This window comes from Tyto alba, unplaced genomic scaffold (genome assembly GCF_018691265.1).
Source record: "Tyto alba isolate M040663 unplaced genomic scaffold, T.alba_DEE_v4.0 Super-Scaffold_1, whole genome shotgun sequence".
Taxonomy (NCBI): Eukaryota; Metazoa; Chordata; class Aves; order Strigiformes; family Tytonidae; genus Tyto; species Tyto alba.
The window spans coordinates 17,683,799-17,805,694 of NW_024881261.1; the positions used below are offsets into that span (position 1 = coordinate 17,683,799).

The 121,896-nt window shown below is 35.9% G+C and overlaps 1 protein-coding gene across 2 annotated transcripts; it reads right to left on the bottom strand.

Moving 5' to 3' along the window:
- Window positions 1-20,910: 20,910 nt before the first annotated feature.
- On the bottom strand, window positions 20,911-121,394 carry DNTT (DNA nucleotidylexotransferase). Of its 2 annotated transcripts, XM_032995277.2 has the most exons (11): window positions 121,192-121,394; window positions 117,641-117,815; window positions 110,548-110,673; window positions 98,029-98,199; window positions 96,732-96,803; window positions 93,555-93,678; window positions 92,081-92,213; window positions 61,914-62,016; window positions 52,002-52,265; window positions 50,446-50,529; window positions 20,911-22,135 (listed from the first exon to the last, which is right to left on the bottom strand). In XM_032995277.2, exons 1-11 carry the CDS (start codon window positions 121,392-121,394, stop codon window positions 22,049-22,051), a joined length of 1,542 nt encoding a protein of 513 aa, XP_032851168.2. In that variant the 3' UTR covers window positions 20,911-22,048. The 2 variants fall into 2 exon arrangements, with proteins under 2 accessions (XP_032851168.2, XP_032851173.2); XM_032995282.2 differs by lacking the exon at window positions 52,002-52,265.
- Between the last annotated feature and the right edge of the window lie 502 nt (window positions 121,395-121,896).

The following is a 121,896-nucleotide window of genomic DNA, read 5'->3' on the forward strand; positions in this document are numbered from 1 at the left end:
TGAACTTGGTATAATTAGGTATTTTTTCTGGTTTCAGACAGTAGTCACTTTTGTGAAGCTGATTTTGACAAAATGTGCCAGTATACCAATGGCAGAAAACTGGCTAGATACAAAAATTACATTCATGAGCAACAGGTTGGATGAATTAAGGAATATCTATTCAGGTTTCAGAATAAATAATTCAGGGGCCAATTAACAGTCTGCTGTAACTCAGTGTAAGGCCCAGTGATTTGAGTGGCTTTGGCTCCAGTCCTAAGGTTATAATTCTATCATTTACAATCTGTGCTTGGACCTCCCATCTCCTTTCACATGCCCTGGTTCAGCCCTGTGACATAAATGAGACTTTGCATACATCCATACACTTTAAGATGAAGTATCACTGCCTAATTTATGGGTTTTATTGATCTATATAGGTGCTGAGTTTGACACTTGCCTGTTTTTTCTGCTCTTCTGAGCCATACATCAAGGCAGATTATGGCTGTGTTATGTATTCATATAGGGATTTGGCAGGGGTTTTAAGCTTCCTTAACATTTCATATTTGTATTTTAACACTCCATCACATGATTATTTTACCTCCAAGAAAATATATATCAAGTATAAATTTGGTTTTTACATAGAACAGTATTTATTGATATTAAAAAAAAATGTATTTCTTAAGAAAATAACAACATGTTATTTCCTGGAAAAATCATGGTAGTGCTCTTTCTGGACTGCATTTCTAATACTTAGGAAATCCTTGTGAAGTCAATATAAATATTTTTAAATATTTATTAAAATACTCCAAGATGCTACAGATTGTTTTGTTCCACTACATTCCACCTTTCAATCCACTCACATCCAGTGGAATCAGATGCAAGGAAGATATGTGGCAGGCTTTCTAAATTACCTGTCAGAATGAGGGAAGGAGACATTATGAGAAAGAGCAAAAGACATGACAGGACATGACTAGGGTGTGTACTATAGTCCTTGGAAGAAGATTGAGACCAAACTACCAAAGTAATGATCTGCATTAAATATACATTAATGTCACAAAGAACTCTCTCTCCTTATCTGCTTAAATGTGGGGACAAAGGTAACAGTAGAGAAGAGCTGTTCCAGGAGGAGTTCAGCTAAAACCTATTGGGAATCACAGAATCTACAGCATGAATGGATAGAATGCTAAAAATTTAAGAATTAAATTTTCCTCTGCTTAATTTTAAGCATCTTTCAAAATAGATTTCATAATGAGTATTTTCTTTCATCCATTCAGACAAATGCATTTTTGAGCAATGTGATTTATATATACACTTAGGACACACCACATGCAGCAAAATGCACGTAAAATATATTACTGTTGAAAAGTTACTGCAGAAACACTGAAATGAAACAGAAGTGCAGTTAGTACTAAGTACATCTTCGAACAGATGAATCTGAAGGAAATCACAATTTTACAAGAGCTTTGTAGAAAGCACTTCAAATTTCTACTTCATCTTGCCTAAGCAAGCTCTCATCAAAACAGACCTTAAACTGGGGTGTCAGTTCCCCACTGGAGTTTTGAGTGGATCTGCTAAAATCTGCTAGTTTTAAGCAACTTAAGTTTTGAAAAAGGCTACACTATTATTCAGGTTTTACTATTATTTGAAATCTCTGAACTCAGTTAATATCCAATTTGTGGTAAAAAATTACAAGTAATTTTTCTTTTCACTTATTGTTACTCTTCTTTTTTTCCTAGATGTTTTAACATATAGGCTTTTTTTTTTTTTCCTCCTTAGACAAGCGAACTTAATCTTAGTGTGTAACAAAAAGGGAATTCATTATAGTATTTTTTGAAAGTAATATAAGCACCTGGATGACTTAATAAAGCAAAGCTCCAAGATTTCCATTCATAGCAATGCACAGATATTGGAATGTCTTGCTAAAAGTTATATGCAGACTGTCAGATGCCATTTAAGCTAGCAATTTCTTCCTTGCTCTTTATTTAATGAAAGACAGTTGCCAAACAGGTCCTCATGTTCTGACATACTGCAAGAGAGCATATTGGTCCAACTCCTTCAAAGAACTGGAGCATGCATTCTTGATATTTGACAGTATTTGTACCTCTCTAGCATTCTCTTTCCATCCATCATTATCATCAGTTCAATGCCTCCCATCAAATGTGAGAGAATACGTCTCTTGTCTGTTTGCCAAGAAAAAGTCACTGTACAATGAATTCAGAGTGATTTATGAGCTAACAAGCAAAACAGAGGCACTGAATAACCACATACATGCAGCAATATCATTTAATCAATTACATTATCCACTTTTATGATACACTTGTGAATTATGTTCTTTTTGCATGTATAATTAGAAGGTAGAAGAGATAGTGAAAGCTTAGTTTAAAGGCCTTAGATAGAGTTTTAAAATAACCATTGCTGCCAAGTGATCATTCACTGTAACAGGATATATTTTTCATTAAGCTATGTTTTTGCCGTGGTCTAATACACTAGATAGTAACGAGACTGTAAAAACATTACTCTCCGGGGTCTTACTCTATCAGAGTTCATTGTAATGGAATGTGAACGTGGAGTAGGAGATTGGGGGGTGGCTCTAAGGTACATTGTCATCTCTCATTTAAGTGTACTCTAAGGAATCATCACTCTGAATAATCAAGAGGATCATCTCTGAGAAGCCAGCACTGTTTTCAGAGAAAGGAAAATGATGTTCTACTATATAAACAGTAATGGTTTAGGCATGCTCCATGCCCACATATGGACATTTATCAGAATGGAGCAAAAGGAAAGTACTAAAAAAGGGAGAAATATGCCCAATTCATTAGGGACTGGAATAACTAAAGGCAGAGCACAGTGCCAGCCCATCTTACTATAACTGCTCTTATTTACTTTTCTCATTGCTGTACAGCACATCCTACATCTGTATAAAACACTAATCCCAAGATATAAAATACATTCTTTAAGCAAAACAGTATTCTGGCACTTCTTAATGTGGACTTTTTTTTTCTGCTTTATATAATTTGTTAAAACAGAAGTATCAGACTGAATTATTTAGTTTGTTTCCTCTTATCAGCTGTTCCTCACTAGTTTATAATGCATTCATGCTCCCTGAAAGTTTTAGTACTTGTATATATCAGAGAGCATTTGTAAAACAAGTTTGGTGGTAGTTGATAACAGCTCTTTCTCACTGGCTTCATTTGAAAGCAAACCTGTCCTTTGCTATGTTTGTCTTTTTGCGTTTGAGCGTAATCCACTTCCAAAGAAGGTTAAAGAAAGATACGTTCTTTAGAGGGAACAAGTGGGTCCAGCAATGAACCCATGTGAAATAGCTGTGTGGGATGTTTCCTCACATACAGAATGCCTAGCACAGCCTCCTGGCTGCTTGGCACAGTCTAGCAACATCATGGAGGAGGGACAGTCTCTACACAACTTTTCCATTCCCATAGCAGTTCAACATTGATGGACACACATGTCTTGCTGGAGCAGAAAAAAAGTAGTGAACAATGATTTAGTCATTGGCTTGCCTCTAGGTTAACATGGTGGTATATCACCTTGACAAAGATGCAACCACACTGTTGGAAAGTTCAGCCATCACTGCACATGCTGACTACCTGATCAATGTGTTGGTCCAACAGAAAGGTGGCAAGGGGTGGGGGTATAAAATGTGTTGATTTTCAGGAAGAATTATTAGCTACCAGAATAAAAAAAAATGTACAAAAAGTTTTGCTTGCTTACTTAAATCCCTGTGGCACATCTGCAAATAATGATGCTATTCTTTTCCAGTGCTTTAGAAAACATCCAACTGATGTCTCACAAAACCATGAAAACAAACATATTTTGGTGAATCCTCTTTTAATTACAGAACTGAGAAAGTGGCATATCTGGAATTATAATACTTACCACTTTGCACTACTTTTTGTAGAAACCTAGGAAGGTAATTTTAACAATTATTTAAATATTTACAAAGATATATCTTCTTATATATTTATACAGTTGGTAGTGATTTGCTTTTTGCTCTGTTTTGTACTGTAGCAAAGAAAAAAGCAAATGAACAAAGTAAAAAAACCCAACCAAATAACAGCAGGTGTTGATTCTGTCATTTTGATACTTTTAGGATTATACTGATCGTGCATTCACTTAAATGGTCCTCAGTATATCTAAGGACAGTCTATAAAAAGACCAATAAATAACTAGTTCTACTATTTATTAATTTCACTGAAACTACAGTGTAATTGTTGCTCATTAACAGCCCAGAAGTTTCATAGCCTGTAATAAATCAAGATCTTTCCAGCCTGTAACTTTTTCTGTACCTTTTATACAATCTGCCTAGTGAACAGAGCCTAGTATGTATCTTGATGCCATGCCCCCAACATTTGTCTCATAGTCATAATTCTCATATCATAGGAATGGTGAAATAACAGATGTACCAAGTATTATTGAAAAACAATGTCCTTTTTATAAAGGTTTTAAATGCTAAGAATCATTAAGTAAAAGATTCTTATTGCCAGTTATTGTCTTGTTGGGCATGTTGTATATTCAAGGCACTTATGCAGCTGGTAGCTGTTCTATATTGTATTATCTAAATATCATGCAAAAAGAGCTGTGCACTAATGGATGAAACATAATTCCTTTTCTCATTACTAGAAATCTAGCTAGTTAATTTAACAAAACAAACAATTAAAACCCCTTTGAAATTGCTGAACTAAATTATCTCCAGCAATAAGAAAATTTGCTTCAGGAAGCTCAGGCAGCAATTGCAGGGGTAGATGAAGTTCTATCTGGGGCAAGTATGCAGAAGATGAACAAATGCTGCAGGAACCCACCAAATTATTCAAGTTTTCAAACTTGATAGGATCCTTCTTGTTCCTTCTACCTTTACTGTGTACATCAACTTATTCATAACCTTTGTATTCCTGATTCAAATAAGAATTAAAGGACAGTGGATCATCTACATGCCAAGAAATTAACTAAAAATACCATTTTTTAGTATTATGTGGCAAACTCCAAATTTGTGGGACTTCATATTGGTAGAATTTGTGATAGAAGTGATAAGTATAACAATATTTAGAGCAAACATGACTCTGGAGCAAAAAATTCTAGAACTCCAAAATGAGAAATTCATAAATCTGGAATAATCAAACTTGGGTGTTTTTTTGGAATAAACTATTCTTAGAACTGTTGCACAAAATTTTGAAAACTAATTTTTAAATCATTGTTCAAAGGCTCATTCCATTTTTTTCCAGTCCCTTCACCTGCAAAAAACTATGTTCTGTTTGTTCTGTAAGTCTGAACAGAGAGGCTTCATGAATAAAAATGTTAAATAATATGTTAAAGATCACAAAATCTTTTAATCTATCTGAGATCATTTTAATGTTTTATTCACAGTGTTGCCGCATATCAGAGAGTGAAACAAAAGCAGGTTACCACTCATAATGGGAGATCCCCATGAGTCTTACAGTCATCTATTTCTAACCCCAATAGTCCATAAGCTTTTAGCCTTCAAAACTGTCTCAGACCTTAAAACTAATTCAAGTCTGAATACTCATTGTTCCTTCAGTGAACAAGCATGATTTTCTGTAGGAGGAGGTAAAGAAGGAACATTATAGTGGAATGTTTTAAAGAACATTGTGCCAAATGTTTGAAGCTTCTCAGATTTTGTGTACAGCAGTGCTCATCCCGGTCAATATGGATTCATGAGCTGAAAATACACAGCATGGTTGAAGTTGTCTTCACTGCTTCACTGAAGTATCTTGTCTGTGTGTCGAAAGTACAAAAAAATAGAATATTCATCTCACAGAAAACTTCAGTGTAGGTTTTAATTCCTGGTAATTGAAGTGTCTGAGACATGAGACTCAGACCTCTCAGGCTTCTAGAATATTTTGTTAGCATTTGTTAGCATAAGAGGAAAAAGAGGAAAAATAGGGGAAAAAGGAGGAAAAAGAAGGAAAAAATAAATTAAAAAAAAAAAGCTAGTGCTTGCTCATTCCTTTGATCTTTAACCCAATAAAAATGTTACTGAAGTAATCCCCTAACCTTACATTAAAAGGATCAGTGAATGGAACTTTTTATAAGGGCAACCCTTGGCTTTTTCTTCCTGCAACAGTTGTTATGGAGCACTGATAGAGAAGTCCTTTGAAACAGCAAATATGATAGCTTTTAAACTGTTCAACAGAGGTTGCTCTTCGGACCAAATTCTCTACTACTGACCTTAGCAGAATTTTCTTAACATAGAAACTGGGTCTCCATTCTTTAAGTTTTAATTTGTACTTATATCAGCAGTGACCAGGGGTCGCTTTCCTTAAGACGAAAGGCACATTAGCAGAACAACAGCCAAAAACAACTTACAGAGTTAACAGACTTTTTCAGCCTTTTTTTTTTTTTTTTTTTTTCTTTTTATAGAGGAGGAGACAGAGAGGGTTGGGATGTAGAAATCTTCTGATACCTTTTGGGTTCTTGGGTGCACCTGCCCTACTGTTGTAGTCCAGATCTGGAATGAATTTTTGGAGCAAATTTCCTGATTGTTCATACCCACTACAGTTTGACTTACAGGAGATGCACTCCAGAAAGTTACCCAATACATTCCACCTATTAATGCACATTGAGTCAAAGGGAAAAAAGCTGGCATATAGTTTCTAGGAAAGATTCTTTTAGGAATAATTTTCTAGCATGTAAGTACAGAAGTGAAGAAGCAGAAAACAACTGGAAAGCACAACCACAGGAAGAACAAAGGTAATTTCCTTTGCAACAGGAATCACAGTGCTCTGTTTCATATGATCTTGAAACCCATGCAAGCACGGAGTTATTAGCACAATGACAAACTTGTCAGCATGACTACTCAGGATTCCTTCCTACAAGGAAATAGTAATAGTTTTCAACATAATTTCAAACATTTTCAAAATAATAGCTATCCTGACAAAGTCTTAGTAAAATGTTGCAGATAAAAAAGACTTAGTCCAGTCAGAACAAGTGTTTTCCTCAGTGTGACCTAGAGTGTCAAAGACAGTTTTTAAGACCTTTTCTCTGCTTTGTTGCCAGGTACCTTGAACAAGTGATTATATTACTGTGTGTCTCAGTTTCTTAATGTATGTTGTGAAATGATGATTCAACTTTACACTGTAAAGAGATTTTAAGTACTAGTGAGCTCTTAAACATCATCAGTTATCTTAAAATGCCCTGGACAACAGTCCACGTGTTTGATCAATTGACAACTCAAATGTCATTTAAAAGTTTCAGGCATTAACACAGATTAAATGTTTAAAAGTACATAGCATTTATCTTCAAAATCAGATATCAACAGGAAGCTTAATTTTGTCAGATTATTATGAAATGTGTATAACTGATGGACCAAGACAAGTCTGATGGATGAGAGGGTTGAGTGATGAAGGATGAGGGTTACAGGCACAGCAGAAAGAGAAAGCTGCTAACAATGAGTCCAGGACACAAAAAGGTAGGAAATAAGATGAAAAAAACTTGTGGAGTGTAGAAGGAGAGAGCACGGGAACAATTATGAAGACAAAACTATCACAGTAGTAAAGTCTTCAACTAAGGGAACAAGGACTGGCAGCACACAACAAAAAGCTGTTTAGTGTAAACCATTAGAAAAATTTAATGGTTGATCACAGTTTATTAAGGAGCTACTAAGGAGTACATAACAGCAACACTATTATGACTATTTTGGAGAAGATAAACAGAAGGGGAAAAACACAGCACGTTTTGCAATGTCACCTCTCTTTCTCTCAGCTTCATATTTTAGTCTTCCCTGGGTTTAAAACCTCTCATTTCTTTTTCCAGACCTTTAGCTGTTTCCAGGTAGGCTCTTTCACCTCATTGCATACTGCTTTGTGTCACCATCACAGCTTCCACTTCTCCCTGCATTAGAACCATCCTAGGATCATCAGTGCATATGGAACTGGAAAATAGTTTGTAGATTTCTGAGATAATGTGGGGGACTATAACTAGCCTCTGATCCATGAGCTGGCTGCTACTGAGTTCTAACAATAAAAAACCCAAACAGATGTTTCATATTACACCTTATATATTCATTGCATCAGTATTTCATTGCTTCTTTGAAAATGACAATGTTTAAAAAAATTAAATGAGATTTACCTGAAAATGTCTGTAATTGCTGGATGAGAAAAAAGACACAGAACATAAGCAGAGAGGAAACAAGCAGACATGTAAGTTATAGCAGGGTTAAAACCATATCTTGTGGGCAGCAACTGAAAATGACAGTTTACCATACTGCAAGATCTCTCTTTATCAGAAATACAATCCACTTTACTGTTAAAGCCAGAAACCATGGTATTTCTCATGCCAAATAGCTCATAATCATTTAAATTTAACTACTGAGTATAATAAATGCACAGTTTGAATATGTATGTGATATTCTCACCACAGCAGCACAGTTTCTCCAAAACATCTTGGTAAATGGGAATTGATGTTCCAAGGTAACTGCTGTTCTGTTTTTTCACCAGTTGAAAATAACATACTGTATTATTTATGTTACATTCTTAGCTTTAAAAGTTGTACACACAAAAACTAATCAACCTGTCATCTTCCACATTTTAAATATCCAACAGTCTATTAGAACCATGATCCTCTGGGAAAAAAAAAAAAAAGTGTATTTTAAATACACTCTTGGTACAAGGGAGGTAGCAGCACTTGTGACTTTAGTGTTTGCTGTTGGTGTGATATCTAGAAATAGAACATCTTGCCACTTCTTTTTAATAAAAAACTCTTCACAGACCTAGGGAGTGCAGTATTTTCAAGTGAAAAATGTAACTAACATGAAAGCTACAGAAAATCTTCCTCCATAACTAGAGGCAAATTGCATAATGATTATTAATTTCTTTGATCCAATTTTAACCATTGAATCTCATATTTGTAATGGAGGGTTCTTACAAGACATAGATCTATCTTGACTTTGCAATGTGAAATTTTTATCTTAAAACAGATTGAGAAAAGTGAAGGGTTTTTGACACATAGGAAGAGACATGGCAATCTGCACCATACCTAAATCTCGTCCTGTACTGGAAGACCCTCCCCCACTGTCCTGTCTGTTGAAGCCCTCCAAAAAAGACAGGCTGACTGATGAACTGAGACCTGGAGAATCCCAGCCATTGCTTTGATTCCTTATAAGCCTTTTATTTACTTCACACTTTTATTTGTATTTATCTTTATAGCAACTTGCTCTCTTCAGGCCATATTTATGAAAGCATTATTTTAAAAACTTTTATTCCTCCAGCTCTTCTATGTCCATTTTCCACTGTTGTCAGGCATATAAGACAGTCCTTCATCTTGGCCTGTCAACTGCCAGCACCTCCACTCTCTCCCAGGAGAGAGCAGCTTCTTGTGAATTCTATTAGTGCCTCACTCTCCACATCCCCTTTTCTTCTTGCATTTCACTCCCTCTTTTCTCAGACTTTCCTCCTTCATTTTAAAGACCATCAGACAAGATTTCTGACATATTCTACAGATTCACAATGACTGAGTTGCATTTTGCATTGCCACAGCAGTCATCAACACTTACTATTCAACACAAACTTCCATGTTTCCTGCCAAGTGTAAACACCTGTTTAAGGAGGTCCCCAGATTCACAGAGTGCAACTTATATATTAAGCGGTATAAAAACCACTGATTGAGTAGCTACAGTTTTATTTTTATTTCTTCAAGCTGAAATATTCAGTAATCATTTATAAGCTTCATTGGTGATGAATTTTTAATACCTTCTCAATTTTTGTCAAATGTTTTTGACTGCCATTTTGCTTTGATTTGCTGTTAGAATAATCACTCAACAAAGAAATCTCCTATATTGTGTAAGCTTTCAATTATTTGCCTTTTGTAGCAACAGGCTGTATCTCCTTTAAGTCTGCTATGAATTATTTCAGAATTAACTGACTGAAAAAACAAAAAATTTAAAAATATTTCTAATTCTTTATACAATTCTTTGTGTTCTTTCAGTCAACACTGCACCATTGGACTCTAATGAGGAGATTTGAAGTACTGTTTTTTTCCTACACTGCCTATATTTAGTCTTGTCTAGTTGTAATTTGCAGACCGGTGGTCGGTTTCTGACCTTGGGCTGTTGTGGCACTTTTAATTTCCTACAGAGCATAAACTCAGCTCTGATATACCTCAGAGACATCCATTCTTTGCCTAGCACTGTTCATAGTCTATATACTGGTACTTAGAGGCCAAATTCTTTGGCAAAGTTTGTATGCCCCTGTGTGGATACTGTTAACTGTATCTTTCTTCAACACCTTCTGACCCTCAGGCATTTTCATTGTTCTTACAACATTTATCTGATCTCTGATACTGGATGTGTTGTAACAATTTCCATCTAATATCAACAACAGCAACAAAAACCCCCAGGTTATTCTTAATGACAAAGTTGTTTAGCTGTTATTTTTCTTAGTATATAACCATTCCTATATCTAACATGCAGTCCAAATATGAAAAAGAGAAGAGAGCTGCTAGTCTGGTGACTGATAGTTAAGGCTTATGTCCATTCTATTAACTTATCTTTATTTCAACTAAGAAAGATAGATCACTCTTCTGGATATTGGTATCTTGGGCTGTGCTTTTATCTCTTTCAGCAAGACAGCTGTGAACCTGTCCATATTTCCAAATCTATTTTTTGATAAATTGGAGCTTATCAAAAATACCGTTGCCCATGTGTTTTCTGGAATTTTTGAAACCATTTATGTTCAACAGTAGAGTTTATCTCTGTTTATACAGAGGAAACGTGAAAAATATATCTGCACACTAATTTTTTAAAACCAAGTAGAGAATAAACCACACACCCCAGGAAAGATTGACAGAAGCAAAGCTTGAATCTAGGTCTAAGAGAGTTATCAAGGAAATTTCTGAAGTACTGTTGGTACTACCCTTTTGCTATGACGGCATATGGATGCAGAACAGTGGTGTTCCAAGACCTTCTATCTCTGTCTCAGCTGTCCCACTGAATTGTGAAAAATATAATTTATTTGACTAAGTGCTTAAAATCAATTGAACAAATGAATCTGAAAATAGGATACTCTAAACCAGGGGAAAAAAAAAAAAAAAAAAAAAAAAACAAAACCAAAAAAAAAAACCATTAGATTTTACAAGGGCTAGATTTTAGATTGTATAAGATTAGATTAGATTTTATAAGGGCTAGCATGGCCCTTAGAATTCTAAAACAAAGGCCCATTTTCCATATTTAGAATAGTGCAGCACATTGAAAATATTGAAAATATACAGTTATCTTCTTCTGTTGACAGCATGTATCATTAAAGATGCAACAGTCTTCTTTGTCATACATACAAGTGAATATACATGTTTCATGATCATGATTTTCATTCTAGAAGCCAGAAAACAGTCAATTCCAACAATATCACAAATTTCAGTGTCATCACCATCATGAAAATTCAAGCACAGAAACTTCTACTGTAGTGGAGCACATTCCTCTATGTCCATGCTACGTTAAAGCATTTCGTAACTGTAGATGATGGTTGCAGAAGCCTGTCAGTGACTGGCTTCAGTGAAAGCCATCTGGATGGGTGATGGCACAATAATTTTCTCCACCAGCCCACAAACACATGCAGCTGAGCTCTTCCTCTTTTCAAGAAAGTAGTTGAATGTGTCTAACACAATAGATTGTTTACGTCCAATTTATTTATTCCATACAGTATCTGAACATATTGCATACCACATAAGCTCCACAGTTTACATTTACCAACAGATGTTTTTCTTTCTGGAGCAGATGGCATATTGAGTGTACTGGGCATAATTCACATTTGCATTATCAGTCATGAATGCTAATGCATTCCATAAACTGAGTTTTGTGCTTTGAAGAGATATTTTTAATATCCATAGCATCTTTGTAAAAATCAATTAGTTTGATAATACAATCAGGGAAACAAATTTTTTTTTTCTCAGTTGCAGCGGAAGGTTAGATTTATCCTACCTAAAGGTAAATTTTATCAAAAAACAAGAATAAAAAAAAGGGAGCAGGAGAGATAACACTTTGTTATTATCTTTGTTTGATTTGTGCATACTTACTGTTTGTGGTTGTTAAATATTCAACTTAAAAAACTGAATTATTACTGTAAGAACTCCTAATTTTCTAAGGTATGAGCTAATTCTTGGTAATACATTCTCAGAAAGAAAACTTGAAAAAACTTAACATCGTGAAGTCCTCACAGGCATAAATGAAGTGAAATAATACCAAGTTGAACAGTATGTTGCCAGAAATATGCCAGATGAATATGCCATATTCTTGGGCATGATGATGGTCCTGCTAAATAAAAATTTAAAAATTCAAATTAGTTTGGATTTTATTCTTAATTATTTTTTCCATTTTTGGGGATCTTGGAATCTAGAATGCCACTAAGTGTCTGGAATACCCTGCTAAATAACTTCCTAAAAGGGATAGATCAAATAATACATGCAGATCCCAGCAGTAGTCTGTTTTTACAGTATCCAAGTTATATTTTCACATAAATAAAATCTGATTGCTTACTTTCTAAATATGATTACAGATTTTCCTTGATTCGGACAAATTTCCTATTGTCGGATTACTTTTTTAATCTATGAGGTTCATCCCACACATATATTGCAAGTGTAATCTGTCTGGCATAAATTCTTTTGCTAGCAAAAATTATCCCAGCCTTCTTTAAGAACAATAGCTTTTCATCAGTTTAAAATCAGCACAATGTGAGCTGAAACAGGTCTCCTGATTCAGAAGTCTACAGTCTGGTTTGTGCTGGGTGAGAGCAAACATATCCTGGCCCAACACTGTCCTGCTGTTAGGCGTTTTAATATTTGTTTGCTTTTACACAGTTTAGTTTCGCACAGAAATGATTGGCATGTTTAACTGAGTACTGAGGAGTTAAAGAGGTGTTGCACAAATTGTGAAACAACTCAGATCAAAGAAAAGACACAGCAGTGGAAAGACCACTGGTCTGATGTGGCACTGCAATTCATAATATTCTCTTTATCAATCATCTTTGTGTGAAAACCAAAAGCTAAAAGCATGTCTTTTGCATTTTACAGTAAGAATTCCATACAACAGCAAGAATATAAATCACATATATAGAAAGCTGAGTTTCAGGCTTAAACTTCTGTTCCAGAGTGAACCCAGTGGCATCCTACGACTGATATATCAGCATAATAATTTGAGATGGTTATCTCTGTCTGCTTTTAGATAAAATATTTGCAGTGAAATTCAACTAGTGCTCAACAGTTTATGACTGGTTTTGGGATATTTCTGAAGAGATAAAAAGGGAAAATGATCAGTTTTCCCCATCTCCACAAGCAAAAATTTTGGAGAAAAAAAGAAAATTTTGGAGAGAAAAAGAAAAAAAGATGTCACGAGTAGGTAACTTAAAAGGACGATGCAATTTTATTCTTCATCCAGTCTGAGTCACATTTAACAGGGCCGTTCATACAAACTATTGAATAAATTTCCCTGTTGATACACATCCAGTGTCTTCTAAAGTAAATGTACAATCTCTTGCTCTTTTATTTCAATCAAAATCTCCCTAGACCTAATAGTTTTCAACAACTCCTAGCTTTTGCTACTACTGTAATTTAGATTTCAATATCAATATACTAGTTAGTATGGGATGATTCTGATGGAGAATAGAAGGTCTTCTTACAAGAAAAAGTAACCCATGACAATATTCCTTTTCATATGGTAAACCTTTGCTTACAGGAAATTATTTTATCTGCTCTTTTCTTACAAAATTGTGTCTTTTTAACATGATTTACTTCTTAAAATAAACACTCTTCAATTAAGTTCTCCTGTTGCAATAACTGTCAATGATATCTGCTTCTTTTATAAGGAATTGATGAGATTATAGAATCCAGAAGCTGGATACTTTTGAAGATACTATTCCCCTTTCCCAGCAGTAAAAATAATTACCCATAATAGTGGCTTATCACAGCTAGCCCACTGAGATAGGTGTTTATCATACTATGAGGGTTTATGTCATTTGTTTTTCCTGGACTCTATTAATTTAATGTACTTTACTTCAGCACTCAGGTGGGCCTCCATTATTGTTTTACAAAAATTACAACCTTATTTTAAAATTTGTAACTCATAATAGCCTATCATTACACATTTTCATTGTTCTTGCCCATTTCTCTCTGGCTAATTTGTCCTACCTTATACATCAAAGGTTGGTTTTGCAGGATCTACCTCTGTGTAGTGTGGTGTGTCATGTACCCACACCATTTGGCATGAGAAGTACTTGCTTCTAGGGGGATTTACCACATCTCATTGTGACTCTTCTTTTGATTTCTGAGGGACTGGAATGATTGTAATATTAAGTTAATCACTGTCAGCTGTGATTAGTCTTCATACCTGTCCATCCCCCCTTATGTTAGAAGAATATTTACTCTGTTCAGTCTTTCTTCTTTTTAAAAGCTTGTAATTTTTGATTTGCTAGTAATTTTGTATGACCATTAAACTTCAGTTCAAATGTTTCTTGGAGGCATTTTTAGTGTTTATTTGTGGTCTGTAAGCTTTAATGTATAGCCATTTATCATCTAGTGTGGATTGTCTTAGCAGCCATCTGTCACTAAAATTCATAGTGGAATGGCCCCCTCATCTACACTTTCTTTCTCACTTGTGTGTATTCAGGGAAAGATTTTCAAAAGCACCAATGTACCAGAGTAGCTTGCAGCATTTTTTAAATAGATAGTTCATTAAGCTCCATTTATTTGCATATGATAGAAATTTGTTTAAACATGTTTGATATCCCACTTTCTGGTCATATGCAGTCAAAGGAAAGCTCTGGGTCCTTCAGGTGAGTAGGTAAAGAAAGGGGTTGTGAGCCCCTTGAACAGGGAGCAGGAGAGCACTTGTCCTGTGGTTGACAGTGGAGTTCCCCATGTACATGTCCTCCTCCCCTAATGACGTCAGATCTAACTGGGGGCAAGGGGTGAGACAGAATGGGAGAGAAATATTCATATTCCTTTCGTAATTCTGATGTCTCCTCCAAACAAATACTGATATTTGTGATATTTGGCTTCTTTCTTGTGTTGGTGTCATGAAGGGTTCAAATTATACCATCCATCATTTGTCAAGAGCTCTGCAACAGCTACAGCCCTGCAACTAGCCTGGAAGGGTTTCCAGAACAACCACTTCACACTCATATAGCGCCAACACAAAAAATACTTTCTTGCAGCCTTTAACACACTTAAAAGCATCGTGCAAGATGCACCAAATTATACCTCTGATACCTTAATTTCATTTAAAATATGGAAAACCAACTCATATATCATCATATATTTTAAACAAGAACAAAAGGACTTCAAGATCACTGGAAGCAGTAGATCCCAGCTATCCTGTTCAACATTGTCTCTTTGATCTTTTGTGTTCTGGAGGAGTGCAAAAGCAAAATTCCTAACCATTGCGTATTGAAGTGTGGGATTCATAGAGTACAGTCATGGAAGCCACAGGACCATATGGTCTTTCAATCAATCCTTAGGCTACCAAAAATTGAACACTGTCAGACTTGTATCATCAGCAGTAGTTTCCAACTGCAGAAACACTCCTACCTAGTCACACAATTATACAACCTTGTGAAGCTCCATTTTTGAAGCTATTTAAACTACTCAGACTCTCTACCCAGCTGTGAAGATAATTCCAAATCATCTCCTTTTAGTGGTTAGAAATATACAAAGATTACTATTTTATCTTCGAAGTGCTGGGATAAGGTTTTTATTATTTGCTCTCTTTTCCCTGATGTTGCAACCATCAATTTCTGGAATATAATCTACACTTCCCCTGGCAGAGAAATCACTTAGTCTTTAAAAATTGTGACCTTTCTTGCTATTTTCTATTATATCTTAATGCACAGCTTCCTGAAGATAAAAAAGACACTGAAGCTGACAGAAAACTCAAGTTAATTTGGAGACAGTGTGTATATAACAACAAATACATGAAATAATGCTACTCCTGATAGAAGAGTTTTCTTTAATTAATAAAAATGCTTCTGAGTTGGTTTCATATAAATCTTTTTTCCTTTAAAACTTAAAAAATGATGCAAAGGAATTGGGAAGCATCACCATTTCCAAAAAATCCTTTAAATTAACATGTTGATTTTATAGAGAATGCAACACAAAAGACAATACCATGTAGCAATATTTTTTGCTGCACAGTCACAGAGGAACTAGAATCACATGCCCACAACATTAATAATAATTTTAAAAAAATAAAGTAGCTTTTTTTTTCAAATAAGTGTGTTTACTTACTAAAACAGCAAACTGGGAGCCTTCATGCATACCCAACACATGATCTCTCTCCCCATAGTCAGACACCAGCTGCAGGTATGATTGATCCTGATCAAGGAAGTGATACAACAGTACCTGAGGCACTCGGGATTCTGAGATATGTAGTCCAGTAGCCGCCACAATGCAACTTGCATGGCTTGTCTGTATTACCAGTAGTATTTGAGAATACTGTTTGCAGGCAATAGGTGAAAAATACTGTTAGATTTCATGGGCTGCCTATATTATGCATTTGCTGAAGAAGTTGTTAAATATATTTTTAAATTAAGTATTCTGAAGGGGTCTGAACACCATTCAGGGAGGAAAGCCTTTCCTAGTTATGATTTGACATTGTGTGAGGTGCTACCAGACAGGGAATATTTGGCTTTAGCAGAGCACTTTAGACCAGGGTGGCACAACATGCATTTTCACTATATTTCACATAACTTTCAAAGAAGGAAATGACCATGTAAACTGAGAGAAGCAAAGACCAGGGAGATGAGGGACAAATAGAATTTGATGAATAGTTAGTGGTTTTAATGTTTGATGCTTGGGCTGGCATTTATTTTGGTCACAGCAGAATCACATTCTAGCTACAAATCACTGTAATGTCAAATACAGGAAAGAGAAGCTAGAACGGCAGATTGAAATAGAAATGTGGAAAAAATAATCCATGTAGACAGATCTGTGATTCTAAGTATCAAGAGCAGGTGCTCCTTGAGAAACCCACTTTGTAGACACCTGAACAATGTGTGAGGTCACACAAGCACAACAGAATTATAGCAGAGATGTAGGACACCTGAAGACATTTCATTTCCCCATTAAAAGGTCCAAATTTTTAGTTAAAAATAAATAGATGAAATCCAGAGTTAGAATTTGTCAGACTTAATGTATAATACAACAAATCATACCAAAAAAAAAAAAAAAAGCTGTAAACAGGCACAAGACAATTCATCCTAAATAAATTAGATCCTAAAGGGAGAATACTAACCATGACTGTGAACAGATTTTTTTTCCTAAGGAGCATCAGCAGCTAAAACAAGTTATATCTGATGCATCCTGATTAAAATAAAAGGCACTCTAGTGTAGTTACACAGCAGGGACAAAGATTGTTTGGAAAGCTTGACATGTATACAGACAGAGATCAGCTAATTAGCTGAATTTAGAAGTGTAAAGCCCTGAAGGTCTGGCTCACCTATAGCTATACACATAATATTTTTATGGATATGGCCCCTATTGTGCCCTTAAAGGCAAAGCCAGCAGCATTGCCTCCTAGCTAGACTGACAGGCACACAAGCAGAAGCTTAACCTCTATGAAAGATTTTCAAAGCTCCCTGTCTTCATTTGTTTATGTGACTTCACAATTAACATTCTAGACCCAGGACTTGATTATTTTAGCTTCAGTTGCTGAAAGAAACTGTATCATAGAAAGAAATAGCTGTTCAACAAGTGAAAGAATACATTTCATACTAGGGAATAAGATGGTCTCACCTGAAAAATCCAAACAATTCTGGCCATAAACTATAGAAAACACATTTCATTTGGGGATTATAAGGTATGCAGATCTTCTGGTTTGTTTTGTTAAAGTTCTGGAGTTATTTATGTAAAGTAAGAGCAGTTCTCAGGTTTCCAGTGATTTCCAGAAAGTTTATAGAACCAACTGCATGCACATTTAGGTTGCCTGGATTTATATTTTTGTAGTTGTATAGATACAATAGGCTCTTCGTTTAGTATATTACACCACCTAGATTCAGTGATGACATTAACTATGTTATTACCCACCAATCTAAATATATCTCATTGCTTTTGCCTTAAGAGATTTGTAGCAAATCATTTCTATGATTGTGCATTTGAATTTGTTTGTCTTTTAATGACTACATTATGTTGTTTATACAATACATGTTATACCGTGTTTGTCACTGGAAAGTGTTATCTGGAATATTTGACAAATCACAGATTACCACAAACCATGAAAGAAATATAGTGGTTTTCTTTTTTAAATTCTACCTGTTTTTCCCAGAGATAGAGTCACTGATCAATTTTTAGAGAGTTAGTATGTAGATGCTTATAAAACCAATGATCCTTCTCTTCTTATTACTTGCCAAATTGCCTTGGTGTAGAAGCAGGGGAGGAGAGACAGACATTTTAAAAATCAGCCTCCAGGGACTTTAGAACTGAATTAGTTTGGTATGATTTGTTTCTGATGAACAAGTTACCAATAACTTATTACTTTATTTTCCTCTAGGTGCTTTAAAAATAAAGCCTATTAATCATTCTAGCAATTTAGGAGATATTAAGCACACTGATCTGAAATTGTCTCTTCCCTTCCTCCTGTTATAAACATTGGTCTGTTCTTTTTACAAGTGTTTGCCCTTTTCCAGGCCCCCAGGCCTCACCTGTCCTTAGTGAGTTCAGAAGCATCATTACCATTGACTCCAACAGTTCCACCACACTGCAGGGAGTTTTCAGCATGCTCATGGATCCAGATATGTTCAACTGATAAAGGTTTTATTTCTTTTAACCTGTTCCATCCCAGTTCTCCTATATGACTTCTATCTTTTCTAATTATAGTCTCAGTTGACTAGCACCATCAAGAACCACTGAAATCATTACAGGGCTGGGACTATTCAGAATTGTAGGACTAGATTTAATTGATGCAAGAAGCATCATGTTATGATTCCTAGTTTATTTAAAAAACCCTGAGTTTATTCTATTCTAGCTCTGCCTTTTCATGCACAATGAGTTTGGCTAGTGCTGTCAGGGATGATCCTGCATACAATAGCTATGACAGTGACCAGGGTACCAGCTTCTTCAGTGGACATGTTCATAACAGAAGCTATCCTCATAGTCAAACCATCTTGGTCATCTAATCTGACCTTCTGTTTAATCCACCCCCTCACTTGACAGTTCCATAATTTTTGATACTACTTGATCCAGTGAGTAATCTGTAAAATGTATTCTAACAAAAGTTCAGAAAAATTGAGGGAAAAGAATAAAGCAATATTCTGTTTTCTTCCAATCTTGAAGGAGCTGACAGAACTTGTGTTTGGTATCTTCTCCCCCACGGGTGGTATAATTATAAGTGATGCATAGGCAGGCAAGATGGGAGTTATTTCTTTATGTGGAAATCAGAATGTTTCATAGTTCCTCTGTGTCTTGAAGTATGCAGAAACAGCACAACAGGAATGTATAATTTCTGATAAATGTTGGCCAAGTAGAAAGCATATTTAGATAAGGTACTGTAGCTACTGTTCTCTTCCACTTGGACTGAGAAATGTCATTACTACTTAAGTTTCAGCATCCTGATGCAAAACACAGAGAAGGTGCTTCATACATCAGCACAATAAAGGCGGAAGCAATGCCAGTGCCTTCTAGCTGAAGCAATTTAGAAAGTAGTGTTATATTTTCAGCTCAGTTAACAAAACTACAGTTAAAAAGGACAGTTTTATTGGCACAGGCAAGAATAAAATTCCATGCTCTTATCACGTTTTTCTACATCCTTGACTGAGGTTTTTACAACGCAGTCCTCTAAAAGTCCATTCCTAAATTGAAAGGCACCAGTAAACAAATTCATCATACATTTCCTTAGTATCAAAACTGGCATGTAATTGTATCTGTAAAAAAAGTCTTGCCTACATTGCTACTAACGACTTCAAATTAGGTTTAAATTACAGAATTCAAATTGCTTGTACCATAAAATTTGGATTACCACAAATTATAGAATGGATTCATATCATACCATGCATTTCTTACAGTAAGTCTGATAGAGCCATTCGTGCTTATTTTCTGTTTTGGGTTGTTTGCTAAAGCTTAGGAAATCTACCTGTCAGCCAGATGGGTGTGTGTATCGAATGAGACCCTTGTAGCAAAAACTGATCCTTGGTTCAGAAATAGCCTTCCGTTCCTACAGTCACTTTTGGGCCTGATCCTGTAACATTTTAGCCTGGTGAATAAATGCATTAAACTGAATGAGAGTATTTTTTTTTATGGATACAGTAGAGGAGATAGGAAGTAGGCTGCATAAACTGTATCCTAAAAGATCTGGGCAACAGATAGATAGAATTTAATGTGAACAGCTATTTTCAAATTGTTTTTAGAGTACTAACTATGATAATGAGTTAATACTTTTCACAAAATTACAGCTACTACCTGTTTTAACAACCAGAAATAGGTGGTTGCACATAAAACTGCACATTGGAAATTTTGTTAATACTTGCGCTATCCTGCCTACTGTACTAGGCAAATCATCCTTTGGGGAAGCAGCTTCTCAGAAGTTCCTATTAAATTTTCTCTTACCAGCAATAGTTTTGGCACTTGCACTTTAAGTAATTTATCCTGTAGGTAAGCACTATTTTTCTAAGGCTTGCCATATTTTTTTATGCATGTGTAGAACCTTCAAGTCTATGTTGCCAAGGAATATTACCATCATTTGAATATGGGAAACCACTACTGTCAGTAATAATTGTTGTGTATGGCCCTGTCACTGCCATTCTCACACTGTCATGCCAACATGTGAAATCAGCCTTAACAAGGAAAAAAAAAAATCAGGCCTTTAAAAAATAAATTTATTTGATCAGTCCTGGTGTTCTTAATCACCTTTATTCTACAAATGACAAATGAATGGTCAGTAAGTAACTCCATCTCCTAAAGCATTAAATGCCCTTGTTCATTAAAGGATAAATGTATTACAAATTCTTCATTATCATTACAGTCACAAGAGCTACCTGGAAATTTTCTGAAACCAAAATATCTCATAGCATTACTTTTATCAGAAAGTCTCTCACATCCAAGATGAATTTCTGACCAAAAAGAGGGAATACCATTCTAGAGCAGCTAATAGCCAAACAGCTCTGGCAAACTTCCATTGCATATATATATATATATATATACAATATATATACACACAAACACACACACAATATATATACTAATGAATTAATTTCCAGCTATATAAATTGAGCACAGACAATTAAAATCTTTCACCTTGGAGCAGCCACCAGCATGACAGCTAAAGCACTTGTTTTCATGCAGGATATGATTCAGATTCCTGATTGAGGAACATTACATCACACAACCTGAATCTTTTTTAGTCCAAATAAAATATTCCAGATTTATAGTATATTTCCTCACAGTTGAAGATTGCTACTGAATTATTCCACTTTTCCTTTACAAAATTCCTTCCTGTGAAATGTTTTTCAACTCTCACTGAATTATCAACTTGCTTACAATTTTTGTAGAGTGGTGCCCTACCTGAAAAAATATTACAGATGAAGCCTCAACTTGCTGAGACTGCTAGACTAATTACTGCCTAGGTTATTAAGCCTTTTATACAGTACCAATTTTATATATAGATTCAGCAAAATACTTGAGAAATTCTGTTAAAGATAAGCATGCTTTTCAGTAATTTTTGGACTCAAATACTCAAATAGCTCAAATACTTTGTATTATTCAGGTATTGTTACAGCTAACAGGACTTTAACAAGCAAGTATTGTTCACAGGAATGTTAAATTTCTATCACAAGCAAAAATCTCACCATTTTCAAGTATTCCCCCAAAAAACAAGCTCCTTCTTGTTACTCCCATATAGAAACTTCAAAAACTAAAACAGAAAATATTGGAAAATATTCTGAAGAACTTAAACTCTTCATTACTAGGAACATCAGCATCTATAATGGCTTCTAATATGTATTTAAAATTTTGTAGTTTTCATAGGGACGAATATTTTCATATGCATCTCTATATCTATATATATCTATATCAGACTGCAAGATAAGCAGAAAGATCATTGCTGTCAACTGATGAATGTAACTGGCAAATCATTTTAAGCATTCCTTTCCCATGGTTCAACATAATCCAATCCAAGATGTGCAAAGATTTCTTCCTCACTTCCAGCTCTGAGAAAGATCCTCTGTAAAAAAAATTTAAAAAAAATGAAGTCAATAAGGGTGCTAGGAGGAAATTTCAATTGATGGTTTTTGCTGTTTAAAAGGAGATAATTTTTGACAGTTCTACTCATAGTATCCTCTGCAGAGTACACTGTCTTCATCAGTGTGCTAACCTTGAAATGTGAAAACAAGTTAAAAAATAATTCTAATGCTGCTTGATGCTTTCAGTTCTAATGACTAGTTTACAACGCTTTGTTTTGATTTACTTTTTGAAGACTCTATGCACAAGTATTAGGACCAGAACTCAGACAAAACCTACATTGTCCTTCCCTGAGGGTCAATACCTTGACTTTCTTCGTAAAATCATCAATGATTTTTAAATTATTAATATTCTCTATAAATGTATTCAAGCTGATTCAATGGTTACACAAATTATGTATAGCCAAGCATAAAAAGCATTAATGCTTTCCAAATTTCTAATACTTACAGAAGGCATATCTGAAAAGACAAAATATTCCATCTGGAAAAGCACGGTGAAAATAAGGGATCAACAATTGTAACTTTCTTTTTTTTTTTTTTTTAAACGCACACACCCCTAATGAATGTTCTACAGTAAAAAACAGTGGGAGGTGTATTTTTTTTGTATCTGCACTTCTGATAATACAGTATAGTATTCTAGCACAGGAACCACCCACAAGCCTACCTGCCCTAAGATGACTGATACAGTAAAGTACACAGCCTTATGCATTCCCTTTGTCGCTGAAGTACAATATTCATTTTAAAAGGTGCTAAGATAGATAAACAATAAAACAGTGAAACCTCACATTTAGAGGAGTTTGGAATCAAGAAAGAACTCATTTCTATTGAAAATGAATACTAAATATTTCAGCAATTCCTGAATCATTTGAAGTTAAGTCTCAATCAGTGTTCAGCTCTGAACAATCTCAAACTCCAGTGTTATGAAAACTTCAGGGTTAAGGTTTCATAATCTTATAGATTTACTTTCTACTGTGAAAGAGGAGATGCTGTCTAGGGAACTATTCACTGATGAATCACACTTAGGAAAATCTCTCACTACCATAAAGTTTAGGAACATTTCTACCAGCACCTCTTCTTTCTCAGCTGCCAAGAGGTGCCATTAGGAGGGCTATGCTGTCCAGCATACCCATGGGAATGGGTCAGAAAGAGGAGTCCATAACTAGATCAGAGCAGGCCCATCGTATAATGGAACAATGTCTGGCACCAGAACTTTTCCTTCTTCTTCCTCTGTGCTTTCCCCTTGCACTCCTTCACTCCATGATCTGGATGGTGCTTGCCTGTCTCTTACTCCCATTGAGATCATATAACTCAAGGGACTCAGAAAGCAGCAAGTTGCCAGATTAATGGAACAGGCAGATCATAGAATCATAGAATGATTCGGGTTGGAAGGGACCTTAAAGATCATCTAGTTCCAAGCTTCCTGCCAGGGGCAGAAATACTTCCATTAGAGCAGGTTGCTCAAAGCCTCATCCAACCTGGCCTTCAACACTTCCAGGGATGGGGCAGCTACAGCTTCTCTGGGCAACTCGTTCCACTGTCTCACCACCCTCAGAGTAAAGAATTTCTTCCTTATGTCTGCATACGAAGGCCTTCTACACATGTTAAGAGCTGTTCTTGATTGTTTTCTCTGTTGAGCCAAAACACCAACAGTATGCGCAAAATTCTGCATGTATATTTCAGAGTGATTTGGCTGTTCACTGAAGACATTTCCAAGTTCAGAGCTTGGACAGTGCACAACCCTGAGAATCTAACTGATAAAAGAAACCATTCTTTTCACATTTGCTTTAAAAACTTGGAAGAGACCTTAAAGACCATCTAGTTCAACCCCCTTGCCATGGGCATAAATACCTTCCACTAGACCAGGTTGCTCAAAGCCTCATCCAACCTGGCCTTCAACACTTCCAGGGAGGGGGCAGCCACAGCTTCTCTGGGCAACTTGTTCCACTGTCTCACCACCCTCACAGTGATGAAATTCCTTCTGTCTAATCTAAATCTACCCTCTCTCAGTTTAAAACCGTCACCCCTTGTCCTATCACTACACTCCCTGTTAAAGAGTCCCTCCCCATCTTTGCTGTAGGCCCCCTTTAAGTACCGGAAAGCCACTAGAAGGTCTCTCTGGAGCCTGCTCTTCTCTAAGCTGAACAACCCCTACTCTCACATCCTGTCCTCATAAGGAAGGGGTTTCATCCCCCTGCTCATCTTTGTGGTCTCCTCTGGACAGGTCCATGTCTTTCTTATACTGGGGGCCCCAGAGCTGGATGCAGTAATCCAGGTGGGGTCTCACAAGAGCGGAGTAGAGGGGGAGAATGCCCTCCCTCGACCTGCTGGCCACACTTCTCTTGATGCAGCCCAGGATACAGTTGGCTTTCTGGGCTGCAAGCACACATTTCTGGCTCATAGTCAGTTTTCCATCCACTACTGCTCCCAAGTCCTTCTCTGCAGGGCTGCTCTTAATCCACTTATCACCCAGCCTGTATCTGTGCATGGGATTGCCCCAACCCATGTGCAGGACCTTGGCCTTGTTGAACTTCATGAGACTTGCATGGGCCTGCCTGTCAAGGTCCCTCTGGATGGCATCCCTTCCCTCCAGTGTATCGACCACACCACACAGCTCGATGTCATCAGCAAACTTGCTGAGGGTGCACTCAATCCCACTGTCCATGTCACCAACAAAGTTGGTAAACAGCACCAGTCCCAACACTGACCCCTGAAGAACACCACTCATCTCTGCTATCCACTTGGACATCGAGCCGTTGACTGCAACTCTCTGAGTGCGACCATCCAGCCAATTCCTTATCCACTGAATGGTCCATCCATCAAATCCATGTCTCTCCAACTTAGAGACTGGGATGTCATGTAGAACAGTGTCAAATGCTTTGCACATGTCCAGGTAGATGCCATCAGTTGCTCTTCCCTTATCCACCAACGCTGTAGCCCCATCATAGAAGGCCACCAAGTTTGTCCAGCATGATTTGCCCTTAGTGAAGCCATGCTGGCTGTCACCACTCACCTCCTTATTCTCCAGGTGCCCTAGCACAGTTTCCAGGAGGATCCGCTCCATGATCTTGCTGGGCACAGCGGTGAGATTGACTGGCTTGTAATTCCTTGGGTCTTCCTTTTTTACCTTTTTTAAAATGGGGATTGTGTTTCCACTCTTCCAGTCAGTGGGAACTTCACCTGACTGCCATGACTTCTCAAATATGATGGACAGTGCCTTAACCACTTCATCCACCAGTTTCCCTAGAACCTGTGGATGCATCTCATCAGGTCCCAAGGACTTGTGTACCTCAGGTTCCTTAGATGGTCTCAAACCTGATCTTCTCCTACAGTAGGTGGTTCTTTATTCTCCCTGTCTCTGCCTTTACCTTCTGCACCTTTGGCAGTATGGCTGGAGCACTTGCTGGTGAAGACTGAGGCAAAACAGTCATTGAGTACCTCAGCCTTCACCATATCCTGATTGAACAAGTCTTTTTCCTTACAGAGAGGGTCCACATTTTCCTTAGTCTTCCTTTTTTTTATCAAAGTACCTATCAAAGCTTTTCTTGTTGCTCTTGACATCCTTGGCCAGATTCAATTTTATCAGGGCTTTGGCCTTCCTAACCTGATCCCTGGCTACCCAGACAGTTTCTATGTATTCCTCCTTCCACCCTCTGCATGCTTCCTCTTATGTTTGAGCTTGTCCTGGAGCTTCTTGTTCATCCATGCAGGCCTCCTGGTGGTCTTTATCTTTGTCAGGATGCATCACTACTGAGCTTGGAAGAGGCGATACTTGAATATTAATCAGCTTTCTTGGGCCCCTCTTCCCTCCAGGGCTTTATCTCATGCTAGTCTGCCAAGCAGATCCCTGAAGAGGCCAATGTCTGCTCTCCTGAAGTCCAGGGTAGCGAGTTTACTGCGTACCCTTGTCACCGCCTTAAGGATCTTGAAATCTACCATTTCATGGTAACCAAAGCTAAGGTTGCCATTGAGCTTCATACTTCCCACCAGCTCCTCCTTGGTGAGAACAAGGTCCAGCACAGCACCTCTCCTCATTGGCTCCACTATCACTTGGAGAAGGAAGTTATCATCAATGCTGGATTGATTATGTGCTTCAGTGTTGTCCCTCCAACAGATACCAGGGTGGTTGAAATCCTCCATGAGGACCAGGGCTTGTGAACATGAGGCTACACCTATCAGTCTACAGAGGGCATCATTCGTTTGGTCTTCCTGATCAGGTGGCCTGTAGCAGATGCCCACGATAATGTCTCCTGTCCCTGCCTTTCCCTTAATCCTGCTTCTGGTTTCTGACACTTCACTCTTTCTTCTTTTAATCCCCCTGTTACTTATCAGTCAGCAGAAAAGATTAACACTGGTAGGAAAGACCTGGGAATGCAGCTTGGCCATGCAGTGTCGCACCAGGGCACATGAAGGCTACGTAATACTAAGCTGATGCATCAACAGGAGGAAAGCAGAAAAAACAATGAGTCAGAAAGAATAAGCAAAACCACTGCGACCAGGGCAGCCTTACATTGTCCCTAAATTATGCTTGTGTATGATCAGTAAAATTCAGCTTATTAGCTGGTATCCACTGGCTTATTGTTATTCTCCATCAGTCCCGTTTTTTCCATTGCTTGATCCATATCTCAGTCCTGTCTGGAGCCACAGTTTTGTCAAGACATAATGAAGAACTGAACCTCTAAAGTGAAATGTAACTAATTGTCAGCTGAATTCAAACTTTATCAGGGATTCAACCAAATTAGAAACCTGTTTCCATTTCATAGTAGGTGAAATGTTCTAAATCCAACTCTACAGAAAAGACCCATCTTTCATTCTATTTATAGAATTCAATATAGAAGTTAATTTCCATATTCAAACACATCATATCAGAAATTTGTGGGAATAATTTGGCCTATTTCTTTAGAGGTGTTTTTGGATTTGGTTTGGGGATTTTTCTTTTGTTTTGTTTTTTGTTTGTTTCTTTGTTTGTTTTTTTCTTTTTATCATATCAGAACAAACATGGTATGCCTTTTTGCTTTGACACCTGTAGTGTGAAAAACAGTCTCCACTTTTCTAAGATATTTTATCCTCTGCCATGAAGTTCTCAGCATATGAATATTTAGTCTCTGGGACAGTGCCCCAGACAACTACAGAGCATTGCTGGAGCATGAAAAGCTAAAAGCAATCACATATCCATAATGAACTGACAGTTCAAAGTTGTGTCTGCAAACGCAAAGATTGCTTATAAAACATATACAAAATAATGTTCCTTTTTCTTAGAAATTCCTCTGTCAGATTCTGAAATAAAAGGAACATACAAAAAACTGACCGGAGGAAAACTGATCCTTTCTCAGATAGAGTGGAGTAGAAAAAATGGTAGAAAGTAAGATATTGAACAAAAGAAAAGAAAAGGAAAGAAGACATTGCCAACTGCCCATTGGGTAACAGTACTGGGGAAATTTTGATCCTCGAGTATGTCCTGAGAAGACAGGATTTTAGGGATTTTCTTTTTTTTACTGTTTTTTTCTTTTACGATTACTAAGAACAAGAGGGCAATCCATACATGTAGATACTGTAAAGAAAAGTAAAACAAAGAAAAAAGTTCTTACACTTGTAGACAGATGTTATAGATACTTTTTAATAGATCTTCATATCTCTAAGACCCCAAATTGCATCCCATTTTTTTTGTTCTGTCACTTTATGTTTTTCTGCAAGCAAAACTCATTTCATTTGCTTGACAGGCAAAATTTCTAATACAAAGTATCTGATGCTGAATACCATTCTCAGTAGCTACCAGCCGTGTTTCTAAATGAATCTCTAGCTGGTAACTGCCAACTGCTTTAGCAATGTAAGTGTTATTAATGTTAATCATAACCTATGATGTTCCTTTTTTGTCAATCTATGCAGAGTTTATACAGTGATGCAAATTTGATTATTGCATTCACTACTGTTATTTCTTCCTTTTTTCTTTTCTTTTTGTTCAAGAGAAGTAATGAACTGCTTGCCTAGTTGTGATTTTTTTTCAGCTTCTTACTAATATTCAGCAGATCCAAGACATGCCCAATCAACCTCAATCAAACTTACAAAAAAAAAAAATGCTCTAGAGCAGCTGGTATCACTCTGCTCTTAGCCCATTTAATCAATTTTGTTATTTCAAAGGATGTAAATATTACATTTGTGGTTGCAAACATGACCATTAACTACACCTAATGTAGAACAGCTGCCATCCAAATGTTTTCTTATGTGAACTGCTATCTCATTTCTCATTTTTGCATTAATGATCAATAACATTTTTGATGAAAGAGAAACAGAGAGTAAAGGCACAGAACTAGCACTTCTTGATGATATCCTAACTAGCACTGCCAAAGTTCAAACAGATGTTATACTACTATTGTCACTTGGTTTGATCTCACATTTTAATACGACAAAGTCAGCAAAGCAAAACCATTACTCAGTGGAGTAGAATTCTAGTTTTTGTTATATAAATCAGCATTGGCCAACAGCAAATGTTTCTTTTGGGGGGCAAATACTGACTGTACTGATTTTGCACATACATCATGTAAGTAATCTGAAAACATTGAATGCATTGGAAAGTAGCTCAGACCCCTTTTTCTCTTCCATTTTTGGAGTACCTTCACATGTCTCTTTAACCTACTTCTTGAGTAGTTCAACATAAATAGGTTTGCCCTATGCATCAAGATAGGAAACCTTAAAATATGCTTAGCAATTTGTCTGGTAAAGACACAGAAGAAAAGATCCCAAGAAATCAGAGATTACTAGAAATTACTGTGCATAAATTTTTGATGTTCATAACACAAAGGATCTCACTACTGTATGAAAATTTAGGCCACTGGATATGCACTGTTCATGTATTAAGCAACCTGTACTTTCAGTGAGCCTACATAAATTCTTTAGGCTGCTGAAATAAAACTATACTGCTTAGACATCCAGCCCACACTTGCCTCTACTGTGGCCATCCATCTGCTTTTCCACTGTTTGGTCAGGAAGGGAAAATACTGCAGTTATAGCAACGTCCTGACACTGCATCATGCAAAACAATACTTTGCTGAGGTTGCTCACTAAGGAGACATACAATCTGTTGCTCTGCCCACAACTGCTCTGACAGCTTTGTGTATGCAAAATTCCTGAAACCAAGTCTGCTCATGCTCTCCGTCAATATTAACTCAGCCTTCTTCAAAAGCACACATTTAATCGGATTCCAAGTAGATTGATATCCTACTGTTTATTACCAAATAGCTTGGTAATAACTGTGTTGCAAGATACCAAATTAATTAATCTATTATTATTGAATAATTCTATAAATAACTTTCAGACTGTCATGGCATTTCATTACTATTTTCCCCACCTCAAGATGAACTTAGGAAGTTAGTTTGAATATAAGGACCTCAAAAGAAAAGCTGGTAGGACCACATAGTCAGCATCATTGATGAAATGAGATTTAATGGTTCTGAACCAGCAGGGTCTGCTGGATATATAAGTACTCCAGATTTGTAAGTACAACATATATACATGTGCAATCCACTGTTCTGAAGATGAGATTAATAATAAAAATTTTATTTGTTTCTTTCTTTAAATCCTTATCATCATTGATATTAGCTGAGAAAGTATAATTAACTGTGAAGTTTCCTAGTTGATTACCGGCCCAAATCTGCTTTATACATTATTTGAGCATTCATTCTTGAATAAGTCATAGCAAAATCGGGCCCTTTCAAAGACCAAAGAATTTCTTTCCATATCCCATTTTCCTACTCCTTTCATAGTGCTGCCTTTTATTTGTTCTACAGCTGTAATTCAGAAAGAATGAAGTCATACTCCAGTGGATTTCATTATCCTTTAGAAAACTATGACATTGTGTAGAAGGCACACCCTTTCCTTTTGCAAAAGACCCTGAAGGGCCATAATCATTAAGGTCTGTCTGGACTGCTTCTGACATACTGTTTCATCAAATGAATTGGACTGGGGAGGGAGGACACAGAATATTGCCAACAGTATCTTGTTAAGAAATTACAAAACTGTTTGATACAACTTTGATTCTAAGCAAGTATCCGGGAATGTCATTAACATATACATTTATTCTAACCTTTTCTTTGTATTCTGATGATGTTGCATGCTTTAAGACAGAAAAGTCTTACATAGGCTACTTAGAGATTTTCTCATTTAATTTTGGTCTTCTCTCACTAATTTTTATATTGTGTTTCCATTATGACATCTATTCACACCAGTTTAATTACCTTAATATTTGCTTTCCTTTTTTAAATTGTTAAAATGGAAATACGATGGCAATATGATCATATCTAACTTTTTAGTATTTCCAGTATACTGCATGATAAATACCAAGCAGCTTAAACACCCATCACTTTACATGTCTGGAATTATTACAATGTCAGTAAGCATGAGAATGATAAATGGAACAACAGAAAAGAAGAAGACAGACTGTCATTTGCAAACTTGGAACTTAACTGGTCATTATGATTGGACAGAGTCCATTCTAAAAATAAATTTTGTGAGTAAAGTCAATTGTAGATGAATGATGGTAACAATAGGATTTGCTTAATCAACCATAGTAAAAGATACCATGATGCACCTTAAATTTATCTTACACATGTATTTTTCACTTCAGTGACATCTTCACATGTCATCACTTATGTCAAGTCAATTAAAGATTTTTAATTAAAGATATTTGGGACTAATGCAGAGATGATGCTACTTACATTGTTTGCAATAGTTTCCAAGATGTGAAAGTACTTCTTTAGATATGAAAAGCCACTGCATTCAGTGAAGCAGTGCACCATAACACCAAAGACCTACAACTGACAGAATATACTACGATGGCTTATTGGATTAAAATTGCAAAGCTATTAAACTGCTCACATTCCCATTTTCTCTGATCCCATTTGCTCAAATAAGATTTGTACCCTGTAAAAAAATATAAATAGCTGTTAATTAAATTAATAAAATTGGCTTACAGAAAGAATTGTGAAGGCAGAAACATAAGTAATCCATCAAATAGCAAATACTTTCCACATGATTAGCAGTAGGAATGTTCATGTATGGTGGCCTGACCTGAGTGTTACCCTATGTGTTCTCTGCCACTGGGCCATTTTTGCTAGAACAAGTATTGATGCATCACCACTGCACACAGGTCGCACCAGTACTGCAGAAACTTCTAGGAAGATGCTACTTTTAATAAATCAGCCTTTTATAATATATACCTTACAATGTAGGTTTATATTTCATTGTTTTATGACTTTCAGATTATACTGACCTAAACTCCTGCATACCATGCCAAAGGTATTCAGGTAATGAGGAAGCCTGATCATTATATCAAAAATATCTGCATAATTATATGTCCACAAAACAATACACTGAAGTCTTTTTGTTGTAACATTTCCTGCAATTCTTAGATTGACTGGAGCTATCTTTTGTACTCAAAGTATTTCACTGAGTTCAAAGTGAGTTTCTGACAGTAAATGGGTATAGAATTAAATTCTCATCTGTGAAAATGTTAGAAATAACAATAATTAGAAAAGAATTAAAAGTTGGAATAGGTGCAAAGAACCATCACTTTAATGGAAGAATTTTATGAATGCTAAAACAACCATTGGTGAAATTTTTTTAAAAAGGTAGCTGTAGTACATAAAATTGTTTCTTGATATATGATTATTAAATGTAATATGTGACAATAGCCTCAAGCAGGTTCTTCTAAACCACAAAATACTGAGGAGAAAATAAATAAACAGACATTTGAAAGCCTGAACTAGCTACATTTTCATTTATTGTATGATCAGAATTACAAGGAAAAGATTTTTGGAGATTGTACTAGAAAATTCTTTAAAAACAGAAATGAGATCTGCCTGAAAGGTAACAAAAAAAAGGAGGAACAAAGAGACTAGAAAGGAAACAATATGTTGCTATCTTAGCTGTTAAAATTTTGCAAAAAAAAAAAAAATTATTACATTAGAAAATCATGTGTCTTTCTGGCCCAACTTTATATGAATAAATTCATATGATTTAATAATTCAATTCTGCTGCATGGATTTTATCAAATGGAAGTTTAAAGTTCTTAGGCACACACCTAATTTTTTATATACTAATATAATTCCAGTTGCTTCCTATTTTCAAGAGTTAAATATTCCTGTGACTGACAGTACACAAATTCAGTAAGAGGAGAAAAGTAAGTTCTCGGTGCAAAATTAAAGACAGTCCAATTCTATGGGCTTTTTCAGTTGACTACAGTGAACTGCATGGACTTCTGGTGAACCTTATCAAACAAGTCTTATGAAATCATCCAAGTTCACTGCTGCTTTTCACCTGGGTATCCTGTTCTGCCTCTTTAGCCTGAATATCTCCATTAGGCCACAACCAAAAGAAAATCTGAAAACACTGAGGTCACAGAAAAGTCAACCTCTGGTAAGGAAATAATATTTTTCAAACAAAAAGTCAAGTTCCAAGGTCAACCACTGAATGCAAATGTCTAGGAATTCTTGGATGTGACAAGTACAAGGACCACTGTCAAAGAAACTGGGTCAGGAAAGCCCGAGAGAAGACGAGACAGACAGGGAGAACATATTTTCTTTTTCAGCTATGCATTTACATCATCTCTTAGAAAGTTCACTTGCAAAGTAATCAGATTATAGAGACTGACTGATGAAAAATTATCCAAATTCACCCCACGGCACAACTAGTTGGATGTTCTATTTATTGACAGTTAAGTTATTGCAAGTCCCAAAATAAACACTTTGGGTGGATTATCTTGAGCCCCATCAAATTCAGTTAGGTTTATCCTGGAATCATAAATATGAACATGCTAGTATCTTTTTCTAAAAATAAGCAAAAAATAAAGGAGGAAGAAGGACAAATGGGAGAATGTCAGTAACAGACTAGCAAAAGACAAACAAGCAGGATGAAGGAGAGTGTTACTGAATGATTGGCTTGACATGACCTCCTAATGGTGCCTCCTGTGCTAACACTTTGTGCAATACTGAACATGCTGATGAGCTTCTGCAGTTCAGCAATTTGATATGAAGAATGACTGCAACACATATAAAAAATCAGGGGGTAAAACTGAAAAAAAAAAAATTAAATTTTCAGTGGAATGTTAGTTCTGAAATTTTTGAATTGTTTTTTTCAAGTAGATGAAAACAAACTAAAATCTCTAATAAAATGAGTCAAAACATTTCACTCCAACAAAAATTTACTTCAAAAACCAGCCAAAAATCAAGAACAAAAGAGTGTCTGGAATAGAAAGTAATGGAAAGAGAAGTTGGGGGAAAGCAATAGTCTAGATAAACTTATTTGGGCCTTAATAAAGCCCTGAAGCAGATTGAATAAAACCCATTAATCTGTTTTTATTTTATCTTAATGGATTTCTGAGAGACTGGGTTTCTGAGAGGAAGGTGCCAGTAGTGCCTGCAAAGTCACTCAGCAAAAATAGCAGCTGCAAAGGAGGGTGAGGAAGTATGTTGCAAACTTAAAATGTTTCAATCACATCCTGTTCAAAACCTGTTTACTCACAAAAAGATATTCCCATATTCCGCATTATTGAAAGCAATCTCTTTCTGGAGTGATTTCTTGTAGACAGAGCTTGTGTATTAACTGGGTCAGCTAATAGCTCTGAAAGGTATAAGCCACAAGGTTTGAAGAAACCTATGAGAAAATGCATTATAACTCCCCATAGCAGTAGAAAGGAACAGATTTCAAAGAAAATAAGCATCTTTCTGAGGTTATTACCATGCGCTTGTGTCTATAATTGAATTTACTAACCTAAAGACAATCAACATTACTTGACTAGTATGATTTATAATACTACAAGAGATGTGAGTGAAAGCTAGACACTCTCAAGCATATTTTTTTAAAATCTTCCCTGAGTCTCAAGCTCCATGCTATTTTCTACCCTTAACATGTAGAATTTGAGTCATTGAGCATTATCCTGAACAAAACAGCAGGCTGTGATTTTATTTTATATGCTATATGTCAAAAAGGAATACATGTGGTAGTATATCAAGATTTTTACTAAAATAACTAACAGGAGCCCAGTGCTGCCTTCAACACTTAAGAATTATTGACTTCAGTAGCAGAATTTGACAATATCAGTGTTTACCCACAGGGACTATGATTCTACTTTCTTTCAACAGCTGAATATGTACTTCCTCAATACATGTATTTATAGCCACTGATAAACTGGTGCAGCCCCTGCACCAGGATTTCCATTTGTCATTCAGGTCTGTCATGTTCTGCCATGCAGCCTACCTTCAGCATTGCAACCAGCTCCACTCCCTCTTTAATGACTTGTAATGACCAAGATGGAGGCCTATTTTGCAAACACTGATCAGGAAGCCAGCTGTTTTCTCTTCTCTATGCTACTGTTAACTTTACAAGAATGAACGTTGTACATCTTTGGTGGAAAACATAAATCTGCTCAAAGCTCCAGAGTAGCAAATAGCTTTGCAATTTTACACCAGTTACAGACCCATAATTGTGTAAAGCAACTGTAGAGAAAGTGTTACGGAAAATCCATAAATTCCTGCAGTACACTGAGCCATATGAGTGCCTTCAATCTACAGTGAAAATATGGGAATACAATGTAACAACAATCCATAAAATAGTGTCTACTTCTCTGTAATCATTAGCTGACTTATTAGGGTAGACAAAATGCTAACAAGAATCACTGTAATCAGTAACTTTCACAGCAAATTAAATGATTTTATGGAGAGGGAGGGGAGGGACTAGAGGAAGGAGAGAAAAAAATAAGTCTAAGTAAAGCAATTTCCAGATAAAAATGCATATAATCCTGTCATTATATAAGAGGTTTCAAATAACTGTATTCAGTGATTATCTAGTGTAGTATGCATGTTGTCAGAAGGTAACATAGAAAAATGAAACTTCTCCATGGTCCTCATATTCATACTGCTAGCCAGTCTTGAGAGGGACAGTATCTTATTCCATCACAAGTCAGTCAGACAACATTATCAGAATAAGACACTGCTTGATGAAAAAATGTGACAGAATCAAGGCTAAGGAACTGTGTAGTAATTGCCCATTAGGATATTTTACTCTGAGTAATATTTATCTTCATTATGGTCAACACATATTTTTTACATTTTGTAAATTGTTATAATATCGGAGCCTCTATTTTCTAGTACCTTCCTAAGCAATATGATAGACAGCATTCAGATGTTTTGTCTTCTTTGTTCTTCCCACTCTTGGGGTTTTCTGAAGAAGTTTTGTTTTAAGACTGGGTGTTGGCGATTTTTGCTTTGCTGGTAATTAGACATTTTGCTAAATACTTATGCTATGCTTATGAATGAGACTATCAACAGTACAAACAATTTAATTATAATTATAGAACATAAATGATGAAGTACTAATTGCACTAGAAATGTGAAGTATTTCATCAAGTTCAATAATAAAATTCCACAACAATTTGCAGACACTGTGTATTTTCCCTCTGATGTTATCATAACGGCTGTCAGTAGCAAATAACCTGAAGTGCCTCTGACATTATATTATATCCAAATGTAATTTTCATGTTTAACTGGTATATTCTGTAGTAATATTCATAACACCATGTCTGCTTTAAAATAATAACTAATCTGTTCCTAATCCAGCTACGAATAAGATGATAAATAAATCAGAGAGAAAAAAATGACTCTTTGAAATGACATTATAACAAACCATGATTGAAAAAGCAGTATTACAAGAATTACTCATTGACTCAATACCCTCAGGCAAAATCATGTGTAAATGGTATTGATGCAAAATAGTACAGTGGAATTTATTCTAATAATTCTAGGCATGAATAATTTTTGAAGGTAATAGAATGCAGAATCATAAATTCTCATTTCATTTTACCACTGGACATGTTCCGTGCTTTTAATCAGAAATACCATACTTGAATATTTCTCTTACAACTATTCTCTAACTCTAGTTATAGGTTTATTATTATTAAATTTCTGAACAATAAAAACTACATTCACTGAGTAAAACAGAATAATCAGGCTAATTTTAGTATATTCTAGGCAGTTATACTATTAACTATTTCATAACATGGAATAATAAAATGTGTTGTCTTTCTACATGCAAAGTACTTACTCCAACTAGCTTTGATGAAAGAGAAAGAAAAAGACCAGTGCCGAAGAGCTGACACTTTGAAAAATAAAATATTAAAAAACATTAATAGTATCTGTTGACTTAGCCAAATGAGCACTTTTTAATCTGCTAAAATTTAGTTTGTAAACAAGACCATGCTGTTCATAAAATGGAATTTTTCTCTGTTTAAAATGACAGATATGTGGTTACTGTGTTGCAAAACACTACATAGTTTTGCATCCAATCTCCTCTTACAATTTTATTAATGAAAAACATTCCACAATAAATAAAAAGTATAATATATTACCATCCAGATTACCAGAATATGTTTTCAGTTTGGGGCACACAAAGTGAAGAGAAATTTCAGACTTCCTATATGACAACCCAGGCAAAAATTTTAACACGTTAAAGAGCACACTGTTGTAAACAAAAAGAGAAGAAAAACTTACTGCTCCCTGCAGTTCTCTGATAATATGTGTCCTATCAGAAAGTCCTTGAAAATATTAACAGGAATTACTTTCTTTTTCACTTTAGCTATACTTCTGTTTTGCTTTAAGTCTATGTTATTTACAGTAGCTGTAGCTTGTCAAATACTGTTAGGTTGGTTTATTGTATTTTTATTTATAAAGCTTCACATGAATGAATGAAATGAGAAAAATGCAGAATCCTGGATTTTATGAAACACGGTTGAGTGTAATTCATATGAGATTATTATAAACAAACTATTTCAAAAGAACATTATTGACGTTGCAAAATCAAAGACCTGCAATTTAAGAAATCCCAGAATGTGGTTGATAGTATTTTAACCTTAATTCAGTCTTCCTATGTATATGCATAGAGACTTCTTCTTCAAAGAAATACTGCTTCCTTCAATTCCTGTAACATACTTAGGCTTCTTTCACTAGGCAGGAAATACATTGTGCCACAGGACAGCACTGACAATAATCTTGGGTTGCAGACCAATGTGGGATCAATCAGCCTTAGCAAGTTGAGCTTTTACAGTCTGTATCTGTTCTAGCTCCCCCTCTTCCCTAATTCCCTACACTAAGTTGTAGCCTTGATCTCTCCTCTCAGATTTCTAATGTAACTTCAGGCTACCACTCATGCCACATCCAGACTAAAATGAGATAAATATGGTTTACTCAGATATTTGGGGCAACTGAAAGTTTACCCATTTCCTGTTGCCAATTTAGAGCTTTAGCCAGATTAATTTATTTTTTAGTCCATCAAACTTCCACTCATATCTCTCCCCAGTTATTCTTTTTTCATGCCCCTTTGAAGCTGTCTCTTCAACCAACCCAGATTCTTTTTCACAATGCAGCTGCTAATCAAGTACACCTTTTCCATACCCCATCACTTTGTCCAGCCACTCTGCACTTCCTTATCAAATCTGTACCTCCACCACAGAATTCACACTCTCACTTCCACTCTGTATCCCATTTTCATATCTGGCTCTTGTCTCTTTCCTTTTCCAGCTTACCCTACCATGCTTCTTCTCAATCAATTTCTTTTTTCTTTTAACAGAAAATCTGAGACTATGTTACCTGCACCACATTCAATAACTTACCCAAGCATACTGATTCAATAATTTAATTAAAACACTTGAAAACAGTTGGTTCTGTACCGCCCCAGAAATTAAAATTAATAAAAAAGTGTAGTTAAAATATTTTGGATCTGCACCTACTTATGCATTTTGAGAGCTCTCTATTTTCATTACCAATACACAAAGTGAAGAGAAATACAGTTCACTGTACTGTTCAGAAAATACACCAAGCAAAGGAAACAATTAGGTACATTTATCTTTGTGATAGATGTACATCTTTCTATTACAATGGGATTAAATTTAGCTAAATATATACATTAATTATATGCAGAATTTGTAAAAATGAACTACCATATGCTATACGTGAAACATTTAAACTGCTAAGAGAACACTTGGGAGAAGCACACTTTGGAATAAAATGCGGAATTATTTTTTAATTTACCAAGAGGTAAGAAAAGTAGATTATTTTAATTCTTAAATTTAAAAAATAGACCAGGTGCAAAAAGAATATATCTCCCAGGTCACATATGCAATTTCCACTTTCCTGAGAGAGAGCGAGAAAAATTGGAATGTAAATGAAAGTATGTGCATCTGTTTACAATGACTCAGTGTTTAATTGTAGTAGTGATTGTGTGAACAACTGATCACATTAGAAATCAATATTATAAACTTTGGATCTTTATGTTTACTTTAGCTTTAATCCGGTCATTATTGCAGACATCTAAAGCAAACTGTGCAGCTGCAGCATGTTTAATTCATCACGCTATTCTCAAGGCTGACTGTCTTACTATTATAACTTCACAGTTTTAGAGCAGCATCTGCCAAAATAAGACTATAATATCCAGTTTTTAAAGAATCATAAAAAATGTCTCTTTAACTGTGCAAGCAAGCTTCTGCATGCATCTTTTTTCAGAAAGGTAATGTGGAGTAAACAGCCTAAGATCACACAGAAACCTGATTTTGAGACTGTAACTACTGAATACGCAGTTAAACACTTGCAAATATTACATGTCTTTATGTAATAAAATGAGGGTGTAGATGCATAGCCAGCTCTTCTTCCCAGTGATACAAGTCTTTGAGAGATAATGTATTGGGTAGTGATAGAAAAGAATCAATGCTTGGAAAACAAAGCTGTTTTTTTTATTAGGAGACCTGTTTACAAAGTTGTGGGAAGTGCAGGTAACAGCCCAGCAATCTGCAGTCAGTCTGGCTTCCTCAGAGCTGTTTCCATCCTCTAAGCCAAACCACCACATGAACATAACCTTTCCGACCAACATAATCAATGTCCGGTAAGACTTACTTCAAAATAAAAGTTACAAAAGGCTAAGAGTCATGCCAGCCACACAGACTTGGACACAGCCAAAGAAAAATTTGAAGATAATGGAGGAAGCTAGAAGTTCAAGTATTGCCAGGCATGACTGGATGGGCTGCCTGATGCAAACACTGTGGTCATCTGTGAAGCAACTACTTGGGCAAAGGATGGGTAGTAACAGAATTCAGAAAACTTACATACACCCTTGAGCCAGCTCGTCAAAACATTACGGTCATATAATAGTCATTTACCTGGGCTTTCATCACACTTTCATTTGGCTTTACAGAGATATGCAAAGATAGACCAGGCAAGCCTTGCCTGAAGAGTCAGTTAAGGATTTTCCTAAATAAAAATGTTTTCTGCAGGCAAGTGATTAAAGACTGTGCAATAGTGATCTTCACAGTGTAGAAGAAATCCCAGGATAAATGTCCCCTTTCATCCTTATACTAGTTTCACAAGGAAAACTAAATATTCTCTTAAAAAAAACCTTGGGAGCACAGGGATTTACTGTTTTTATTGTAACTGTACAGCTCTTAATGTTTTGCAAAGCTGGGTCCAACTATGAATTTTTCAGAGCATCTTCTGAATTTACTATTCAGAACAGTTATATAAACCGCCTCTCTTGCTATTCAACAACTAAATATCATCTAATGCCATTCAAATTCACACAATGGTTTTTAAATACAAAATTGTCATCAATCATACACAGTCTTCTGCAGAGTGTCGTATTTTTTCCAATATTTGTTTAACAATAGAAAACATTAAGGCAGCTATTTCTTGTCTTAAATTTCCATAGGACATAAAACTAATAACTGCTTTCCGCTCCAATGACTCTTCAAAATAACACTGAGCTTGTGACCCTCCTCTTACAAAAACTCAACAACCTACAATGTTAGTGCAAGAACATTCATGTGCTAATAATTTAATCAATCTATTATATCCTAGGAGCCCCAGATACATTTTTACAAAAGAAGCAATGCTAATTATTTAAATCACTTTATGCCTTGAACTGCATAAAAGGACTTAAAAGTGATTATCTGGAATATTATTGTGAAAATATATGGGTTTATATAAGATAAAAATCTAAATCTACAAGACAAATCCAACCCTCAGATCCCACAACCAGCTTAAGGATCTCTGTTGGGTAGTGGTGTGATAAAAGTGCAGGAAAGAGACACTTTCTACACAGCCATGATCCAGCCATGAAGCTGTTCCACATGCCATCCATAGAAATCTCCTGCCACAAAACAGGAATAGAGAAAAGGACCTGCAGCAGCTTAATGCATCTAGCCCATCCCACGTGTCATTCAGGCTAAATCCCACATACTTGCTCAAATGCTCAAAAGATAACAGTCTGAGAAAATTCAGAACTTCTCGTATGGAGCAGTTGAAACGAGTTCCTGTTTTATGCACAGTCTTCTTCTATGAAATGGAAAGTGATTACAGCTCAGACACTGAATACAGCAGACTTCTGCCAGGCTTTTAGGCTCTGAGTAACTGCTGAACCGCAAATGGCATCAAGAATAGAGAATATACCTTGAATGAAAGGAAAGAGCAATAAAGAATCACACTACAGCTGAAACTGTCAAGTACAGTGAGGAAGTTTTAAACATACTTCTTTAGTGTAGCTACAATGAATAGTTTCCAAATTGTTACCAAAATGTAAAAACAAGCAAAAAGCAGCTTATTTTCTGATAGTACAGGTTCTGAAGTATTTGGTAATGATACGAGTATTAAATTAATTCAGATAAAGGAGTTTAGTTAGGAAGTAGTAGTAAAAAATACTGATAAATACTGCATTTTTAAAACTCAAATTTATCCATGGTATAAGTTATAGGCCTAGGCTCTCCATAGCCAGTAGATCTTTCATAATAATCTTCTGTACTTAAGTTTGGACATTCTCACACCAGGCTTTGCAGAGAAACATGATGCATGGATTCTGCCAACTGAGAATCACTTAAATGCAACTTCCCAGGATTTCCGGAGAAAAGACAGTTCTAGGGAACAATATTTCTACTTAACACATGTACAGTCACACAAATATAATATCCCATTGCTTTGTGAAGAGATTTATTCAGCAAAACACTAATGAGTTTTGTTTTCTTGTAATAATCCAATAGAATCTAGCTTACCAGGCACTTTTAAAAATCTAAGCCTATTTGAGCTCCTACAACCTTGCCCATCTTTTCAACAACTTGCTTGACAGGCTACTGGGAGTCTGAGTTCAAATAAGTCATTTAAATTACATCATAGCCAGGTCCCCAGGGCTTATTGGCTCCACGAGCCTGGAGCAGCCAGCCAAGGCGAGTGCCTCAGAGTTTGCAGCCCCAAGAGCTGTCTGAGCTTTGAAGTTTTGGAACAGTCTGATTGTTTCCAAAACTGAGATTCAAAAAGTATTTCCCTTTGCAGAAAGTATCAACATTTAGACTTCCTCTCTGATTAAAGGAACAAGCAAATTTTGAATTATCAAAATTCTTCATTAAACATTTGTTCTTTCCCATAGTTATAGGGAAAGGTAAAACACTGAGTGATCAAAATCCTTCATTAAACTGAACTAGATTTTGCCACAGTGATTAACTACATATCTTTGCTGCACCTTAGCATTGTGGTAACTAGGTTTTACTGTTGGGAAGTGAGATCATGGAAGGTTAAATGACCTGCTGAAAACTACAGAGAAAAATTGGCTACAATGCAACCCAATTTGCAAGCTAACAGTCAAATCTCTGAACCATTCTACTCCCTCAGGCCATATTACAACAACGTGTATGTTCTCTTCAGCTCACACAACTGTCACTTCATGCCAAATGTCAAAATTCCTTCTCATGTTGCCTTTCCACAAACTAAATCAGGATTAAAAGAGGGATCAGAAAACATTCAGAGAACATGAAAACCTGAAATTTGTTTGAATATGCACTCTGACATCACATGTCTGAACCGGTACACGATCCTTTGGCTGAATGTAATCACATCAGTCTACCAGGCTGACACAATGCCCTGCTACAAAGTGATACAAAAAAAGACTTATGTACTAGGCAGCAACAGACCTACTGCAGAGTTAGAAAAGGCACAGAATAGGTCATCTCCAGACATTATTTCCAGTCTGCATACGAAGGCCTTCTACACATGTTAAGAGCTGTTCTTGATTGTTTTCTCTGTTGAGCCAAAACACCAACAGTATGCGCAAAATTCTGCATGTATATTTCAGAGTGATTTGGCTGTTCACTGAAGACATTTCCAAGTTCAGAGCTTGGACAGTGCACAACCCTGAGAATCTAACTGATAAAAGAAACCATTCTTTTCACATTTGCTTTAAAAACTTGGAAGAGACCTTAAAGACCATCTAGTTCAACCCCCTTGCCATGGGCATAAATACCTTCCACTAGACCAGGTTGCTCAAAGCCTCATCCAACCTGGCCTTCAACACTTCCAGGGAGGGGGCAGCCACAGCTTCTCTGGGCAACTTGTTCCACTGTCTCACCACCCTCACAGTGATGAAATTCCTTCTGTCTAATCTAAATCTACCCTCTCTCAGTTTAAAACCGTCACCCCTTGTCCTATCACTACACTCCCTGTTAAAGAGTCCCTCCCCATCTTTGCTGTAGGCCCCCTTTAAGTACCGGAAAGCCACTAGAAGGTCTCTCTGGAGCCTGCTCTTCTCTAAGCTGAACAACCCCTACTCTCACATCCTGTCCTCATAAGGAAGGGGTTTCATCCCCCTGCTCATCTTTGTGGTCTCCTCTGGACAGGTCCATGTCTTTCTTATACTGGGGGCCCCAGAGCTGGATGCAGTAATCCAGGTGGGGTCTCACAAGAGCGGAGTAGAGGGGGAGAATGCCCTCCCTCGACCTGCTGGCCACACTTCTCTTGATGCAGCCCAGGATACAGTTGGCTTTCTGGGCTGCAAGCACACATTTCTGGCTCATAGTCAGTTTTCCATCCACTACTGCTCCCAAGTCCTTCTCTGCAGGGCTGCTCTTAATCCACTTATCACCCAGCCTGTATCTGTGCATGGGATTGCCCCAACCCATGTGCAGGACCTTGGCCTTGTTGAACTTCATGAGACTTGCATGGGCCTGCCTGTCAAGGTCCCTCTGGATGGCATCCCTTCCCTCCAGTGTATCGACCACACCACACAGCTCGATGTCATCAGCAAACTTGCTGAGGGTGCACTCAATCCCACTGTCCATGTCACCAACAAAGTTGGTAAACAGCACCAGTCCCAACACTGACCCCTGAAGAACACCACTCATCTCTGCTATCCACTTGGACATCGAGCCGTTGACTGCAACTCTCTGAGTGCGACCATCCAGCCAATTCCTTATCCACTGAATGGTCCATCCATCAAATCCATGTCTCTCCAACTTAGAGACTGGGATGTCATGTAGAACAGTGTCAAATGCTTTGCACATGTCCAGGTAGATGCCATCAGTTGCTCTTCCCTTATCCACCAACGCTGTAGCCCCATCATAGAAGGCCACCAAGTTTGTCCAGCATGATTTGCCCTTAGTGAAGCCATGCTGGCTGTCACCACTCACCTCCTTATTCTCCAGGTGCCCTAGCACAGTTTCCAGGAGGATCCGCTCCATGATCTTGCTGGGCACAGCGGTGAGATTGACTGGCTTGTAATTCCTTGGGTCTTCCTTTTTTACCTTTTTTAAAATGGGGATTGTGTTTCCACTCTTCCAGTCAGTGGGAACTTCACCTGACTGCCATGACTTCTCAAATATGATGGACAGTGCCTTAACCACTTCATCCACCAGTTTCCTCAGGATCCATGGGTGGATCTATCAGGGCTTTGGCTTTCTTAACCTGATCCCTGGCTGCTTAGACAATTTCTCTGTATACCTCCCAGCCTATCTGTCCTTGCTTCCACCTTCTGTAGGCTTCCTTTTTGTGTTTGAGTTTGTCCTGGTGCTCCTTGTTCATCCATACAGGCCTCATGGCATTTGTACATGACTTCCTCTTTGTTGGGATGCATCACTCCTGAGCTTGGATGAGGTGATCCCTGAATAGTAACCAGCTTTCTTGTGTTCCTCTTCCCTCCACAGCTTTACCCCTTGCTTCTCTTCCAAGCAATGTAAACACTTCAGATACGAGTGACAGGTATAGTGTCTTAACAGCCATGTATGTCAGGTTTTTTTGAAGCTGAAGAAGGGTTTTTTATATCTAGTGACTACACATAGAGAACCAGAGGGAGTAGAGAGAGCTTCAGCGAGCCACTCTACAGGAAATCTACAGCTGTTTATAACAAAGATTGGCTATCTGATTTTGATCTTCAAATGGATGAGCCATGAAGAAGAACAGGATCATAACAGTCTGGTATTTATGAATGGCAAGCTGCAACCTCAGATAACATCCAGGGACAGAGATTCGGGGAAAAAAAAAAAAAAAAGAAAAAAGAATCCAACACATTTATGTTCCCGTGGAATTTTAAGAGTAGCAAGCAATAAAAAAGTTTTGCAGCAATGTCAAAGAACAGCTAACAGTAAATGTCAGAATAACAGAACCTAAACTACAATCAGCTTAAACTAAAAACACAGCTTTTCTTGATGATGAAAGTTTTGGAACTTGAATTTCATGTTAGTGTTTATAGTCTGGAATCTAAGCTATATTTAGAACTGGTTAATTTTAATTTCAGCAGAAAGACATAGTTTATATCTTCCAGAGCTTCAGCAGCTCTCTAGGTAACTCACAAGGACCTACTGGATCCTTCCAATACTGGGGTAAGGAAATTCACTTCTTACACTGACATTTTACACCACTAAGTTCTAGTCACCCTTTTTACAGTCATTCTCTGGATTTTGAAGTGTTATTGATAGTACCCGGGAGGAAGAAGGCAGCAACATTCGAGTCTACAAAACTATTGTAGTCTACAAAACTGAATGAAACTATGTCAAATAAGAAGAAATTGAGACTTGGATGAAATTAATTACAGAAACAAAGTAAAGGCATGAAGAGTACATACAGATAATAAGATACGATATTCATGGTGGAGCAAACCTCAAAGTTGATAAGTTTATAAGCTAACTGAACCGTATCATTTCATATTCTGGAAAATGAGGAAGTTTTTCCTTAATTAATATTCTTACTGAAGAAAAGCACACGAGTCTGAGAGCCTTTTCATGGGAGAACAGTAATTCTACGTTAAGTCTTACCCGCCCTCTCTTGGTGAAGAATGAAAAAATCCAGTATCATAGAGTCCAGTTTCAGACACTGTCTGCAGCACCCTTCTGCATGACAAAGATACTCTACTCTAGCTAACAGCACCAGAGTTTTGTAAAGGAGCAATCAACAACCTTTGCAGTTCCTGAATCTTATTCCAAGTTGCTGACACTGTAAAAGAGGACAACAGTCATACTTAAGGACAGCTACTCCTTTAAGATTATAATGCCTGTGGTTTGCCAGACATTTTAAAAAATAATAAAACATTAAAGTGAAAGTAAATCATACATTTATTGCATTCTCATTCAAGCAGATGATAGTTATTCAGCTTAAAGACAGGTGTTTAAAAATAAAACAGGGTTTAGAGCTGTATCTTCATTAGTTAGATTCATTAAATCTCTCTCCATTTTACCCAGTTAAAAAGGTGTTGTCAAAACTTCCTAATGATTGCCCTAGTACATCACAAACTTTTTAATTGCAAAGAAAGTGTCCTTCAAATCTAAGTATGTGGCAAACTGTATATATACATGCACACTAAAAACTTCAGTTCAGACAGTGAACTGATGACCATGTTACATAAATACATAACAGAGGTCAGTGCTTACACTTATTGGCTCCTGAGTAAGACTAGACACAACATGCGTTGTAACCAAAAATTCTTTAGAGTGGGTTAAGGGATAAATGACCCCAAATCCATCACAGAGGGGTGTAAAAACAACCAGTGATGTCATGGTTTCCAGCTTAAAGACCTTAATTTTTCTAAGGAAAAGCCTGTTGTTCAGCTGACCTGACATGGTTCACACAGGAAAATTAAATTTGCTTTTACAAAACCATTTCTACTTTACTTAGAAAGCATATTGTTCGCTCATGAATCAGTAAAGTATTACAGTGAGAATTTTATTAGCCCAGTTCATAAATGTGCCATGCCATTTGTAACCAGTGCAACAGCAATAATAATATTATAAGACACGAGTAATATGCAATTTATCTCTATTTCTGATGGCTGATCCATGAACTCTTTCATTCCATAAGTGTGGCAATCATTGTAAGGTTTGATTTCCAGCTGTATTTCACAGAAAATTCATGCTTCAAGTTGGTATACACAAGTGCTGATTTCCATAGGTCTAAGAGGCAATTCTGAAGAGGCACAGATTTGGATATCCACTCATCATTTTATGAACCAGAGGCTGACAGATAATTTTTAGTAAATTTTTAATTTTTGTTGTCACAATTTTCCTACCAAAGGAAGATCTACAAAATGCCCTTTTTATTACAGAATTCAAAACATTAATTTGGTAGTGGCACACTGTCTTCCAAAACCCACAAATATTTGAAAAAGATTCACATTAGAAAAAAAAATAAATCAAGACTGAGGAATGATTTCACAGTGTAACTTTGTAACGAGTCTCTGGAGGAAGTATCTGTTCCTTTTGTTCCCCTCTGCAAAGCTATGTAATTGATTCCTAACTGCTGTGTTAATGCTCCCTATTCCTGTCAGAATCCCTTTGGAAATACATTAAAGTATCCAGGACTTTCTCCTGATACAACCCCTTGAACGCTGGAACCTTGGCTGCTCTGACACACATCACATTTCAGGTGGTGGGCCACAGTGGAAGCTTCAGTGCCAGAGGGCTGATAAATATTAATATAGAAGAATAAAGTATACCAAAATATATATTGGAATGTAGAGTAAACCAGGAAACTGTTGTCTTGTATAATGAAAGACATTCTCTTACAGGCACCGTTACGTTCCATCCAAAAAAAAAAAAAAAAACAAAAATTTGCTGTAGCATGGTCTATTAATTTGTTATACCAACTTGCAAAATTTTAAATGATGACAGGCAAGTGTTTTCAAAGAAAGCATTTATTCTTCATCAGGATCAAAAATTAGTTTGACTCTCCCTGACCTTTCTATCCTTTTTGCTGTACACACACACAAAGTAATAAAAGAAGAAGAATGAAGAAAGGATTTGGCCCAGCTCCTGAATTATACCCCAGTGACTGTTACAGAATTGTGCATGAAAGTCTGTCTGCCTGGACAAAGCCAGTGACATCAGGTAACCTCTCTTCAGCAAACAAGGAGAGAAATATGGAAAAGATGTGATTCAGTTTTTACCTATGGTGCCTAATTAACCTTAATCAAGGATGTGTTGATGGATCTTGAGCAGCTTGCACAAGGGATATCTGCATCCTGGTTGTTTTTAGCTTCAAGAAAGCTTTCCTTTGAGAAAGGAAGTTTTCCTACCACAAATTAAAATATCCTTATGAAATACATATGTTCACATTCCAATCTAAATTTAAGAGATGGTATAGATAAAGTATCCATGTTTTTAGTGTTCCCCCCTAACCAAATGGTTTTTAAATAAAAGCACTAGAATTACAGTAAAGAAGATTCTGTAGTCTTCATAATTAAGAAAAAAGAACCTAAACATTTCACTATTTGGGTATATGTTCCCTGACACAGCACTAAAGATACTAATTATTTTCATGAGTGATTTTAAGCTAACTAACCTAATGACCCTAAAGTTATACCACATTGACAGCCACACAACTTACTGCAAAATTCTCTTCCATTATGGATCATCATCTCAAGTTTCACAGGTACAGACGCCATTGTTGTATTATGCATATTCTTGCCTTTACTATACACTGGATGGCAGTGTGAAAGGCTTTTTGTTCAAATGTTCTTTATGAGAATAACTTAATACAAAATTTTAAAGTTAAAAATAGGAAGAAAAATAGTTTAACACATTAGATTATAAATAGTAGTATACTTAGAAGAGATGTGTGATGTGTCTCCCTAATTCTTGTTAGAATTACACTACTTCATAAAAGACTGTTTTAAGCAGATTATAACTGCAGTGCTGCCTGGTCTGAAATTTTTCATATTGCATATCTGCTGTAGAATTTCCTTTCTTTGTAGAAAATTTCAGCTAATGTAATTTAGCTATTTCTGAGAATGCAGCAGAGACAAGAACAGTATTCTGTTGGGTCAACAGATTAATATAACTTCTTGTTTTGAAATCTGTAGTGTGTCTGTCTTTTGCAGCAAAAAAAAAAAAAAAAAATTGGAAGTAAACTGTCTGTGTCTGGGATTAAATGGAAAAATTAGACTTGGTTATTATTGTGGGCGGGGGAAGGGTCATAACAATAGACATTCGAAAACAGAGTCCCCCCCTTGAAAGGGACAATTGATCCATTCATGTCTTTCATTTGATATATGAATGTCCTAGATTAAGGACTTCATGGTCAAGACAGTTGAAATTTGCCCTGAGGGTCTGGATTTTTTTTTTTAACTTGCCCTCATCATAGAATTTCTGCATTATAATAAGTAATAAGGAAAATTTTGTAAGTCTTGCTTCTCAGTCCGCTCACTAATTCTGTTTCTTTAGTTTTGGGAAGCACAGTGAGGAAATGTAAGTTGAGACTCAGACATGTAGAAGGTCTGAAGATTCAGTTATAGCTACAGCTGATGGCTTTGAGAAACATGTCATGGATTTACACGTTTCTATGTATTTTTCAAAGTCCTGAGGCAGATATTCAACAGGAGAAAATTCAAGCCAGACACTGCAAACAGGGGCCTCCTCAAATCAGTGGATTTTTAGGGCCTTAGACCTTTCTCTACTTCAGTTATTTACTTAAAAATTTGGGAAGACAAGAGCATCTTTCTTCCCAGAGGACACTGTGAAAATAAACTCATAATTTATCTGTGAAACAACCTGGCTGGTCCAGTGAAATACACATGGCAACTTGTGTTTTCTTTCCCAAAAGGATTTGAATGGTATATCAGATATGAAGCCTAAACATAATAGAGAAAAATAATACTGATTGATGCTGTTCATGAATGAACGGTGTCTATTTTGCATCACTGAATGTCCCAGGGTTCTGTCTAGAAGCAACAGATATAATGATAGATATTTCTATACCAGACAGGCAAATTTTGCTGCACACAAAAAATAACACTGACATTTCTTAAATTCTCTGTATTTTCCTAGTGCAGTTATCTGTTACACCCAAAAAGCTATTTAACAGAGCAGATATTAACTTGCAGATAATAACATTTGCTACATTATGTTGAGGCAAAGAGTTTATGTTTTGAATGCTTTCAAAATATAAAAGGCAGGCAGAAAGATACCGACATCATCCCTGAGTTCATGAAGAAACTTCCCCTGTTAGATATTTGATAGCATATTTATCTATTATGCGATTTTATATTTTCTTCTGAAGCATCTAGTATTGACGATTGTTGGAGACAGGATATTTGACTAAATGGATCATTAGTCTGATCATTTCCCCAGGTTTCTATGTGAACTGAGGATGCTATAGCATCTGAGCCTAACAAGCACCTATGGAGACAGCTGAAATTGAGTGAGGGCTTAGATCACTGCTGTGTCTCACAAACAAAAAATGAGACAATGCTGTATGCAAGTAGAGATGCTAAAAGCAGTCTCCATTCTAGAAAGAATATATAGGAAAGATTAATGTAAAATCCTGACATGGTACTTTTGCCTTCCCCTATAATGACATCAATAAACATCTTCAATATTGATTTTTCCTTATTATTAAAATGGTCTAATACAAATACAGACATTAAGGCAGATAAATGAAGATATCAGTATAACTGCAGACAAGAGCATCTAGACTAGAAATACTCCCAATTACTACCAAGACTGGCAAGCCTGTCTAAACAGAATTCTACACAGACTTCTGAATGGAGGGCGTTAAAAATAGGACGATCCCTGATCTCTGCTTACTATCATACCCTACAAAAACTTTCTCAGGCCTTCTAGTTGAGCCTGTACCACTCAATATCCCTTCTTCCTTCAAAATCCCTATTAAAATTGTGCCTGTGACACAGAAATGACCCTTCATTCTGAAATGGGACAGTAAAATACTTTTTTCAAATACTTGCAGGTGAGTTTTTCTCAGTTTCATAAAGGTTGCACAATTCCTACCAAACACCATTGTCTAATATACGTATCTTGTTAAATTTCAGAAACTACCTTAGCAGTGACAAAGAAGATTTAATCAGGCTCTGTCAGTGAAACTATATCTTGTGAATGTGGGATTGTTTTACCACATAATAGGAAAATAAGCTAAAATAGTCTATGTGCTTGAATATCAAAAATGAACTGAAAATGCATACTCAGAAATAAAAACACGATATCTTTATTTCTGAGGTTAATCAGTACCTTTCTCCTGTCATATAAGGCATGGTTATCCAATATCATCTTCCTTTCATGAGTAGCATACCTCCGCAAATCACGTCCAAATTGCTGCAAAAGATATAGAAATGATGAGAAATTCTGACAAATCAAAATTGTTTTCTTTTGTATGAGAGATCCAACACCAAACCAAACAATAAACAAACATGTTAAAATTACCTCTATTAAAAGACAATTTGCTGAAAAAAGTGGATCATCTGAAAGGGCAACATTTTGATAGACTACGGTCCATCATTTCAGTTGGTTAGTCTGAGAATAGCTGGGCACTGTATGAGAAAGTAAGGTTATATATAGCCTGTGATGGACTCCCACAGTCTGTAAATGAATTATCTCAACAGGGAGTAGGAGCTGAGTGAGATATAGAAAGATGGAGTCATTGCATACTCACTGAACAGGCCTCACAAAGTGCATTCTTAGTGTAGACACCCACCTACAGAGTCGAGAAGAGGGCCTTTAAGTAGCCAAACACTTCCAGGATAAGAAGGACCCCAAAGTCTGCAGAACTTAATCCAAGGTCCAAATAAATACAATTTATTATCTCAAAAAAGAAAAGTGACTGAAATAACTCATCAGCTCAGCAGGAGAACACATCAATTGCAAAATTTTGCCTGGTCTAAAACATCTTGCTTCCAATTAATCTAAGTAGAACAGAGTGGCAATGCACCTGTACTGCTTCTAGCACATCAAAAAGATCATTCAGAGTAGGCTCAGCAGCTTTCCATTATACCATGTAATCACTCCTTAAGAAAATGAACATCAGAAGGCAAACATGTAGAACAGACTGAAAAATAAGTCTGTCTGGAGAGAAATTAGTCATTTCAGTTTTGAGTTTGCATTTAGATAGAATTTTTTATTTTGAAAATACTGTACTATTTTATATTATAGACACTGACTACAGTGTCTATTGTGAAAGTAGTTGTCATTTCAAGCTTTCTTAACTTCTTAAAATATCAATCAAAACAAATTTTATTCTAGTTCAAAACTAATGTGTAAATTGTTAAATTTTCCAATTTTTTACAATTTAAAACACTCAATTAAAATACAACTGAAACAAAATATTTTATCTAATCCAAAAAGAAAGTTGTCAAATTATTTACAATTTCCTACAAAACAATTTAAGTTCCAATTCAGAACATCTCTTTCTCAAATGTTTAATTTCCTGTAAAATTCTGTGACACTTTCCAAATCATCTCTCTACTCAGTAACCATTTAAATTGCTTGTTAACACTAGTATGATGCAAAAAGACAATGCAAGTGACTGAAAATCTAGTTCTTCAGTCCATGAACCTAAACACTAAGTTTCTAGGAAAATAGATGTTAAATCCTCTAGGGAGACATCCATAAATGTCAGTGATGAGTTTGTCAGTTCCAACTTAGAATCATCGGTTGAGTTGATGACAGCATGAAATTCAATGTATGGAGAAAAGAAACATTTTTTAATAATCAATGAACCTTCAATGGTTCTGCAACAGCAAAACCAGGTTACCAATGCTAAGAAAACATAGACTGTTGTGGTTACTTACCCTGGAGCCTGTCCAGCCCAACAGAGCATATGCATATTGCTCAAAGGGGGTTATGACCAGATCTACACGAATTGCCTTCCAGTCTTTGACTTCTGCCATATCGAAGTTTTTTGACGTGTTGTAACTGCTGTTGTTTATTCTTGACTGATACAATTTAAAAATTGCAAAACACTTCTGAAAATGATCCATGGCATCAACTTTTCTGCTTGGTAGCTGTTCTTTTACAAATGTTGATTCAATGATATCACAATACAGGAGTAAGCCCTAAAGAGAAGATATTGCTCACATTGAATTGCTGGACTGGCTTTACTGTAATTCCAGAGATTCTGGACAGTTGTTTTAAAAAATTAATGTAAAATTCAGTTTCAGAAAACACAGAACCGTGTCAGGCCAAATCTGGGCCAAGCAGATAAAAGAAACAGCTTCAACTTTTAGGAAAATACTAGAAGATTCTTTGAGGGAAATATGCAGTGGTAGTCATCTGATAGGGGCTATGTCCTGCCCTGTACTAAAGAGACAATATTTGCAATTCTTCCCCTCTATCCTTTCCTCCTAAGCCTTTTGTAGTTGATATCAACAGAAATTGATGTTTTCACATGTGGCAGACATCTAGAAAAACAGATTAGTGCAGAGCACAGTCTTGCTGACAGATTCCAAATAGAGCATTTGGACTGTGTCTGTTGTGTGAGATTTCCTTGTGACAAAGTTTGGAGTCTCCAGAGATGTGGAATGGCCCTGCCCATGCCTTCTGTTTGAAAGGAGTGCACCAAAAAACTACTGATCCTCAAGAGCTAGATTTTATTAAAGCATAAAAAAGATTTTCGTTTTATAATAAAAGAACATTCAGAGTGAGAAAAATTGAAGTAATAGAGTCTCATAAATTAATTCCTTCTAATCCAGCACTGTAGGAAGGGCTGTGTGGAAAGAGGTAGTGATTTCTTCCAGCCTTTCTCTGTAGCCAGCAACCTTTCAGTGGCTCTGGGGGTTGCAGTAAACTCTACACTATCCTGTATAGTCTCTTAGGAAAAGCATCTTTCTGTCATTCCTCAGGCCTGTCTTTGTGCCTGTTCTTTGCATTTCTGGGCAGCTTCTGAGGCTACTGATTTCCTGGACATCTAAGAATTACCCTGCACTGACAAAGCTGCTTAGAGCTCTACATTTTCAGCTGCCCTCAGGTAAAGTGCAGTATCCTCTCAACAGCCAGAAACCCTCTCACCACACAAAGCACAGCACCTGGGATGAGACAAGGAGCAGCCTCCCTCTCTCTGCTGCCCAGCACATCCTTTTTATAGAATACAAAACATCAAATACACAGTAATAAAGAAATAAAGCAGACACTGTCCATCACACCACTTCCTTCAGTCACCCGTGAGTGTTCAGAATAGAAATGGAGCTTCATACGTAGTAATACAATAATGCTTAGTGTCACTGAAGCTGGCTCTATCAGGAGAGCTCAGCTAGCAAAAAGACTGCACTTTCTGAAGCTAGTTCCACATGATGAAAACACTTAGATGTGTGCCTAAATCCTGGTACACTCGGCCTTAATTTATCTTTTATAGATTCATAAAATATAGGAGACCACTGTAACTGCCTCCTCTGAGCTCCTGATTTCACAGAAAGTAGACTTCTGAGATTTGCCTTTGCAAAAGAAATTTACCTTTGTTATAAAGGTTAGCAACAATAGTGCATAAACCACTTTCTTCATAGTCTCTCAGGTGTTTAATTGTTATTATTAGAAGGAAAGCTACTAAGCTGAACCGTGTTCTGGCTACATAAGCTCATTAGTTCTCATCTTCAGCATCAACAAGCCTACAACTGTCATGTCTTTTCATATCTCCCTTAACATTACTTTAACTTACAACCTGATCAAACCCACTTCTCAGATTTCTCATAGATAAGATAAATAGACTTAGTTTCTTAAAATTTCCATCATCAGGATTTCTTTAGATCCTTGAATCAATTTTTTGTCTCTCCCTTGAAGTCCCTCAAATATTTACACATTCTCCTTCCTCTGGGCTAGGAATTCTTATACTAGTCTCACCATAAAAAAGCATGGTCAAGAATGCCTCCTGACTTTTAGTTCCCTTAATATATGGTAAAGAATCATATTAGTTTTGTGGGTTTGTTTTTTTTTTTTTTTTTTTTTAAATTGAAATATTGAACTGAGAGTGTATAGATATGTTTTTATTTGCAATTTTTGGTGGTTAACTACAATGGTATACAGATCAGACCTCTTATGCACATAGGTGACAATGAAGAGATTTTTGGAAGACTATCGCCACATTAAACACCAGGTTCTGATTATTTCTTTTGTACACTGCAAGTCTGGTAACTTTACATGATAATATGTTAAATACCTTGCAGAATAGTTTACAGCAATAAAATTACTTTTATCACTCAGAGCTATAATTCTGACAAAAAAAAAAAAAGCAGAAATATAAAGCATAAGATATTTCCATGAAGAGACACTGATAGGTATTACTGTATTTTCAGCCTCCAGGCTTTTGTTGATGATTGTTCTAAATTAACAATCCCATTATTTACTGGGAATTAGTCACAGGCTTTTTTATGGGTCCCTGGGACAACCTTCTTAACGACAACCATTTGACTTGCATTGGCATTCTTTCACTTCTTTGGAATTTTTTCTGATTTTATTGTAAACTAATATGAGAAAACTCCTTATATAGCTCATTCTCTTGGATTACTAGTTTTCAAGTCTTCTGATTGGAAAATGCTTAATTTTAGCAGGTGCTGTCTCACATCCATCTTTAAAACAGAGTAATTTTTTCTTAATTTTACCCCAACATCACAAGGCACTGATGCTTGTTATTTCCAAATATAGACTCAAAACAGCTGCTGAATGTTAACGCAAAATTGCTTATTATATCACTCTTTTTGATGAAATCTTGCCTGCCTTCAGGTTAACTTTGTTGCTTTTAATGCTAAGAAATGCTTTAATCTCATTGATCACTGACCAGTAATTGATAACTTCAAGCTTTTATTAAGCACTGACATTCTTCCCATTCTCTATAAAAATCTTCTAGCTACTTCATCAGTGCTTTCTCATCTTTTGCTTAATTTTCCTTCCTGCTTTTTGAGATTTGGGACATTATATAGCATATCTTAGAATGAATCTAAATAATTTATTTCTCTAGGCAGAGTTTTAATTAGATTAAGTTTTGGTAAAGTCTTATTTTACAGTTCCAATTACCTACGTTTCCAGTACCTGTACGGTGTTTGTATACACTCTGTTCAGATCACCAGTTTTGCACATTTTCCATAGGCTCTGTTAGTGTTTGTGCCCTCTTTATTCAAATGAAGTTGAAATCTCCTCAATTTTGGTGCAAGAAATTAGGAATTAAAGCCCATCTTTAGATGGATTACAAAAGGAATGGAATTCCTGCTGTAGGTGGGAAGACTTAGTAGGATTTTTTTCTGTATGCTTTAGAAATCTGGCAAGATAGCACAGCCTGCAGTGGTTTCTCTCTTCACAGACTAGTGGACAAGCACCTAGGGAGTGTTTTGTCTCAGTGAGATCTGGGGACAGTCACACATGGCCATCAGTATCCCATACTTGGATTTTTAGTCTATAAGCTGTTGAGGTGATATGATTATGTATTACCTGTATGTCTGTAACGGATAAAATGGCCTTGACATAAAATGTTCAGGCCTTTTAAGATGTTATTTTCTAACTTTTAGTCATATACTGTATCCTCTGCTTCATCAATATTTTCATTCCAACACTTAGCTGTATGATCATCTTAGAGATGATTTCTTCTGCATTGGCTTTACTTAGTTTTCAGAGTAATTTTTTCCAGCTTGCTACTCATTACAGGAATATATAGTTGTAAATGAAAACAGGGTAAACTTAACACGTCAAAGTTTGCTGTATTGCCCACATTGAAAATGAAGAAATTCCCTTTACCTAAAGTCATCCTGGATACCTACTACAGGTCCTTTTGAGACCTCTCAGCTGCTTGAAGATCACAAATACTGTCTGTTAAACCACAGCTTTTAAAGATGGGTCCCTTCTCTTTTTTTTTTTTTTTCCTCATCCTATTGTCATATTTAGGAACTTCAAGGAAACACTCCTTGGAGTCCCTGAGATGAAACATTATTGCAGCCTTCCTATTGCTGTTTTCCCTTGCTAACTAGGACATGTCTTCTACCTGAATAGATTTTAAGTATTTGCAGTTGACCACAGTTAGCAAGTGTGACTAGAAAGATATTTTAGGACTTCCTCTCTTTGGGTTGGTTCTGTAGTGTTTTCTTCATAGTTTGCTGGCTGGGCAAATTCTAAAGCTAACAGGAAAAGCATGAGAGGATGTAGACCACTGTAAATACCTACTTCACTTAAAAAAAATGCAATTAGGCAACAATTACACAAGTGCTGAGTTCAACAAGCAGTTGAAGCCTGATTCAAAGCCAGGATATCACCTTTAAATAGGAGCCAAAGCCTAGATCATATTCATTGGGATAACGTTTCCAATTAACGTAATTAGATTATGCACTGTACATCAACATCACCCCATAAAGTAAAGCTGAAATGGCAGTTCTATACATTTTGAAAAAGTATTGCCCGAAGGGGCAGTCAGCTATGAAGATTGTGTGACGCTCTGGCTACTGCTAGCTGCAAAACAGCAGCCTTCTCATTACTCTGTGTCAAGGAATCTGCAGTTCTTTGCAAATTTCATCTTGATCTATACACCATAAACTGCTGTAGACCTTGTTTACTCAATCAAGTTTTAAAATGTGGGCATTTTAATTTCTTAAATTTACAACACCATCAAAACTAAATTTATTTTTTTAGGGCAGTTACGTTAATACAAAAATTTTCCCTTTTTAGAAAGATTATGCACTTTTACTTAAATAAACTGAGTGTTAACATATCAATAGCATTGTTATTGGAGTAAATCCATAATCAAACTGAGGAAAATTGTGAATTTTTAGAAAAAATATGTAATCAATAGCTGAAAAATCAATCAAAATATGCTCATTAGAATTCTTTGTCATTTTTAATTAAATGAAATCCTACCCTATTTTTAATGTTACAAGTTGTCATTATTCATAAATGTTGGCAGGTGGATTAATTCTGTTAAAGCAAAGTAAGACCATTTTATGCCACCTAAAAATGTAATACAGTATGCTCTTTTGAAATGTATATATGTTGTTACTCTTAATATCCTTCTGAGATGGTTTAATAAAGTGAAACTGGATTCTTTTTCCAGTGAAATACCTACTGGTAATCCAAAATAGGATGCAGGCATGTTAGTTCAGAAAAAAACTCTACCTAGGTTAGACAGATGGAATTCTATAAAGTGGAACAACTCAAGGAACTGATGCCCGGGAGCAGTCAGGCTTGCTAGGGTGAGAAATCGGTAGCAAATGGCATCAAAGGCTGGATTAGCAATACAAAACTTTGCAGCTGCTGCATAACCACACAGCTGACTTGATCCCTTTTTCATCTTGAAGTTCCCTGTACATCGGAATGGTCTAATTATGGGCATGTCCTGAATAGCCTGGTTTTGACAGCAATGGACAGACCAGCACTGGAGTCCAGGAATTAAGACGTTTTCCTCTATGCCATGAGCATTTGCACTGGTGAGCAAGATATATCAAATGATTGATAGGTAGGTAGGTAGATAGATAGAGACATATATATACACATACTTACCCACATACAGATATACAATGCACACCAGAAAGATCAGATGTCATAAGAAATGTCACTGCTGACTAGATCTTCACTTAAAACATAGCAAGAAATTAAATACTTCTGCTTAGTTTGTGCAATAACATTGCAAGCAGGACAATCAGATTAAACCCCATCCTCTGTCTAAAGTGATTTAAGTCAAGATCTCTCATGTCCAGTGCTCTAACCTCCATGCAACAGTCAATTTTAGGTAAGAATATCCTCATCTCCTGCTGAAGCTGAGCCATAACGCAACAAAAAATTCATAATGCATTGAGTTAAAAGGTGAGACAATATGTGTTCACAAAGGAGCTTTGTAGAGTGCCGCGGCCGAAGACGGGGAAGCAAGACACATCAATATGATGAGTAAATAAGCTTCGGTTTATTCCGTGATATGTTCTCTTTTTATAATGTCCTAATGTTCCGTACATGCAATCACGCGCCTTGTCAAGCAAGCTCATTGGCTTATCACTACTGTTCACGCGACAAACACAAGCATAACATACATTCTGATTGGATAACAAGTTTTGCATACTTTGCAATACTTCAGCATTTTTGCGGTAAGCACATCCCTGTTCAGCATCCTGTTTTTCATAACTTTAACCAACTTCCCTGTTTCAAGGACAGTGTGTCCTTCATATCTTCTGGTATACATTTCTTACTGTTAATACTCTGGCCCCAGCAGTAGAGCGTTCATCTGAAAAAAAAATTCAGCTTTGTTTGGCCTCTTAACCATTTATATATCTTGTCTTAGAAACAGGATTTGCTGCTGGTAAAATCCAGCTGCCACTCAATAATGAATGTGCTGCTGTTCTGTGAACCCTGTTTACAAAAAATTGTTTCCAGCAATGAAAAAGTGACACCAGTTACTTGTTCCTCACCATCCACCTTAATCGGACATCAAGCCTTACCCATCCTGACCTGTTCACCTCAGCAAGGGTGAATAATAGATTCTAAAACAAACCACTAAGATACTAAAATAAGTAACCACAGGCAGGCATCTACACTCCTCATTTTTCTAAAAGCCAAAAGAAAAATGCAACATTGAATACAAAGGGAAAAAATGAAGAGTGCAAGAATGCCTGTAGTAACAGTATCTCTTTCTCTGTTGAAAGTACATATGTAATAACAGGAACAGTGTTAAATATAGCTATATAGATTTTTAGCAAAAAAATGAAAATGTCTTTACACAGTATGTGAATGAAGCTGCATCAACACAGATGGCTCAGCCTATTTGCCCATATATTTCCAAGCTCTAACCTACAGAAGAATTTCTTACTTTCTTTATGAAGCTTTTTTGAACCATTAAAACCATACGCTGTTACTGCATTGCAGCTTTTCTGTTTTGCCACTCTACTTTGAAGCTCAATGGAGACTTTGTATTCTCTGTTCCTCAGCCCATTTATCCCTGGTGGTGCTCCATCATAGAGCATGATGGTGTTGATTTAACCACTTAGATTTCAACATCTTTCAGTGGAAGAACCTTGTTAGGTTAAACTTTTCAGCTAAGAAAAAGTCCCTTTTAAACTATTTAAATAAGACTGAGGTCCCTAGTTTAGAAGCTAAATATTGCAGAATCCTTTGCTAAGAGCTGCCGAAAGAAAGTCAACATCATGACCTCAGTGATGTACTTTGATGAATTTGGGCTTTGAAGCAGTAGCACAAAAGTGGAAAGCTGTGAAATAGATGACTGATGTACTGTCAAAAAGTATGAAAGTGTTTTAGGTTTGGGTTTTTTTGTGTGTCTTCCCCTCCCCCTTAGAAATCAAAGGTAATAAAAAGGCAAAGGAGTATAATTCCTCTCTTTCTTTTTTTGCATTTTGATTTTGCTGGAAGCTTATTTTTCAGTTGTGCCAGTAAAAGCCTATATATTACAACTGCTACAGTAGAGAGGTGGTATAGTGAGTAGTATAAGCCATAAAAATTCTGGAGGACAAACAGAACACAAAAAATACTTCTCCATAGTTTTAAACAATCCCTGGCTTGATTGGGTGTGATTTCTACAGCCACTATGCATCTCCCCTTCTGAAAGTTTCTTCATCTTGGGATTCCTAGAAGAATCTTAATTTTTTCATCAAATCTTTGTCCACCCTTGACCTCCCATACTCTTACTGCATTCACTTCTGCCAAATTTTTATCCTTAAAAAAAAAGCGGCGAGAACAATTTATTTTCTATTTCTTTCCTTTCAATTCCATTTAATGAAAGCAGCTCAGAATTACCTGAAAAGCTTCAGCAGTTGCCAGACTTCTCAGATCACAGCCATTGTTCTAATTAATGTATGTGAAGTGTGATGGAATGGGAGAAGGAATGAAAGTCTGCACTCGAGGTAGACTCTGGCCTCAGCCTGTTGTTACTTTTCCTTTCTGCTGTATGATAATAAACATGATTTTTGGAGGACCCACACATGGTTTCCTAGAGGTTCGAGTTCTCTTAAGAAGGTAAAAGGAGAGCTTCTGAGAAGAAATGCAACTTTTCTCAGAATAAAGGGAGTAGAATGACTGAGAAAGAAACTTTACATAAATAATAAAAAGATAAAAATAGTGTGGCTTCTCAGCACTCATTAATTGCCACAGCTTTGATGCTTTTCACTGGAGTATGATAATTTATACCTGTAGGCAATCTATTTCAATACATAAACTTTCCATACAGAATTAGGATGGAAGTCACAGATATCTAAAAAATTAATAGCAATCTGTTAAAATTTCAAAGACCAAAAGTCAACTGAAGGAAGAGGAATTCAGCTAAGGTGGTATTTTACCAGGAAATAACAAGTTTGAAGCCCTTCCATTAAAGCCAGTTGAAAGGTTTTGACCATCTTGAAACAGATAACTTTATGCAGTCAGATAAGCTTTCATCTGGTTGGATGTCTTTAATGTCTTTCACATTTTAACCCTTTATACGTTAATTAAAGTACATAGTTGAAGAATCAATTCAAAAACATTCTCACCAGGCTATCTGCACTGAAAGCTGACTTTATCTAGCCATGGGGCATTTGGCAATTCACCTCAGAGAGCTGGCCTTTTACTTGTTGAAATGTACTCAACTCCTTTGAACAGTACAGGTAGTAAATGTTGAAAAATATCTTAGCTGTCTAGAAAAGTAGAACAAAATCTTATTCCAAACACACTATATTTCTGACCCAGGAATATTTTGAGGTACCTCCTGCACCTGTTGTAATTCACTCTTCCAGCTTTAAAGCTGCTTGAAACTAAAGAAAGCTGAATAGAGGGGAAAAAAAAAACAAAACAAAACAAAACAAAACAAAAAAAAAAAAACAACAAACAAACAAAAAGCAAACCCCAAAACCAAAAACAACCAACCAACCAACCAAAACAAAACAAACAACAACAACAGCAAAAAACTAACAAAACCTCCCAACCTGTCATCGTTTGAGCCTGGTCAGCAGCTAAACACCACACAGTTGCTCACCCACACTCCTTAGACAGCGTGGTGGGCCCTGGCTCCCCGAGGCTCACCATATTGATGCTGGCTTTAGCGTGGATGCCTGCTTGGCATAGCACACTGCAGCCCAGAACTCCTGGGCTCAGGCAATCCGGAGGGCTCAGCCTCCCGAGTAGCTGGGACTACAGGCACGCCCGAACCAGGACACAACCTTAGATAAACAATTTTTCTATGAAATGCGTGAACTCTTCCAAACCCAGATATCATGGAAGACTGACAATTTTGACAATATTCCAATGGAAGCCAGGGAAAATGCTAATCTATGGTCTGAAAGGAAGCCAGAATTCCAGGGCTTTGGTACCTAAGTTTTCAGACTTGCTCATCTCACACCATTAGTTCATCCAAATCCAGTATGCTTAAAGCTGAATCTTCCTGAAGTAGTTCCCCTTGGGAGAACCTACTCCCATCTCAAGGAGAAATTAAACTAATACAATTTCATTTCAAACTGTAAGAACAGTTTTGCTGTGTCACTCAAAAGTCCACCTAGCTTGATTTCTTACGTCTGACTAGCTGCATATTCTTAGGATAAGATACAATAGAATGTGTGTAGAGTATTTCTGGTATTATCTTCAACTTTAGCATTCAGAGCTGGAGGATGCATCTAAATCATCATGAATAATAACCAAATAGAGTAATATTCCATTTCAAAATATTGCAATCATCTGTAAAAAGGATCAACATTCTTCAAACACCACATAAGCTTAACTCAGTGCTGTTAGAATATGTCTTCTTTGGCCAAATGTTATTTAGTTCATACCTGCTTTTTCAGTAAGTCTACAACTTTATGCAGAAGTTCATCATCTTCTCCTGGTCCTGGATTAGTGATCAAAAAATCTATGTCATGTCCAATCTTCTTACCCCTACAAGCAATAAAAAACAAGAAGACCAAAAGAGTTAAGTTCCTGTTGAATTGGACACTATTTCTGAAGAGAATATTTTTGCTACATTATAAGAAGAGTTTGCATCATAAAGTGATAGCAATGTTTCTTGAAACATAATCAAAATTGCATCTTCTACTTCTTTTATCAGGTCTTTCAGTGTTCTTTGTTAAGCAATAATTTAAAATTTTTGATGTATTTTCTCTGTTCTTCAACTAGATACTGCAGATCCACCTGATGATGTTAAACCTTCCTCTTTCTTCCCCTTAAGTCCTAGAAAAGGTTTCAGTAATCTTTGGATAAAAGAACATAATCAAAATGCCATAGTACATATTATGAATCCAGTGCACTAACAGCAGATAAACTTGCCAGTCTGACTACTGCAGGATTAAATATTCTTCTTTAGCTTTTGATGGACGCTTTAATGAACAAAACTGTGATTATAAATAATTGTATTGCTTCTTTTAACAGCAGATATAAAATCTCTGAATATCTTACATTTCTTCTGTTTTAAAATATAACAATGCTTTTTACAGAGATTGAGCTAGATTTTTTTTTTTTGAGAACAGTTCACCTTAATGTGACTAAACCTTATTTATTACACTCACTAGGGATTTCAACATTAAATCCATATGCAAAAGGTTTAACTGTAGATGTTCTTAATGAAAAATGATGATATAACCTCTTGTTTGTCTTCATTTAAGTATAAGCATTGAGCTAGTCTTTCTTCCACTTACCAAATGTGTTAAACCTAAATCAGATTAAGTTATAGCTATCATTGGAAGACAGGCAAAAGCATGCTAACAGAATGTTTCCCTTCAGAATTATGAAATGTTTGAGAACATCTGAAAATTTATTTTAGAGTGCAATTAATCTGAGGATTTCAGAACCAATACAAGGTTTTCATTTTGTTCTAAATACTGCAACTGGGACTGCATACACATCTATTTATTGGCTCTAATTGGACCAGTGTAAGGAGAAAGTAGCAGAGGAGATATTTCTGCAGGTAGGTGCATTATGCAGGAGGTGGAGTAAGCACTGAAATGTAGCACATCGTCAAATCTTTTTTACATGTTCATGGGAAAAGTCTGATGTTCACAAGGGTACGTGATGTTACAGCTCAGCTGTGTTTCTCAGAATTCTTATACAAGCAGTGAAAATGGGAACTGTACAAAACAACAGATTTGCTTTTTTGTATTTCATGAAGGAGTTAATTCTCTTAAAATAGTGCCTGAAATTGAATCTGATTTCTTAAACTTGGAAATTTGTAGGAAAAGAACTGATTGGCAGACGTGTCAACTGCCATTTGTGTGACAGGAGATCATCTAACTGATGGATAGTTGAACAGCATTAGCAGCAAGATGTAAGGAAATGAAAATCTAGGTTTTATATTTGACAAGCAGTCTAACTCACTATAATGCAACTACTGTGCCATGTCTGCAGCAAAGTCAAAACTGCTTAAATGGGTGGAAATGATTTCAAAAGAAGTTTCAAACAAAGCATCAGTCTCAACTTGGAAACGGAACAGCAATTCAAACTCAATAAATTAAAAAACATTTAGTATTCCATGTAATACTTTCTGAGTTACTTTGTACGATGACATTCATTATCTCTTAAATTACCATAATAATCCAAAGTTCTTACATAGCACATTTACTTACATGTTTCAAAATGTTTTTTTCAAAGGGAAGGAATTTACTATTCCTATCTTAGAGATGCAGAAAGTGGCATAAGAAAACTTGCCTAAAATGAACAACAAAAATAAAACAAAAAAAATAATCAAAGGAAGAGACTGGAAGCTGATGGAATCGGGAGCTGATTCCCGATTCTTCCTCTGGCATTCAACACATACATATTTTAGGTTAACCACATCTACAAAATCCTGAATCAAGAAATCCAAGGTGTTTCAGGGGCCATCTATTTCCCAAGACAGAAAGCATTTATTAAAATGCTTTTTATTTGTGAATTTTTATTTAGTGATTAAATCTCATATAAAAGCACACAATATAAAATCATTATTATTGTGAGAGTTATGTTCCAGCTTCTTTGAACTAATTCACGTTGGATTAATTTCTGACTGAATTTGTCAGGCTGTTACTAGAACATTTAGTCTAATTTCCATTAGTACTCTTTACCAAATAATATATTTCATCCTAGAAAAATTCATTACCTTCCTTAAAAAAGAAAACCAATCTAGTAAATTAAAAAGCTGTATAATATATTTTGCTTACAGCTGAAAACCATTCAAAAAGATGCAGTAAAGTTCACATAGATTCAGACCATCAGTCTATTGTAGCTGAAGGGAACGTGGCCATTGATTTCCACAGAGTAGGGTGTTTCACATATATATATTTATATATTTGTGTGTGTATACATACAAACATACAATCATAGGTATTCATAAAACTACATAAAGGGCACATAGTATGGTATAGTGACAAGGTGCTCTGTCCCCACCTCAGGAAGTAAGTAAACATATGTATTTTTTTATCAACAATTAACTCTATATGCACTTCAGCAGTTCACTGAAGCTGAAGCTAACTGTATACGTAAAGATTCGATATGATGCAGGACCTGATTTTATACAAGTTAGATACCACGGTGCCAGACAGCTGGTCTTCAAACTGGGTATGAAAACCTATAATTCATCACTTAATCAAGTGCCTCAGAGATTAAACCTCAATCTCTTATTCATTCCTGAAGCTTGCCAAGAGGAACGCTGGAGGCTGCAGTCTTTTTCAAATCCCATCACATTCAAAAGAGCAGGTTCCTTACACAGGGCTACAGATTGGCTTCACCATAATCTAGAGACTGAAGGGGGTTAACTAAGCATCATTCACTTAAAATGAATACAAATATTTTGTTTGGAAAACAAACAAGTGGATGCTATCAGTGCCTGGTTTTGTCTTGCATTTGGTAGTCCACTGATTGGTGCAGTGATTCCTCATCTTTTTATTGCCTTATTTTTCTCAGTTAGGAATACTGGCAATAGTCCTGCTTCACAGAAGGCATCTCCTCAGTCTCCTCTCCTTCTGCCTTCCACTGAGGTACAGTTCCAGGACCACAGGTCGGAGACAGCATTTGGGTCCATGCCGGTGTCCACAGGTTATTTGCTTACTTTTTATAAACTATTGGATTAAAACCACTCAGCCAGGAAGGAGAACACTGTTTGATGTTTTCACAGCCAAATTATTTGTCATTCACTGGCTGTTAAACACAAAATGCAGAGCCAGTGCTTGCTGCAGGGAGCAGAGTCTTAAGAGTTCTCCTCTCTGAATGGTCATCCTAGTCAGTATACTACATCACACTCTCTTCCTGGGTCTACAAATTTCCCATTTTATACTGCAGGGTGGCATAAATCCACCCAGGCTAGTGATTTTAACACATTAATGGATGGCGGAATATTTAGGGATTTGATTCTGGCACACCACTGTCTATGCACTCTAATCACAAAGCTTTTATATAAAATTTGAGTACTATTTAAAAAATAAAAACAGCTCAAATGACATTTTAGAAAAAATAAAGTACATCCTCTTAACATGTATGAGTGTTGCTCAGAATTTGTCTATTTTCTATGCCTCCTATGAAAAGAGAGTGATAATCTGTCTAGTTTCTAGATTCCACATGGGCATAAGCAGGATCTGAAGAAATTATTTGCTTATACATGGAAATGCTGGGGCTGTTAGGAAGAAAAGCATAGCTTCCCCTAGGAGCAGAGCAATCAGGGACATGACTGGGGAGTTTAGCTTTCTGAGGCTTTGAACAGGAAAGGACATGGATTCAAGTTTTGGATTGGCTATTCAGATCCACTTACCTCTTCTTTTTCTTTTTTTTTTTTTTAATTTAAACCTAAACCTAAATCCTTGTTGGGCTGGTGCTATAAGAAAGCCAGCACCTTGTAGAAGTGAAATTGCAGCTTAGGTTTTGTCCTAATAATTTATTTAAGCCTGGAGACTATAAAAGTTAGAGCACTGTTAATTAACTGTGTTCAAATCTTGCCTGGATAAACTTGTATAAAGCTGCTGAGTATTTCTTTGTAGTCAATTAATTATCTTTAAGTTTGTTCAAATTTTCTTTTTTGCTCTTATTGTTTTAATACAAAATCCAGATTCCAAGTCATCAAACATAACTATCATTATGGCTAAAAGTTAAATATATGAATGTATGGCAAAGGATAATCATGTTGTCTTACTCTACAAGGGCAACATCTGCATGATTGGACATTTTAGAGTACTATGTATACAGAGTATTTTGAAATCCCAGGATATTATATAATGGCTAAGCCATGACAATAACAATTTGGATAAATTGACTTTAGTTAAGGAAAGATGGAGTGACATTTCTCTACCACTCACAAAACTTCACTAATGGAGGAGCTTAAACCACTTTTTTTAGCAATGAGCTATGTATCAAAATGCTGAAAATCATTTAGCAATCTTTTTGCTTTTACAGAGTTCAAGTGGATACAGAAGATGATACTGTATTTCCATGTATGTGCTTGAATTAGGTAAAACTGTAAGCTTTTCTTAACTTTGAAAGCCGTTGAAGTCTGTGAAATACAAAGTGAACATCATCTGTCTATTTTATGAGTAACTGCATCTCCTGCTCAGGCATATTTCTAGGAAATACAAGCATCAAAGTAAAATAACAAACAGTACAATACCTTTAGATGCATCTATCATAAAAATGATTTATATTTACCTTTACTATTGACATTGTATTGTGCACAGAAATTTTACTCACTTATCAGTGTTGCCAAAATATGCTGTTCTTTGCCTGTTAACCAAGGAAAAGTATTTCTCCTTTGAAATGTTGTAGTCTAAGTCATAGATTTGTTTACCCGCATCTTCTATATCTGCTCCCTTCAATTGTGAGGGCCTTTCCCTAAGAGCAGCCCCTTTCTTCAGCTAAGGTCAGATGTATCCAAGTCTGCCAGTACTCATAGTACATACACACAGCCCTGTATTTTTCAGCTCAGCTTGCTGTACTCTATTTTTAATTCACTGACTTCCTCTATCTCCAGTTTTCTTTTAAGTCTTTATAATTTTTCCCTATAAAATGATTCTATTTTTTTTCACTATATGGGTAGTTTATTTAAAAAAAAATATTTAAGTTCTGCTGCAGTGACATTCTCACTCTTGTCTGCTTAGCATTCAGAGACCATAGGAATGATAAGGAGGAATACATAGATTTAGGTGTTCTTTTGTTTCCCTGGAATTCTTTCCTAGCTTGATTTTACAGGCTCTGTATTAGAGTTTTTTCTTCTTGGATGCACCTCACTTACTCTTTCTAACCGGTAGCTCTTTAAAATGTACCTGTTAGTTTTCAAGTTCCTAGAATTATATTCTGATAGATGTAGAAATTTTCTCTCATTTGACAATCCAACTGTTACTCTGCTGTGGAGTAAGCCAAAATGAATGCGATAAATCCTTGGATAAAAGTCCTCTGTGAAGTTCTTAAAACCATTAAAATGATTAACTGAATTGTCTATCTGCAATACTAGATGATCACAAGGAGTTACTTCTGACTTTAAAAGCTTGAATGTTGTACTAGGTTGGTCTTGGGTTTATTTAAGTTATTTGGTAATGGGACATTGTGATGTTTTGCTTTACAGACTGCATTTTTGTGTTTTCAGAAAACTTCATTCAAAGTAGGATTAAAATAGTTTTTACAAATCCTTCTCAAACAAAACTCTGACTTTGCTTCTGTGTGAAAACAGTTCTTACGTTGAATGATTTACCTCAGACCTGTTCTTGTTAGCTAAATAACATGATTTGCTTGACTTCTGATTAGAAATGCAAAGTGAACTTTCCTTCGTTGGCTAGAAATTTTGGACCAGGAATCCAATTTAGTATCACGCTTTCCAGGGCAGGCTAAAAAAATCTTTTTTCACAGCTGCCATATTCCTTAATTCAACTGATTCTCAAAATCATCTTAGGAAGGGAACTTGGACACTTTTTGGTGAAGAAGGCTTAATATTCAGAAGAAAAAAGTTTTCAATAGCTGCTCAGAAAGATTATCAGAGACTGCTGTGGCCCATTGGCTCTACACTCTCAGACTGGACTGGAGATAAGCTGACCAACTTGTATTTATGTTTCTCAAAAAACAGATGGAAAATTTCAAAATAATTGGTTTGTTTCTTTCTTTGTTTTTTCATTGTGTAACAGTCACAGCATTGCTAAATCTCCGTTTATTAAGCAAATCCTACCCTTTATTCAGACAAAATTCTCATTGGCATAATGACAGCTTTATAAGCGTTGAATGAGGTTGCATGCGTGCTAGGTCCTTCAGTGTTTACACGTGCATACTGAACTTTACATGTGAGAAATGTCAGTAATATCAGAGACATTAACCACTTGCATTAAGTCAAGCTTATATCAAGAACCTGGAGGACTAACAACTAACAGGTGCTCATTTCTAACATATGATCAAGTATATTAAATAATAAAGAAGCATAAGTTTATGTGGGGTTCCGGGAATGAAACACATTAATTGCATATAATTAATCACATAATAAATCTTCAAATCATACATCCAACTGCCACAAAATATAACATAATGAAGTGGTGACAAATAATGGAGAACAGAAACAGATTTGGCATAGATATTTCACACTTCTTTCTGTTTGACTGAACTTTTATTCCTGTTAAAATTGTGGGAAAATATTGATTGTGGAGGAAGGCATATGAACTCTTAAACACTAGATATTGTCTAATGTTCTGAGTTACTCTGTTTGGTGAAACTGGATTGTATTTACTAAAACAGTACATTTATGATAATATTACTATTCAGATTTGGTAGCTTGAAATGGTTTTAAAAATGGTTTTAAATTTTCAGAATTTACACTGAATAAGAAAAAACCCATAGCTGCGATATACCTTCCTGAGAATGATTGCTATCAGGAAAGACAACGAAAAAGATCAGGCCTTCAGGAATTGCTATGCGACCCATATTCACCATAAAACTGCTAGATTTTAAAACTCTCACTTTCCTAACCATTGTATTGTATATTGGCATTCTGATACACAAAGCTAGAAAAATCAGTAAAAGTAATCTCAGACCAGAACTACATGGAGAGAATCTTACCTAGCATGTGGAGAGTGTTCACAAAATATCAGAGGCTGTAACTGTTCCTTCCTTCCAAAGAGCTCAGATTAAAAGCAGTCCAGCTGAAATTCATTTGTATAGCAAGCTGTATACTAGATAAAATGCTGAAAGCCAATATAAAAAAATGACAAGTCCTTTACTTGTGGAAAGAAATATGGGAATTCATTACATGTTAAATTAAGCATCATCTTCTCTGCATTCTTCTTTTGGGAAATGCAGGGAGGACAGCTTCCAGACAGACATCCCCAAGTGATTTGAAAATATGTAAGGCCACTTGAATATTTCCTTGAATATAGATGAGAAATATGCATAAACATCTAGGAAGACCAAATGCAATTGCTGAAGTGATGATTGTGTGGCAATGGAAAGGGATTAAACGTTGCAGAAGATTGCATGTACCTGAAGAAATGGACAAATTGTGATATAGCACAATGAAGTTCTGTTTAAGCAGCAAAGAGAAGGAATAGAGAAGTACCAGAATCACTCCTTTTAGATATAGAAAATTAATAATTTATAAGTATCATAAGATGCATGTTCCTGAGGGAAAACTCTAGTAGCCTCAGTGTGCATGCATAGTCAAATATATAATTACAGCTGCACACACATAGTTCAAAGATTTCTTTCTCACTATTCTGATATTGATGCCATATTTTTACTCTAGGGAGGTATCCTCTATGCTGGGTCTGATTTGCCTCCCACTGTGCTGGCTATGTAGAACTATTATTTGAAATGTGTTCAACCAAATAGAAGTAGCATGGTAATTCTGTCTCTAATAATGGCAGTGCTGATTAAGGTACCTCTACTACCTGTCTCCCACCAGCATGTGCCTTCTCAGACGACGAACAGAAATTTTTATTTCAAATCCCAGGTAGTCTGCTTGCTTGTGTATTTGATTATTAAGCAGTCTTTGATGAAACCTTGAACAGGAGATGGACAATTTCTTACAGCCAGATATTAAAATAATTCTAAGCTACTGTCACTCAAACTATGAAGAACTACACCTTCTTCTTATATAAATCCCATTATAATGAGAAAAAAAATCTTTAAACTGAACGTACTAGAGCATGACATTGCTACAACTATTAGAAAGTAAAATCCTGGAATGCTTAACAGCCAGAGGAGAAAAATTCCATTGATTGCAAAGTAGTCACAGATTTTCAAAACCTTGCTCCATAATGTTCCATAATCAGGTATAAGTTACTACCAGTTTAATAAAATATAAAAGCAAAGTAGACCAATAAGTAAAATTCTCAGAATAATTTGCCTGAGTGAATTTCTTGAATTCAGGATTTAATCAGAAATTAATTATTTCAGCACACTTTCTTCTGACCTTTCTTCAGGTCTGAGACCTGGACCTAGAGTAAGTGACTTTATTGACTCAAATGTACATTGACCTTTGCTAGGTATATAATACGTAGACTGACAGAAAAGAACAAGGCGCTTTCCAAGGAAATTAACAAAACCATATCCGTTCAAGGTTTTCTGCAACAGTGATTTCATGCTAGAGGATTGTGTTGAATGAAAGAAATTATAATGTTTGCAACATTCTCATTTCATTTGCAACAAGAACTGGGAAATAGCTGAAATGAAAAGTTCAAAAATTACCCTGTTTGTGACAGAAAGGGTCCTCCAAATTACAATAAAATGTTGTAACATTTATTTGAAGTTATTTCCTCAGAAACTCAATTACATATTCTGATCAATACTATAAAGAGTATTAACAGCCTAAGTATCAGCATAGTACTATACTAGTCCATTGCTATAATAAATGCGCAGCTAAACCCTATACACCACACATAAGCTGTTCCTCAAATCACTGTCATCTTTAGTTCAGCAGTTTTCCTTAATATTCAAGTCAGCTCCACATTTTCAAAACAACATTTAGATTCAAGAGTGTCAATGCAATGGTGGTTCACATACATATAAATAGCAAGAAAATAAACACTCACTGAACTGCAAAAGCAGCTCAACCAAAGTTAACAATCCAAAAACACTGACTGAGAGAAAGCACAAACTGCAGAATGCAAAAAGTAACTGTTCACAAGCCTGACACACACTGTGCAATGATTATTTTGTCAGCGGAGGGTGAGTGAGAGAGGGAACGTTTAGCCAGAATAAACTAGGGGCACTCAAACTTGCACAATTCTAGCACCAGCTTCACTTGCTAGGTGATCATGCACTGTCTAGGTGCATGATCTTTACACCTGCACCTTATACATGACAAAGATATAAGACTGATGAGAATGCCAGAGGCAAGATACCATTTTATAGTTCATCAAACTAGGTAGTCAGAAGGCTCATCTATGCCATTTATCACATGAAGGCATACTAAGCTTCCCAAATGTTATAGGTTTTGGAATCATAGATTGCTCTGATTCCAGAATTGAAGCTCAGGGAAGCCTTCCATTGCAGGACTGGGGTGGTAAATAGGAAAAAAGAGCTGTATAGATTAGCAGGTTTTTTTATGCAATGGATGATTACAAATCCTAGATCATAATTTTGTCCATGGTTATTAAAAAATTAGTAACAGAGAAGGATCCTCCCCACCTTACATTAAAGGTATCTATGGCAGGTGTCATTTGTTATTTTACCCCAAGTGAATGGATCCCAACATGGTCCATATACACAGTCAGTCCCTGCTTTTCAAAAATAAAGTAACATGCCTGAAATAATAAGGAAAACAATAAAGCAAGATCTGATTGGGGTTCTGTGGAAGACAGATATGGGTATAGGAATATCTGGTTTAGGATTATTTCTACTCTCCTGGTTTGTTATTTGAATTAGATCTTAACTGCCTTTGAAGACAGTTTGACACTAGCGGTTCCCAGCCAGTGCCAAAATTCATTCTCTTTTCTAATACCGTAGGTGGTAATGTACTATAAAATACCTGTTGAGATGAGAAGTGCCAGTGTGGGAAAATACTTGCACAAACATCTTGCAGCTGGACTCTGATTTTAGTGCTCAGCCTTTCAGTCACCCTATTGGACTTGGTTGCACAAGCTGAAATGAGAGTTCAATATTTCTGGAAATCTAAACCCAAAGTCACTGAAATTTTTTATTGTCTTTCAAAGGAAATTCTGGAGTTCCTGATCCCTGAGGATTAATTCTTCCCCAATTGTACATCACAGGGCTATTTTGGGGCATAATTAATATCTGTGAGATGGTTTAATAGGATGCTGATTAATGTCTGAAATAGCAATAACCAAATTAAATTAAGTGAAATAAATTCTGCCACCAGCAAAGACAATTAAAATTAAAACTGAATTCATGATATATTTAACTGAAAATATACCATACAGTTATGAGAGATAATCTGACTCATTTTGAGGCAATATGTGGGTAAAAAAAAAAAAGAAAAATGCTGTTGCAGCTTCCTCTGCAGAATTACTTTTCTCAGTGATTTAAGAATAAAATAATTTTAGATTAGACTGTCTCTGAAAGGAAAACATAGTGAAAACTGAGCCATTGTTCTCCCAGGCATCTATAAATCAGGCTTCTACAAAGGTTTGAATTGCCAAAGATAGCATATAGCAGCTTCTTCACCCATCCAAGTAATTCAACATAAGCCCAGCTGAACTACATAAATATTTGGCAAAGATTCACAGGTGTCTTCTCTGGAAAAGGCACTTCAGGGTGGACAATTCATTAAAATGCTACTTTTCTTGCCCAGTGTAACACTAATTCTAATTCACCAGGGGCAGAACTAATTTTCCATAGCTGGGAAAGCTATTTATTTTATTTTTGAAGTTAATCCAAATCTGCGATGAAGTAACAATGGAAAACTCCCTTTCAGAGCAGAAACTTTACTTACACAGCATAAGGGAATACAGCCTTAATACTGGATACACAAAACAAGCACTTTTGGTTTCTCATTTATTCAGCAAGATATCACTGCTATGGCACATCAGTGGCTGCTGTTGAAGGAGACTTTTAGGGTAACTCCTAACAGTGCGGAGAATGCATTACTTAAAAGATCTTTCTTCTATGAAGTCAGGACAAAGAAGCATCACCTGCTGCAGCAGAAGGGATCACATCTCCGGATATTTCTGCAAGTTATGCTCTGAGGGTGAAAATCACCGAAGTAAGGATGAACAGTTTGAAACCTGTGCAATACCACTTAAATCTTACTTAAAACCTAATTTCACCCTCAGTGACTGCATTGCCTCAAAAAAAAAGTATAGTAATGCATGTCATTCACCTAGGCTTTCATTAAATGTGCTTCCAAAGACCAAGCGTATGTCATGCTATGTTCAACTGTGTGTGTCTTTCATGATCCAAAAGAAACCTAGACACTGTTTCTCAGAGTACAAGGCACCCAGGTACTCCACTTCATGTTGTGCTGATGTCTTTTTTCAAGCTTTGTTTTAACAGATATTTCACATTACTTTAACGCAGTAAGAAGAAAAAATAAATCAGAAAATGGTTATTCAACTGAAGAACTTAAATGACCAGCAGTATGGCTAAATTTAAAGTTATCCACTGATCTCATAAAGCTCTACTAGATTATCTGCATTAAAAATTGTTTAATGAGGTAAAAATATTACCATGAAATCCTTGAAAAGATTTATTTCCCTGCCTTGCGAAAGGAATGAATGGTGAACAGTGTGTTTATATAGTGGCTTCTGTGGACTTTTAGCTAAATGGTTATTTCAAAGCATATTCAGTTTAAAATAAATCTGCATGAAGATTCTTTTATCTAGGAAAAACATGATGTTGTGGAACATTATGAAAAATTTAATGGAAGTCAAAATTTGAAGATCTGACACATAAAAAAAAAAAAAAAAAGAGACCAGAAACTAATATTCCACAAACAAAAAAATCTACAATCTGATTAACCTATATTTGTATGTATTATCTTGAGGAGGACCACCTATTACTCACATGCTGAAATTAATTCCTTCCAACCTTACCTCACCTTCAGAGCTTTTAAAAAACAAAAAAATAAATTCCATGAAAAACAGTTACAAAATTACATTTCAACTAAATTTATTAGACACTATTAAAACTGTTTATAAAACTAGCCCTCTACCAGCCCAGTTTCTACTGAGACAGAAAAATATGATAATGGCCATGCAAGAATTTAGCCACCTACTTCTTAATTAAAAAGTATGGGTATCTCTATGTATTATAATAGTTGTACTGCCTAGATGGCATTATTGTCTTCCAGCTTTCCATGACATAAATGCCTGAACGTGGCTGTCACCAATTATATCCTGATGTTGAATATTTATACCTTTTTGGCTTGCACAGGAGAAGACGTTTTGCTACTAACAGCTCTATGTTCTCTGAATTCTATATTTGAAGTAAATTCACTATTCCACCAACTAAAACAAAACTATGCTTAAGCTTTGAATCACTGAGAGTGCTGTCTCAATTTCATGTAAATAATGCAACTGTACCTGGAAGCTGTCCATATAATTTCAAGCTTTTAAATCTTATGAAATGTACCACACCAATCTGTCATATTTAAAGTCAGGAAATTCATTGCCAAAGTTTTGCTTTTGCTGTTTTGGCAAATCCTTTAAATTACACTCCATTCCAATCAAGCATTTCAAATGACATCATAGAAACATCCTGCATACATAAATTTTGCAGAGTGCCAATCAATGGCAAAGCAAAACCTCTTCAATACTGTTTGAGAAAGATACATATTCCAATGAGAATTGATGTGAATTTGGGATCTTTCATATTCAGCTGAAATGTAACAATATGCAGATGATGCTTTAGTCTTAAAACATCGCTCTAGTTTCACACATATAAATGCTACTGTCACCTTATTCTACAATAACATGGAGCAAGCTTTCTCACTCTTAAGAAACAGTCTGTATAACAATGATACAGTATCTTTGGTTACCAGAAATTGTAAAATTTTAATTATTCTGAAATCTGCAGGAAACAAAGAACATATTCCAATAGGTACTGGAGAATCAGGCTTGACTGAAGAGAAGGTACATTTTTATTGTTTATGAGAGCAGGCATCTCAGACTAGACTTGCTCATATACCTTGAAATACCTAGTCTTTTTTGGCCTAATTCAAAGGCTTAACAAAGACTTTAGAATTATGCAAACTGAGAGACAAGGAAATTCAACTACCCCTACTGAAGAATAGTATTCTTCAGTACATCAGTGCACTCAAAAATGACAGATGTTTCAGTGAACTCTCAGAGAGTACAATGAACTTTAGGGAGAAAAAAAAAAAAAAAAAAAAAAAAAGGGAAAAAAAAGGTGAAGAAAATGACCTCTTCCTCTATCCAACAATAAATCAATATGAGATCATGAAAGGAGAAGGTTAAGGTTTTTAAGACTTCCGTCTGACTTTTTTGGAAGTCGTTGGTGACCAGAGCTTTTCAGGACAGGCTACCACAAACTGGGAGAGAGCTGCACCCTTCTAGATCTGGATTAATCATTTTATATAGATATTGCTCTGATTCAAGACAAATTCAGGTGTTGTATCCACCTTCTGCTGGTCTGCCAGAGAATGAAGTTTGCCATCATGAGGTATTTAAACAGAGTGATCAAGAGCTGGCTGTAGATTACACATGTAGTCCAAATGCCTAAAGGTGGAATTGAATAGCTGAAATCTGGATTTGTAAAACAGAAAGCTATCCAGGTTTTTTTCCATCTCAGATGGTACATAATCTTGTTAGGTGCCACATTTCAAACAGCATTAGTTGCAAACCAAAACCTCAGCTAAGAGAGTTATATATTGTTAGAACAATAACCTAGTGATCTCTTCAACATCATTAATAATGCAGCAGAGAAAACAGAAAGGTCAGCTGCATACAAACTATTTACTGAAATATGTAGACAACAGTCTGCATTATTAATTATGAAAGCTGCATTTTTAAAAAAATGCTTTTATGAAGCTATTTATCACACATTTTTTTTAATGAAAAAAAATTATTTTGCAACTAAGGCAGTTTCCATTTACTAGTTTAGATTTTTATTGTCCAAGAGAGAACTGTTTGGTACAGAATTATATTTCTATTCTACTTACTCAGAATCTCATTAATATATATAAGCAAATATTTAAGTTATTACATTTTATTTTGAAGGAATAAAGAAAAAGGTATATTCCTATACTAACACTATATCAAAATTAACAAACAATTCTATAGCAACAATTTTTCCTGTATTGAAGCTTTCTGGTGATAGATTTAAAATGTTCATTCAATCTCAGTCCATTTTAATTCTCTCTAGATAATAATTCTCTTGAGAGTTTCTAATGGATTATTCCTTTGTCACAGAAACTTCTATCAAAATGTTCTTTTTCATGTATGTCTACTTTCCAAAAATCAAAACATTAATTTTAAACAATTTAAAAGGCAATATTAATGTTCATACAAGGAAGGAAAGGTGCATTTACAGAATGTCTGAATGATATTAGATGTTCAGCCTATGTTTCATCTATCTGGCAGTGATGGGACAATCGGTAGAATCAACCTACCATAAAAATAAAGGTTTCTATTTGCTTCCCGCTCAGCTGTACCGGAAGTTATACAAACATGACAGTTTTTCTGTTAAAATTCCTTGAACTGAGGAATAAATTGTTTGCATCCATTGGAAAAAAAAAAAAAAAAAAAAAAAAAGACATCCCCCCCAAATTCTAACATAAAATAGAATTAAGACTTCTGTTTGAGCTGGTGGTGTGATGGCTGAGGAGTAGATATAATTGTTCATGCATTTGGATTAGTCACAAAGACATGAGAAGCTGATTTATGAAGTTGAACTTTCTGGTATTTTATAGCAATATATATAATTCTACTTTAGTTTTGGTTACTTTAAGTTACTTTATTAATCTATTCCATCTAATGGAATATATTATCTGTGAATTTCAAATTAAATAGTTGTGTGGGTGCTAACATACAACTGCAGGATGGTGAGTTTGAGTCTAGCCCTTCTACCAAGACACTAAAGTATTACTCGAGCACTTCTGAAAAAATTATGCACAGTTTAAACTTCAAACATGTGTACAATCTGTTTAGTTTTAATGACATTGCTCACTCACTTGAATTTTTAGAGTGAACTGTTAAGTCTTCTCAGGATTGGGCTAACATACAGGTTTTCCATAGCTACACTGCATATCCCCACTGCTACCTACAGAAGTATAATCTAGAGAAAATAAGATTGCTCCCTTTTGGGACCTAATTTGGATTGTGTAATCTACCAATTTTGTCTAAGGGAAGAGGATGTTACTCTTCACCTATGGGATGCATTCAGAAAACTAGACTTTTACAGAGAAAATAATATTTACTATTAAAATGAATGTATTTTATACCAGAACTGTAACTCTGCCTGTTTTGCAATCAGTTTTCAAACATAAATTGAAAGTCAAAATGTGTCTACTTGGTCTACATCAGTGTTTTGCCAAGATAGATGTGTTGTGTGAAACCACACTGTTAGCAGGCAGTTCCCTGGAGCTGAAACAGTTATACCCTTTGGGCCAACATACATTATTACATTTGAGAAGGTCATTCAAACTATACTGGCAAAGGAACACTGCATGTCCACAGAAAAAGCCTGCCAATATATTCTACAAGTATAAGCATACCAGAAAAGCCTTTCAAAGTGTAGACAAGCCTACCATTAAATCTACTTTCTACCATAAGTAAATCTCTCCACAGTGAAATCTTGTTACCTTCCTTTTCAAAATTCCCTTGCTCTGCTTCAAGACATGATCCTCCAGTAGTCCAAGGAGCTCATGAAGTTGGCTTCCTTGATTTAATCCTAAATTGAAAATTTATTACTAACCAAATTCATTAATTCCCAAACCGTGGCAAGGAGATTCCCTGTTTGAGAATGTAACTTTGGAGTGTTCTCTCTGTGCCCGTTTTCCTGATCCAGATATTTTAAAGCTCTAGCCATATATTTTCAGAGAGTCCATAAAAGAACCAGTCATGTCATATTTCTCTAAACTCCTGTTCTGACTTCTTTCTGAATATAATCTTGACTTTTTCAACCTGCATTGTTGTGTGACCTCAGGTAATGGGGCATTTTAAGGGTGACTTCATTGTAGCTACAAATTGTTATTTCATTAGGTGAAATGGGAAGATGCATTTCCTTGGTCACCATTTCCTGGTGGTTCAAATTCTCAAACAATAAGATGAAAGTATCCTATTTTGAGATGATTCAGCCAAACTCAATGTCAAGCCTCCCACAAACCTTCTAGCTAGAATGTACCAATAGTTTGTCCACATTTCATTTATGGTATTCAAAGAGTAGAGTTATGATATAACGTTTACTAAGTCTGGACGTAGTACTATTTGTGGCAGTGATACAAATGTATACTATAACATCAACGTTGAGACATTTCATAAGCAACAATGTTCAATGAGGATATTATTACTAACGCAGATAAACTAGGTGAAACTGAATCAAATAACCAGGAACATTTGCTGGTTTTACACACTAGAACTGTGTCTAGGTATAAGATATGCCAAGATAAAAGGCAAATTTTCTGCAGTCTTTGATCATTAACATAACATCCAGAGTATAAGGTTATTAGTTTATGAACTAATATGAGTTTATAAACTTGGATATGAGAAACAGCAATCCATAAGGTTTTAATGCTTGGGGGTTATTTTGTTCCCCAAGATAGCCCCTAGTAGTATCATAGAACATTTATCATTACTGATGATTATAACTGAGTTCTATCTTACCAGGTTTTGCTGCTCTTTATTTAATGATGATTTTCATTTTTCAAAAAGATTGCCTGATTTCAATCCAACTCTCCCACAGCATAGCAACAATCCATAATAAATTCCACCATTCCCAGACTGAAAGCAACTAAAAGAATTATTTCTGGATATATCTTGTAATTCAGTTATTTCCTACATAATTTATTTTTAACCTTTTTAATCTTTTCCTTGTTTTCTGACATGTAGAAAATGTCTTGTATGACTGACATCCTAACAAAAAAAAAAAATTTAGCCAGCAGTTACCTCCTCAATACCATGTCCCCACACCACTAGCATGATCATGTCACACAATTAAAATGTTATTGCTACTCTTGATCACAGGGATCTGCAAAACATACCTTCTGGTTGCTCTAAGCATCAAACAAGGTCACCAATGATTGCAGCTTTTCTTATAATTATCTGCCAGGAAAACTTCATTCTTTGCTTGTGCTGTCAACTGTCTTTACAGCAACTAACTAAGCTATCATAAAATTTTACTTCTGCTAGAGTATATCAGCAATGGGTAAAGTCTGCTATAAATATACTGTTTTCAAGCCAGCTTTCTAGGAATAAAATCATGGTAAAAGTGATGCATTATCTTAGATATTATAATTTGAACCAGGTTTTAGTCTCTTGACTAAACAACAGGAATTTGATCCTGCAAACCCTGAACTGTCTGGCACCTGAGCCTGCAAAATCTCTTTTGCAAACAGTGAACCACACAATAATATTGTTCATCTCAGTAATTTCTCACTAATAGAGAGCAAAATCTTCAGAGCAACTTAATCTCTGGCATAGATGCCCTGAAAGTAAAACATACTAACAAACAAAATTATCTTGCTATACAAATAGTAAGAAATATACATGAAAACATTTGAGGCATCAGAAAGCTTCCAGCAGAAGAAACACACATTCCAAAAGGACTGCAAACAAGACAAAATGTAATAAATTATTTCTACTTCTGTCCTGAATTGCTTAGGGATAGGCATCCGAGTTCATAGGCAAAGAGATTCTTAAGTACAGTTGTCTGAAACAAAGTAAGAAATAGACACTTGTTTTCTGGTGCACCTATATATGTATAATGAAAAGTTGGCTAAGCATCTTTAGCACTGTTCTTCCTTAACACATTAATTAAATCTCTTACACATAATCAGGCTCTATCCTTGGCCCGGTCATGCTACCTTACAGTTGACTTTACTGCTGGGAATTTAGCTGAGGACTGCTGGCAGAGTTTTGTTTCAGTTTGCTTTTATGCAGAGTTTTGATGTGATTTGCCTTTAGACAAGAGTACCACTTTCTTCTGCAGGTCTCTCAATGTTACTAACTGTCTCTCTTCGTTCCATTCCCACCTCGAGTTGTTTGGATTTTGTAATGCATCCTCTTTTTAGCAGGTGAACCCCAATTAAACTGTTTTACAGATAAAATCTAAGGAACAGAACTGTCTCACAAACTATGTATCTCTATTTCATCAAGGTCATGTATGTCTTTGAATTGATCTGTTTTTCTTTATGTTTTTCTTTTATCTTACCATTTTATCTGAAATCTCATCTCTCTCTCATCTTGCTACTTCATCTTTCTCAGAATATATTCCACTATCTTAATAGTCCCCCTTGTACCTAATGCTCTACAACTTTTACAGGATTTTTACTTACCAGTTTTATGTACTATCATTAATATATTTACTCTGTAGCTATTTATTTGTGAGACAGCCTGCAAAACCCTTAGTGCTTATCCATTTAGAGCAAATACTTTTCAAGTATATTTTAAATATCCTACTACAACATACTTCCTGGCCTGAGTATTAAAATCAGTCCATCTAAATTCACTGGCTGAGCATTTCAGAAATCAGTGCATGTTATTAGCTGTCTTCATGCTAAATGCTTGTAAGAGACATATTGATTACTGTGACTTTTCAGATCAATACTTGAAAATATGATGCCTCCCTGGAATATCCATGTAAAAGGCCAAAAACCCCAACCATTAAAAAAATCACTAATGACTGGAAAATTTTTGCTGGTGCTTGATTTTGCTACAAATTCTGAGTGATAATTAAAGTTAATAGTTTATTAACTAATCATTCTATCTACTATTTACAATGAGGATTTTGCAGAGTTGGTCAGGAAAATGAGAGAAAGCAGAAAGATTTGTGTGGACATAAAAATAAATGAGAAATAAATGTTTTAATCCAAGTTGTCTTTGTAATTTCTTGGCCAAAACCTGAATCAAAATACTTCAGTGATCATGAAAAGGCATTGTAACATTTATCAGAGGTTTCTGTGCTTCTGACTACATCTCCCATGATGCACATATCCCTGTCTTTAGGTGAAATGACACAATATAGTATGAAACTTCTATAGGTGAGTCAATATATATTATATATAAATGCATATAGATGTATATATATAATGTATAATATAAATGTATATAGGTGTGTGTGTTTATATATATAATATAAATATAATATAAATGTTTTCTCTACTTCATTCACTATCATTGCTGGGTGTAGAGCTATTCTGTAACACCACTGATATGTTTTGGCTTGCATATTCACATTGTCAGCACCCATTTCCATCAAACTTTTTCCCAAATACTAATATACAAATTCTCCTGTCCCCCAGTATTTAAAAACAAACAAACAAACATACATACATACATACATTAGTGAAAAAAATCACTGAGATAAAATATCAAAAAAAGTTAGTCAAATCTTCACTGAATTTAGACTTTCTTACACAGTGAAGGATGTGATAAAATCAAAATTTATTAAAAAATACATATCAATATTCTATCATATTCCTATTATAATATTTCTAATATCAGCATGAAAAAGCATGAGTCTACAAATGACATGAGCCCTATTTTATGCACTTCAAATTAACTGCAGCACATATAACACAACTCTGCTACAGAATAGTTCTAAGGTTATCATCATTGATCTTGCCTGAGATTTTCTTGTGAATTACTTGTCTTTCTGTCTACAGATTTTGAAAATGAAGCTCATTCTGTCTGTGAATACATCTCTGTACATGTTAATTTTAAGTACCAATTATTTGTACAGCTTCCTCTTTATCAGAACAGCCTTTATTCCCCTATGACATACCATACTAATCTACTCTCAAATTACCAAAACATTCAAAGAGCAATAGTTCACCCTTAGTGCAGGAAGCAGATTTTCCATTTTATAAAGTTATACTGATAGAACAATTTTAATACATGCTCTGTATCATGCAACCTGCCCCCCTGCCCCAGCCCCAGATTGTATGTTATAATAATGCCTGGGGCCATTGGACTTGATGTGAGGTTTTTGGATGAAATGGTATTCTATTCAAACTGTATCAGTGCTAGGCCTGAGTCCTGTGCAAAAGAACATTTGTGAGATTATTTAATATATGTTTTATGTTCACTGAAAAAATACATATTTGTATATTGGAAGAATCGTGTATTTGGGAGAATCATGTTCAAGGAAAGACAGAGCATTTCCCCTTCCAAAAAACCAGAGAAGTGTTTTCAATATGTCATACCAGAATTTAGTAATTTATATGTTTAATTTTCATAATGCTAACGGCAACCAGTACTGCAAGTTAATTGTTCTAAAGGGTTGAATGAATAATTTTCAGTTAACTTAGCATAATAAAAATCACAACAATTTTTATTGCTAACCTTTTTAAAATGGAAATGATTGGTAGAATATAGATTATTAAGTATATTTCATTGATATATCTGGGCTATAAACAGTTGAATTAAAACCCCCTTTTATAACTTTTCAAGACATTCACTTTGGCAAACTTGTCTAGGAAACTGTGTAAATAATGCAAAATTTGTTTTAATATTTTGGAATTCTAATGGTATGTTATCTTAAAGAGTGCCACTGCACAAGCTGTTGGAATTCAGAGCTGGGAGTATTGTTACTCATACTGACAGCTGTCACCACTTCTTTCCACTTAGGTGAGTCTAATGAGCCAGCCATCACAATATATTGGTATTTATTTCAGAGTTGGGACTTTACATCAGGAGAAAGCAAGTTACTTGTGGGCAGGTTTATAATCTGACATTCATACAAGCAAATAAGACAGCAAAAACTATCAGTGCTGGAATCTCTAGCTAATGAGAATACCATTAGCTTGCACTTTGGTAACCAAAGCCACTGGAAAAGATACATCTACAGTCCAAATCATCCTCAGCCAAGCTCTTCTACATAACAGACACCCCAGACTGCTTTTGTTGTATCTCACGCTGAGCAGTAAACCCAGAAGTATCTTTCCCCATGCCTGCCCCCATACACAGTGAAGGTTTTATCACAGTAGGCTACCTCTGCTATATAGTGAAGGTTTAGAGAAACTGCCATCCAAAAATGAGTACAAACATCAAACAGAATTATGAAAACATCAAAGATGCTATTAAACAAACCGTGGTAGATTTCTAACAATTTCTATTACTTTTTGTATAAGTAAAAGGCATATTATATTGTAAACACTAAAATAATCCATGAAAAGATTAAATTAAAACATATTACATTAATATAGAATGAACAGATTTTAAAAACATGAGACAACCATCTCCATCTACTGTTTATAGATTAGATTATCTGCAAAATGTTAGAATAAATTTATGAGGGGAATCTGCATTGTTAGATCACTTTTTTTCTCACAATTTCCTAAAATATTTTTAATATGTAACTTCTTGGCAAAGAATTTTCTTAATTTATCAGTCATGCAACTTTCTTAAATCTTAAATATATCTTTTTGAGTTCCTCTTCCTTAAATTCCATTCACTTACAAGGATGCTGTGGGGTTTTTTGTCTCTTCTTTACACATTATTCACCAGCATTGCACAAAGAAACTGTTGTTCTTTTGACATTGCATCTCAATAAATGGATTAAATGAGCTGTGAATATCAGCATTTAACCAATAAATAGAGAACTTTATTTATTTAAAATATATCAGATCTGCTTCATCTAAAAGGCTAATTGAAAAGGCTATTCAGGTCAGCTGTGATATTAGAAGACAACTGAATCACATTTAATGCTACTTAAAGGATGTGAACGGGCTAAAAGAAATATTAAACTGTGGCCATTAAAATTTAATTTGACTTAGTGAAGCCATTAACATTTTGGTTTTATGCAGTGGCAAGCATTCTAAAAATATTTCCATATAATTCAGAAACCCAGAACTGTCAAATGGCTGACCCTCATGTACCAAAAGTGATTGAAAGCGACCTTAAAGGGCAAATCAAAAAAAAAATCAAAAGGAGAAAATTTCTTTAAATAAAATTATTAGTTGTTCTTCTGTTCTTTCTTCATATATAGTCTTTATGTATATATATGCATTATTACTGTATACACAAATAATTATGCATACATAAATTATTGGCTCACAGCAAGTTTCTCGCTTATTTTGACTCACTTCTATTTTATTGTTGCTGGTTTTAAACTTTTGCATCTTACTACATCTATCGGCAGGATTCTCTATAACAGGGCATTTCTAGCATTGATAATGGCCAAACTGATCTATGTAGTTATATCAGCCCCAGCTCATCTGGCAACCTTATCTTGTACACTCTTTTAAAATAACTTTTCATAGGAAATGGCAATCTACTTACAGTTTGTGGTGAAAACCAGTTAGAATCCCGTGATTTTTAGTTTTGTTTTTACACTAGAAATAGTTACATTTTTTTCAATTAATTACACAGTTTGGTTTTCATTTTAGCATTGAATATCAGATTCGGATATCAAATTAACAAAACACAACTTTTACGTGAACTATAAAGAAATAATCTATTTTTAAGGCAATACCTTGTCTTACTCCTAGTAGCACTTGTGATATGTTGTTTCTGGCTTCACAGAAATCAGTGGCATTGCCACCTCCACTCTGGACTCATCACTTGCAATAAATTGAGAGAAAAGAGGTATATGACTAAACAGCATCCTTCTACTGAGCTGGTAGACCTGTGAAAGTGGTAAATGTTTGAGTAGGGCATCTAAAAAATCCTGAATCAACAAGTTTTTGAAAGACTTTTAAAGAATAAGCTGGGTACTCAACTGGTTCATGGATTCTTACAAAGTTCTTTTTGTCCATTACTCCCACATACCTTATTCATCAGCTGCTACTTCATGATTCATCATGGCTAATAACAGAGGAAACGAGTGGAAAAATAATCAAAGCTCTAATGACAAAAGGAAGTGTCTGAATTACTCCAATAGATTATCTTCTAAATTGTCTTGGCTAGCCATTAATTTGGATAAAAATGATTTTTGCCTTTCTCAACTTATATTTTAATGAGTTATGGAAAATTAGAAGCAGAAACTCGTGATGACCTCTATTCTTTCCTAGTTGTAGTGCCTCTAACTCCTGTCACAATATTTTTATTCACAGCATCCCAATACCTCAAGGTCAAATGCTTCTAAACTTAGGGAGTTTGGTAAGGTGAAGCTGTTTTACTAAGCTTTAAGATCAACCAGATCAGATTAGAACATCTGTGGGTTAAAAGCTTCATCCAAAGTGGACTATAGTTTATCAGAGGCAAAGCTGTGCTCATGAATGATATCCAAACAGTCTCTTCAGCCTGTTGCTGGAAGAAATACTAGATTTTTCCAGGATCTGCTTAAATTAGGGTGTGCAAACTACCATATCAGCTGAAGTGTTCAGTGAGCAGCTTGCCTCACAGCTCGTTTATAGCAGATTTCTCCCTGATAAAATGAAATAACAGCAGATAAAAAATTTACTTCTTATAACAGCAGTGGAAGAAAGTGAGCAGAAATTGCAGTATTCAGTCTTGAGCAGCTGGATACAGCTTATATCTTCCCTTATTGTAGCTTGTGTTTTGGAGTAAAGCATGGAAATAACTACATCTAAGAATAGTATAAATGCAAAGATACGTTATAACAGCAAGGTGTGAGCAGAATAAGGAACCTCTGCTTAGGAGTTGGTCTAAAAATTTAATGAAATAAACTTTTACTAAATATAATTAGTTTGAAGTCTGGCACTTTTTTAATCCTAGATCTGAGCAGAAAGAAAACAATTTCTGTAATAAGACTTCAAATATATTTATCTCTTAGAACCTAACAAAGATTTGGTGTCACATCATGTGTCTTAGCCTCATTGTAGAACCTCTACAGTCTGCTAAAGAATACTCCTATTAGGAACATCCAATATGAAAAGGTCAAATAGAGTTTTTTATCAAGATTTATCAGGAAATTCAGTCAGAGGCCACATGACTAGCTCAGTTAAATAAACAACAAAGTCTTGAGTATATACCAAGAGCTTGGGAAGCATAATATTCTTCATACGTTTGATCTCACATTCTCTCATTTATGAGCATGTGTCAATACAGTTAGATAATTGTGATTCTAGATGCCTTATCGAAGTCTTATTTCTGAAATGAAGGTGCCACAATAACATTATTTATTCATCAGTGTGTGAGCCTGTAAAATAATCACTGGAAGTTCTTTGTCCCACCTATTTAATTTTATTTTATCTCTGAGATTGAAAGGAGGGATATCTTTAAATTATAATCTTGATACACAGAAGGAAAGAGTCGTGTCCCACGTCTTTCCTTTATGCATTACTTTGCCTTGTAGGAAATGTCACTGCACACAGGAAAGAAACTTTTGCATTGTAATATACAAAAGCATGGCAGTGGTGCCTAACAAACACACTGACCATGTCCTTTGCTCTCTTCATTGCTTTTCTATTAGCAATCCTTATCTTCAAATGTTACAGAGCCTCAAATCCGAATTTCTAAAAGATAATATAAAATTCAAGCAAGGAGATAGTGATCTACAATTAGGCTCATGTTAGAACAGAATTCAATAAGAGAGTCTGAGACAAAACTTCCCTGAAGACTGATGCAAGATAGTGGAATTAACCTCCCACCGAGATAAATGATACACAATAGGCACTAGTTATTCTGCTTGATGAATTGTCTAAGACACTTGGACACCTCCTTAAGAATTGCAATATGAAAACTTACCCAAAAGTGACTCCTTAGTTTACTTCACTTTATTTTAAAGCAAAGATGGGAGAAGCTAACAAAAGTGTGTCTAAGTAAATCTCAGTTGAGAAAGTAAGAACTGAAATCATAATACCAATAGGATGCCTATGTAATTTCTAAAAAATAAGTGCCTATTGATGATATAAAAACTATGTGCTCATATCAAAGCAATACAATTTTGCTGCTGCAGAGCTAACCACAACTATTTGAGTGTGCTACATGGAACACAAAAGAACTGAAATCTAATTTGTAAATCATTTGTGAATCATATGGACAAAGCACACAGAAAGGCTAACAGAAAGCCATACTGGAAATGTAGTTAATGAACATGATTTATTCTTATTGTTCTGTTTTATTCTTATTCCAGATCCTTTTCTGAACTGCTTTTTGTGGGTGTGTGTATTGAAATATGAATAACCAGTACAGAGATTGAAGTAATAAACTACATTTATTATATAATGCTTCTGCCAAGCATTTTTGCTCTTCAGACACCCTCAGTCTAGATCACCTCTTGTGACAAAACCAAACATCAGCAGTTAAATGAAGTTAGGATTAACCCAGGATCTTACAGAACGTGGTGATAACGATTCAGCCCATGACAATCTTTTCTTAAAGTCATTGTGAAGCCATGTCCTAACATGGAGCTCATGAGAAAAAGGAGGGAAACTCCTCCAGTTTCACTGCCATGAAACCTAGTGTGAAATTCTCTGTCTACTTGTCATTAATAACAATCCTGAAATGATGCTAATACTATTAATAATATCATTAACATATTGCTAATAGGAATCAAATTTTCTGTAACATGCAGTAATATATACGAGGTGAGATAATGCTGTTACTACTGAAAAATCCTTAATTCTCTTCACAGAATAAAAATACGTTTTTAATAACCAGGAAAATGTTATCAGGTGCTTGGTTTAACTCTCATTGAAAAGTGGTAACATACATTAACCTAAACTAGACTCCTGCCTTGGATATATTTGGGACAAACACAGTACTAATCAGGGATGTCTCACACTAAAATAAAATTTCTTTTCTCCTCATCCCAGGTCCTCTCTTTAACTCAGTATTGGAAGTGAAACTTCACCCTCAATGGCTTTTGTAACTTGTAATATGAGGTGTTATTCCCCACCTCAGAATTTGTCTCAGTAACTTCAAGAAGAAAACAGTCTTAAAACTCAGCAATTCAAAATAAGAGAGGCTAAGCACTGAAAATAATGCCATGCTAATTCCTGATTCAAATAGACTGCATGGCAAATTCAGTCTTTCTGATAACATTGTCCATGGTATGCTTTATTTTGCATTATCAGCATCTTCATCTTTCCTTCTCTACAGTCGAGATGATAGGCCCCACTATATAGACAATGAAATGCATTCCATACCGTGTGGGTGTGATTTATTTATTTCATAACTACGGTTGTTCTACTTCTGTATTTCCATGCATCTCAGTGTTGTAATTTCTGTTTTAAAATGACCCAGATATGTGTCAGAAAAAGATTTTTAAAAAGATAAAAATTCTCCCAACCTCTCATGCAAAACTATATCAAATGAAACTCAAGGAGTATGTTTTATAGGCGGTTAGCTAAGTGTTTCTGTAGGAAAGTAACCAAGGATAAAGCCATCCAGACTTCATTCATTTATTCATTTCTGCCCCCGAATTATTTCAAACTAATGAGTTACTGAAGGGTTGCCATCATGTCCCTTTATTTCAGTTACTTTTAAGTCTTTATATTCCTTTATGTATTCAGATAGCTGAAAAGAGAGTTACATTCAACCAAATGTAGTTATTGCCACTTCCAACAAAACACAAGGAAATCACTTCCGATTAAAGATGTTTTATGAGCTATTGTTTTGTGAAGACAGGAAGAAAGATGAAAGAATCTGAAAGAAAAGGCACCAAGGAAGTAGCAGACACCCAAGTCTACTTCAGTAATATGACCCTTGAGAAGAGGTAAAAGAAAGAATTTGGGGGCTAAGCTGAAACTACAGAATGTTAGAGCAAAAGAGGAAAGAAATTTTACACAATTGGTCAGAGAAACAGGTCTTGGTATGTTCTCAATAAGATTGCATCAGCTTTTCCAATTTTCATGCCTTACTCTAACAATTTGTAGGTCTGGTATTTTGATAAAACCACATAGGCCCAAAGCAGTAATTTGATTTTCACTTCCTGTCTGTGGCCTTTTTTCCTCCTTGAATTTTCCACCATTCTGAATTGGAAATACACAAACGGTAGTCTCCAGCACTATGTAATCTGCAAATGGATAACTACTGGCTTAATCCTGCAAGCCTGCTTCTTTGACACAAGCAGTGATCAGTGTCCTAAAACAGTCTCCAGACTATCAGCCAAACCTGTGCTCAAAATAACCTTGTCTCTTCTATTCAAGCCTCCATCATTTTCACTGTCCGTTGCCCATCTTTCTCTTTGTTTTCCTGTTACTTTCTAACATACAGCTGCCAGCTAAGCCTGTTCCTACAACTGTGCTTGCAGTTTGACTACTGAAGGATTGACGCCCTGATGTTTTTGTAGTTTAGATAGTGACTTCTCTTATGTTTGCTCTTAATCCTTTATACTGGTCCTTCATTTATATCTGAAACACAGTTCATCTATCACCATCCATGATTATGGCTGCTATAAACACCAACTAGCATTAAGACTGGTACAAGAAGCAATACAGATGTCTAAAGGTGAAAGCTAAATCAAAACAAAGAGAAGTCCATGAACAAGTCTGCTGGGGATTAAAAAAAAAAAAAAAAAAGCTATTATTTACTTTAATTTTATACTATGCTTCCCAACTTTGATTAAAAGAAATACTCCAACATCTGATTTAATGAAGTTCCAGAAATCTAATGGAAAAGGCCTAGTAACTCATTAAATATATCCATCCACGCATGTGTTTGATGGGTTTGTGAAAAAGAATGTAACTTTCCTGTAGTTCATCTCTAACCTGTCATATCCCATTGACTGTAGATCACTAATGGAAGTTCTGTTCCTTGCAATTCATCCAGTTCTAGCTCACAGTAAATAAGGTTTATGAGAGTCCTGACTTTCAACTCTCCAGTAAAATTTGGAGGAACACAATCAACTGCTTATTTTTTCCAAGTTATGAAACAAATATACAAAACTAGACAAATCTGGGTCCTGGGGAATTAATATATTATTCAGAGCAGTCATGAGCTATTTTTTCTCTTACTTTAGTAGTATGAGGGAATTGAGTCAAGTTGCTTGATTAATAAAATTTGTCTACTTTTATTAAAATATTTAGATAATGATGAATGAAACAAATAATAATTTGCTAATGGTAAATTGTCAGGTAGTGAGCTTACACATACTTCACGCTGATGAATACTGGCACTGTATAAGACAGGCAAAAAGAACAGATGTAGTTGTCGATTGAGTTAAGTAGTTAAAATATAGGTGCCTAAGAAAGGTACCTCAATCCATTAAATCAAATTTTCTACAAATCATACACTGCAGTATTTGTTTTCCATTGGATGGTAAACTATCATTTAGGACTGACATTTTGAAACTTAGTTTTTTAATATATTCTCTGTATATTTAAAGCCACTTAATTAATAAACAGGTTTACTCACTGAAGGCATCATTAGATACTGAAATAATTTATCTTCTGGTTTGACACACCCATTTAGAGATACAAAAGCTTACTCTTAACAAAAAGTAGAATGGCTAATTGTCACATCCCCCTGAAATAATAATCAAAACAATGGGCTTAAATTTTATGTGTGAGATTCAAACCTTGCAAACAAGTATGCTACCAACAAAGCTCACAAATACATCATACCAGAAGAAACTGGGAATTTTTAGTGTGATAACAGTTCTGTCCTTGCAACTCTCTGATCCATCTAGACACATATTAATCAGTTACATCCAAGTTACTAATAACAGAAGGTCCCTGACTGATTTGCATCAGTGGGAAAAGATTGCCATCACATGTCTCTTAAACAAGGACTCATAGAATGATGACACTTGAAGTTTTGAATACAAAATTTTATCTTGTTCTTATACCTCTGGTCAGGGTTCATACTTGAGACTAATGCTTCTTATTGTCCACACTGTTATAGAAATTATGTAGCTGGTGGCTGCAAACATTTTTACAATAAATATGGGACATATTATAAATATCATGAGGTGGCACAAAGGTGATATAATACATTCATCACAATCACTGTGCATGTATATAGCAATTACAAATCATTTAAGGTCTTAATTTAGCACTGGAGTGAGTTTATGCAGGCCTATTTAGGCTGACAATAATAAATCTCAGAAGTGATACATTAATTATTAACATTCTTCTGTCTTTTGCTTTCATAACAGTTTCAGCTGCATGAGAGTGGCAGAACCATGTATTTTGAGTTCTAAGGGAATACTTTAAGTGCTTTTGAAAGATATTTTATATTAAAAATATAGTCAAAGTTTCACAAAGTAACAAATTAAGCAGCAAGTGACGTAAAGTGCTGACTAAGGTGGTTTTTTTTTTTGTTTATGAGCATGACATATACTATAAGTAGTGACATGGCAGGGGACTGAGCACAGAGCAATTAACCAAATACTCCTGAAGCCTATTCCCAATCTCAATACTTTGTTGTGTGGCTTTAGGAAAGTTCTCAAGTAAACGCTGAAAGAATCAGTTGTGTATGTTCTGAGCAACAGCTTCAGGTTTGGTTTTACAGAGCAAGACCAAAGGCTTTAGAAACAAAAATCACCCATAAAAGAGATTCTGAGATTACCCTTTCCATACAGTGGCTAGTGTATATCCAGTTTAGTCAGTGCTTTACATTCAGTTTAGTCAGTGTTTACTGCAAAGTATGCTCCTAATGCTCCAAAATCTGCCATAGCTCATTCCAATCTCATGTGACCAAGTTTTCTTGGTCACAACAAAACACCAAGATTGCCTTAAAGCCATTGTATCTTTCAAGCATGGCCTTACAATAGTCTCAGCTTTGGGAATTCAGATCCACTAAAAGAGAAAAAAAAAGTATGCTTAAGTACAGTATGTGATCTAAACATCATTTTTCCAGCAAGCTATTCTTAGACGGATTTTGCTCTAACAAACAAACCATCTGTAGTAATAAAACACAGGAACCTGGTAATGTCATAAGCTTGTTCTCCTGTTTGAAAAAAAAAAAAAAAAAACACCGTTGAAAACAAACCCTGATACTTTCCCACTAAGCTTCCTTGATTTTCCCAAGACACAAACATAATTTTGTTTGTACCTGAATGAGACACACAAGTGACCACATTTGTTTTCACTCACCTCCGGAAACCACCAGTTATGGTAACTAAAGCATCTGGTAGAAACGTACACACAGTATTCTTGACAATCAAGCTTACTGCATCCGCTTCTGCCTCAGATACACAGCTAACAAGGTCCTCATAGTAGAGCAACCCTGGAAATCAAAGGCAAAAAGGTGTCAATCACTCTGTGGAATTATCAAAATCGACACAGCACTGTGTAAGCCCCGTGGTGAAATAGCCACCTCTCACCAAGAAGTTAAACCACACAACTTGTACCATGGGCAAGTGAACCCTACCTAATGACAAGAAATGTTTGATCACGAACCTGAAACTATGGGTTTGTTTCAGGACATGTTGTGGAAATAAATATATTTGATTCAGCCTCATCAGGAGTCTTTTCCTTCCTCCCCACCATTCCTGGAGTCAGCCTCTTGCCCCCTGAGTGTGGGGGATCACAGGCAAGAGTCAGCCTCTTCCTTCCCTCATCTTTGTCCTTACAGATTATATATATGTTTGTCATTATAATTTGTTATAAATTGTAACAGCAGTTACAATCCTGACATAGCAGTCAGGATAACTGTTCTGTTTGCAGAGAACCCGAATATTTGTTAATTACTCTGACTTCCCTACCAGCTTCCATCAATGGCATTTCTGAATGTAGTGATTTAAAAGGTGCTCATCCCAAAATGATGATGTTCTACGCAAGTACAGGGCTCAGAGGTATGTGAAATATCCCAGTTATCTTTATGTCTGATCACAGAGCTTGCATCAAAAGAGCCCAATCCTGCAGCTTGCTTCACATTTGGATATGATATATAGAAGAAAAAAGAATAAAGAAGCATGAATGTGGGCAGGATGATCCAAGAGTTTCTGAGGTGATGTAAAACATATGTGTTTAATGCAATAATAAAGTTACATTATTTTAATGTCATATCATATAATCTTATTTTCTTAATGTAACTGATATCTTTGTTTAAATAAGTTCCTTTATATAGGGAAATGGCACACAAACACACAGAGAAATATCTGTGGGGAAGCAACATTATTCATTTGACCATGTTTAACACTTTAAAGTTAAGACGTGCTAGGAATACAGAAGCAATTTTACAAGTACTTTATTTCAAATCTTGATTTATCACTAGAGTAGGACTGCCTTGAGGGATACAGGTCTCTGAAAAGTAGCTCTGGGCTTTCCTACTGTTGTAATTTTATCACAACCTGTGCAATAATGACCCATTAATAGTTTTGTATATAAGAGCAGATTTCACTGGGCAACTGTGTAAGCAATTTGAAAAAAAAATGCATATTCATATGTTTTGAATTACACCATTTTTAATTAGGAACTCTGATAGTTCAATATTATTTTAACCTAATAATTTAATATCCACAAGACACTGCAGCAAGGAAATGGATGTATAAATGAACCTCCTCTGATTCTGTTATCAGTTTCTTAGAACACTAGGATACAAGTTTTTATAAGGCTTTCACCTTACCTGCTTTCTGCATTTTTGACAGCTTCAGGGTCTTGTCAGCTTTTACCTCTTCCAGAGTTCGTAAACCCGCTCTGTACCATTTCTCAGATGTCTTCACTCCCACTCCAAAGACTGAAGTAAATTGCTAAGGTTAGTAGAAGAACACACATTTCAGTGTTGTTTTCTAAAGAAGCAGTGAATTAACAATAAGTAGGTAACAACAAGGCTTCACAGGGAAAATACTGGGTAGAGTTTATCTTACATTGAAGATAAATAAGAGAGTAATATAAACATACAGGTTCAGGTTCCTTTCTTTGCATAGTTACATTGAATAGGCAACTGGTTTTATACACAGACAGTTCATGTTAAAGTGAAATCTAAACAATAATACAGTAGTAGCCCCCAGAATCTTTATGTGATTTACTTAAATGTACACTTTCAACTAACGTTTGAAATATGGATAGTAGTCTTTATTTTTACTGCATTTCTAAATAGAAATGCAAACAATAATGTTAAGTAGCTAGATTCCCTTACACTGACTTCATAGAATAAGAGCTGTCTCAGTACTATCATCCTAATTTGACTAACAGTACAATTTTGTACTGTATACAGTACCAGCTCTCAGTTGTACAGATGATAGTGTTACAGGACTCCTGCGAGATGGGGTCAGTGGGAACCCTGTGGCTCTTGAAATTCTGCATGGAGGGCAATGGCTCTCAGTGGTGCATGGAAACAGATGGTAGGTACATAAAGACAACTAATCTATTCTTACACTGCATTCTATAAAGCACATATGTTTGGAGATCGCACCCAATATTGCTTTCCAAAATGGGATTCAACGTCAAGTACAAACATTAATTTTTGTTTGCTTGCATATTCTAAACACTTCTACAATTCTTCAGTCATCACATGTGCCAAGCTAAATCCTTATATATCTTATTTGCAGTACATATTTCACTATTTTGCCCACTGGAAAAAAAAAAAAAAAAAAAGACCAAATCTACCAGTCTCTGAAGTTTTAGTATGGTTATATTCCATTTATTCCAAAGCAATTTTGTACACTAACTTATTCCCCAAGAAAGGATGTAGAGCAAAAATGCCACAGTTATAAGCATTATTCAGTGGATCAATATCTCAGATGAACAGTGACATGAAAGCAAGAGGGAAAACTTTCATGCTTGCCCAAAAGCACGTTCTTTATGTTCAGTTTGTCAATACTGAGGCTCTCAATAGTTTCTTTGTACTTTTAGAGAATTCAATGAGTAGCTGTGTAAGACACGAATAACTGCTGCTTTCCATTGAATCTACAGCCTCTGAATTCCAACCATGCTAGCTTGATTTTGTGTTTTTCTAAAGAGATTAATTCACTGGAAATAATTAAGACAAAGAAAAGAGAAAAATTAAAATCTTGGATAACATTATATAGGAATTACCCTACATTTTTAATATAATGGATGAAACTATTCTTTGTCAGAATCATGGGTCTTTATGAAATAATGTGATTTTTTTAAATACTTAGATTGTTATCTTTTAATGTTTTTGCTAGTAATAAAAGATTTTCAAAAGGGTCTATTACTGGCTTTAGAATGATTCCAAGAGACTTAATTAATATTGGGTTAGACAAATAAAGAAAATTGATTCCATGCCACTGTCCAAATTTTTAGAAAAAAATCCACATTTTTTTCTTTCCATACTAAGATCCATTATTATTCAGTATATTTATAGATGTCAATTTAGAGACACTGCCAAGTGTGCAGCATGAGTAGCAGGTAGCCCATTTATTCAATAGTATAGACAAGCATTGCTCTTTTTCAGCTGGTGAAAGTGAATTATATGAACTAGTTCTCTGCAGCATCCACTTCCGTAACAGAGGCAAACTGACCATGTCATTCATTTACCCTACATCTAAAACATAGACTGTGTGATTTCTTTCAGTCATCTGATGGTCCTGGGACCAGCAGTGATCTTTTAAATCATGATGAATGATTTGCAGCAGTTATCAGAACCATGCTAAACAGTAACCTTTAGTAATTCACTAATATTATGGCGGGATTCTTGGCTTTCTTAGAAACACATAAAAGATTATTGGGAAAAACTGACTACAGCCAATTCATCCAAAATGTTGAGACTGTGCTCAGCTAATAAGAGAGCCACAGAAGTTTTTGTAATTTGGCATGTGAAACAAAACATTAAGCATATTTGAGATAACCTGTCCCGTGATAGTTTTTATTCTAATCTCCAATAAATGTTTTTAAATCCTGAAGCATAAGATTTAATGGCTGATCCTCAATCTTTACTACCATTAATAAGTAACTCTTGTTCCTGAATCCTGCTATACATGTGAATCTACATCTCTTCTCTGAGTATTGATACAGATGGCATCAACAGCTATCACTGAACATCCTTTCATACTTGTATTACGGGTTAGAGAGAATGGAAGAGTCTTTCAATAGCTGAAGTAAAAATGACTAATGCAGAGGAGTATTAAACACTGCTATTCCTTTTAGTCTCAGATATAAATTTTTCTGAAGTCACAAACAGGATATTTTAGAGATTAAAACTGCAGATAAAGTTGAAAAAAATATTTTTCCAGTATATATTTTTCCACTGGAGAATTCACTGAAAATTTAATAAATAGGAACTGTAGAATATATGTGGTTTAGATTTCCTTTAACTATAAAGAAGTGTGACCATGATTCTGAACCTACAGTTTACCTAACAAACATCTCCAGTCCTCTTCTGCCTCACACAAAAGAGAATTAAAATAGATCTGAGTCATCTTCTTCACCTGATATTTTCTTCATGTCAGAATAAGATGGTATAGTGTTATAAAGATAATCAACTGAGGGGAGAAAAAAAAAACAAAACACCAAAACCAAACCAAACCAAACAACATCCAGTTAAAATCACAGCAAAGAGTGTGCATTACATTCGTTTTCAGGAAAAAGAGATTGTTTACTTCAAGCTTAAGAGCAACTGTGTATGCATCATATTAATTAGAAAGGTAACTGATCTCACCGTTATTCCTTACTATATCATAGTTTCTCTCTCTCCCTTTCCCTTTATTCAAGACCTTTCTTTCTTTATACATGATATTGGATGTTCCTTTATAATAAAATTGATGGTTATGTCTAAGGTCTACTAAGCAGAAGAAAATATTTGCAATTTTAAACAACAGCAACAAACCTCAGGATTTACCTTAAATGATTTGTATCGTTCATCATTTAACACTTCTTTAATTCTAGAACTCTCTCCCTCTTCAATAATCTCCTAAACAAAGAAAAACATTACTCAAAAAAAAAAGAAAATCAAGATTATGGTAAGATTTAGTAAAATAATCTAAAAGAAAGTCTTATCCACCTGTAAAGACATGAGAAGCAGCCTTAGCAAGCATATTATTTTATTCCATTAGGATCAAATTCCGCAATCCTTTTTGAGACAGAAAATTACTGAAGGATGAAGGAGAAACTGGAACCACAGAATAAATTTCACAGTACATATTTACCCATAAATTTACTCAAGGATGAAGTAAAAACTGGGACCATGGAATATTTTTCACAGTAATTATTTACTTATAAATTCACAACCAGAAAGCAGTTATTTATCATAAGCTATCAATGAGTTGTCCTGAAAATTAGATTTCATTATTTGGTTGAGTTTACTACTCAAAAAAGTAGGAGCATTACAAGAACGCATATATTTTTTTCTTGAGCATACAGTTCCTTCAGTCTTTCTGTCAAAAGATAAGAAACAAAAAAACCCCCACCAACAAAACTCAAAAATTCATTTTATTTTCTGTGGGATTATAACTGAATTCCCAGACCCCAGATAGTAGTTGAAAAGAGCACTTCAGAGGCTCCATTCTTAACTGGTGGAGTGAGGCAAACAAGGAGCCAGAGTGAATCACAACATTCAGCAATGATCTCTCCAGACAGCTGAGACCTTCTGATCAGCTGCCTGCTAGAATAACAGCACCCAAGATGTGGGATCCTGAAAAGGCTAAGAATTAAAGAAAAATGCAGAGAATACTCAAAGGTCCAGTAAGAATGTAAAGTTCATCCATCACCTAGATAAAAGGCTCTGCTATAACTCATAGCAAGGTAGGATTTAACATTAGAGTACTAAAATATTTACCAATTTTGCAAAAATAGTATTTCTAATAAAGCATTCAGGTGAGCAAAGTGATGTTGTCAAGGGCAGAAGACACATGAACAAAACTATTAAGAGTTAACCTGTCACATCCAAAGCAGAGTGAGCCTTTAAAAATTACATACAAAAATGATACTGTATTACTTATTAATTTGTATTTATTCATTAAGTACCTTTATTTCTAAGGGCAGGTGCTCCATGACAGAACTTTATGTTACTACAAAAGATTTCCAGGTAACAAGGATAATACAACATAATTACAGTACACACAGATAGCTGCACTCTGTGACCTCTCAAAGTAGATTTGTAAAAGAATCAATAGGCTTATGATTCAGGGGTATGTTACCTCAATGACATCTCTGACTCGGTCTCCCATACAGGGCAACCCTTGTATGTCTTTCATTCTGGTTATTGGAAATGGAAGAAATTTCAGCACAGAAGCTGCTCTCAGAAATTCCAGGCAGAATAATTCATTTTCTTTGAACTCATAATTTTCGGCCATTATCTCAAAGGCATCCTGGGGTGGGAGTAGGGGAGATGTGTAGAAAAGAGTTAAAGGTTAATAAAAGCTTTAGCTATTCAGTATTCTCCTTAGAAACATTATTTTGTATGCTAATTCAAGAATGATTTATTTATACTAGGGTGAAAAGATTGAGTTCATAAAAAAAAAAAACCTCAGCATCATTTTTTAACCACTTGAAATTTTCCAGATGTCATTAAAACTGTGTTTGAGAGGCAAATGTGGAAAAATATTCTGATCTGTAGCAACACCAAACTTTAAAATCTTTTGTGTGATAGACTTCACCTATTCTGTGAAGACATAATAAATCAGTGTGAAATAGCACCATAATTTTTAGAATTGTGCCCAAACATAAGTAAACAGCAGGTCAGTACAGGATATCTTCATTTTCAGACACAACCAAACAGGAGTCTGTGTCAATACTGGAAGCCACCACCTTCATTTCAAACTTGTATCCATGCTTCTATTTAGTAACTTAAGGAACAAACTCAGTTTTTCCTCATTTTTCAGATGTATAACCTATGCAAAAAGAAAACTATTATCTTTATGGTTCTTCAGTTATCCATGGCCTCGTTTATTTGACATTGCACTCAAAACTACCTGGAGATTGCCAGTACTTTTTTTTTTTTTTTAAAAAAAAACCTATCCGTATGTCATTTATGCAGCTTTGCAGTCTCCCTCCCTCCCAGAATATACATATAACTTAACAGCAGCAATTTTTAGAAATGAAACGCAGGGGACAGATTGCACAGTGGTGGAGAAGAGAAGCAGTTTTTCTGCTTTCCCACTGTAGAATACTATGTTTTGGGAGAGAACAAATGCTGCAAAAGAAGTTTGTGAATAACCTAAGATAAGAATTTATGAAGGCTGATTATGAAAGCTGATTAGCAGCTGGAAATCTGAGTTCTTAATGAAACCTTGCACAAAACCTCAAAAATTTTGAAGACTGCAAAATTAAGTAGTTTCTTCAGAAACATTTAAGAGCATACCATTTCCAGAAAGAGATATTCACTGTTTAAAATATTTATCTAACATGCATCTCACACCTGGCTCTTAGGGATGCTCTTTTGCACCATTCAGATGGCACAGGACAGGCTAGGTACAGACCATAAACAAGCCAGCCTTGCAAAGCTCCTGCACTGTCTCTTGTCCTGCATTCCTCCCAGAGATCCCTTTTCTTACTCTCCAGCCAGTCTCTAAAGAACAGCTAACAGATCCTGGCCTTGAAAGGGCCATACGTCCCTGTCCTGGGTTGAGTGAGTGCTGGAGTTTTTTGGTGGCGGGGAGGGGGCTATCGGGGTGGCCCCCTGTGAGAAGCTTCTCGAAGCTCCCCCAGTTCCAAGTCAGCTCCACTTCTGTTTGGGAAATTGAGCCAATCGGCTGCGCCTCTGCGATAACGTATTTAAGAAGGGACGTGGTGACGGGCAGCCGGACTTGTGAGGAGGAGTTGCTGCAGCTGCGTGAGCACCAAGGTCAGTGGAGGAACGGAGGAAGAAAGGAGGGGGGAGGTGTGCCGGAGCAGAGACCCCCTGCATCCTGTGGGGAGATGGCAGGGCATCCCCCCGCTGCCACGCATGAAGATCTACAGTGGAGCAGACATTGATTTATGGCCTGTGGCTTCCGCCTTATTGATCAAGGTGCTGTGCCCGAAGAAGGCCGGGGTCTCGTGGGAAAAGGTAGCCCCGCTGCTGTAATTCAGTGCTGGGGGGATTGCAGCATGCGGGGGAGTCCCACGCCGGAACAGCTCGGGAAGGGCTGCAGCCATGGGAGAGAATCCAGTCAGAGGAAGTTAGTGACCCATGACGGAGCAGTGTGGGGAACGCTGTGGCCCATGAGAGGAACTCATGTCAGAGAAAGTTTGTGGAGGACTGTCTCCTGTGAGAGGGGGACCACAATGGAGCAGGGGGAAGAAGTTCCAAAAGCTCCCCCCACCGAAGATAAAAGAAGTGGCAGCACTGACTGCACCCCACATTCCCTGCCCCTGCGTCACTGGGGGAGGAGGTAGAGATATCGGGAGCAGAGCTGAGCCAGGGAGGAAGGGAGGGGTGGGGGGAAGGTGTTCTCAAGATGTGGCAATGCTTCTCACTGTCCTACTCTGTTATGTGTTGTTAGTGTCTGTAATAAATGTATGTTCTTTTTTTTCTTCCCCTAACGAGTCTGCCTTTTGCTCGTGATCATAAATGGGGATTTTTTTCCCCCATCCCAGTCCTATCTCTAACCTCAAGCCTGGCTCTCTGTCCTTTCTCATTGCCAGAAGAGAAGGGAGAAAGAGCCGCTGCGTGGTGGTTGGCTGCCGACCAGGCCCAAACCACAACAGTCCCATATCAGTTGCTGCATATCTTTCCTGTTTTCCAGCTTACTCCTGTTTGGGTTTTGACCCACAAGGCATTACAAAATAACAAAGAAGTGTCTGCCAGTGTGTATTTGCCTTCAGTTATCACTTCACTGAGCGTCAGCCCAAGTGTCTGTTCAGAAATGGTTTTGGAATAAGGATGAGTAGCATTTGTGATACAGATATTGATAGCAAATGGTTTACTAGAACAATGACTGCATGGATAGTGGGAAGGGATAAGATTAAACAGCTTTTTCCTGCCTTCAGCGTTTATGGGATCGCTATTCATATTTAGGCTTAGATTTCATTTAATTTGCAATTAAATGCATCATTATATAGTTTAAAGAAAAATAATTATAGATTTTGCTTTGATTCTTATCTTAGCATTAATGTGCTTTATATTGGAAGACACAGCCAAGTAAAATCCAGCAGGCTTTGCATATCCTAATGCTACACGCTTAACATCTCCAGGTGAACTGCAGTCAGTTCCAAGCCCACTAACAGTCATGATCGCAAATCCAGTGAAGTCGTCCCTTTACTACATCAATGGAATTAAGAACAGCATCTGTCACCCTGCACTGAAGGAATAGAGCCTGATTTAAGCAACAACAACAAAAAGATTTTACTCGAGGTACAATGATTTAGATAATTAAAATAGAACAACTTCTTAAGAGTAAATGTACCTTTCACAATCAATGTAGATCATTTGCATATTGCATTTCATTGTTTAGTCAGTTCTAGAAAACTAAACCATTATAAACATTTTAGCCTTACTGAAGCAAAATTAAAGTTTTAATCAAAATCTTCAAGAAAATGTTGTCTCTACTGGCCCTAGGAGTTGCAAAACCTTCCTCTTAACAAATCAAAAATATGAGATCTTACCTGGTTTGACAGTATCTCTTTAGAAGAAACAGGTACCTTAGCTGAACAAAACAAATTCGCTTTCCTTTTCTTTTTTTTTTTTTGTACCACCATGTTAAAGTGTATGAAAATAATTAATTAGGACTTGCTAAAGATTATTTGCTTTGTTCTGTGTCACCTGTATAACTTCATTCCTTGATCTCTGTAAGGATTAGTCACCTGTTGTCCATTTCACTAGAAGAATCCTCCCCTTTGTTGAATATTTATTTACCAGCCACCCTGATTAGTAAGTGCTGTGCAATTCCATTTTCATAAAATTTCATGAAAGACTTCTTGAGATAGAGAGCTGGTTAGTAAGATGATTGATCTGGAAGTTTCTACCAGTGTTTACATTCAGCTAGCCCTCAGGTATAAGGAATCAAAGGGAGGGAGTGAGCTCCCCTGAGGAGGAAAAAAACCCAACAAAATAACCCCCACCATATTCTATTACAAAAATAGTGCACAAAACCTTAGCTTCCTTACAGCTCTCTTTAAAGCTCTTACAGTGGCTAATTTTTAGATTTTTTCAACTGCTTTTTTTTTTTCCACATTTAATATCTTTATTTGCTTGACAGATTATGTTGTATTTAATTACATGCATTTTGGTTAAAGACAGGTGCACATTATAGTTCCCATTTAGAAAGAAAACTAATGCAGAAAAAAAAGGAAACTACTAATTTGAGATCACAAGCACCATGGATTCATCCCAGTTTGCAGAGGGAAGAACAAATATAGCATACACAATACTACAAAGCAAATGGAGAATATATATTTTACAAGTGGGGTGATAGGAGCCAGATGTTTCCTCTGCTATGGGTTTTTTGGGGTGTTCTGTCAAGTTCTTATTCTTTTTATTCTTTATCAGCATCAAAGATTCTTTCCTTCTATGCCATAAAAGATGCTAATTCTTGCTTTAAGTGAGGACTACAGTCACTGTATTATGATTACACTTGCTTTCTTTTTCTTCTCTTTACAATCTGTGCACATGAATACTCAAGAAAGCAGTGTTTGGCAACAAATTTCTTACTCCAGTTAACACTAGCAGAATTAATCAGGGAACAGAAACAAAAAGATATAGTTGCTACCTTCTTGTTAAAACAGTCTATACAGATAAATACATATACAGAAAGCAGTTCTCATAAGTACCTGCTCAGCAGTATGCAATAACGACACAGACTAGAAAAGTCATCTTCTTGATTAGGAAACTCAGAAAGTCTAGGGATGTTTTTTCTCACTCCCAATAGGCAGCCTCTCACATGAACATTTAAATAGATGTATTCTACACTGAATAATCAGCTATCATTATAAACGTGTCTACATATACCAGTACCACTGCTGTTTAGAGGGGTATTAGCCCCTTTCTACTAGTGGGAGGGCAGTTTTCAGAGAAGCTGTCACCATCATTATTGAAAAAGACAATTACATGTAGCGTTTTACTCAGAGGCTGTTGACAGCCAATGAGAAAAATATAATCAAAGCATTTTTATCATTCTAGTTTGCATTTTTCAGTGTTTTCCTGCCTCTACAAAGCTCATTAAGCCATTTTAAATAAACAATAAAATGCTATTGAATATTCATTATTCTCTGTACAAAACATTGCCTGCAAATGCTGCAATTAATTACAGATCTGTCTTTTTACACAAAACTGCTTTTGATATTCTTTTTGATAAAAACTTTCTGCTTTAAAAAAAGGAAGAAAGTGATCTCCAGGTGGAGTTTCTGCCTATTGAATATTATACTCCATACTGAATAATATTCCAGAGGGTAGAAGCACATGAAAGTCCTATATTAGCCAAGAAAAAGCTTGTAATTTATTAGACCTCTGTTGAATTCTACTTATGGTGATATAAAAAGGAAAGTTATTGACCCCTCAGTTTTTCTAATCCTTTGTATTTCTTATATTAAGCACCATGCCATCTTTTTATCAATCAGATGAAAACTCAAACTGACTTTTTAAAAGATACTAGTTTAACAGGAAACTAAATTTCTAGATATTTCCAACACATAGGATTCTCATAATCTCTGGGGTATTCTGCAGGGGCTGCTCTAATTAAATGTGAAAGATAACGGGACTATATTTCAGTTCTTCAGTTATTGCAAATTTTCCATCTGTGTCTGAAATTGTGGAATGTATGTTGGTGGGACTTGGGCCATGGAAAAATCTGGTGATGGAATGGACTTCCAGATCCCAGCAGGTCAGACATAAAATTACACAAGGATTTTATTGAATTATGTTAAAAGTAAGGAAGAGGGTGCATGTACTGATAGAAATTTTGCAGCTCATTTAATATCTGGTATTGAAGACCTAATAAGATGCCATTAACAAACCAAAGTTACCAGTAAGCATCTTGCACATGTAAAAATGCACGCTAAAGTATTATAAATGCTAAGAATCACAAGATTGAAATCAACAAAAAGAGCAAGATTCTCAACTAATAAATGAGAACAATTTTTGGAAAAAAAATAATCATCAATAATGCTATGCTGTTTTATTGCCTGCTGAACAGTTAACTCAACTTTCAACATGAATATCACAGTACATGAGTCTAGTTACATTCAGAAAAGCAAAAAAAGCTAATGGTCCCATGCTATACTTCATACTATCCTGCCCATTTCAACAAGATTGTCAGAGCAGTTCCATTGCTACTTATGAAATTGTCTTTAATAACCTCAGTTTAAGTCTATGTGAGAACAGACATATATTTTAAATCTAATATGTTTTGTAAAAAAAGCATTACAGCTTCCTGGACAGGGCACTTGTCTTATTCCAATGCCTATATACCCACTGCTTCTTTGCTCTGTGACCTTGGAAAGCTGTTCAGACCACCCTGCCATTGTTTCCCTTGCTGTCTTTCATTTGCTGTCTATTAGGGTTATGAACTCTCCAGGGCTGGAATTGTCTTTTACAATGTGTTTGTATAACATCTCTTATAAAAAAGGCATCTGTCTTACTTGAGTCTGCAAATGCTACTGCAGCACACAAAAAAATAACAACATACTATTGCACAAGTGAACTTAATCTGCTGGCTGAAGAGCTAAGTGCTAAACAACAACAAAATCCTATATGATATCTGGTTGAAGGGCTATTATACTCGGAACAGCAATTCGAGTTAAATTGCTTTTCCTCTCAGTCACTGTTTTCTACTTAAAGTTTATTTAGTAAATCATATATCCAACAGGTGGGTCCTAGTCCTCATAACATTGCTGTTGGCAGTGTTTGTGTCTATTCAAAACTAAAAAAAGTAATTTTAAAGAGATTTAGAACAAAGTATTTATTCAAATGCTTTTCTTCTCATTTTCCACGGTGTAAATCCTAATTTCATGTGTCAGTGGGAAGAGACATAGGGCAAGTTAATACCTTTTGTATATATATATATAGAGAAAATAAAACCTTTCAGGTGCGTATTTCAGGGAGAATTAAGCAATTTGAGACAACCTGTAGTGCTGACTAAAGTGATTTTCAAATAAATAAAATTATCCATTTTTAGTCATTGTGATTTTTTTAAATTTTATTTTCGGCATCTGACCTGAAAAACCCAATACTTGCGCAGGTCCAAAGATTTTATCACATCATCTCACATCAGCTGGAGAAACAAAGGAGCTGAAAGAATGAGACTAACAGTAATAGTATAATGTGCATGATCTCAGGGTCCTTGTATATACACTGTTATTAGAAATAAGTATCTGTTAGCTCCAGCTGCTCCTCATATTAGCCAATAATAACAGGTTCATTTCTTACAAGAGTGCTACTCTTGTGAAGTTTCCCTATTTTTCCACATAATGTGAAAGAAAATAAGACAATTGTGAGAAAAGATTTGCTGACAGAGTACAAAAATGCAGTTAGAATGTCAACCACATAACACTGCCCTAGACAAAACCAGACAGTGTAATAAGAAACATAAAATTCTAAATATGTATTACGTGTACTAATATGGTCAAAGAAAGTAGCGTAGACTTGATGTATACATACATATTTGGCTTGCCAAAATGTACAGGTATATTTATATTCTGTCTGTATTTTAGGGAGCACTCACCTGTGTACCTTAAAAGTGAAAAGAGCTATTTCCTCAGACCAAACCACCAGTTCATTTTGTATAGGTATGCACTTCACATAAATTTGCAAAATTTCCAATTTTGATGTACTGTCTTGAGAATTTTTACTGAAGTAAGCTATGTCAGTAAGACAGTGCATGTTATTAAGCGTATATATTCAGTTAGTGTTTTTCTACCTATAGAGCTCCCAAGTTCATTATAAAATTAAAGTTGAGGTTCTCCTGAGGTCTGTTTTAAAATGGAATCATAATAAATGCTTGAGCCACTGGCATAACTGATACATGATTTTGTAGGTAAAAAAAGACGACAAAATAAAAAAGGGATTTTTTTTTTTTTCTCTCTAACAGAGTGGAAAGGAAACCAGGCATCTTTCCCATGCTAAACATCCACATTCTCATTACCATGAGTAACAGCCAAAGCAGAGTAACATTCAGTAGCATTAGCAATAAGCATCAGAATCACAGAACCATTTGCTTCTGACTTAATTAGTTTCTTCTGTAAGAATTAAATTGTATTTTCCTCACAGAAGAGTGTCTTTCTGAATTTTATTGCAGTCTGGTATTAATATTCAAATCCAACCACCCCTCTCGGGCACAGAAGAATAACTCCTTTTATTTTAGCACATGAAAACACAATGCAGCCCCCAAGTGTATATTTTCAGTGGGAGAGGGGGAAGGTGGCTAGCTATTTACAAATGAGCCAGCAAACAATATCATAATATTATATTCCATAACAACATTAATGTTTAAAAAAATATAAAGGAAACATGCTAAGGTACAGTCTCTGGTGAAACGTTTTGCATTTCTGTTTTACATCTTTACCCATCTGAACAGCTACAGTTTACCTGTAGGGTGAGGGCTATGCATTCAGGTGCATCCTGAATCATCCAAATCAGTAAATCCTGTGGAAGTGGCTACAAACCTGTGTACCATGAGGCCACAGTACGTGACACACAGTGACCCAAAGACTGCATGAGGTCTCACAAGTCTGAAGCAGTTGCATTTCTCCTCCATGAACTGCCACACAATGCCACTGTCTCCTCCCTGGCATGCAATTTGACATACTTGGTCTACTCTTCACAGAGCAGGCCTTGCTACTACTCAACAGCTTATAAAAAGCTTAATTTTGGGTAGGATTTACCCTATATTGATCATAGTTGTTAAACCGTCACATCTGCACAGTCTCTGTCAACCCTTCTGTAGCTTCTTCCATGATGTAAAACTGGTTTGGTGCATGTTTCTGTAAGCTATTTTATGGCTATTACAATAGAAAGGAAACATGGGACAGTTGAACATAGAAATTGCATCTAGTGTGTTAAACTACCACATTGTCCTCATGAGCTCTGATCAAATATCTCTGCTATTTCGTTTTAATAAGTGGTCTTTCATGGTAAAATATATACAGAATATGACTCGATTAAAAACTGATCACTAATTACCAATTTCTCCAGAAATATTCTCCAAAAGTGTCTGAACCAGCACATTCAAAGCCCCATTGTATGCACATCACTGCCTGTTAGTGACTGTTTTCTTGCTCTTTTGAAGAGAATGAAAGATGTCAAACGTAACTACTACTCTTTCTCAAACACAGCTAGTACCCATTTCAAAGAGGAATTTGATACAGTGTATCAGGGCAAAGTCCAGTAAAAGGAAGAATCCATGAGTTCATCCAAGAATGCATAAGCAAATAATAGCTTTGTGCCCCTGTTAGAGGCAAGATCAAAAGACATTATTTTCAAGCTAACCAAAGAAAACAGATAATCTGTAAGAAAAAGGAACAACACTGGCTCACAGAATAAAGTTGTTATTACAAAATGCTATCATCAACACATAATTCAAGATGGTTTGGACCTAATTTTCAGGATGTACAGCGTTGAGCCAGGGAAAAGCTGTCATTTAATGGTTGACTGCACACAGCATGCACAAGTGAATTATACCAGTGCTTCAGTGCATTTGCTAAGTGCTCACACTGAAAAAATCTGTTGGAACACTTTTATTTGAGAATGTGAATTACAGGTTTAATGCAAGACTGACAAAACAGCAAAACTGAAAATCAGACTCCTGTGACATTAGGCAGACTAACTGGCAAGCCTCCAGGGAGTGGGCCAGCTCTTGCAGTCCATAAACACCCAAGTCTTCAGCTGTCATTGCAAGTTTTGGTTGTGAGGCAAATGAACAACTGTCCCAAGGCTGTTACATTATGTATTTGGTCTGGCTGAGATGGAGTTAATTTTCCCCACAGCAGCTCTCATAGCGCTTTGCTTTGTACTGGTAGCTAGAAAGGTGGTGGTAACACACCAGTGTTTTGGCTGCTGCTGAGCAGTGCTGGCCCAGCATCAAGGCTGTCTCTCCAACATTCTCCCCTCACCAGCAGGATGGGTGGGCAAGATCTTGGGAGGGGACATAGCCAGGACAGGTGATCCAAACTGACCAAAGGGATATTCCATACCATATGACATCTGCTCAGTAATAAAAGCTAAGAGAAAGGAGGAGGGCAGGGAGAGCATTGGTTATTATGATGTTTGTATTCCAGAGCAACTACTACACGTACTGAAGCCCTGCTTCCCAGGAAGTGGCTGGACATCGCCTGCTGATGGGAAGTAGAGAATAAATATTTGGTTTTCCTTTGCTTCCATGCACGGCCTTTGCTTTTTAACCTGCCTTTATCTTGACCCATGTTTTTTTTTTCCCATTTTATTTTGTCCCCCTGTCCCTGCTGTCCTGCTGAGTAATGGAGTGATAGAGCAGCTTGGTGGGCACCTGGCATCCAGCCAGGGTCAACACATCACGTTTTAACTGTCAAGATGCAGATGCTACAGACTCATACAAATTATCAACTTGTTCAGTACCACCTCCAGAAATAAAATACAGCATGAACTCAGAACAGTTACTCTCAAAGTACAAGGATGAATAGCTGCCACTTTTGTCACCATGAAACCTAATTTCTACCCAGACTCAGAAGTGTTTGATATATAGGATAACAGAAGGGAGTCTCAGTGCTTCAGTCAAACTGCCCTGCTTCTGATGTGTTCAGCTAAATTCATTTATCAAATACAAGTTGTACTCTGACATTAAGACTGCTGCAATGATAAACTTTGAAGTAATTTAGCGACTTCCTCTCTGTGAAACACAGGTATAACAGAAACCACTCGAATATGTTGCTGCTAGCATAGCTTTCATTTTAACTGAATCTTGGACTAAATTCAGGAATTCAGCAACTAGAAGATGAACTATATATTCACTAGACTTATAGTACTCAGTCTTTGAAAATGGAAAAATACTCTATGTATTTACAAATGAAGATAATAGATTTGTCAAAAATTAAAATTAATTTTTAAAGGTATCATTAAATAGGGAAATACCTCATTCCAGACCTTTTTGTGATCTAAATGTTAATGATAATTAAAAATCAACAACAACTTCGTGCCTTCTAGGAGTAGCCATTGTACTATGCCATTATCCATCACAATTACTTTTAACTTTTTACCATCAGAATGACTGACAAAATGTTCTAATACAGAAAATTCAAAAAAGAGCCAGACTCCCACATTTCATTGTTTTAGGAAGTGTTGAACTAAGGCATTTACTTCCTATTTCTCCAAGAAGACCAGTATTTTACAGAATCTTTAGGTCATACCATATTTGGTCTGACATCTCCTACAGCAGCATGTATTTGATATTTTTAAACAGTGAAAAAGAATGACTGCTTTCAAGAGGTTAAATGATAATATTCACAGCCTTGTTTTCTATCAGGAGGTGTGGCATGGTAGTCATTTCAGAAGAAGCAGTTTTGGGAATGTTGGAATCATTGGCGTTCGAAGGGACCTCGGGAGGTCTCTAGTCCAACCTCAGACTCAAAGCTGGGTCAAAACCCAATTCCCATCAGGTTGCTCAAAAAGGGAAAATTTTTTAAATAAACAGTTTAACCTACTGAAGTACAATAAACACTATTATATAATAGATATAATTATTTCAAAGCATCATTACAAGGCAAAATTCAGGTTATTTCATTTTTGACTGTGGATTCCCAGATCAAGACATTTCAGAGTTGCTCTTAGGTTTATCTTTAGTTTCGAATTCCCAGTGGTTTTACTATTTACCTTGTAAATGTTTTTTATTCTTGAATTACTGGTATCTGTTGTTATTCTTTTAATATGAACCTTACAAATAATATTTACTTGAAAGATTTGTGTATATTTATAGACACAAACACAAAGTGAAAGCATAAAAACCTATAAATAATAACAAAATAAATAATAAAACTTTAGGAAGATGAGGAGGTGTTTCATGTTAGAGTTGAAACAGATGAACATAACTATGCCAGATTTATTCAGACTATACTACATTAGACTCTCTGTGTCAAATGTTTCCTACTGAATAGTTGTCACTGAGTATCTAGAGCCAGCCCAGAAGGGCACATTAGGCACAATAACTTAAGAGGAATTTAGACCAGATGACTCAGGTTCTTCATACCTACTGAATGGTATAATATTATGAGCTTATGACAGTCTCTAGGATTTCTATTTAACTAGACAATTCAAGGGTTTTTTTCCCATCATGTTAAAGTAATTACATTGATCACACAATCTGTTTTCATAACTAAGCAATTGTGAAAATCTGCAGCTTACAACCACCCTTTGAAGAACCAAACACCTAGGCAAAAGAGAAGGCAGCACAGCAATCATGAAGTACCTTGGATTGACCTAAACCAAACTTTTGCTTATCATTATTTCCAACTTGTCAAATAAGACTGTGATGAAAGGCTAAAAAACATTTTCAGAATGTTATTCTATCATTTCTTTTAAAAATTCATGTGTTTACAAGCTATTAGTGTATTTAAAGATCCACTGTGTTAAGCTTTCAGCAATACTTAAAAGGATGCAATTAAGCTTACACTCGATTTTAATTTAAGTATGGCAGATTTATAACTTTTTGAATTGTTATCACTGTGCTGCCTGTTTAACTCATTAATATGCTGATGATGCCATAGAAAATACTAATGTAAGTACTGTATTATTTTACTTATGCTAGGGTTTTTTTCATGGATAGAAAAAGTATTACCGTGAATTTCTTGTTGTAGTTATTTAAAGTTGTCTTCCTTTCACACGAATACTGAGATACTTTACTTGCAATAAATGATGGCACTTCTGATTCAGGTATATTCAAAGGAGGAGATTGATCTTGTTCCTAACAAGAAAAAAAAAAAAAAAAGGAGAAAGGTTGGTGACACACCTGTCAAATAGCTTAAAATACCAAAAATACATTTCATGAGCCCAAAATATGTACCTTTAAAGAAGAGGTAAGAGAATAACAAGGTTTGTACCATCTTCTTATGAAAAACATTTAATTTCACATTGGCTGCACTGACAATACCAGTTTATCTGGTGATCACTGGGATTTTCCATTTTCTGCAGTACATTCTTTCAGGGAGTTTTCAATGACACTGTCATTAAAAAAAAAAAAAAAAGTCTCTCTACATGACAAGCCTTTCTACTACCCTTATTATTGCAGTAAGATTGAAAACCCATGAATCTTTATGTGCTGGTTTTGGCTGGGATAGAGTTAATTTTCTTCATAGTAGCCGGTATGGGGCTATGTTTTGGATTTTAGATGGTATGGGGCTATGGTTTTGTTTTCACTGAGCAGTACTTACACGAGATTTTTCTGCCTCTGAAACCACCCCACCATTTAGTAGGTTGAGGTACACAAGAAGTTCTGAGGGGATACATCTGGAACAGCTGACCCTAACTGACCAAAGGGATATTCCATACCATATGACAATGTGCTCTGGTCATTAAAGAAAAAAAAAAACAACAACAAGAACAAAAACAAACAAAAAACCCCACAAAAAAAAAAAAAATAAAAACACATACAACTGGGGAAAGAAGGATGAAGGGGTTGATGTTCAGAGCAATGGAGCTTGTCTTCCCAAGTACCCATTAGATGTGATGGAGCCCTGCTTTCTTGGAGATGGCTGAATACCTTGCTGATGATGGGAAGTGATGAATGAATTCCTTGTTTTGCTTTGCTTGCATGTGCTGCTTTTACTTTACCTATTAAACTGTTTTTATCTCAACCCACAAGTTTTATCACTTTTACTGTTCTGATTCTCTCCCCCATCCCACTGGGAGGGAGTGAGCAAGCAGCTGTGTGGGGATTAGTTTCTGGCTGGGGTTAAACCACAACACTTGAAGAGCGGATAAGCCTAAAAGAACAGAAAATTTTCCCAGAAAACACCAGATGATTCAATATAAGATCAGGAATATTAGACCAAGGAGGGGAAAAAAAAAATATTAGAGATGTTCAAATAATCGACTTTTTCAATCTGTAAATAAATTCAGTGGTGGAGGGAAAATGTTTGTACGACTTTAAAATAAACTTCCTCCCCCCCTCTTTTCCAGATAAAATGAAAAAAAAAATTTTTGGTTTGGATTTAGTTCATTAAGTGAAATGTTATATACTGTGGTCATTATAAATCAAAGGAAACATTTACAAACAGCCACAGAAGAGTCATGTCCATCCTTTCATCCAACACCTATTGTTCACATTATGATGTGGTTTCTCACTCAGCCCCTCCCATACATGCTGATTCAATTCAGACATAATTTTTAGGTGATCATTGGAACAAGGAAAAGCAGCTAGGTGCCCGTTCTTAAATGGGAGTTTCCTAAGCATCAGCCTACCTACATGCTTATTCACTTTTCACCCAATTTTGCTCCATGCAAAAATCAACCAAGATCAACAAAAAAGTCTATGGGCAACCCACCCCAGTAGGGTGGGAAGGGAATTATCCTTAAAGGCAGGATACACAGTCATGTCCCTGTTAACAAAAGAGAGTCCTGAGCATGAGTTCTCAACATGTGAGCATACTGACCAGTAAGCAACTGGAAAAAGAATCTAGCACCAGCTTTTCTGCTGCCTTATATGCCCAGTCCTTTAATTCCTTTGCTTTCATTAAAAATACCCAAATCTGAAATACTTTGGAAACACCCAAAGTGTTCTCAGCATTTCTGTATATTTTTTGCTATTTGTCATCTTGTCTGAAAACATTTGGCAGATCTGTCAAAAAAGTATTGCATTGGACTATCCAAAAGCCACAGAGAAATGGTTCAATAACAACAAAAAATATCACAAAGATACATGGAGGAAATTTTCACCCCAATAATAGAATGATGAGCCCTTTCTCCCCTATATCCAAAGGCATGCAGACATAAAGCTAGCATCTGATCTGTGCCAGGCAAAGCTATAAATATGTATATGTGCCTTCAAACACACCCCCCACATATAATTTCATGCTAAATTGCCTTTGTATTTGATACAGAGTAGTTAAATAACAGTATTCATGAACACAAAAAAGGCATTTTCTTGCAAACCTGAAGGACCAGTGAATTATATGGCAGTTTTCATAGTATACACTGAAAGGAAGGAAGCTATTTTATGTGTAAGACCACTCTTGGGAATAACTGAAGTGCGTTTCAGCCAGGATCAACAGCACAACTCATGCACTTTTGCACACATTCATGAATTATACTTTAAAATTGATTTTAAATCATATAAACTATGATTGATTACTGCTAATATACTGCTTGAAATGATAGTGCTAGCTGCAAAGACTGTGAACAAACAGAACGGTACTGAATAGAATATATAATAAGCTATTATCTTCATTAGGACATAGACACAAAGAACAAGAGCCCTACACATAGCATTACCTGGCATTGTGGATGAGAGCAAAAGTAAAGCAGAAATTCTATGTGTTTAAGAGGATGATAGACTGGCACGTAAACATCCCGTTCTTGTCTTAGCAAAGATATTTAAGCATTTTTCTTAATCAGTAATAGTTATGCTTTTAATTAACAGAACTTGATTATATATAAGAACAGAAGAAACTTCAGCTAGAATTCAACAGTAAACAGTGATTTCTATACTCTGATTTTTAGAGAATATTGTGATGGCTGCATGACAACTACAGAGATGATCTCCTATCATCATCAGAATGTAAGAGTAGGATTGATACTGTTTTTCTGTAGGAAGACCAGGTGGGATAAAAGCATTTGTACAGATTATGGAACAAACCTAAAATTTCATCCGGTAGCAATTACAGTATAGAACAAGCAATCCTGGAAACTCACACTACCTCAAAATAATTTGTAGCACTGGGAAGAACAACTACAGATATCAGAAAAAAATCATTTTTTTTAACTCTACTACATTAAAACAAAATTATGGTACACTGCACAGGGGCAACCACTGTAAAATATCCAAATGCGTAGGCTACTTAATTGCTGGAGCTAGTCAGTTTGTACCCCACATCCAGGCTGCGGTAACAGTGAATGTGTCACTGCCACTCCTTCACAATGACATTTTCCACATGTCATCAGCAGGAAAATCAGCCTGTACCAGTAGCATCAGTTTGTACCATAGAGAGGCTTAGTTGCAGAATTAATCTTGCTCTTTGTCAAACTATTTTTTTTTAATACACAAACAAAGAAGTATAATGACATAGGGAAATAACAAAGAGAAAGAAAAAATGGAGCAGCAGTGAATAAGGTGCACAGATACAAGAGACTATGTCAGGCCACATTATTCAAAATTCAGAAGCTTTGTAAAGTCCAGACAGCATTGATCAAATAATAAAGTCTGCTGATATCCAGCATTTTATGAAGAGAAGGCAGCCAGTTTATATGTTTAATTTTTTTTTTTCTGGGAAACTTTGACCGTCAGTATGAAGGATTTCTTCCATTAGTTAGAGCCTCTCTTTTTCACAAGGCAACAGTGAGACACACCAGAAAACATTAAATATGAGTTGCCTGTCACGTGGTATGGCAAGGGATCAAAAGATGCAGTACTTCCTTTCATTAATGTGGAAGGAAATCCATTGTTCAAGGCAATAAATCTCTTCTTTCTAAAAAAAATAACTAAAAAATTTTGGGTTCTGACTGAGGAAAAGGCAGAAGAATGTAGTTCCTAAGGCTGCTGAGGACGTCATCCCACCTATGGTTCTTTTCCTTTCCTTTTATCCCTCTGACAGCTTCTTCTCTGCCTCTTTCTTTTCCATTACCCAGGAAACAGCACTACTTTCTAGCATGTGGGGACACCCCTGCATACATATTAATGTCCATGTCCTGTTATTGTCCAGAATGCCCATCTGCTTGTGGTGAGAAAGATGTCTCTGGACAAAGGATTCCATTGCCAGAGAAATATTCTGATTTCCCTTTAAGGCAGATGTTTGGCTACCACACTTACATAGCCTATTAAATTAAATGATGGCTATTAACTATAAAAGTCAACTATTACTGAATGAATCAATAAGATTTCAGACCATTTTAGATCTGGTCACCCAACCTTTTCTACTCTATAAATCACTAACAGCAGAGCATCTCTCCGATCATTCGCAACCACAGAAAGATGTACTTTAGTGACAACTGTAATTAATATGTTAGCTAATGATCTGTGACTCTGACTTTATTCCTCTTGTTTTGCACAAAGAAGGACATTTCTTTTAGTAACGTATTGAAACAAATATCCTGAATGAAGAACAACCTTCCAAATAGGCTACTGTAATATCTGAAAGATTAAATCTTACTGCTATTTATATTAATGGGAATTTTACCACTAACCTATATGTAGGTGAGATCTCACACAAAACACTCCTTCACTGCAATCCATTTTACCTCAAAGCCTTCATGATGTAGCCTGAGTTCAAGGCTTGTTAATTCATTTCACAAGACTGACATAATGGACCAAATTTGTCTTCAGTGAAACTCCAGTTAAATTGCATTACATACGAGTTCAGTCTAGTACTTAAAAAGAAAATTAACCTTTACTTAAATCTTTCCTCATTTTTCAAGGCAGGAAAAAAAAAAAAAAATAAAAAAAAAAATCACAGTGACACTGCAACAATAAAATTATTTTAAATTCACTAAACTTCTAGAATCCTTTTTCTTCCTTGTTTGTTTGATTACAAAAATGTTTATTACTTTAGAGCCACTATATAATTAAGACTGGTCTTAACTATAAGCTTTAAAGTTAACAGTACAGCTGTCACTGGCTTGCTTATTGCACTCTACACTTATTAGCATTAAATTTTTATGTTTCAATAAAAACAGAAGCTCTTACTTGCAGAATCAGTCTCAAAGTATAATAATGATCTCCTGAAAGTTCTGTTACCTTTTTCAGAAGTTTCTGCTCCAGTAGTATTCTAAAAGGACTTTTATATGTAAAAGAAAACTAAAGCAGTTAAAGTTACAGTGGCCTTCTCATCAATTTAAAAAAAAAAAAAAAAAAAAAAAAAAAAAAAAAAAAAAAAAAAAAAAAAAAAAAGCAAGTTTCAGCATCATTGGAGACATTTTGGGGAAAGACAAAGGCATTTCTTGCTTTAAAAAATACCAGAACACATCTATGAAAAGATACTGAGGTATCTGAATCTATAGATCTTCACGCAGCATAAATGGTAATTTGGTTTACTTTTAATCCTGTTGCAAAACTCTCAAACTTCACAGGATTTTTGCACACATTTTGGATTTATTTCTTGTTTACAGAACTTCTCCATTACCACTATTTCTATTTTTATAATCTGTTTGCCTGTGAGATTCTATAATGCAGTAGTTGCAAGGTTTTCTGGTTTTTTCTGTTTTGCATTAATTTCTTTGGTCTATTCACCCTCCAGGAGATTCACTGAAAATGTTATAAATATACTGCAAAAATACTTCATTGGAAGGACTGCAAATATAAGCACATATTTTGTCATGGAATTATGCTGAGTCTGGGAGAGACAGCTCCATCTGGTGTATTTGCTCCTCCCCACCCCCAAAGTGTTATTAAACAGTAATTCTTATATGTAAAATCCTGGAAAATCGTTTCTGGCAATGAAAGATGACTGAAAAAATTAATCAGGAGCTACAGTTTTTCTTGGGGTATTTATGATTCATCCTTCATAATCTAAACATCAGGATGAAGAAGCAGCAAACAGTGTAATATTGCTGCTAAATATTCAGGCATCCTCTGCCTCACAGGAAGGTACACACTGTGGATCCTGCCATGGTCCCAGTGTTTACGAATTTCCCAGTTAATATTTTGCAGTGAGGTTATAGTTCATACTGAGCCTAACCCAGACCTTCAGAAATCAGCAGGAATCCCTCACTTCAGACAGCTTTAGATCAGACTTGTAATTCTCTTGACATACGAATTAATTTCTTCACCAGTGCACGCTCAATCCATCACCATAAAGCTTGAGTGTGTGCAGAAAAAGGGACTAGGTCCACCCTGCCACCATGCAGGGTCTGTTTCGTGGCCAAGCAGCGTGTACTGTGCCCAGCAATCCCAGGCATCCCTACCACTCCATCATTTACAGTCAACACTGCGGGTATTAAACACCACCATTTCACACTAGTCTCCAATTTGAAAAATTAGCACATAATTTTGTCAGATATAGATCAGAGAAAAAATATGTCATCATCCATTGCTTCAAGGTCAAACACCATTCACCAAATAATCAGCCTGCCATTCACAATATCCTCTGATTTATAGCTCCCATTGAGACATAATATAATAAAATCCTTTTTTTTTTACCATAGTTTTAGTCGATGGTGCCAAGTTTGTAAATGTATGTCCACAGATTGCAGTAGTCTTCATTTCACAGGCCCATCAAGGGCCCAGAAGTCAACTAATCAATTCCAAATGGCAAATGTTTTAATATTTTTGTATTGTTTTGAAGAGGCAAAGTATTCCATCAGGAGCCCATTAAAATGCACTGCTCTCAGTGGGACAGTCACCATGATGTTGAAGAATTTGTGGAAATACCACAAGTGCCACAACAACAGAAAGTGCCATGGATGGATATTTTCCCTTTAATAGCACTTTTTTTTTTTTTTTTTTTTTTTACAGGAAAGATATAATTTATATTAGCAGTTGTAACATGAAATGCATGTAATGGCATAGTAACTTAGCATTACCAGATACTGATATAGAAGGCATGGAAGGTCTTTTTAACCTAGTAAAATTGTATGAATCACCTAAACTTTTTTCTCTAAAGTTTTTAAATTAAAAAATCATATCACAGCACAAGTTTTTAGTTTTAGGCAAAAAAATATAAAAACAATCAAACCAAGTCATTCATTTTGAATGTCACTGTATTCACACTGAAGGATCTTACCGTGAGACGATACTTCATTTCTAAATCAACTGGTCTTCCCGCTTCCATGCAGGCTGTGAACCAGGAGATATCCAGCAGTTCAAACTTGGAGCTGTCGCCCACCGTCTGTCCTCTCAGCCAGTCCAGCACCTCCAGGTGAGAGCTGTTCTCGGCCACAATATGAGTGACAGAGTCACTGTCAAGAAATACAGAAAAAGAAGTTTTCTTTTTTTACTGAACACAACTGTACACAATGCTGAGCTTCTATTTCCATATTTATTTACCATGCGCTTCCTGAAAACTGAAGTATATGTTATACGTTAGGATGTGGGAAGCAGTTGCATTTTCATATCAAAATGTATCTATTCCAGTCACTGAATCTGCTTTGAGGAAAGACTTTAGCCTGACAGCTCCTGTAAGTGCAGCATTTTCTTTCTTTCAGCATCATTTGCCTTCTGTGAGATGCTACCCTATTACACATTTTTTTGCAATTGTGAAGATACTTGGCTTGCACAAGCAGTACCATAAGGAAAAGGCCGCTTTACAATACCTAACAGCCCCTTCACAATATTCCTGATCAATGAATGAAAGCTGTACAATATTAAAAAGTCTGTTAACAATAATTCTTTAAAGCTTCACAGCTAGTAATATATTTTTGTAAATTTAAGTTTTCTGTACTTACATTAAGCTCTTTACATGTAGCATTGTCAAATGTTCATGACTTGAATCTTGTGAATTATGCATTCCATTTAAAGACAAATTCCTTGCTACTAAGAAGCCAGTCTCTTACAAAATTGATAGTTTAATGAATATAAAACGTGCACACTGAGTTATTTTTCAATAGATTAAATGCTGTACACTGATTAAAAATATGGTAGCACTAGGGGTTTTACACTAAATTTCGGTTGATGAATAACATTGGAAAGCATCCCACAATTATTTATTATTAAAAAGACATGGTCCTGCATCTTCCACAGGAAAATAATGGACAGGGACAAAGTTAATTTCAAGAAAAATTTATATACATACTCAGGATGATCTGTAAATTTCTACCTGTCCTGCTGATGTTCCTCAGCAAGTTTAGAAAGCTACTAACTTGGTAGGAAACTTTGAGTGATTCCCAGTGTTCCCCTTCCACATACACCTCAGGAGGGTTCTGTCACCCACAAAGACAACAACAGATAAAGGAGGAAACTCTTCATTTTCATGAAACTGGTAGGACCTCAGTATCTGAAATATACGCCAGATCCCTAAACTTCCTAAGGGAAAGGCACAAACAGCATAGTAATTTGACTTAGTTTTTCTAGAAATAAGTCTAGAACTCGAACATAAATCCTGGTGGCAGCCCCCTCCATCTGCAAGCCTCCATAGCCTTCTGCTAGCTCATGCCTGTGACAGCCCTGTACACATACAGTAAATTTCAAACGGATCTGACAGGTTGCTTTTCAACCCTTCTGTAACACCTGGAGAAGTTAAGCCATGAACCTGTCCAGTCAAACAGGGCACCACTGGTAGAGACAGCTGGTTAGTATGGACTTTAAAAATGATGTGTGCTCCCTGTTAAAGGCAGACTGCAAACCTTCCAAAGCAAACTACTATCTAGGAGTCGAACAAAACCCCTTGGCCTACCCCTGTGACCCTGATTCATACCAAAAATCACCAATATCATTAAATCACCAAATCGCAATTACAAATACTGGATTCACCCCATAGAAAACTGTTACCACATAACTCTCTAATGTATTAAATGTACTATATTTTGGAGAAATAAAAAATGTATTGAATGTGCTATACTTTAGAAATATGAAAGCTGTCATGGTATAGCACAATTTTTTTCTCTCCACATTGTGCAACTTGTACAGCAGTCCATTAAAAAAAATCCCAATTTATTTTAATCTTAAGATTAAAAAGGTAGGTTAGGTGAATCTCCATGAAATACTATTGGTTTTATTATTATTTAACCCCGCTAGGTTCTACTTTAATTAAACTCTCACATCTTTACTTGAGTTAAAAAAAAAAAAAAAAAAATCAGTTACAGACATAGAACTTCTGCTTCCTGTGGTTTATTTCACTTTATATAAAATATTCATATGTAATGTATTTATATCAAGCTGCAGATCTGGGAACTTTGCCATAGCTATGCTCATAGCAGCAGTTTAGTTGCTGCACACCAGTTTCCTCTGGTACCTGTACAGCTGTGCTTTTTTCTTGACACAGAACCTAATAAATTTAGCATTTCCTCTGGCATTTTCAAAAACAAAAATCAACAGCTAAAGAGTTCTGTTTTATCCAGTAGCAGCTAAACTGGAATTAAACATAACACCTGCATTGCATACAACTTAGAGAAAGACTGAAATATTGGCAATAAATACCTGAGTGTGTAAGCAGCCCAGATAAAGCCTCTACTCAGTCCTCAATGGATTATTGATGTAGGATTCAGAAAAGCTGAGTTCATTTTTTTTTTCCCCAAGAATTCAATTAGTTTTTTATCAGACACTAATTGCCCACTTCTGTTCAATACCTGCTTGAATCTTGCTTTACAAATTATTTCATCCTCCCTTCTTCCTCAGGCTTTCAAAGTTGATGGGATTGAAAAATCTGTGGAAATGAGCTTTTACAAGGAGAACCCAGTTGTATCCTATCTGCATACAGATACAGAGAAATGATCAATACTTGATTTTCTTCCAGCTTTTCAAAGAACCTACATAATGATGTAGCTTTCGGAAAACTGCATAATGATGTAATTAGCACTCATGAAAAACACTATTTGGAGAAAGGTTTCCTTCAAAATTAGTTGGCTTGTTGAAATAACACTAGACAAATCTGCAGCTGGAGTATATTTTCACCCTGAAATGCCACATCTGTGTTATTTTATTCCTAGGGTTTTTCTCCAGTGCTCTTCCAGATTGTACCAAAGCATAAGCCAATAACTTTGAGACTCAGATCAGTATCTCACTCGAAGGAAGATTAAATAGTAGAATAACAGAGATGTTCTAGAGAAATACCCGCCTCAACCCATCACATTTTCCATTCCTGTATATTCAAGTTTTTTTTATTTCAGGAATTGGCCATTAAGTTTAGATTAATCTTAACCTGACTTCAAGGGGGAAGTAAAGGATGGCTGATTTAAGTCATGTAAAGACACAATTCACTGATTCCAGTGAGACTATACAAACACATAAAAACATACCCCATGAAAATCATTTGCAAGTCCACACCTTACATTTTTTATTTTCCACATGAGAAGCAGCACACTGAAAAATGCAAACACATTAAAATTGACAGACTTAAGATAAATTAGAACCACACATTTAAGAGATAAAAAATTAGAAATTTTGCTAATGTTTGTATTCTGCCTGCTCTCTGCCCAGAAAACAATAAAAATGAACCATGATTTAGGAACACCCACTGAAATCCTAAAGCATTTTTATAGTGGGAAGAGCAAAGTATATCCACGAAATACAAAAGCAAAAACTTCAACCACAGGCACTTGTATGACTGCATTTATTAAATTAGAATGCTTCATGCGGCATTACTACATGCTATTTCTGTGCATATAAACATTTTCCTACCTTAGCTCACTTTCTACTCTGAAACCTTTTCTTCTTGCCAGCTCCATCAGAAATGTCCTTCTGGTTTTCCCCATCTTCCTCTGCATAATAAAAATGACAAGCTTATTGAACTTTATTTCATAACTGCAGGAAAGGTTTGGGGAATGCATCCCTTTCTGTTTCTTCCTCTGGTAAGATAGAGCTGGAGCTCTGATCCTATCCATGATTCAAGGTAGAAATGCTTTCACCTGGGTAAAGGGGAGATAACATACTTTCTGCCAGGCAGCAGTTGTACTTAATGTCACCACCCACTGAAGTAATTTTTTTGTTTCCCCTCTGAAATCAAAAACAGGTGCTACACAAGCAGAAACATCACTTGCTTTCTACCAGCTGGGACTTCCTGCACAGAACTACTCTGGACATGTGCAAATAAGCTTTTATTCCCTAAACCAGCCATTACCTATAAAGACTTTATCTAAATAATATTGATCATAGCAAAATTATCTCAATATATCAACCAGGTCTTCAGCTGGTTTAATGGCCCAGTTCCATCAATTTCTGCTTTCAAATCTTTTCCAAATCTCAGTTTTACAAATTGCAGGACACAGTAATTTTCAATTTATTAAAAAAAAAATAATAATAAATTCTTCCTACTGTTAGCTAGGAACTATGTCTTAGAATACAACTAAATAACAGTATACAAATATGTTGTAGAATAGCCTGTAC

Coding starts and splice junctions, on each gene's coding strand:
- DNTT (XM_032995277.2), bottom strand. CDS start 121,394: ATGGATAGGATCAGAGCTCCAGCTCTATCTTACCAGAGGAAGAAACAG. Junction 117,816..121,191: donor AGAGTAGAAAGTGAGCTAAG/GTAGGAAAATGT, acceptor ATTTCTTGACAG/TGACTCTGTCACTCATATTG. Junction 62,017..92,080: donor ATAACTGGTGGTTTCCGGAG/GTGAGTGAAAAC, acceptor TATTGCTTGTAG/GGGTAAGAAGATTGGACATG.